At 40.9% G+C, this 144,179-nt stretch overlaps 4 protein-coding genes across 16 annotated transcripts in view; 2 read left to right on the forward strand and 2 right to left on the reverse strand.

The window, feature by feature from the left end:
• Positions 1-3,487: 3,487 nt before the first annotated feature.
• On the forward strand, positions 3,488-38,073 carry GOLIM4 (golgi integral membrane protein 4). Of its 3 annotated transcripts, XM_074590225.1 has the most exons (16): positions 3,509-3,843; positions 19,056-19,130; positions 20,165-20,214; positions 20,951-21,004; positions 21,517-21,667; positions 22,999-23,081; positions 23,698-23,781; positions 26,800-26,967; positions 27,798-28,130; positions 29,306-29,544; positions 30,750-30,829; positions 31,320-31,432; positions 32,642-32,809; positions 33,546-33,614; positions 35,671-35,751; positions 36,085-38,073. In XM_074590225.1, the coding sequence occupies exons 1-16, from the start codon at positions 3,657-3,659 to the stop codon at positions 36,241-36,243; spliced, it is 2,094 nt and encodes a 697-aa protein (XP_074446326.1). In that variant the 5' UTR covers positions 3,509-3,656; the 3' UTR covers positions 36,244-38,073. The 3 variants fall into 3 exon arrangements, 2 of the variants coding, with proteins under 2 accessions (XP_074446328.1, XP_074446326.1); XM_074590227.1 differs by lacking the exon at positions 23,698-23,781 and having other exon boundaries at positions 3,488-3,843; XR_012587430.1 differs by lacking the exons at positions 35,671-35,751; positions 36,085-38,073 and having other exon boundaries at positions 32,642-32,931; positions 33,546-33,594.
• A 1,357-nt stretch (positions 38,074-39,430) lies between these two features.
• Positions 39,431-75,886, reverse strand: LOC141744403 (uncharacterized). Of its 11 annotated transcripts, none has more exons than XR_012587433.1 (11): positions 75,691-75,886; positions 67,877-68,027; positions 66,706-66,799; positions 65,554-65,672; positions 64,524-64,666; positions 63,622-63,819; positions 61,615-61,880; positions 60,597-60,952; positions 53,968-54,069; positions 41,029-41,190; positions 39,431-39,650 (listed from the first exon to the last, which is right to left on the reverse strand). XR_012587433.1 is itself a non-coding variant. In XM_074590228.1 (7 exons), exons 1-7 carry the CDS (start codon positions 75,720-75,722, stop codon positions 61,769-61,771), a joined length of 849 nt encoding a protein of 282 aa, XP_074446329.1. In that variant the 5' UTR covers positions 75,723-75,883; the 3' UTR covers positions 61,255-61,768. The 11 variants fall into 11 exon arrangements, 2 of the variants coding, with proteins under 2 accessions (XP_074446329.1, XP_074446330.1); XR_012587432.1 differs by having other exon boundaries at positions 41,029-41,234; XR_012587435.1 differs by having other exon boundaries at positions 60,597-60,811; positions 75,691-75,883.
• Positions 75,887-86,568: 10,682 nt separating this feature from the next.
• SERPINI1 (serpin family I member 1) lies at positions 86,569-141,568 on the reverse strand. Its single transcript, XM_074593263.1, has 9 exons — positions 141,450-141,568; positions 113,115-113,382; positions 111,135-111,365; positions 108,240-108,434; positions 107,195-107,399; positions 99,313-99,410; positions 92,883-92,969; positions 91,167-91,256; positions 86,569-89,371 (listed from the first exon to the last, which is right to left on the reverse strand). The coding sequence occupies exons 2-9, from the start codon at positions 113,362-113,364 to the stop codon at positions 89,295-89,297; spliced, it is 1,233 nt and encodes a 410-aa protein (XP_074449364.1). The 5' UTR covers positions 113,365-113,382; positions 141,450-141,568; the 3' UTR covers positions 86,569-89,294.
• Positions 141,569-141,702: 134 nt separating this feature from the next.
• The window catches only part of PDCD10 (programmed cell death 10), a 15,345-nt gene continuing 12,868 nt past the window's right edge, over positions 141,703-144,179 (forward strand). The window contains exon 1 of the mRNA XM_074593264.1: positions 141,703-141,835. The gene's annotated coding sequence lies outside the window, so the exon portion shown is untranslated. The remainder of the gene's footprint in view (positions 141,836-144,179) is intronic.

A 144,179-nucleotide genomic window follows, 5' to 3' on the forward strand; every position in this document is an offset into this window, starting at 1 on the left:
TTGTACGCACTGGTAAGCTTCAGTCACTGGACAAAAAGGTCATTCTTGCCTAAACATCTGCAGTTGGAATGTACTTTGTAGCTGGAGAGGTAATAACATATGCCTTGCCAGTACATTCCTTAACTTCTGGCAACCAAATGAATGGGCTGTGACTTGTATTGGACAACCTTCACTGTACATTTCCATCACTTTGGATCCCCATTCCATTGATTGGTAGGATTTTAAAAAAATAATAAAAGACCTGCTGCCTGATCTATTTAACTGCTGTGTTTATTGGATCATTCTGGAAAAACTCAAAGCTGTTCAATGATCATTTTTATTAGAAATTGGTATCCCTAGCTACAAAATAATCATGGAATCAAGCTTACTAAAACTGGCAGTGAAAAAATGAAAAAAAATACAGGAGAATTACATTAAGAGGAGGAAAACAAAAAAAAAACAAAGAAAAAAACCCATGTAGTTTTGTGATGTCCAAACTTACTGAGAACTGGCTTCCTATACCTTGTGGTTGATGATGAGAACCAACGTCCCAAAGAAATGGGATATTTTTAACATCTCTTCCCTGAACAAATTCTCTGTTATCCAGTTGAGTCTGAGCACATGTAGTCTTTCCTTCAGTTAGGGAACTTACGGTGTTGTACTTTATATATTGCTCCTCTAATTTCTCAAAACTTACAGGAACTTCATTTTACTCAACATTTCTACAACCCTGTTAAATTTGTCTGGAATTGGCCAATGAGTTGGCCAACTGCTTGTCCTTACAAGGCACACACTGACAGACGGTTTGATTACACAAGCCTCATTTGCTTAGGAAATTAGGCTAAAGATGATAAATAGGTGTTTATAAGTGCCTGCCCATGATTTCCCTGTTGCAGCCTCTGAGCCTGCTTCCCATGGTACAACATGGCTCAGAAAGCACTTATGCCCCATCTTGCCTGATTATATCAGTAACTTACTCGGTGATTAGTCAAAGTAACATTCCTCTCCTAGCAACTAATTGAATGCTTTTTAATATATTACAGTCTCTTTTAGGTCCAAACCTTTCTATTTTGGGACTTCCAATTCAAATTTGCCTAATAGCTTCACATAATGGTCTCTTGCTCCCAATAAATTTCTCATTTTAACTCTAATTGGTTTGCTCATGAAGAATCACAATTTACATGAGCTGAAGAGGAGATGTATCAGTAGTTATTACTGAATATAAGTAATATTTGATTAAGCAAACTGCTTTTTTCTCAGCACTTGTTAATGATATTGCCGATTTCTACAAGCCAATAAAGTATATTTACAACATAATCAATTAAATGTATTTGGAATAGGTATTAAGTAATGACATCAATTCAGTGTCCTCTTAAATTTATGTTATCTATTCATTATAATGATAACCCAAAGCAACTACCATATTCAGATGAAGTTGCTGGTCAACCAATTGTTCTCCAGTGCAAAGTCATCAAAATTAAAGGCATAGATTGGCTTTATGAAGGGTAATGTAAGCAACAGGTGGAAACCCAAGAAAATAAATAATTTGAATAGCTGCAATACTGAAGCATAAATCACCTTCAGTGATTTCAAAGTCTCGGTCTAGAAATAAAGAATTGTCTCATTCTACTTAACTGAGCCCAGCCTGAGGAGCCTGGTAATGCAAGAACGCAGAGGACATTTCTGAAGGAGTCTGGGAGGGGAAGGGAAGCTGGAGTTTGGGTGATACTAAGAAACATACTGACACTACTTTGTAAAAGAAAGGGATACTGTAAACCTGCATGAAGATAAATCAATTTGAAACATTACAGTTTTGATCAAAAGTTTTTAAACGTAACTTCATGAACGTCAGGGAGCTTCTTCAAGGCAAGAGAAAAGAATATGATTATTTTTTTTTTTAAAGTATCACTATTTCAAAGTAACTACAATTTCTCCCTGGATGTCTAACTCATAATTTTGAACAGTTCAGTCCTCAAACAGGGAGCAAGGCATTCCATTAGATTAGAAGACAAGAAATATATATTTGAAATACATCTAGATAGAAGTTGTACCAGCTCGTGGTTCTGACTGCTATTAATTACTGGTATATGTAGAATATTTGAATAACAAATTTTTAAGCCTCTTTGATGTAGTTTTTCTTTTAAGGCCAGAATAATGCCTGTGAGAAACACTGATCAACGGGTTAGATACGGTTGAAAAAGTAACTTTGGAGAATGTCTTTGATTTTTATTTTTTTTTTTGCTTATTATTACTTCTAGTTTAGCTTGAGCCTCGGTTGGTTGGTTTTGGGTGGGGATTTTTTTCTGTAATAAAATACACTTGTAGAGAGAACTCTAGTTAGGCTAATTCTGAAATCATGCTGGTTAAGGATAAATGCTGTAAAGACCTGTCTCACCTCTTTACCCACGACAGTGGCGTTTACTGCGTTAGCACAGACATACTCTGCGCCCCAGATAATATTCACCATCGGCCTGAGCCTGGCTCTTGGAGAGGGAAAAGGCAAAAAGCAGCGCAGGCCGTGAGGCGCAGGACATTCAGTGTGGCCGTCCACCTCCAACCAAAGTATGGCCAACGACCTATGGAAAAAATAAATTAATCTGACGAAAAGCGTAAATAATTGAGGCGCTGGGTTACAAAAGCAGGCTCTTTGGGACTTTGCCTTCTCAGCAGGAGACCCCTCACCCCAAGAAGCCGGGCGTCCCGCAGGCCCCTGTGGGCCCTGAGGCGGCTGCAGGGGCTGGGTACCCTCCGGCCCTTGTCACCCCCCGCCCCATCGCCTGTCCCACACAGTGCCACACCCGCCACGCGCCTTGTCCCACAGGGTGCCACAGGCTCAGCCCTCCCCCGGCCCCCTCACACGGGGACCGGGCAAGCACACAGACCCCGGCCCCCGCGGGAGGCCGCCCCGCCTCCTCGTCCCCGAGGCGCCCCCCGCAGCGGGCCGTGGCGGGGGTGAGGCGAGGGGCGGGCGGCGGGAAGCGGGATCGCCCGGCGGGCCGGACGGACGCGGCAGGCACCCAATGCGCTCAGGAGCCGCCGCCCCGAAAGGAGGGGAGAGACCCGCAGTCGGGCCCAATGAGGCCGCGCCCGGAGCGGGACTTCCTTCGGGGATCCCGCGGCGGCGAGCGGCGGCGGAGCCGAGCTGACACGTAAGTGCGAGGCCGGGGAAGTTGCCTTTGTTCCCCTCAGGTTGGCGGCGGAGGAGCCACCGCCCGGGCGGGTCCCCGCGGCGGGGCCGGGCCGAAGGCGCCGCCTGAGGAGAGCCGGCAGCCGTCCCCGCCCCGCAGGCCGCGCTCGCCAGCGCCGCTGCCCGCCCCTGCCGCGGGGACCGGGACGATCAGCCCGGGGCCGCCCCCGGAGGGGGCCGGGCAGCACCGGGCAGCCCCGCGGCCGCAGCATGCGGCTGGGGCGCCCGCCCCGCGCCGCCCAGAGTCCCGCCGGCCCCGCTCCGGCGCGCAGGGCCCGCACCGACGGAGAAGCCGCCCGGGGCGTCGCGGCGGTGCCCAGGGGCTGAGGCGCTCGGCCGGCCCCTCCGTCCCTCCCTCGGTCCCTCCCTCTTTCCTCCTCCTCCCGGCGCGGGCCCGGGGCCTCCGATGTCGCCGCCTCGTCGCCCGCCGCCTCCAGCTGCCCGCCGCTAAGCCGTGAGGGGCGGGGGCTCCCGGGACCCCGCCGGGGACATGGGCAACGGGATGTGCTCCCGAAAGCAGAAGCGGATTTTCCAGACCCTCCTGCTCCTGACTGTCGTGTTCGGCTTCCTCTACGGGGCGATGCTCTACTACGAGGTGCAGGGCCAGCTGAGGAAGGCTGAGGCCACGGCGCTCAAGTACCAGCAGCATCAGGAGTCCCTCTCTGCTCAGTTACAAGGTACTTACCTCGGCAGGAGCCTCTGCCGCCCTTCCCTAACACAGAAATACCCTTCTCCTCTTCCTTCTCTGGGCAAGTCTGGGCTCCAGCTGTCCAACCTCTCGCAAAAGTTTTGCTCCTTACACGCTTCTTCCCCTTCTCTCCTTCCAGCGTGTGGGGTTTTGGTATCTAACCATGGGTAGGATCCTAGCTCTGCTAAAGTCAGCGTGAGTTTTTGTCAGGGACTCCCCGAGAGCTCTCATTCCCCCTCACTCCCACACGCTTTATAGAGTGACTGTTATTTCCAAAGGACTGTACATCACTTTGCAATTCCTGGTGTAAATGGAAAAGGTGGGCGTGCTCCCTATTGCTCATCTAACAGTACAGACCATGTCCAGTTCTGGGACTTTTGCGTGCTTTTACGTTGTCTTAGCAGTATTAATTTTATGCTGCTGTGAGAACATTCATCTGCAAAAATGCAAGGCTGCAGTTCCTGAAAAGATGAACATCTTTTCATCCATGAAAACATGCCGATGTCTGACATCTGCACGTACAGGAATCAGATGCAAAGCAGCAGAGAGATACACAAAGCATCAGTGCTCTAGGAAGTGCAAGACCTCAGCCCTCTCTAATTGTTGAGTGCAAGATTATCAGGTTGGCATATAAAAAGTCCAGAGCCACTTTCAAAACTCTTTAGAGTATTAGTTCTCAAAACTGTGTAAAACAAGAGTAAAAGTGGTCTGCTGTAGCAGCTATAACAGTACTTAACTTCAGGGTGATCTTCAACCATACTTTTCACTGTGGAAGCATGCCTGGAAGCATACACTTTTTATGCAGAGAGCACAGAATTGGGCTTATGCTGTTAGGTTCTTAGAGTGATTTGTTTCTTGAATATATTCAACTCTGATCTGAGACCATCATTACTTAATATTTCAATTTGAGGCTGTTTCCAGGTAATGCCATGGAAAAAATTTGACAGAAACCTTCATTTAAGTCACGAAAAAGGTGTAAATGTTTGGCTGGGAGATGGGTATGTGGCGGATGGCTAAAGAGCTACTTTTACTAGTCTGTATATTTGCCAGCAGTATTTGAAAAGGACAGAGGAACATCTTGTTCTCAAGCTAAAATTCAACAAGTTAGCTTTTTCTGTTGCTGTGGCTATACCAAAGAGGAGCATGCAACAAACTTTATTCCAACACAGAGGAGAGATTCTCTTGATCAGATATATTGGATCTGGACTGTGAGTTTAAACTTTTCCCTTCTGAAACATTATCTTGAGTAGCCATCATCTGTCCAAGCAAGTTCACAGAAGCAGCAGGCAACTAGTAGTTGATAAACCCACTGACAATGCTGACATTTAATAGAAATATTCTCTTATTTGTTTCAGTGTATCAATGAGAAATGTAAGATATGGACCAGAATCTGAAAAGACTGGTATAATTGATTATCAATGCAATAAATTCACATGGTTCTGGGACCAATGACAATTTATCAAGTCTGTTAAGCAGATGTTATCTATGCCTAGTATGGTAGCAGTAAACCTTGTTTTAAAAAAAAACCTCAATAATTACTATCAATTAAGTCACAGAATATAAGGAAAAATACAATGTAACAATAAAATTAGTTCTTTAAAATTTTCCTGTATTTTTGCAATAGCTAAATATAAAGAAGGTGAGGCTGAGAGCCCGGAGATGTACTAAACGCAGCAGCAAGCATTAGATGCCTAATCTCCCACTGAAGTAAGTGGAAGCTATGTGCCTAAGGACTTCGGAGGATTTGGGTCTAGTGAGCTAGAAATAAACTTTCCTTCCCTGTCTTTCCCTGTACATTTAATGGCTCTTTCTGGGATGCCTGGCCCTGTATAATCACTTGGATTTTTGGAGTGGCAGTTTATTAGTGAGCAGAACATACAGAATTCAAAACCTGTGCCTATGCCCAACGTGCCCGGAGATACACAAGCACCATACTATAACTGTTGATGTACAACACCAAACCATTTCTGAACCTTTCCTATTTAACTCTTTGATATGGAACAACAGGAAGGAATTTTCTTTAAGCAGAGACTTTGAAACAACATAAAATGCTGACAGAAAATCCTGTGTTTGCAGGTGCAACATCTGATTGCACTTTGAACTTTTGATTTTAAATGACCTGGATCTTAAATCAACAACGTTTCTGTTGCCAAACAAAAAAAAATCTCGAAGAATATCTAGGCTACATCTCTTTGCTGACCTTAACAACAGGAGAGATTATTCTTTGAGTTTATTCTTTCATGAGAATAACGAAATATACCACTGCTAAAGCAGTGCAACTTTTATCTTTTCCATGCAGTGTAATCAGTTTCTCTATAGATATAGCTCTAGAGAGGACTTTGGGGTGTGAAGTATGATGGGAGCACTCTGAAACCTTTTAAACTGGAACCAGTTAAAGAACGAGGTCACTGACACAACATTGCCAGGAGGAAAAGAGTGCTGTATCAACAGTGGTTGATTTCTTACTGTTTATAGCTCTCTTCTAGGCAATTAAATAAGACTTTAAAGTTCATTACAAGCTGAGGAGAGAACTGAACCTTGGACTTCTACTTCCTGAATAACTGTTTCACCAGGAGGCTTTTATTATTTCAAATTAAAAAAAAAAAAAAAGGCAACTTCTTAAAGTTGTCCTTTTGAAGACTCTGAGGCTGTATTGTGCTGGGCTGGCAGTCCTCCTGGAAGGCTGACTGGATTGAAGCACTTGGATGACAGGGAAATATCGCCTGTTTTCTGAATTTTGGTTGGGTTTTGCTGTGACTGCTGGGGCCTGTGGAGACAGTTGCTTTCCTGAATGTACACAGAGGAACACTGTTAGGGCTTCTGGGTGAAACTTGAGTCAGTTTGAAATGCTTAAGAATGATAGGCAATTCTTAAGTTTATGTATAAGGTCACAGTTTTGGACCTGAATGCCTTTGGTCTGCCCAAAATCTTGATCAGGATCCTCAGCTGTAGCTCGGAATGCAGCCTCCCTTCACTTCCTACTGTCCCCTCGACTATTTTCCTATCTCTGCACAGTGTTTGTTCTTTCTTCTATGTAGGTAATAGGAACCATCTTTTTGGTACTTGCCAGCTCTTCATGCCTGAATGAGCAATGCTTTCTGGTTTTGTTTGAAAAGCCAGAGGTCTTAGATTTTTATCTTTTTCGTTGCCTTGTTTTGCTCAAATGTAGCACGTGAATTGGGCTAAATCTTGTGTACATGTGGGAAAACAGCACTCTCATCTACCAAGGCCGAAGGTACAGATCACTGAAAAATGGTGCAGGAAGAGGTCTCCAAATCGTTTAACCCATGTACCTGAGCTGAAGAGGGCTGCATATGACTGTTTTTGTAGGGAGTTCTGCTTTTTCTGGTGTTCACAGCTTCAGGTACTCAGCTGAAAAGTATTTGTGCCTCCTGAAATAAGACCAGGGTGCGACTGGAGGGATGGCAGACTTGGGAAACACAATAAGAATAACTGGTTTTGAGAGGCTGGGATCTTAAGCCCACCAGTTTAGACAGCGCACACTGTAGAAGATTTTGTATTTGAAAGCTAAACTTCTCACAAAAAAAAGAATGTCAAACTTTGGCATTTTTATCTCTTTGACAAAGTTCTGATGGGCAATGGAGAAAGTAGGGCTGCTTCTGTAACCCGCAAAGGAAATGCCAGAGGCAAAGTTTAGAGATGACACAAAATTTCTTGGCTGCTAAGAAAACCTGAAGTCATTGTTATCTATAAGGTCTTTCATAGAGAAGCTGATCTTCCCAGTAAGCTGATTATTTTAAAGTCTTATTCTCTGAGCATTATATGTTCAAAACATGAAGATAATCTTATTTAGTATTTCTTAAAATGATAAAAACAAAACTTGACACTCTTGGCCTCCTACAAAGATGTGTCAAACTATTGGCCATATAGGAACAGACTTCACTTGCTAGAATAGAAATGCATTGACAGCTGTAGGTGAACCTGATCATATCTTTTCTCCAAGATTGAATGTATCTACAAATGTCTTTTTAGCCCTTACAGCTTCTGTCTTCTCATCCTCTGGGTATTAAGTAACCCCTTGTGTACTATTTTAATCTCTTTAATCTGTTTTAATCCCTAATCCTAATAACAGCCTACATTTCGTGCCTTTACTACCTTAATTTTCCTGCTCTTCCTCTTAGAGTCTTAACGTATCTGATGGCTGCAGGCAATCTTTGTGCAGTCTGAGACCATACTGTAATCTTGGGACCCAGCCCAGCAGGGACTCTGAATTTGAGAGTTCAGAGTTTGCCCTACTGTAAGCAGGATGTGGATTTCCTCAAAGCTGTCTGCTCCAGTGCTAGAAAGAACCAGCTGAAAAGCAAATGTAGAATTCCTCTGTGCCCGTTGTGCCATTTGTCCCAAACCAAGGCCCCTCCTTGGAGGTGACACACTAGAAGTTGATCAGACCTATAGCATCTCTGTGTGTAGAGACACAATAGTAGATCATAGTTCCATGTAACTTTAGTGGTTAATATTTATTATGTCTGCCTGCATGGTAACTACATAGATGCCAAAGCTGTTCTTCATGAAGTACACTCAGAAGTGGATGTACTTCACTGTCTCACCCCTCTGTTATAATAGTCTATTTAAACTTGTACCTTAAGTTAGCAGAGCTGGGAAGAACTAACAGTGCTTTTCTGATGCCTTATTTTTCACATGCACCATACAAGTAGAGCTACATCTATGCAGCTCCTATGTGGTTTGGTTGTTGTCCATAATAACAGCTGCCTCAATTCCTGTTATTCCTATTAGTTTCAGATTGCACATAACACTTCAGCGCTTATTTTGATTGTGTTTTGTTGCTATCTGAGATCTGAAAGATCTGTGGTAGCACCTTAGTAGCAGAGGTTAGTTCTCTGTGTACTCTTGGCACGGAGGTGTACTCCAACACCAAGTACAGTACTGCATGAAAAGGCAAATACAGCATCCCTAATTCTCCTACCTGGCTTCCTAAAGTGATGTGCTTTGGTTCGTAATGTCATCTAAGAATCTGTCTTTTGTAATTCCATTCACGTTTTCCACTGGGTATTTAATGTTCTGAATACTTAAAACACATTAAACGTTTTAAATTATTTGTGCAAAATTCTAGTATGGAAGATCTATGTGCTGTAAATTTATATTCATACATGCATTTGTATGTATTTGTATATACATATATGTGTGTGTAAAATGTATATTTAGATAGGTAGATGTCTGTTTTGCAGCTCAGCCTAAAGATTTTGGGTTATCTGGAATTATCAAGATTTCTTCATAATCCAAATACAGAAAAAGTGCTAGAGCTGTGTTCGGTTCAGTTAACTCAGGGAGGTGTTTTGTTGCTTCTAGGTCCATAGTCAGTAAGACTCCCAACATCTGAACTCTGTGACTGGAAAGATAAATTGAGCATAGATGCCCGTACTTATATTTTTTTTCATTCCTGTAATCCATGCCCGAATGCCCTTAAATCACTTTCCATGTGGTCGTAATACTTCCAGGATAAATTTCGACCAGTGCTGCAATGTTATATCTGCACCCAAGTTGGAATCTGGGCTGAAGATCACAGAGCGTGTAGTCTGAAGGAATATTAAGCAGCATGAGGTAATAGGGTGGTTTCGTTCCCTGGGTTTTGTTGTTCCCCCTCCCTGGTTTAATATTGGGCCTGGGAGCTAACAGACCGATGCAAGATGGAGCCAATATCCTGAAACTATTTGTTACTGATGATGATTTAAGCCTTTTAAAGCTTGTGAGTGATTGATCTGTCTGGGTTTATGAACACCTCAGAGCTGAGAGAGGAGGGGGGAGGCAAGATGGGTGGATGCTTTGGTGCTTTTGCATTCGGACTTCTTTGACAGCCATCTTCTGTCACATATCCCTAGAAGGCAAAGGTTTGACAGAAGCTTTGGCATCACCTAAAACATCATCAGGGATGACCAGTAGAGAAGCAGAGGATGAAATAGCCATCTGACAATTATAGCCACAAACCGAGCCAAAAATTCTCTAGTCGACAGCACAGTTTAAGCAATACCTGGCTGTGCTGGGCACACAATGTGGGAAGAGTCTTAGGGTAGTTGTGACTTTGCAGTTATATTGATAAAACTTTAATATCTGAGAGTTAGGCACTCCTGGAGTGGTGTAATTAAGATTGTTGCTTTACGGTTAAAACCAAAGCCTAAACAAGAAAGTGGAATTACTTCCTTACTTCCTACGTGAGCAAAACTGTTTGAATTCTTAAGTCTAAAATATGATGTTCCAAACACATTGTCTCATTGGGCCGGTTGTTTTGCTGGGCAGGACGCAGGATTGTCAGCCTCTGTCCCTGGGTGGGGTGACCTTATGAGTAAGGTTTCTACCCACTCGGAGATTTTAATACGCGTTATAGCATCTCTTATACAGTGGTGAGGATATTGCCAGCAATTTGTGGCTGATATAGTGCACTTCGCTCATTTTAGAATAGGATTCTTGCATGGGAAAAGTAAGTAAATCTGTCCTGCTGAAAGTCAGGTGCTGTTTTGAGGTTTAATGGTAATGAAAGCTAAATAATTCAGACTACTGAAAAAATGAACTATACAGAACAACTAATTAAGGCAGAATCTTTTGTTGGGTGATTTTTTTTTTTTTTTTTTCTTGGGATTTTTAGGATTCGGGGGCATGAATTTCTAGTCATGTTGGAGCCTGAGGTAAGCACTTGAGGAATTCAGCCTGCTTGGGTGCTGCTCCTTGTTTAAAGGAGAGTCTTCTGAGCTGGATGCAATTCTGATCTTTTTCTGGTGATGTAGCATAAACCAAACTTCCTCAAATTTTCTACTATGTATCATTAATTAAGAAATAAAAGAAACTGCAATTACTCCACCTCTTCCTCTACATTCTCTTCCCCCCCTCAAGGTATCTGAAATTAGCCTAGTATCTTATTTTCCTGGGGTGACTCACATCCCCGTGTTTGGCAGTCATTTCCAAGACTTAATTACAGAGATGTTGAGAGAAGTACGGCCTGCTTGTGCTCCTGGAGGGCATGGTAAACAGTCTATTCCTATCCATTGCACCATGCTGAACTATGCCATTTTCGGTGTTTCAGTTAATCTGTCATACTCAGATGCATATTTTGAGGTTTGACAGTGATCTTCTGTTACAAAAAAAATAAAAATAAAAATGAACCACTAACTCAAACTTTGATTTCTGTATGCCGTTTTTCAAAACATACAACTGGAGCTTACTCCAAGTCTCCTGTGTTAGAGCTCTTGAGAACTAATTTAAGGAAGCGGTTTAGCAGTTTTGTAAGGTGATATAGCTATTATATCAGGTTTTGCCATACTTTATAGCGGCCTTCCAGTACTTAAAGGGGGGCTACAGGAAAGCTGGGGAGGGACTCTTTATCAGGGAGCGTAGTGATAGGGCAAGGGGTAACGGTTTTAAACTGAAAGAGGGAAGATACAGATTAGATACGAGGAAGAAATTCTTTCCTGTGAGGGTGGTGAGCCCCTGGCCCAGGTTGCCCAGAGAAGCTGTGGCTGCCCCATCCCTGGAGGGGTTCAAGGCCAGGCTGGACGGGGCTTGGAGCAACCTGGGCTGGTGGGAGGTGTCCCTGCCCAGGGCAGGGGGGTGGAACTGGATGGTCTTTAAGGTCCCTTCCAACTCTAACCATTCTATGATTCTATGATATTCCATTATGATGAAAATGCAAATGTATCTTTCAGTTAGGAGAGACTGTTAAAATAACACGTGTGTATATTTAGATTAGGGTTTTTTTCTTCAATGTCCATTTTGCACTAGTTTCTGAATAGATAGCTAGATATATAACCTAACACCGTGTAGACCAACTCGCTGTACTTCTGCATAAAATTGAAACAAAAGTTTAAAACAATTTTAGCGAGAAAGAACAGGCCTTTATTTCCTGGAGCTGAGCAGACCCAGACTTTCAGAGATGACGTGAGAAGGAAACTGTTGTCACTGCAGCTCTTCTGAATGTTTGTGTGTTTTCTTCAAAGTGAGCTGGTGGGTCATGACAAAAATGACAGAATAATGGAGAGACGAAAATCAAAAAGAAAAAGGAATGGATTTTTTTTAGAAGTAAATCTGCTAACCTGAAGAATTTAAGTCTAAAATCACTACATGGGTTTTGTTTGAAGTATTTGCATTACTCATCACTTAAAAATAATCTTTAGCATAGACAGGTGTATAGAAAACAGCATATGAAAGGTGAGGTGTTAATCTGACCCAGCGTGGCATAACTGTGGGTGCCATGGTTGGCAAGGTTGGAAGAAATCTTTTGTGGAGTACAGGAAATCTTTTCTGGGATGGAAAACGTGATTTCTTTCCTAATAATAAAAGTCATGTCTGAAGCCTAACTGCTAGGGATTAAATATTTAATCGCATTATATACTCCACAAAATTTTATCTTCAGCCACTGCTATTACAGTTTACTGCTTCAATAGGATAAATAGTTCCCTATATCCCAACATATCTTGCAATTTTTTTTTCAATATGTTGTTTCCTGGAGGTGTTATTGACTACTAAGAAAGGGAGCATATGAGGCAGGGTGGAGTAAAAGGATTCTATTAAATGTAGATATTTACTCCAGTTTAGAAATTAATTTTCACATCACCCTTATGATTGAACAGAAGGCCACAACTATTTCTTAGAACCATAAGCATGTGTTTCTGGGACGAACTGCATTAGCATGCCAAATTCCCTAGCATTCCCGCATTTCCAGAACTGCAGTCAAAGAAAAACTTCGTAAGATCTGCAACGGTTCTCCATGCTGTGCTTCAAGTTCCCTCTTTTCTTTTTGAGGATGGAAAGCTGAAGGTTTGATAAGCATGTGAATTTTCTTACATGCTTATCTGAACTCTCCACACATTCCAGAGCTTTTTGAAGTTCTCTCATGATTAGTTCTTATACCTTGACTACTCCATTACAGAGTTCTGCAACGTTAGTGTGGGGAAAAATCCCTTGAGAGAAGGCAAGTTTCATAGAGAGCATCTGTGATAATTCTCATCCCGGGCAAGACACCAGGGACTGAATTGGAGTTTGTAGAGCCAAAAGCAGGAGTCTTACAGCTTTAGTTAAGGACTCAGCTGTGAGCTTTAATGGATTCCCAACACTCATTGTCATGTCAACTACCAGGACACAGGTAATTCCCAAACTATTCTTTGGGTTTTCAGATATATTCCAACTTAGCCAGAAAAAATTAGAGTGTTCCAAGATTGAAAATGTTATATAAAAATGCACGTAGTCAGTTCTCCGTTATCTTTGGGTAGATCTTGCCTGGTTTATGGCTAAACTTTGACCGAAGTGCAGGCACTCGATCAGCCTCCACCCAGAGCTCTGTGCGGAGCTGCAGTAGTAGCAGTAGTGCGTCTCGTTCATGGAGAACCGCTTTGCATCGGGAGCACGGCGCGGTGGGACATCGCTCTGGGGTACAGCTGGCTGCCCGCACGTGAGCTAGCCAAACCCAAATCTCCACTTGCACAAGTCCCATTCTGCAGTTCTAGTTTCTTAATGGAGTACTGACTAAGTTACAGGAACACGTTCATTTTAATCGTTAAGTTATTTTTGGTGGAGGATCTTTGAAAGCAGTAGATGTTACGCTTTTTCCTCGTGCAACTGGAATCAGTGGTAGGTCTATGACAGATGCTATAAAACCCCTGAATATGAAGATCCAGATATTAAATACAAACTTCTCTCATAAAATTGTTAATGCTCCGAGCAGCATAAATGACAAAAAGAGACTTAAGTCAAAGCATTGGTCATTTTTAAGCACAACTGCTGATGCATGGTTTAGTCTGCTAGGAGGAATTCTCTTTTGCAGTGACTGGCTGTAATTTGACAAAGCTATTACTCGCTTGTTCTTCACGTGAGTAAATTGAAAAGTGTAGGAGCTTGTTTTAAAGTTAATGTAATTGTCATACTGCACACAATGCTAGTTGTGGTTTTTAGTGAGCAAAATGAGATTGGTCCATCCCTTCCTGTATGCAAAATTTTTCTATAATTAAGCCAGAAAAATGCTTGTTTTTCACGCACAATCAGTTTCACATTATCTTGGCTTCTATTTCTGTCCTTTTTGTATAAATTAAAAACAGAAAACCTCAAGGGGGCATAAAATATGAAATAACTTCAATATTTTTTTCTGTATTGTAAATATATGGTTTCTGTAATGTTGTTTTCTTGCACTATACATAAAACACAGTTTTCTTAGTCTTTATTGTGGGCATACCTCTGTTGTTTCTTAGATATTTGCAATGTCACTGGAGTATCTGTTCATTGCTAAACTCTTGACTAAGAGTGTTTGGGATAGATGGAGTGTATAGTGTGACCTATATGGGTTGTACTGTGGTGGGGAATTCTGATACTTGTCCAGGAGCTACCCACAGTTTGATAATCTGTTTCTGATAAGATTATCAGTAGCGAAATAGTGGATCAGATTCACTGACTTAATCAAATATGGAGCTGAAAGCTTGGGGAGCAGGTCTTGCTATATTAATAACGTGTTCGCCCAGCATGGATGAGTCAAGAAATATCTTCTGAGATCAAAATTTTAATTATTGTCATTGGACTAGAAAATCTATCCTACATCCCATATTGAAGGGATTCTTCCTTGGCTCAAGGAAATGCTGTACTCTCAGCAGAAAAGCTATTTGCCTGGGTTCGCGTTTTAAATGGTTCTATTTGCAGTGACAAGAATTGGAAATTAACTGTATTTTTATAACAAGTCTGTGTTCTACAGGCCTTTGTAGCGTTACTAGAAAAGTGCCAGTGTGGCTTACCACACGCTGCTGTTTCAGTTCAACTCTGCCACAGTCTGAGAGAAAATAACATAGAATGTTGCCAAGACTACTGAAATCTGCTGGTTTTAAATGAAAGGTATTACTGTAAGCTCAGAGAAAGATTGCAGAATTGCGTAAGAAACAATAAAATTGAAATTAATAAAATTTCTTGCATCATGTATATTTAAATGCCAGTGTAATCTTAATTTTCCAACATTTAAGATAGTGGGAGCTGGGGTATTTTACACTCTGGAATCATGCTTCTGATGGACCAAAATACCAAAGTAACACAGTTAAAAAATTGCTGATAATGTAAAATAGGAAAGACTTTCTTTTAAATATCCAATAACGGCTTATTTTGCTTAATGATAGCTTTACTGCTTAGAGGTGCAAAGCAAAGATAAGAGAAATAACCATGACTGTTAAATAAGTTTGCTTTCATCACATCGCCTGACTCCTGTGTTGCAATTAACGTTCAGCGATGGTCAAAGTGGTGTAATCTTCTGTGAACCTATAGAGCATCGCAGCCCTCCCCCCTTTTCTTCCACTTCCTTTTCTGTATGAGAAAAATATTAAATCAAGGACTTGATTTAATTGGGGTCAACTCAAGAACTGTTAAATATTTCCTTGTTGAAGGTGAAAGGTGTTTTAACCAGCTGTGGTGTTACCGGTTTTGTTCCTGGGCTCTGCTCTTTGAGGCTGGGTCACCTCTCCGTGAATTTGTGTTGTTCTTTGTGGTTCATGTAGTTCACATTGTATAGGTAACTTAAAGAATTAAACTGGTACCTGCAGTGATTTCAGCTGTGGAACAGAGTATGTTAGCCATTACATGACAATGTTTTTCTCCTTTTTTTGTACCATTCTATTAAATATAACATAGAAACAAAGATCAATTATTTGTGCAAAGACCAGTACAAAATTAAGGCTTACCCAAGGAAAAAATGGTTTGTGCAGTGTCCTGTCAAGTGCATCACACCAGCAGGAATTTGTCACATTCCTTATATAGGTTCCACCCTCCAGCTGGGAAACTTGTAATAGAAAACATGTTTTTCAGTGTTTTTATTTCTTTGAGATTCTTGCTTGGACATCTTATTCCAGGCTGGTAGAAGGAGAAATCCCCTGCTGGATTAATAAGAGCTATGTAGTTTGGACTCTTCTTGCCTGGGAAGTTCCTGACTGGTGGGAATAACTTACTTTCACGGGAGATAAACTCCTGTATGTACTTAGAAAATCTGACCTGCAGCCTGCTCCCCAAAAGAGCAAGTGAGGAATGGAGGTTATGCTTTCTTAATAACTATTCTTAATCAAAATCTTCATTACGTTGCACATTACGGACTCTTATCAGAAAAAAAACATTGCTGAACCAACCAGTAAATGAACTAGACAGGGAGAGATGTATGGGAAAGTTTTTCTTAGCCTTTTTTGGCCATTTGAAGTGTTGTTTTAAGATATTGCCAGCTCTGTTCCCATATTTCAAAGGTTGCCACACAGAAGGTAGCAGTGAGGAAGCACTACCTGGGAGGGGTGTAGAGCCATTGCTTGAAAGTGGAGGGTGAAGGCAGGAAAGCCAAAGCTCAGCAGAGATGCAATTAACTGTGAAAGGCACAGAGCACCGCGGTCCCTAAGACCCACACTATTGCCTTCTCCATCTCCTTTCTTCCTGCCCTTATTATGGGTTTGTTGTACAGGGTTTGCCCCCTGCCCCCCGTACTTGTTAAACACTAGGAGGAGCTGAGGAAGGTGCGCTGGCAAAGAAGTGAAATGGGAAATGTTACCTCTGAATCCATTTGTGGTTTAGTCTGTTTGCCAAAAAGCCTGTTTTCACTCCTGACTGCATGGGAGGGGAAACCCATTATGGATTTTCATTTCCCTCCTGAGTTGCTACGCTACAGCCACTGTTCCTTTTGCAATATAATTTGGCATTCACGATCTTTGGTGCCTGGATAAAACCATTACTGTAGTGCTGCCATTTTTTTTCCCTTCTCTGAAAGCTCACTTGCTGGTGACTTTGTGAATATTCATTATGTGCTTGGTTTGTTGCAGAGGATGTTGATACATTAGTTCATCTTGACTGATGCCCTTGACTTTAGAAGATAAATAGCAAAGTAAGAGACAGATGACAAGGACTGATTAGCAGTCCAGCTTCTAAGCCAGAATGTAAACACTTGTAGATAAGGCAGTAGCTGAAGAGCCTGCAGAATGCACCTTAGTGGAATTAAGAACACGTTTTAAGGCTCAAGAGGTTTTTTCTGTGGCTTCCAAGCTACAAATCTTTATGTGATGCTTCCTGTTGAAGGTTTATGTTCACCAATGGTTTACTTCCCAGAAAATGGGTTTCCTAGTTTTGAAGGAAAAATCACACATTCCATAAATACAGATCAATAATTCTTTAAAAGCGTGCAAATTTAAATTTGGCCTGTGAAACGTATTTGTGTTAAACTGAGCTTGAGCAAATATAATTGTACATTTGCAGGAGTTTTAATTAAATATCTTTCCTTTGCTGCAAACTTGTTAGGGTATTTCAGATAATGCACCTTCAGTCTAGTGAGTGGTGAGGAAAGGGTAAACAGGGACTGATGTGCCCCATCCCTGCAAAAGCCATCCAAAGCCAGATGGCCAAAACACAAGCTGAATGAAATGCTGCTTTACTGGCAGCTGAGTGGTGGCGCTCTCTGCCAGAGGACATTGGATGTCCTCAAGACACATGGATACACGAACAACTAGACAAATTCAGAAAAGTAAAATCCATTTTGGAATGGTGTACGCAAAGTACCTGCCGTCGCCTCGGATGGTCTTTGGGAGCCATAAATTGCTGGGAGACGGTGCCAAGGAAATGCTGTAAACTCATCGTGTGTATTCTGTATTGGGCATCTGCTCTTGTCACGTCTTGAGAGATGGCATGCTAGGTCTGTTGGACAATTGATATGACCAAGAGTGGTTGTCATACCATAAAAAATATAGAAATAAGGTTGTCTCTGCTTTCTGTGATCAAATCTGGAGCGGTCTGTCACTTGCAGTGCCACCCAGTGTTCCAGGTCACTGCCAGTCATCACTACTGCGCTCTTAAAAACCATACAGCCAGCACTGCCATCAGAAGAAATTGTTACGCACCCTGTCCCCAACTGCGAGGTCCTACTGTCCCATCACCCATAGCAGTGAGAGCGAAGGGAAGGCCAGTACGAGAACAAGCAGCAGAACTCTTCTGGTAGCAGTGTCACCTCAAAGGGCTTGTGGAGTTTTAGCAAAGGTGTCAGAGCATCTTTCCAAAAAAACACATGCATTTTTGTTGTAGTCAGTGAGTTGGCTGGAGAACACAGCGACACCCCGCATGGCACACTGCATGGCTACCGTTCCCTGCTCTGCTGAGGATGTTGTGGGTTGTACTATGAGTGGTGCCCCTAAATCCTCAGCTTGTTGGGTTTTGGCTGAAGTGCTGCGTACAGGCCCCTTCAGTCATCTCTAGACTATCGTGTGGGTATTTTGACTCAATTAAAGAAAGTGCATAAATGGATTTAAAAATCAGTGAAGATTAAATCTTACTCCCCAACTGAAATGATTTCCTGATGAGCCATCTCTGATACCTTAGCCTTACAGAGAAGTATCCAGATTAGCTTTACATTTCAGCTGTCCTAGCCTTTCAGATGATTTCTTTTGTTCTTCCTGCCTTATCTTCTTAACTGGGAAAAAACCCCTCAAAACCCCGCAAATTCTCCTCAGATTATATAGATACTGCAAGTACAGGGTGCTTTAGCATATGTGTGCTTGCTGTCAGCATGTGCTTACTAAGAAACGCAGAACACTGTATCTGAGCATTCATTGTGGGTCTTCAGCAGTGCTGGGGTATAAAAGGATACTGTTATCCAGACTTTACCCAAAAGAAGTAAAACTGAGTTCTCCAAGTTTTTGGAAGAACTTAGGAATGGCTCTCGGGTTCTCCATGTCTTAGCCTAAGCAGCCTGTCTGTTGTACTTCTGCACCTTTCGAAGCCGTCCTGCTCTTGTGCATCTCTCTTCCCTCCTTGTGACAATTTGTTTGCTGCAAGGGTTTACTCTGGCAGTGAGGTTGTCCTGTCATCTCCTTGTCTCTTTACAAACAAGGTAGGAGGGAGTGAAAGCAGGGGAAAATGTCTACCTGCACACCTAAGAAGGAAAGAGGCTTTAGTAACTTTCATGTAGATCCACCATAGCTGACTGTCTCCATAAACGAGTCCCTCAAATGGTTGTCACATTCTACGCCTATGCAATGGAAATAACCCAGAATTCAGGATCAATAAAGCATACAAAAAATAAAAAAAAGTTACTGCCAAATGATACAAACAGTCCTTTATCCCATGACCTCATTCTACTTGTATTTTCCTGATACATTCTGTGCCAGTGCTCTCTGGGTGTGCTGGGGGTGGCTGGTGTTTTTTGTATGTATTACTTTTAAAGTGAATTGTGCACAAAATTTCTCTTTTCAGTTGTGTATGAGCACAGGTCAAGATTAGAGAAGTCATTACAGAAGGAAAGGCTTGAACATAAGAAAGCAAAAGAAGGTAAAAATGTGCTTTTCACTTTGACATTTAAGATAACTTGAGCATTTTAGAAAGTAACTTCACATGTATTTTGGTCAATTTTAAAGGAGTTACCAACGTATAACACGTTAGCAGGACCACCTTGTGGTGGTCTGTGGTGGTCTTTTTAGTATATTTTATTTATTTACTTAATCTTTTTAAAAAGTAATCATCTTTGTAGTACTGTTTACAGGTTACTGCAACATGGTACAGTATACACAGAGAGTATGTGTACATCCACGTACATAAACCTAACACGTGTGTGGCAGATGGGCGTGTGTAAATCCTCTTCCGGCATGCTGAAAATCTAAAACTTGTTCCAAAAATATGGAATCTTTTCCTGCATTCCATCAATGTGAAATTAGACTCTGAATCAGTATTTTTTACACGTTTAAGGGTAAACACATGATTATATACCTTTTTCTGATTAAAATCAAATTCTAGGTGTGTGTGAGGGGGAAATGTTGGCATGCGTTGTGTTTCTTACACATCTGCCCTCTACAAAACTTCAGCAGAATGCCATCCTCTGAGTTTTCTCTGAGTCTTTTGTTGTTCTAAATTTGCTACAACTTTCAGAATAAAGCCCGTATTCTTCCTAAAACTGAGGACTCAGCCGCTGAATTAAAACAACTACTTCAGCGAAGATTAAGAACGTGTAAGAAATTATTCTTACCGTGGAGTTCTCGATAGCTTTCTGGTGCCATCTAGTGTAGAGCTGTCCCATTGCCATGCAAAGGTGAGTTGGCATTTTCAAATCCTGAAAAGAGGATCAAGGAACAAAGGGAGAAACTTCTGTTTTATTAAACTTAGCCTAGACTTTCACATTGCTTAAAATACATATTTTTTTATCCTAATACAAGAATACACAATTTATAAATGTCCTTTTCCACAAAAAATTGTAACTGCATAAGCATTAAGCTCTTAAGACAATTTATGTACGCCACAGTTATGTTTTTTAAGTACAGATTCTAATCCTCCTGAGTTTTTTTTCATCAGTATTTTCCTTTTTGTTGTAGATTTTCTTGTTTATAAACTAGAAGCACAGGAAACGCTAAATAAAGGAAGGGTAAGTCATCGTTCCTAGTACAAGATTAATATTTGATGCTATTTGTGTTGCAAGAAAAAGGAAATGCTTTGCAATTATAACTCTTCAAAGGAAGAGGCCTTACAAAATATTCATTGAAAGAGCTCTCACTTATCCCATTTCTACTCTGCATGCGTAAGTGCTCTGCAATTCCTAATTATTTGAGCTGTAGCAGGAGATACTAATATCTTTCCAGAAAATTAGTTTAGAAAATATCCTCCTGTTTATCTTATGGTAGTTTGAACATAATGTTACTATTTTTAAGGGGGGAATGAGAAAACATTAGAAATCTTTTTGTAGCTTAGTCCACAGGGAAAAGCACAGTGACAACTTCCTAACACATGGTCTTTGAACTGGAAAGTATAAAAACATCAAGAAACTTTGTTTTATATACCAAGTGCCAGAAGGAAAGCTGTATTTGGCAAAGCACCCAGAGACCTGTAGAGAACTCATTATAAAGCAAGTAAATTAGGATTTTATGGCTACTTCATGTTGAAACTGGGGAGCAGTTTGTGAGATGAGTTAAAATACATTGTTGCTGCAGTAAGTGCAAAGTATATGTGCTTGCCATGTTCCAAAGCAAAGAGGGGAGATTAATTTGTTTCCTGGGGAGTTAACGTCCCTTGGCTTGTGACTCCTGAATAACTGCGTGTACGGAGGTTAGAGGAATGACAGGACTGTTCCGTTTAACACCAGCGTTTTTGGTTTTTTTTTACAGCAAGACTCAAATAGCCGATACAGCGCGCTGAGCGTACAACACCAGATGTTGAAGGTGGGTAACTGCGATACCCAGTTTCACAGGACACTGTTGTTCTACTACATCAGGGAGATACAGCCTCTCTGGCTCCTGGTCACGCGCTCCAGAATGTCAGCACATCGATGGTGCCTTCCTCTTACAACCATACCATTAAAAGATGATTTACTGCAGTTTTGCCTAGTCAGGCTTTCCAGCGGGTAATTCAGTCTTACCAAATGCAATTACTTGTATGGAACGCTGACTTATCAGACTTTACATAGTTTGGCATGTCAGGAATTTCTTAAACACATTCAGCAGCTCCCAGTGGGACAGTGCAGGGTGAGGTGACGTAGCCCTAGAACATGAGACTACTCATCACAGAGATCATTTTGTGTTTGAGAGGAGCTGCAATGTGCATGCTTTGAATAATAAACTTCTTGTTGTGAATGCTTCCTATTCATCTGGACTTATTAAACAAATTGCCAAAGACAATATTAGCCAGATATGCAGATATGGAACCGTTCCAGTGACCAACTTGCTATTTGCAGAGTCAACATGAAGAACTGAAGAAACAGCATGCTGAGCTTGAGGAAGATCACCGAAAACAAGGAGAAGAGTTTAGCAGAACATTCAGCGATCACAAGGAACGATACTTACAACTGCAGCAGGAAAAAGAGCAGGAGATCTCTAAGCTGAAGGGTATATGCAACCTGTATCTGGCTGCCCACATTAAAGTGTGTATTTGTCATGGTGTTTTGTGTGATGTGAGACAGAAAGGCATCGTCTCTGTTCTCGCTAACAGGTCATTCATATGTCTTATCCCTCCCGATAAGTTACATTTTCTTGATGTTTTTCTGCGGTGTCTTTCTGAATTCATATGTGTTTCTATCTGGATTAGAGAAATAGTAAGAAACACAGCACTTAAAAGCTCGTCAAGTGTCAGAGGATGGTTTATCCAGTCTTTCATTTTTAGTTCTAAGACTTATAAACCTGGAAAAACAGATTTGCCTCTTTGCCTTTCATTTAGAAAAAAGGGTAATCTAAGAATGTTTGCCACTTCTGTCAAATATTTAATTGCACCTCTTTATGAAGCGACTTTACATACATTTCAGACCTGGTTTTCTTGTATCAAGCAGCTTCTCTGAGACATGTTGCACCTATGTACTTGGATGAAGAAGTATTCATTTTTTTACTCTTAACATCCAATTTCTTGTCAAAGAGATTCTTTGCACTTTGCAGACCTCTTGAATCCTAATTACACAATTGCGTAGAACAAAAGGATGTGGCTCTCCCCATCAAGGGCCTTCAGCCGCTTTCTGCCATGTGTCACGAACACAGGAGTTGGTTTTGGAGCTATCTGCAGTTTTGTCTGCACAGAATTTTGCAGGCAGAGGCTGTGTTTATTAGCTCTGCCTTGGCACCACACCAATGGAGTCACACAGCTCAGCTCTTGGACGGAGCTAGATTGCAGCCTAGCAGCTTGGAGTGTGGGAAGAGCTTGCCTGTGTCTGCTTGCAATATTCCACATCAACATAATGTAAGAAGTAGGGGAAAAGAAGCCCCTCTCCCTGGTCCCAGAACATAAAGCTTTTTAAGTATGCTGGCCATCTGGGCACCTTTTCCAGAAGAATAGCTTAGTCCTACGACATAAAGCTCTCACTCGCCAGATGCAATGTGGGGGAAGAGGAGGGTGGCTTCCTCTCTGTGTTTTGAAGATCCTGATTACCATAATGAATTTTGCTGTCTGCAGTCCCAGCATGAACAGTGATGCATAATTCCAGTTGCAGACTGGGTGTGCTAATATGAAATTTAATGAAATTTTACATTTTTCTGCTTGAAAACATAAGGTTTCTTATAGGGCTGGGGGGAGATGTAACATAAAGAAGCCATACAATTACTCTAATCCATTTTTACTATAGCAATTTTGTAGGATTTTATGTAGTTTGTTGTTACAGTCTTAATTTTGGTGCTTAATCTAGTATTATATATCTGACTGGGTTTAAATTCTGTATGCCATTTCTTTTAAACAGAATCCCTATATAACTTACGGGAGGAGAACAGACAGTTGAGAAAAGCTCACCAAGACATTCACACCCAGCTACAAGATGTGAAGGTAGGCTTTGCTTTGAGGAGAACTTTCAAGACCATTAGGAAAAAGAAAAACTTTCCCCGGTTTTAACAAGCCAGAAATGGGCTATGCGGAAGACTTGTAGTTGCTGTTATGTGGCAAAAAGGAGAAGAATATGCCTGAACTGGATTTCTTGTCTTTTGCCACCTTAGGCATGCACTTTAGGTACATGCTGATTTGGGGGGAAAAAAAACCAAACAAACCAAAAATATGGAAGAATTGGAAGAGCAATGTTTAGTGTAGAAATTGGAATTGGAAAATTAACTTTGCAAGTTAAGAATGGTATTTTGGCAAACTAAGTTTGCTGAGATGAATGTTTTCCAGCTCTCTTTTTTAGCATTCATCAACATCTACTCCAACCTTAAACTTTATTTTAGTTACACAAATTCTGGCCTCCAAAATTTTCTTTCCTGGCATGCTTGCTTTCTCTGCGTGTTTAATATGCATTCCATGTTAAATAAATAAATGCTGTCATTCCAACTCAGGATTTTCTTTTCGAAATAAATTGAATTATCTTCCTAGTTCCAAATCCCCCAGGCTACCTCATTTACCTTTCGAATGAACTTTATGTGAAACGTGTAATCTTCTTCTTTTTGTGTAGCAACAGCATAAGAACTTACTCTCCCAACACAACCAGCTTGTAGTGACATTGGAAGACCACAAGAGTGCACTAGCTGCTGCCCAGGTCAGAAAGGAAAGCAGCTTCTCCTTAGCTCTAATCCTCCTAGAACTTGCTTCTCCTAGTTCAGCGGACTGTAATGTTATTATGCATGTAGCCTTTCGCATGGGAGATTTGCAGTTAGCACCGTGCTGTGCACTGCAGGGAAATGCATGAGTTAAAGGGTTGCTCTTAAGAAGAAGCTGCAACAAATCACAGGGCTGTCGGAAAATAAAAAGCTGTGTTATAGGCCCAAGAGTGCATGTATTACTGATAAGAAGAGTATCTCTGCTTCCATGAGAGCTGTCAAATACCTTTCTTTCTCTGTCTTCTCTGATAAGAACTTCTGTTAGTTTAACATCCCACACTGTGACACGTGTATCGTTATAAAGACCTGGATGCTGGTATACTATAAAGTCCCTCTTTTGTGCACGGGTGGAAGGTTTATAAGGCTGTATACATCAGTGCAACAGAGGTAGAGTATATAGGGAGGAATGTAAATTCCAGGTGGAATTAAAAAAAAAAAAAAAAAAGCAGCAGCATTACCTTTCTTAAATGTCATTTTCAAGTAAATTATGCATGAAGTGCAAACTTTGCTAGACTATTGCAAATGCAGTCAGCTGTGCCAGTACAAGCTGTGTAGGCCACAGGGAATCTGAAAGTAGGAGTAATGTTGGAGCAGAGGAGGACTATTGGTGAAAGATCAGAGGGAAAGGCAATGAGGCAGAGTGAAGTTATTTTTATTCCTGACTAATTTTCTTCATTTAAGTATTTTCACGGTCCACAAAATCATTAGCAGCACTAAAAGCATTGGATCTTCCCTCCCCAAGTTCTGCCTGTTGGGCATGTCAATATGTGTAGATATTCAAAAAATAGGGAAAGACCAGGAAAGTCCCTCATAGACTAAATATATGAAGAATCTTAATTTCCAGTATTAAAATACGCTGGCAGCTAATTTTAAGCTCTTCTTCCACTGGCCACATTAGCTACTTGTTATATATTTGCTAACATCTGAAATTCCACAAAGGCAAATCCAGGGTCTGATTTAAGGTTCACCAAATCCAAAGGGAAGTTCCATGTAAGCATTCTCCTGGCTTTGATTCAGTTCTTTACCTAGAAAACCTGTGTCACGCAAAGCCTTTCTATCTGCAATCAGAATGTGGCATTTATCCTATGGAGAAGCTTTCCTTCAAGAAAAGGGTCTTGCACATCCTTTCAGAACAGAAGGTATTTAGCACAGTTCCACAGTTTCTCCTGCAAACCAGCTCCAGAAAGTTCACAAGGGATTATTGTTTAGAAACACAGCTCGATAAGTGAACCCTCTATTTCTAAGTCTATTCTAGACATTAAATATCAGTAGTCAATACTGCTCTAATGAATTTGTGACCTGAATCTTTAAGGCACTGTAATCTTTGTACTTTTCCATAGCTCAAACAGCCAGACAGATCCATTATATATTTTTATAAACCCTGTCTTTCTGGCAGTATTAATACCTCTTAGGCTATGGCCTTGAATCACAATGTTCAGCTTAGGATGGCTCATGCAGTGGAACGGAATACTTGAATTCTGATCTGGATGTGCACTGTTTAAATATCTTAGTACATTAATCTCTCTGCATGGTCCGTGATTGGGGAAAAAAATAATCAGGCACCTGCATATTGGTCTTATGTTAAGTAAATACTATTTTTTCCTCTAAAATTTCTTATTGGACTCTCCAACAGTTAATCAGGAAACAGAATTATCCCTCTGTAATGACAAAAGTAATTACTGTGCGTTCTGCTTTGCTTTTAGGCCCGTCTGTTTTAACGGATGCTCTAGTCTTTTGAAGATGCTTCGAGGTGCGTCTAGCTTCGGAGCTGTTATGCATTGCATCATGTCAATCTGTAGCACTGTGGATATTGTTTTGTACGAGTATTCTGCATTGTACATCAATGCATCACGCCTGTCTGCTGTACTATTGATTGCTATGATACCACATAACACACAGAATGACGTACTCAGTCACCCAGCGTAAACTGTAGCCAGTCTTTTAACCGGAATTTTTGAAAGGATTATGAAATGCACCTCTGACATCAGAATGGGCAGTAAACACACCCACCACCTCCACTGCAGTAACAGAGACACCCTCTCGTGGGGCGCCACTTTTTGCATGTGCAGCTGATCAGCTTTTATAAATCCAGTCCATCTCAAAAAATTTTACTTTCTGAGATAATCTTTCTTCTGTGTCTGCTGTAGAGACAGGGACTGACGTACCAACCAGTCTGGATTCTCATACTGGACTTAAAGTATGTGTGTATATATATATACATATATATACTTTTTATATATGTGTGTGTATATATATATACACACACACATACACACATACTTTTGAGAGTATCCTCTTTTGTACCAAGTTCAACAGCAAATCAAATTACAACACTTTACTGTTGCATTTCAGGAAGACTTTAGAAATATACATTTTATCTCTTTTTCTTCTTTTTTTTTTTTTTTCTTTCTTCCTTCTTTTTTTCCTTGCTCTTCACCAAAGGTGTACTATGACTTTCTTTGCCTCAGTTCTCTATGTTGGCCCTTGTCTTGTGTAACACCAGTCTAAATGTTGAGAATTTGGCATTTTCATGACACGTATATATACTTTAAAGCTACTGTTTGTGAAAGAACTGTGCTTCTTTCTACCAGTAAAGGAGAAGCTGTGGCGCTCTCAATTCCCCTCGCTTTAGTCTGCCAAGAAACGGCATCACCCCCTTGTGAAAATTCTCCTGCTTGGCATGAATAAAACAAATCTTTGTCTTCGTCCCGCAGACTTTTCTAATATACTTTGTATGCATGTGCACTTTGGCTGAAAAGATTGTGATGAATCAATGCTATCTAGTGCGTGGAAACCACCAATTTTAAAAGCTCCCGTCCTTTCTCCTCCCTGGTGTTTGCCCTGATGTGAATATTGAGTCTTTCTACCGTATGTCTTGCCAGCGAGTTCACTCTGAGGTGACTACGTTTTATTAAGAAATTGATTTGGACACGTTATAATTAATGTGTTGCCTTTAGTCCCAGGTGGAGGAATACAAGCAGTTGAAGGACACGCTCAACAAAATGCCAAGTTTCCGACAGCCTGAGAAGTCAGAACGGCCAAAGGAGCAACCGGAGGCGCGAGCGCTGTCTCCCCGCAGTGACCTCCCAACGCTCCATGAAGCTGTGGCTGGAGAGCGTAAGGAGGTAAAAAGCACTGACTGCCTACAGACACTATCGGAAATGGTTCTTACTCAGCAAAATGCTAGCTATGCGCTTAACTTCCATCAGAAGAGGATGTTTAATTGTACATGTTTGTCAGTTCTTGAGTAAAGTAGTAAGGAACTGTTTCATCTTATTGAGCATATTCGTGAGCAAATATATTCGTGATGACCTTTTCTCACAGCACTAAATGCACTTACAACTGGTTTATGTAAGCTGTTTTAAGAAGTTGCTAAAAATCTTGATTTTTTTTTTTCATAATAAGCGGTCTTTAATATTTTAGATATCTCATGTGTTACAGAAAAGCTTTAACAAGTTCTGAAGAAATTGTCTTTTCACATGTCTTAAAAGTTTCAGCAACACACTTCAGTCGGTATATTTGAAATGGGCACGCTATCCGATGTTCAGAAAGAAATCAAGCAAAGTTGTGGGCAAAGTCTAGAAGTTACAGTATCAGTTTTAGTTTTGTTTTAGAAGATTTCTTGGCCAGCAGAACCCACAGGAAATAAAAATACAAAGCTTCCTTTGGAGATACGGAATTGTAATAGTTTTGTCCCACTGCAGATAAAACAAGGCTTAACCTACTTTATGGTGCAATTGCACAACACCTTGTGTAGCTCTGCAGAGCCAAGAATCGGGTATCGACACCGTCTGGCAGGAGGGAAAGCTTGTTCCAAAGCGGGCATTTGGCTCCCCTGACAACAGCTTCGCTACTGCGGGCTGGAATAAAGGCATCCGTATCTGGTGCTTGGCTCTCTTGAAAATATGAAATCCATAATATCTTGTGCACGCATAATTTTGTGTATGTTTTGCAGGATGAGAAGTCAAAAGAGAGAGAAGAAATAAACACCCAGGAAAAAGAAGACAGAGCTGAGCCTTTTCATCCGCAAAGAAGGACTAGTGAGGGCCAGCATGCCAAAGAACTAAATATTCAGGAGCAACAAGAAGCTGGAGAGGATGATGAGCAACGTGTTAATCAAGTTGAAGAGGAACGCAAAAAAGAACTTGAAGAGGAAGAAATGGAGCAGGCAGGTCAGCCGGAGCACTTAGAGGAGGAACAGGATCAAGTACCAGAAGAGCATGAGTGGAAAAAACAAGAACAGAAAGAAGAAGAAACCAACATGTTGGGTGATCATCTTCACTCAGAGGTACGGAGCTCTTTTCACTTTGTACTAATTGATTAGATTTGCTGTTTAAATGGAGGCATCTCTTATCATTGCTGGCCCTGTATTGTACTCGCCTATTTCTGGGTAAAATCAGCGTCGCATTTATAGAAAGTGTGGGATTCAGAGCACTTGGATGCATAGGATTCAGGCTCAACTTCAGCACACAGGTACTGAAGTGCTTGTCAAATGCAGCTTAATGAGCATTAATTCTGCTGATGGAAAGCAACAGATGGAAAAAAAGAGCAGTCGGGTTGAATCCCATCTCCTACTTTAAATTTGAGGCCTGTAGTAGCTGATGGGAAGAAGAAAGAATGAGACTTATTTCCAGCATTTTGATGCTGCGTCACTAATTTGACACATCTCAGCAAATTGCAGTGTGTTTTCCTTGTCAGATATATCTACCTTCTGTAAACACGTTTCCATCTAAATGTTCGCTGCCATTTGACAGGAAATTTTAACTGCAAGATGAACATACCTAAAATAGCCAGGGGAAATCAGTGCGCAGCACTGGCAAGTCTTGCTCTATGCGTCTCTAAATAAGACCAGCAAATCCTGGATTTACATTCTTGATGGGATCTCCAGTGGAAAATATATTTTACTGATCTCACCTTAGGTTTTGTAAACACTTACTCTCTTAGCAGATGAATTCTATACTCCAGTGCGACGAAAAGCCCTTGTTGAAAGGTGCAGTGGGTTAGACCAGCAGCAACGGGTTAAGCTGTGAAACTGGAGTTACTGGCTGTAAAAAATGTGCAGTGTCTCACTTAAGGCTCAAAGCAACCCTACTGAAATTACCAGTTAAATCAACGGAAACATATTTGCTGTCTTAATTGTCAGCCATCAAACCTTCCTTCTACTGGTAATATGTTGGGGGGGTTATTATTATTGATGTCTAAGAAAAGTATGGCTTCCCCCAGCCCATTATCTCCTCTTCCTTCCCCGTGTCCTCCACAAACACCCCAGACACTTCCAGTCTGTGTTCAAAAAAAATAATTAAACTTTAAGCAGAGACAAGAAAACTTAAAAATAATTTGGCTGTAATTTTGCCTGTTGCATGTAGCATCTGCATATCTTTCCCTCTTGTGACAGGTTGCCTCCTGCTTGTTTCTGATCCTTGAGATTGTGGTTGATCTATGATTAACACATTTTTTTGACAGGTAACATCAACAAAAGCTGTACTAAAAAGACATAAGCCAGCTTATGAACAACAACTAGAGCAGCAACATCTTGCAGCCCAAAGAGCAGAGGAAGCCAATCGGCTACGAGAACATCAGGAATCCCTACACCAGCAACGACTGCGAGGACAGCTATTACGGCAACAACAGCTTGAAGAAAAAGAGCTTCAGCTGCAGAAACAGGCAGAACAAGGAGAGAAACTCTATAAAAACCAGCTAAGGTCAGATTCTTTTACATGAGTTTGTCATGGCCTGTGCTCTGGCTTTTATGGCTTCCACCATACCACCTTTGAAAAGAGGCCGGTTTAGGGCTGTAAACTGAAACTGCCCAGAAACTAAATTCACTGAGCCTCATCTTCTTTCCAAGGATAAATCTGATTGCTATTTTAAGGGGTTTTTTCCTTCTTTTATTTTCCTTCTACTATGGAAGCCTCTGAAGTCTGGATTAATGAGTGTACATTGCCGTGCACCTCCTTGGAGGAGGTTAGGGCCTTCTGGCATACAAGGCCCCTTGTCTGAAAGCTTGCTTTAAATTAGTAATTATTTTCTGCTAAGCAGCAATGATGATCTTGTAGTACTGAGGAGCTCCAGTATCAGATATGCATTAAGGTACCTAAACTAAAGTTCCTCTTAAATGTGAGATGCTGTTTTTAAGTAATTCCATGAGGACTTTCTGGACAAGAGGCACTAATATTATTTGCGTTGTAGAGACAAAAGCAGGACTTCAGGAGAAACCAACACCCTGTTAGTGTCATAAAGTTGTTGTGAATGCAGTTATATTCATCATGCTGTAGCTTCTACGTGCCTTTCACCCTCCTGATCATGTTTCCTTATGCTTAGTTTAAAATTGTTAGTGACAATTTTTTCTCTTTTGGAATCTTAAGCCCATTGAATTTTCTTTGCTGAAGTGTTGAAATATTGAGTATTAACTTCACCCGTGTTCTTAAAGTATTTTGGTATGAGAAAAACCTTTCAGAAATTGATAGTCAAAATATTCAGTCCTGCAAGACTAACACATGTAAACGCCCTTTCAAGATGAAAGCTAAAACTGCTCAGTCAACAAAAGAACTGGTCCACGTAGTCTGGCTTTAAGGCCATTTATCTGAGAGGTTCTTCACCTCCAGTTCGTAGTATTTGTGCTTTGATTACGGAATATACTAACTGAGCAGTTTTAAAAATACAAGGTAGGTCCCGTTGATATATGGAGAAATAAAAGTACAGAAGTTGGTATAGTAGGACAAGGAAGTCTTAAGGAAAGTCTTTCAGGAAAGATGATGTGAGAAAACGTGAGGTAATAGAAAGCTAAACTGGAACCCATTCTGGGAGGAGCTGGGAGAGGCAGAGATGCAGTAGCATGATTTGCTTATTAAAGCAAACCCACACTTTTTTGAAACCGAAATGATGTATTTGCATTTAATGTTCTCAGCCAACAGGCTCATTATGATACCATGGACCATGATATTGTACAAGGGGAGGAAGAGCAAGGTATTCAGGAAGAGGAAGGAGGTAAGGTAAAATTTCTGTCCCTACCATGTTCGCAGGTTCCCTGTGTACTGCCTTTGTGCGAGATTTTAATGTTCATTTCATATCCAGTTTGGATTCAAGTGAAATATAAACTTGCAATTTAAAACCAGAAGCTCAAATAACACTGGCTGAACTGACTGGGTGAAATACAGCTATTACTAAAGATCATATCCGCATTCCTGAAAGGAAAATTGTCCTTTTGACTGAGCTGCTAGGATAGGGCTTTGTAGATCTTGGTTACGTTCCTGGCTCTGCTCATGATTTTGTTTGATCTCTTCAAATTATATTATCTTTCAGCATCGGTTTCCTGCTAGCAGTAAAACAATTCTGTTAGCGTTACATGTTTAGGTAGCTCTTTAGGTGAAGGCTGCCTGCTGCTGAGAGCACATGTGGAAGCTAGTTATATAGGAGACTCTGAAAAAGGCTAACTGGAAGCTGCTCTAATAAAATAATAATATCAAAAATTTGTCAGCTTATGAACGTGACAACCAGCACCAGGATGAAGGTGAAGATGATGATCAAAATAACGCAAATGAACGGCAAGAACCAGAACATAAAGTAGAAAATCAGCGTGCTGGTGAATCAGTGAGTATGAATTAAGATGCTATGGATTGCAGTCGTTACTGAAGTGAAAACCCACAAGTCCCGTCTAACATAATCGTGTGTGGCAAAAATAAGATCAACCAGAGGTCTGCTAGGAAGACAGGTTTGACAGTTCAAAACTACATCTAAGATCTGTTTAAAGTTGTTCTTACTGATTTGGGAAGGAATTAAAAAAAGTTGCCTTGTTGGAAGCAAGTTGCTTTTCTACATTCCTTTGATCTGTGCTTCGGGTGGAATAAAGTATTTGGACTTAGCTGGGACTTGAATAGGTAAACTTGGGTTACAAAAATAACAGGAGTAACTCACTGTTGGTCAGTCAAAAGGAGTGGTGATGGTGTTTTTCATACTATTGTTAGTTAAGAGGGTAAGAGCCAACTCAACAGCCACTGAAACCAGCTGGAGTCAGTACAGAAGTGTGAGATCCTGGAAGAGGACATACTTCAGCACTGAACACAGCCGTGGTACCGACTGCACAGAGATCTGGATGCAGGAGGTTCAGTCCTCTGCCTTCCCCCAAGTTCCGTCTTAGTTGGTGGTGTGGGAGATCAAGCCTATCATCGTTACTCCCCTCTCCCTCAGCAAATTAAGTTGTATAGGAAATATTTCTAAAGGATCTTTAACTTGTCAGCTGTAGACATATCAGAAATGCTTTTACTGAATGATTGAATGATAACCAGAAAGAAGATGCTTGGGTTTTGAATGGCAAAGTATTATGAAAAGTGAGTGTTGTTTTCCTTTGTTTTATTATAAATGTAGACAAGGTCAGTGTTACAGGACAGAGCGGCACTGCAAGATCGCATCAGCTCTTTGAGCCATGAGCCTTTAAACTCTTATCTTTTCTCACCTGGCCTTATCAGGCACTGTCAGTTGTCAGAGAGTCGGTAAACAAAAGGAATTCAACAGCCTGTGTGAAATGAGTCACCAGCTTCAGTCCGGTTTTTAGCAGACAGACGTGCATACTGCACTTCTGTCTGCCTTCAGTGCCGAAGGACGACTTCTTTCAGGAACTGACACTTCTGTACTGGCTGGGGTTTGACCAGGGACCCCTGATGCCTGGAGAGAGATTCCGGCTGGTTTCAGTGGGAACGGAGTTGGCTCTTCAATAGCTCACGCTAGGGTAACCTTCAGGTGAAATGGAATTGGACTGTGAGATAAAAATACGTATTTAACATTCACTTCTGAAAATTACAGAAAGCAGCCGTGGAAGATGTGAATCCTGCTGATGACCCCAACAATCAGGGAGAAGATGAATTTGAGGAAGCTGAGCAAGAGAGAGAAGAAAATCTACCAGATGAAAATGAAAAGCACAAGCAAAACAGTCCGAAACAAGGACGTCCGGGAATGGGAGAGCACCTAGTGGTCAGTAAAGGGAAAGGAAGCGTCTGTAGGTCCTCTTTAAGGACAGTGTAGCACAGCTTGGCGAGAGAACACTGAACTTGGATGTTTAAAGATCTCTCTTAAGCCATATATGACGTGTGCAGGTAAAAGTGCGGAATTACTCCTGGTGATACACTGGTATGTCTTTCATCACTGGCTCCGCTCAGCGAGCTTCTGTAGTCTCATAGTTCAAGACCCCTGTATTTACCTCCCCACGAGCCCCCGCAAGCACACCCGTTCATACAGTCCTCATGTCTCTGCCCAAATCCCTTCTATGCCACTTCCATACCATCAGCACTCACTCAACTGTAAGCAGTGGTGTCACTTTCCTTCAATGGCCATTCCACTGAACGCTGCGCATTTCAGCCGTGTCTAAACTGTAAACTCCTCTAGGCAGACAAAAATCTGTATTTTTATGGCATTGGTCTTTAATGGTGTGAATATTTCATTGTCTTCCTGCTTAGTATGGAAAGTCTTGCTTTATTCTGTGAGGTGATTTTTATTATAATCTGCTCTCTATTTTTTAATTTAGGGCTGTTCTAAATCATGTGGCCAGGCTATCATTAATGCTAATGAACGCACTGTAACTTCTTATGCTATTATTGTTACTTCAGCTTTACATAAAGTTTTAGTTCCAGAACAAGAAGCTTTAACCTTCAGTCTTCTAAAGTTAATAGGCGTGCACATAGAGCTCAATTTTTATATGATCTTTTTCCAGATGGCAGGAAATCCAGACCAGCAGGAAGATAATGTGGATGAACAATACCAGGAAGAAGGAGAAGAGGAGGTAAGAAAACAGACATAAGGCATCTGTGGGCTCAGGTCACATAGCACAGCTCCCTTAATGTTCAACGTTGGTATCTTTTGTAACTGCAAAATGAACCCAAATCACTCTTATCTGACTTCATAAAACTTAAGAAGTCTTTGCCGTTACTCTGCTGTCCACTTCTGGACTCATTTAGTGTTACGCAGGCTTCTATGCTGCAATCCATTAGTCTTCCATGCAACACGGTATTAATTGTGCAATAATTGAAAAGATTAAGCCATTCGCAACAGAAGGAAAAATTCTCGAAAACCTCAAGCCCCCTGAAGGTCATGGAAAACCTCATTAACTTTGCATCTCTAATCACACGCTGCTGTTCTGGGCACACCGCTTTCTTGGCCAGTTACTTACTTACTCCTTAGCTCTGACTGTGATTTATCTGTGCTCCTCCTAATCAATCCAAGTTATGTAAAGCCCTACTATTCTGGGAGCCAAACAGTCGGGAAGCTGTTAGCACGTTGCTTTGAACTGGAGGAGATAAGGAGGGAAGGGCCTTTTTCCTTCCGATGTTGAATGGCACGCTCATTATGCATGCGCTCGCATAAGCTGCCCTGCAGTTCTTCAGTACGTACCTATCAGTTGCTATTTTCTACTTCATATATAATGATTTACAAAAAGCAATGGACACGGCTACTCATTACTGCCTTATGGGGATCGCTTTGTCTAGATTAGCTGGTATGCACTTAGAATTCACCGGTCCAAAATACGGTTACTTAAATCAAAGCAGGTCATTAGGAACTGGGAGTAGTTGGCCTTTGGCAATAACTCTTCAGCTTACGGGAAGTAATTTAATACATGTTTCATAAAGCCCTCTGACCAGCGTGCTTACTGGAAGTAGTAAAGAGCGAGCAGTGATTGAATGAGCAATCAAGAAAGAGTTAAGATGCCGTAATCAGGAATAGTTGCTTTAGTCGGTTGACTCAATTATTCATTGCTGTTCAGATCTTTCCCATATATCCCTCAAAGTGATCCAGGGCTGATGGCTGCCCTTCCGCGGGCAGCAATACCTAACCCCAAGGAACTTGTTCACAAGCAGCTTTGCCTCCCGTTGGAAGCGGCTACTAAATATTCTCTCCTGCTGCTGCTGTCGAGAAGGGTGTTGCTGCTGCTCTTCGGGAGAATGGGATGGCAGCTGCTAGAGGGAGGGAGCGCTGTGGAAAGCCGCGCTCTCATCCTTGCTCTTTGTAGCAGGGGGAGGTGGCAGCACTGAGTGGCGAACGCTTCCCAGACAGGTGAAACAGCTTTTTTCCACGGGGAGAGCTGTACGGCCTTACAGAACCATTTTGCCCATCTTACGGGACGCCATTTGGAGCAGCTGGGCATAATAGCATTCTCCAAAAGCAAATCAAGCTTACCTCGAAAAGCTTGCCTCTTTCAAATTTGCACCTACCCATAAAGGGATGTGGAAGTGAGGGAAAGTGCTGACATAAAAGAAAGAAGTGATAGATCAAGATCTGAACATCTGGAAAACAGATTTAGTGTGGCCTGTTCTTCCTTCAAGGATAGAGTTGGAAGAGATTATTCTTTTCTCCCAGTCCCCCCTTGCTCTTCTGTGGTTTTCCAGGAGCAGTTGGCAGAAGGATCACTCAGCTGCTGGGAAAACATAGACAAAGTTACCATTAAATATCTACATCGCTTATCACAACTGAAATAGTTCTAGGAGTCCATGAGTCGGTCGTGACTCTCTGCTGTGTGGTGGCGCTCTCACTATGAAGGACAAGGAGGAAAATAATATACATGTAAAGTTAAAGCACAGAATGGGGATCTAACTGTGGTAGCTGGTGACGAGAAGGTCTGTGAAAATTGTAGTTAAAAATTAAATATGGTCTCAGAGGAAGTGAGTTTCCTCATTATTGAGAGGTTGGGGTTTTTTCCCTCCTTTAACCTCTCCATGCCCTCTCCCCCCTTTCTTTTGAATCTTCATTCGGTAAAAGTGTAGCTGTGAAAGCGTTTACATTTATGCCACGGGCTACTGTTTTAAAGGAAATGAAAATACACAGAACATCTCTGTGCTTTGTAGATCCAGGAAGATTTGACCGAAGAGAAGAAACGAGAACTGGAGCGCAATGCTGAAGAGCCGTATGGTGAAAACGATGAAAATGTAAGTACTGTGGAAACCCGCAAAGGCGGTGACGCGAGGAAACACCAGAGCTGCGATCACATCGCGCTGACGTTACGTAATTGTTGTACTCGCTTTCCATCATAGACCTGAAAATGTCACGCTGTCCCAACTCCTGCTTCCACCCCCACATCCATTCCTGCAGCCCGGAGGCCTTTGGAAATCTTCTCCTGTTTCTGTCCATCAGCTCTGACAGCTCCAGCTGACAGTCGCTCTTCCTTTTCCTTAACTTCATCTCCCTGCCCCAAAATAAACTCTAAGGAAACTGGCACTTGCACTGAATTTTTTAATTCTTCTTTTTTGTTTTTTAATCAGGCCGATGACAAGAATAACGGAGGGGCAGATCAAGAGCAAGAAGTTCAAGAAGAGAACAACCAGAAAGAAGGTCGTGAAGAAAATTATGAGGAGGAAGAGGAGGAGGAGGAGGAGGGCAGAGCTGTTGCAGTGAAAACTCGTAGACGAGGGGAGATGTAGTCCTCCTCTCTTTTTTTTTTTTTGCAGCACACAAATTCCTGTTGTGTTTTTTTTTTTTAAAAAACAAAAACAAAACACAACCAAACCAACAACTCTTTTAGGATATTTAATTTCCAAAAATACTTTGTTTTACACTTTTTACTTTTCTATTAGATGCTCTCCTGTGTTTATATGAATACAGTATTTTGATACTCTAGATTAGGATTTCTTTTCTATTAAAGCTGTACATAAACAGACATCATACAGGTTTAATTTTTCGTAATTCTGAGCATGTTTTATAAAGGCCATTTTGGAAATACACTTTCACCTTGTTCAAGCCTGACAGACGTTTGGTCTGATTTCAGACACATTCCACATCCGAGAGAACAGATCCAGTGCCTAAACCCAGTCGCCATTAGTCGCTCCAGCTCTCGCTGTCTTCCTTGACACAACTTTTATGACTTAAGGGCTGGCCCCGCTGCGCGGCTCAGGCACGACCTGCGCCGCTCGTCGAGGCCCACGGGTACCTTCATTCATTGTTATCTCATGAGGTTCTTCAAATCCTTGAAGATAAGCACATGCCTTACTATTTGCAGGACCAGGCCTTTTATAGGTGCAGAACAGTTATAAAATATGCAAGTTTTACAAGCCTTCCAAATGCAGCCAGGTTAACAGCTGCTAATTTTGGCAGCTGTTCATATCCAGTTAAATTATGCATTTATTTTAATGAGCATACCTAGGTACTTCAATTACATGCACTACATAGCAGGTAACGCAAATGGCGGTATGCTGAGGCGAGATGTGCGCTAGAAACCAATTTAGACTCGAAGATCCATTATACCAAATCAAAACACTACAGCTGTCACGTGAACCAAGATTTCCGGAAGGAACAATTTTGTTGTCCTAGTTAATATAGAAAATATTTGACGGGAGAACCAGAATTACGTCGCCTGAGTGACGTGCTTCCTGGAGAAGTGTAGAGAGGGTTAAAGCATCTTTACTGAGTTGACGTGATTGGCGCAAGATGTTGAACTAAGGCCTTTACCTTCTTTTACTTATTTATTTTTTAAGCCTACGCTGGAAGGGTTTCTGCGTCCCTTCGTGTGAAAATCAGAGTAGAAACAAATCCCACACTAGTTCTTTTTTAAACAGCAAACATCTCTAGCACTGCATGCCGAAATCTAAGGGGCGGGGGGGAGCGGGGGGGGGGGGGGCTGTGTGTGAAACGACACAAAACTTGTGCCTTGGTAGGCTACTACGAACATAATCACGGTGCATGAATGTAGGCAATATGTGTTATTTAATGTATGGGAAAAGGAGAAGGGGACTCCGGATTTCCTAGGCTACGCCCCATTGCTGGAAATGAGGCAGGCAGCAGCTCCCCGCAAAAGCCTCTGTTAATATATAAAAGGAGAGGGGTTGGGATTTTTCCCCCCCCCCCCTTTTTTTTTTTTAATAATGATACATAGCAATGTTTTTAGTTTAACTTTTTATATGAATGTAATTTAATTCATTTTTCTACTAACTCGATTATACTATGTTTTATAGTTGGTTTCCTTTCTTTGCAATTTTCCTAAATGTCCCAGACACAGTGCTTATGTTTCATAGGAATATTTTTGTCAGCAGGTATTTTGGGTTTTCTAGTTACCATGAATCAGATTTATCTTATGTATAAAAAAAAAAAGTTTACACGATAATGTAAAATGTATAATATGTACATAATCTTCAGAATACAATTATTTTGGTAAATTGGCCTGTATTTTTAAGGTTGCAGTATTTAATTATTTGAGGCATAATAAAACTTGACTGCAGTCAATAAACTGAGATGTAGTTACTGATCTTTCCCAAGCATCATGGTTTGTCGTGGTTTTCCTGAGGATGTGCTCGTTCTCTAGTGCAATAGGGCACAGCCGAGAGTGGCCGAGAAGGGGCGGGAGCCAGGAGCCACGATGGCGTTTCCAGTGAAGGGGAGCAGGGTTAGGGACAACAGTGGCAATACTGGCGATTTTGGTGTTCTGGAGATGTGCTCCTTAAATCGTCGTTGCGACTGAGGTCCTTCTCCAGCTGCAGCAATAAAGCGTTGTCCTGGTTTGAGGACACCTCAGCCTTTTGTAGCAGACATGGCTCTGAGAGGAGGAAGGAAAGGGGCTCAAGCCTTTTTCTTCTCAAGCCTTTTTCTTCACGAGCTTCTGCCCCCACAGGACCAGTTGTCCTCTCTCCTGCCCGCCCCACGGTGCAGGAAGCCAGCCGTGACGTCCGTATCGTGCCCACTCAAGCAAGGAGGAGAGCAGAGGGAGAAGTTAACTCCTCTGCTCTCCCTGGCAGAGGGAGAAGGTAACTCAAGGTACAGGCACATACGGGATACAACGGGCTCGGTCTTTTCACAGTCTCTCTCGTACTTCCAGTGAGCTACACGCTTCAAGCATTTACGTTACTGGGTACAGCACTGCCTGCGAGGCGTGGAGAACACGGGCTGCCTGCTGCCACACTTACAGTGCGGGGAAAAAGCCGCTTCCAAAGTCACCTGCGGGTACAAACTATCTCCCAGCATCTTCCCACCAAAAACAAGCTGCTGCTTCCTTCTCGCCACTTGCTTTGGAAATTTGCAGGCTGCAGCTGCGATTAAACGGGTGCTCGTGTCTTCTGCTGCCTCCTGGGCCCTGCTCTCCCCACCGCCCTGGGCGCAGAGCGTGTTTATTAACCAGCTTTGACCATACCCTTTTGTTTACTGACAGGCTGTGGGCCTTCGCTTGGGTAACTTGCGGCTCCAGCAAGAGCCCAGAGAGACAAGGACATTCTGCCCAGCATGAGAAGCTGCAGAATAAGGGCTCCTTTTGTGTGCCGTAGGAGCCAGCATTCACAGGGGCTGCAATGTTTACTTCAGCAAGCATAACAAGTCCACATCTAGTGTGGACAGGCCAAGAAACTCTCCATGAAAGCCTGTTCTGTCCCTAATCAAGGGCCTATTCACTTCAGACAAGAGTTACTTGACTGACGATCAACTTTCTGAGTGAGACTTCAGGCCTGGCTGACAATAGCAGTGTGTAATCTCCGTTACGCGCCCCCGCCACCGCTCCAGCAACCACTGGTGGGGCTTTCCCACGACTCCCTGGCCAGCGCTGCTCCCTGCCAGCGTCTGGGCGCTCAGGTTGGCATGACTCAAAACGCGATTCCTCCATTCTTCCAATGTTTTTTTTTTTTTTTTTTTGCAAAGGCCAAAGGCAAACCACGCAAGACCTTGCACAACTGCCTGCTCCGTAGCTGGTCACCCCAAAACGATTCTGATCTCTTTGCCCCACACACGTCACTTAGTGCCAGACCCTGTGGTCCATTTGGTAGATGAGCCGGTGGTGGGAAGGCAAATCTACGTGGCAGGTCCTCATTGCCATAGGATGTCTTCCGGGATACAGGGAATGCTGAATGCTTTCCTAAATCAAGAAATTAGCAAATTTCTCTACTCTGCTCTCATGAGACCCCCCCCCTGCAGTGCTGTGCCCAGCTCTGGAGCCCCCAACATAAGAAGAACACGGAGCTGTTGGTGCAGGTCCAGAGGAGGCCACAAAGATGATCAAAGGCCTGGAGCCCCTCTGCTGTGAGGACAGGCTGAGAGAGTTGGAGGTGTTCAGCCTGGAGAAGAGAAGGCTCCGGGGAGACCTTACAGCAGCTTTCCAGTATCTGAAGGGGGCCTACAAGAACGCTGGAGAGGGACTTTTTACAAGGGCACGTAGTGATAGGACGAGGGGTAATGGCTTCAAACTGGGAGAAGGGAGATTTAGATTAGATATCAGGAAGAAGTTTTTCACTATGAGGGAGGTGAGCCCCTGGCCCAGGTTGCCCAGAGAAGCTGTGGCTGCCCCATCCCTGGAGGGGTTCAAGGCCAGGCTGGATGGGGCTTGGAGCAACCTGGGCTGGTGGGAGGTGTCCCTGCCCAGGGCAGGGGGGTGGAACTAGATGGTATTTAAGGTCTATTCCAACTCTAACCTTTCTACAATTCTAAATTAATGTGTTTGTGACCTAAAAATAAACTGGAGATGGCCCACGCTCTGGCCCTGTGGATGCACAGGATGAACTGCAGAGGGAAACGTTCTCAGTCCCGCTGCTCACAGAAGGTGACTCCCTGCGCAAAACTGGGGCAAAGAGGACTAACGAGAGTCCCACACCAACGGAGTGAAAGTACACATTCAAAGGGAAAAGCTACATCACTTCTGGATTTGGCAGCAGCAAGACAGCGATTGGCGCGCTGTGACCAGGTCCAGCATCCACTCATCAAAATATCGGAGACCATTCAGGGAACAGCGTGAGAGCGATGGGAAAACTAGGCTTATAGAAAGGAAGTTCCTGCTGCAGTCAGCTCAGGAAAGGGATACTGGGGTGACCTGATTGAGGGCTAGGAGAACCCACAGAGGCAGCCAACTGGTGACGCGGGAGTCCTAAGGCCCTCCAGTGAAAAAAAAAACCAAACAGAATCCCACAATAAAATTCAGGCCAGAAATACAGTGTAAATATTTAGTAGTGGACTTAATTAGTCATTGCAGCAATTATTTTAAAGGCTGTGATGAATTCTTGATCACTAGACATCTTTTAAAAGTCTTTCTAGTTCAGCCCCAGCTTGGGCATCACGGGGGAAGTCCTACTGCCTACGATAAACTGAAAGGCCAGCCAAGAGGATCACGATAGCAGGCTCTAGCCATAAAAATACATGAAACAATAACACTCAGCGCAAAAAACAAAGCCCAGGGGAATTCATTCTGTAGGTCAAGAAATCCTCCAGCGGAGCAGGTACACTATTTCGGCTCCACAACTCACCGCAGTAAAACGACTGCTCCTTGCCCTGTTGCCTTGAACATCTCCGCGTTCATCAGGGAGTCGGATACCGCTTGCGGGCTGAAAGCCAGCAGGTGCCATCAGGGAACGTCACAGCCCCGGCAGGCAAACAGCAGGCTTGGGATGCAGGTTTTGTCCAAATCTCTGCAATGCCAGCAGGCTCACTTAAGGCTTGATCTTAACCCCAGCTGAAAAGTGAGTTGGCTAGCTCTACTTTTCAAGCAAACATTAGAAAAATGGCTGCGATTAGGAATGAAACACACAGATACGCTTGTCATTGAAGTACAAACTACTTTCTGACAAGTTTTATCCCCTTTTGCCGCAGGTTTTCATGACAAAGGAGCCGCAGAGCGGTCATCGCTAGAAACGACCTTCACTCAGCTTTTTGGAGTCTGAGCACGTAAAAACGTGTTGACTGTGTGCACAGAACTTCTTACTCTCCAGCATGCCAGAAATAAGCGTATATTGCTACAGCCAAAATATTTGCAGGGTGAAGGGAATGAGAAACCCGAAGCCGCACATCCGGAGCAAGATAAAAAGTTGCCCTCAGTACACCTGAGACATCATCAGCCTTCGGACACGCTTCCCTTCCTGCTTTAATAGGTCTTCCTAGCTCAAATGCAAAATTATTCATTATTTTCTCATCAGCATCACTTCTAAAGGGAATAAAAACCCAAATAACTTTGTCATGTCTACTAAGAAAGTATTTTTAAATTTTGAGTAGAAGTTCAGCATATTAAAGGGTATTACCAGCTCTGTTGTAGTCGGGGACTCAGCTGACACAATTAGCAACACCTTTGCTTGTTCCTACACGCCGAAATACACAACAGAAAATTCACAGGCACGTTGATATCAATTCCTTGAAACACAATCCCTGCGCTGTCATGAACATTTTGTTGGCAAAGCCTCTTCTCTCTGCAGATCTCAAAGCATTCTTAAAAAGTGCTGGGCCCTATGTGAGAGAGAGGCCCAGAGCCGAGGCAGCGCAAGTCATTTTGGAAAGGGGTTTTGAGAGCAAACCTGCGAACAGAGACCAGATTTGGCCCAGTTTAGCCCCAGAGTCCTGCTGCGCCTTCCCATCACGATCAGCAATATTAACCTGTATCTTCCACGTGTTTTCAGCCACACAGCAAAGTGGTTTTATCGGTTCAAAAAACATTCTGCAACAGATTTTTGACCTGGGCCTTATCTCTCGTGGTTTTACTCTTGCAGCCCTTGCTCATGTGAGTTCCTGGCCTTCCCTTGCATCATCTCTGATGTCAGCCAGGGCCTATGCGTTTCCTTAGCTCCATATCTACATTTCAACTGGACGAATTGATGCTCCCTCAAAATTGCAGGGGTAGCAAAACTACCAGGACATTTTTTCATCCTAAGTGCTATGTATGTCAGCCACATACGTGACCACAGCATCTCAAATTGCCTGGAAAACACTCGTGGTGCCCTCGAAGCCACAGAAGCAGACCCTCCAGTGAATGTCCACCACGGAACTAACTGGCTAGAAAAGCTGTCATTTTCATAGAGTTGCCTTTAGTGATTAACTGACACGATCCCCAACATTTCCATGTCCCTACGGACTTTCACAGGATGCCCACAAACAGCTCTGCTGCTTCAAGTTGGGTAGGAGCCCCCTTCCCAACCAACCATGCCAAGATGCGAATGCGCCCTTGCTCACGTATCTATGCCAACTCATCCATCTCTAGGTGCCACCTACAGACTTACAACAGCTGGGAAGTTTCTCCCCAGAGCTTCTTTTATTTCATAAAATAAGCCATTGCTGCCTGCGGAATAATTCATCCAGTCCCACTCCTGCTGCCCACCACCCTACCACGGTCGGTGCTTGACTGAACTGAAGCAACTTTGATTTCTACAAACACGTGAGTCACAGGCGCTGGAAAAAGCTTTGGCGGTAAAGAGAAAAGACTCAAATTGACTACAGCTGGGAACGGCTCAGCCCTTGGCGCCTACATGAGATTTCTCCCCTGCCACCAAAACTCTCGGATCAGTTGTTTCTCTGTTTGAAAACAGACCTCCAGAACGGCCTTGGCCACCCTAAGCAACGACCACCCTCATTCTGCCGTTCTGCAGGCAACACACTCGATCGGCACCCGCTGCGCCAAGCACGGGCGGTTCTGCGTCCCTCTTTGGTCACCCAGCCTCTGTGATTCCCTGGTCACATTTTATAAAAACCTGCTGTCATGGTGCTTTTTAGGAACTCTGTAGGAGCTCTTCTGCTCCAGGCGGCAGCAAGAAACAAACCTCTCCCTGCATCTGGGGCCTACAGGAAGGATGGGGAGGGACCCTTTATCAGGGAGTGTAACGATAGGACACGGGGGCATGGTTTCAAACTGAAGGAGGGTAGATTTAGATTGGATATCAGGAAGAAATTCTTTATGTGAGGGTGGTGAGCCCCTGGCCCAGGTTGCCCAGAGAAGCTGTGGCTGCCCCATCCCTGGAGGGGTTCAAGGCCAGGCTGGACGGGGCTTGGAGCAGCCCGGGCTGGCGGGAGGTGTCCCTGCCCAGGGCAGGGGGTTGGAACTAGATGACCTTTAAGATCCCTTCCAACCCAAACCACTCTATGATTCTATGATCTGATACTAGAGAAAAACCAAAATGTTGACTCTGGATCAGAGGTACCCAACAAGCTGTTCTGTGATTTCTTTATGTTTCTTTGTCCTTTTCCAAGAGGGATTAGACAACTGTAAGGATGTGCTTGCTGAAAAACCTTTTGTGTAAAGAAAAATTTCAGGCCTAAGCTCTTGTGGTGTGCCACAAGTTGGAGCCTAGCTGTCAAGCAAGCCACAAGCATTGTGATAAATCAGTCACTGTTTCCTAAATGTTTGTAGGGAATCACAGAATCTTCAAGTCTTCAGCATTACACAGGTGGCTTATGCAATTCATCACACCTCCCTCACACAGAGGACGGGGTCAAAGACCGGAAGAAGATGGCCAGGGCTGGCCCAGCAGTACCTCCTGATACTGAGATGGTGGGAGATGTGGCTCCACAGCCACCCCCGGCTCCACCACCTCTATTTTCTCAAATGAACAGAAATATCTACCATAAAAACCGCTGCCACGAAGGCAGGATTAGGGGACCTCATGCATCAGAGGTCGGGCAGATGGGAGGGTCTGTGTTTACATTAGTATCTCTCTAAAGGCTGCTGGGTTTTACCATAAATTTGCATAGCATCCAATGGAAATGTCAAAAATCAAGGATTTTGGTTTACATCACAAATAAGTTAGCACAGGTGCTCTCCTGAAAGAGCTCATATTCATGTCAAAGCCAACCATTTTGCATTTGTCCATGAGGTGCAATTAAGACCTTAGCTATGAATTGAAGTAGATAAAAAAGGTGAGCTTTAATGAAAGGTTAAACTTCACAGGGAATTTTACACACTGCCTTCTGCCAAGGGAAGAAAAAAAATAAAGTCCTAGGTGGCATTTTTGGAAAAGGCAGCATCCTTAATTAATGAACAAATGATATTGTAGGCTGTTCATCAGAACAAAATAGCCAAACCTGTGTAAAAATGAGATTATGGAATTAATTCACAGGCTATTTGGGATACGTTATTCCACTGGTGCCAAAGAGAACGGTAAGACCTGCAGCGTCTACCTGCCCTGTAGAAAAGACAAGCTCAATCTTTCCTGGCAGGAGCCGCAAAGACCTTTCTAAAGTAGTAATCGTGGTGAATAACCCAGGTCAGCCCCGTGCGAGAGCCTCCCGATTGCAGAAGCCCTGCGCTGGTTGCGTACAGGAGATATTGCAGGTTGGATGCGAACAGCCCTCCCAACGTTACCGGGAGCCAATTTGCCGGTCATTTATTGTGACAGGTGAGAAACGCGACGGCTCCTATATACTAAGCCGAGATGGTTTATAATACCAAACAACGTCCTCACACTCAAACAAATCCTACCTGGAATTTAGCTTTACTAGTAGTTCTGTACTGTAACGCCACCGAATAAAAATCTGTATCTGGGAAGACAGAGGGGATCAGGATATTCATGTAGAAGTCGGTGCGGAGCACAAACGGCAGGTGGACTGTTGCCAGACACCTCGGCACACCTCCAGCATGACTGACTAAGAGCAACAGCGGTGCCAATGAAAACTGCCGTATTTAAATCACAGCTAACCAGGGCCAGTGCCAGGAAACTGATATTTAAGAAAGATTAAAGGAGTTTTGTATTTCACCAGAGGAATAACCAACAGGTATTAGAAATGAACATATGCAAATGCCTATTGCAGCAGCTACACCTTTGAAAGCTTGAGAGTGACCTCATGGCAGGTACTGAGCAGCACAGCTGTTTTATCAGCCACGAAGGACGAGCTTAATTCAGCAGCAGCCATCGTGCTGGAGTGCCGCTGGGAACCGGGGGATAGGGAAGGGAGGAGAAGAGATGGGCAGAAGGAGAATAACTGGAGACATTGCCAGGGTTACTGCACCAGAAAAGGTGCAGGGATGAAGGACACAAACCCACACGACACCACATTTCATTGGCTCTAGTGTCCATGGAGCAATTTGCGTTACCTCAAAATTACACAGGTAGGTGTAAAGAATATACAGGTATACAGGAACATATATTACATTAACAAATAGTTTATGCTGAATTGTATCTACCTGAACCTTGGGCAAAAGGCTCTTGTAGATGAGCTTAGTTCTGAGTTTCCAGCTACTGCCTTTCTCCTGCAATCTGCGTTAGACCTTCCTGGGCCCCTCACTACAAGAAAGACATGGAGGTGCTGGAGCGGGTCCATGGAAGGGCAACGGAGCTGGTGAGGGGTCTGGAGCACAAGTCCTGTGAGGAGCGGCTGAGGGAGCTGGGGGTGTTCAGCCTGGAGAAAAGGAGGCTGAGGGGAGACCTTCTCCCTCTCTACAGTTCCCTGAAAGGAGGGGGTAGCCAGGGGTAGAGAGACAGATGCCGGTCCCTCGTCCCAAGTGACAGGAGAAGAAGAGGCCATGGAATCACCATCCCTGGAGGATGTGGACTCACCATCCCATGGTGGAGTCACCATCCCTGGAGGTATTTAAAAGCTGGGCAGACGTGGTGCTGAGGGACATGGTTCAGTGGTGGGTTTGGCAGTGTTAGGTTAATGGTTGGACTCGATGATCTTAAAGATCCCTTCCAACCTAGACAATTCTATGAATATCTACATCCTACCGGCCTCTTTTACTGAAGAGCAGTAACATTAGGGGGCACAGAAGAGACAATTGCACTCCTTTACACCCCTTGGGCTTCCAGATGCTTTAGAAGACATGGAAATGGTTCCACTCCTTGTTTTACTGACATGTCAGATGGCCACGTTATCAGATCGATTTGCTTGTAAAATTAGGGGATGTGGTGCAATAACAAAAAAATGTTGAGATGTTTGCAATCTCGAGATCAATATTTTGATGGGGTTTAAAATAAATTTGTTGAAAATAATGCTGTAGTTTAAGTAAGTCTTTGTAGAAGCATTATAATTCATAGTGATAAATGTGCAAAGCCACAAACCATGTTATTCCTGAAGAGACATTGAGATTTATTCTGGAGAAAGTTTCTTTAAAATTAGAATATTGGACAGCCTGATACCCTTCTGCAGTTTAAAGATAATAGAAAAGTTATTTAGAAAGAAATTTCACATTGGTGTTTTTGTACAGAGATTCATAAACTCTGCCAGGAGACATATTCAGCTCTGCTAGCCCGAAAACCAAAAAAAACCCTGAAGGATCATGCCGGTTATTTGGTGGTTCTGCTACAAAGCAAGGTGACTCAGTACAAGTTTGAGGAAAGAATATGCCATAGATTCTATCCTTGCTTCGATTTCCATATTGATTTTAACTGTAATTTAATTAGTAGTTCACCAGGTTATTCCGCACGGTGGTTCCACGCTGTCAGACATTCCCCTTAGGGCTTGTCCTCACAGCAAATGTCATTAAATTCCCAATTTACCTTCGTGCCCGCTACCTTCGCCATCCAGACAAATCTTTATGCCGTATTGCTTCAGTTAACAGGAAAAACTGTTGGTCTTCCATTACTTAAACGTGACACAGAGCACTGTTTTCCTCTCCTTTCTTACCCTGGTTTTATTTATACTATTTAGGTTTCCTGCCTTTAACAGTTGTTCTTAAAGAGGACTGGGTTTCCACTTCTTCAGGTGTATCCGCACAAATGGCACTGCTACCCCAAGCCTTCCCCTTATGCACTAAACTGCTTTATGGAGCCTCATGGATTTAAGCCCTTTGCAGATAACCTTACCATTAATTTAACCTAAGTTCAAAATTTGAGCTGCAAATAGCTAATCCGCGTCATTAGTGGACCACCTGCATTATAGGACTTAGAATCAGTGTCGCAAGGAGTGAAGGAAAGAAGTGGGCATTTTCATCTTGTTGGAGAGCAAAGGTTTCTCACCTCGTAAACTATTAACTGTTATAGTACGGAAAAGAGGAGATTGTTTGAAATTTCTCCGTGTCATAGAAAACTGTTAGAGATTCACAAATATTTCAAAGAGCCCTGGCTTTCTAGAAGAGTTCCTTGGTTCTCTTTGGTGTGCTACAGATGTGGATTTTTTCACACCAGGTACAGCACCGCAGATGCAGGGATACGGATCTAGCATGGGTTGACTGTATTTTAAGCATGAGGGAAAAATCAACATTGTTCTTTCTACCTGGCGATCCCATGCCTTGCTCAGTTGGTTCATGAGAACACAGAACAACCACAATTTCACAAATTGCTAATCTTTTTTTTTTTTTTTGTGATTGTCTATGCCAAATACACATTTACACCGAACCTGGTCCGCAGGTTTTGCTCGTACTGCATAGTCTCTTGCTCTGGTCACAGGCAGCTGAATTTTGCTACTCTACGCGCCTCTTGCGGCAAGCGGCGTTCACCTTGAGCAGAAGTGCAGAGTCAAGTTCCAGTTTTCAATAGTTTTTGTTTCCTTGCCCGCGTGAAATGGTATTTTTCCTTCTGACGTTGTTTTCTTGGGACAGTTGTGCCCAGAAGCCAAAGCAGCTGCCAGGTTAGAATTGCAGGGGAGCCGGCAGAGCCCTGCCTGTCTGTTTCTGTTTACTGATCACTCAGCCACTAATTAACAGCCCATCTGTACAGCCACCCAACTCCACCCTGCATCTCCATGGCAAGCCTGGCAGGAGCGGCTGGATTTGCACCCCCCCCGGAGAGCTCAGCTCCCCCTCTACAGCCCACCAACTTCATTAGAGCGGACCCATGCAAGGAAAACACGGAGAAACAAAGAAAACAGGCTTCAGCCTTCCCAGGAGGGGCTTGGTTTGTTCAGTTCCTTCTGATTTCACGGGGACATAAAGGCCTTCCACATTTTCTATTACCGGATCCATATTCAATAATTTAGCCGCCAGCCAACAAACTGCATTCGTCCCCTGCGAGACAGGGCATACATCTAACTGTCAGAGACAGAAAACCGTGAACTTGTAGAAAATTTTCCCCATCCCTCACAAGATTTGGGCCCATACTGGTATCACCTCTCACACAGCGTTGATGCGAAGGGATTGATACCTCGTCCCTTTTTAGACAAATCATTTACAATGTTCTCATAAGATGACAGACCGCTTCTTTACTTGCTCTTACCAATAGGCAGCAAACACGCCAACAGCCGAAGTAATGCAATACCTAATAAAAGGATTAAGTAGAGAGGATTTCTATTTAATATTGTATTAGCAATAGCAGATACCTTCCCTGCCCGTTCTAACTCCCTCACAGGATACAATGTCCACGCTTGTAAGGGAAGCTTATTGACATCCGATCAGTCAATAAATCTGCTCTTGCTTTTTAATGACCCCAAGAGTTGTTTCCACTTGCTCGCATAACCTTACCAACAATTAAAACTCATAAATTAATAATTGCCTTTAGGGCTTTTTATACCCTAGGACCTGATTTAGCTCCTTTGCAACAATTCTCTTCTAATTGTAAATCAAGACTCAGCCCAGAGCAGGATTAAGCCTCACCAAACTAAACACAGCAGTGCATAACAAATAGCCAAGAGATACAGGCACAACAAGACTCCTTCATGTGCACAAAAAACTCTGAAACCTACAAACGGTAGCAAAAAACCTTCTCAAAGGAAAGAGGATGATCCTGGAATTAGGACGCTAGCTTTGGGATGCGCGGTTTCGAGTCTTTGCTGCTAAATCCTACATATGCCATTTGCAATTAGTTTTCCTTCTATGTTTCAGTTTTCTGTCTGCGTAAACGGGGAGGACAGCACTTTGTTACCATACAAGGACTTGATCAATAAGAATATATTAAAGATTCATATATAAGTGCATTAAAGCATCCATGCTATGCTAATGTCTCCCATTTAAATACTATAAAAAGCTCAGTGGGCTCTTGACTGAACCATTAAGTGAGTGATAGGCAAATCAGAAACGTCCGAGAAAAAAACCCCCAGAATTACATTCTGCTATGAAACACTGGGCAACTCCTATAAAAATCAATGGGACTGCATAGTAGTAAATTGCCGGGGAGATGAGCTTTATTTCATGGCTCATAAGTGAAAATGAATCCCTAACAACCTGTCAGTCCTGACAGCTTTGCCTCTGGAAAGAAGCAGCTTCTCAGGCGCTGCTGCTGCCGCAGCCTCCATCCCTTGGACTGGCTCCTTGGGGGTGGCAGCTCCTGCCCCAAAACAGCCGCCCCCACGCACAAGCAGCCCCGGCCTTCAACAGGGAACCACGAGCTGGAGCATTAGCCGTGGGTAAGGACATGCCCATATGATATCTGCTCCCCAGAATACTGGGAGATGGGCAGAAAGGCTCTCCAGCCTCCCAGGGCTGACCCCCCCGAAAGCTGCAGTGAGGAGGATGCTGGTGTGAACATAGCATCAGTCAGTCCAACCGCGCAAACACCTCTCTAAATTGTGGCATTTATTTTTATGCGTTCTGCTCTCTACCAAACAGCTGGATACTTTAAACAAGCAAGTTGTTCACTAATAATGGTATCACTTCACTTTAAAGAGGGAGGCGCAGAGGGCGAAAGCAGCCTGCCTGAAAACAACCAGAAAAACCTGTGACAAGGCTACAGATCGAAACGGGAGCAGGGCTCCCGCATGCCTTGAAATCTGTGCCCCAGCCCAGGGCCTAAAGAAAGCGGAGAGGTGCAGCGTTAGCTGCCTGGTTTTGTGTTGGGAAAATTGTTAACACATGGCAGTCATCAAATAAGATTGGCAGCAACTGTGGTGCTACAAAATACGTTACAAGAGGAAAAAGACGCATATTTCAGACATAGACCTTGGTGCCTGCGCTGTGCTCACTGAAACGGTAGGATGGCTGAATTTGAGGTAAAATGCATATTAATATGCAAGATGTCCTGCAAATATAAGTAGCTTTGCTGCTTCCTTAGCTTGCTGGCAGAAGACTTACCCACCCTTGTATGCCAGAAACCTAGCATGTGCCAATAAGTTATCTCCTTTTGGATTACCATACAAATAACTTGTTTTGATGCTGGCTGTTCACTTAGGGGGCATAGTGCCATCCTCCAGATTCAACAATAAAAGCCAACAGGGGACCTACACAAATTAGCACTTTGTGGCCGTACCTAAAACGTCTACGGGAACAAGAGGTAAAATCAAATAAATTACATAAATCCCCACGGTTCCAGAAACAACACTCACATTTAACCATTGCCACCTACTTCTTCACATAAAGAAATTAAAACAGGCCTTTTTATCTGACGGGGAAAAGCACCAACTCCTGAAACCTTGAGATGCCAAACCATCCGAAAGCCGGAATGTATTTTCCCTCAAGCCAAGTTCTTCACCTTATCCTCTCCCCAGACTCGGCACTTGCCTTCCGCTCCCCCCTTCAAGCTGCCAACCTCCTCACACAACCCATATCAGGCAGGCACTTCCATCTCTTTCTGCCTCATCTTTCAACTATTTTCCTTTTCCATAGCATTTTTTTTTTCTGGTAATGATTTCTTGTTACCCTCCAAAAGACATTTGAACCTGTTTTCCCAACTCATACAGCACAATAAGTTATCAGGAATTACATCAGCTATCAAAGGGCCAATGGACTTGTTCCTTCAAGGGCTAAATTAGTTTTATCACACTTTATCTGGGAGGGGGAAGGTTTAAAAATGTACTCTTCCAACAGGTTTTGTTCCTCATTACGTATACTGAAGCCTATCTTCAGCAGCCACTCAAGGGACCAAGGAAAGTCAGCTGCTCAGCACAGATGGCCTTGAACTAAAGGTCAAAGAAAAGAGCAGGAAAAATGTGGAAAAACTTTAAAACTATTCTTACAGGTGGCAGTTGCTGGCTGGAGTTACCTTTCTGTACAGGCTTTGCTGGCTTTGAAATGCCTTCTCAGTATTACAGCATTCAATTTAATTTTACAGGAATTTTTTTTTTTTTTTTTGCTTTAGCTTTGCTTTTTGTTGTAAGTGGGATTTCTGGTATCGCTCAACAAAAGAAAAAAATATTTTCTTCATTGTGAAAGGATTAGGAAATACAGAGGGCTGAATTAGCTAAGACATTGTATAATATTAAAGCAGCCAGGACTCTCCATTAGACAATAAAGACTTAACAACAAAAGCCCTCAAAAACAGACTATGAGAACTATTTTTCCCTGTGTATAACATCCTGATCCCCACTGGCAGCTGAGCAAACGAAAGAGCTATAATGGACATTATTACATCTAGGAAAAACGCTGGGTAAATACCTACTATCTGAAGTCCCTTTCAGCTTGTCAACCGATACCCGAGCAAAATAGAGTCTATCATTTCTTCTACGTTATCACTTAAACACTGCTCTCAAACCACAGCTTAGTGCTGCATTCGGTGCAGCTTATTTCCAATGCATTCCTTAATACAGAGATTATATGAAAACAGAGAAAACCGGTACCAAATCTCAAACATTTGTAAGACCCATCAGTTTGTGCTACCAATCTGGGCAAAGAAGGCTTTTGGGGACAGGATCTCCCCTTACCTGGGTGAGGCTGGACCAGATGACCTCCAGAAGGGACCTTTCCAACCTCAACTGCCCTCCGCTGTGGCACTCACCACAACCTTTCTGAGTCGCCTTGTCCTGACCACTACAGTGTACTCCAGAAACAAGATACACCTGCGAGGCAGGCAATCAAGCCCAGCTGCCTTTGGCAGGAAAAAAAGATGCTTGATTACAGGATGAGTGCAAATACGCAGCATCTGGGGCCATCTGCTAACACCCCCCCCCCCCCCCCCAAACCGAGGAATGGAGACATTGATATGACTTTATTTGAAGCGGGAAACTAGTGGGGAGAAACTTGAATTTCACGATTTTCTAGGAAGAAACGGTTAAACAAAGTGCAACAGACGGAGTTTGTGATGAGACACACGGGGTGCGTTGAGGAGCTGAATGCGCTCAGCTCTGCAGTAGTTGTTGGCAGCTCAGTATCTCTGCTCAGAAACGGCGCCCTGTGAGTCTGAAGAGAGACCTTTAAAACGAGCATCCGCTTAATTTTAAGAAGCGCTGTAGTAAAGAGATTTTATTCCTTTGGGCATCCTGTGAAACAGAATTCTTTAGGCCTGCAGGAAGCCTGGAAGAATAATTTCCACCAAAAATTCCCCCCAAAATTAGCACAAAGTGGGAAAAAGGCATTTTAAGCCTGCAGCCTAAAGCCAGCTACCTCAGGGAATCTCTTTCAGGCTGGCAACAACAGACTACACTGATAGCAAAAAATCAACCATCGGGAGACCCAGAAGGGCTTATGGATGAGAGGAAGAGCAGAAAATTGCACCTGATTATTACTGTCAAAAAGTTCAGTGTTTCTCTGTGAAATCTGTGTTTCTTTTGGCTGCAGCTCATTCCACTGAAGAAAAAAAAAAAATCGTATTATTTTTCTAATTAATTTTAACTTTTGGCAGTTGCCCTCGGTTTATTGGCCAGGGTTTGGTGGCTGCTCTTCTCTCTACAGTTCTTATTGTTGGATAGTCCAGGTCATATTATTTTGGCTAAGACAATATTAATTGCTGTGACAGTTTGCAGGGCTCATACAGACATCTATCTAATAGATAAGCCACTAATTCTCTGAATATCTTCTCTTCCAATCAATGGGTTTTGTTAAAACAGGATTATAGATTGAAATGAGTAAGAGGAGATTCTATAGTAACTAAAATTAGCTCTAAGGGAGTTACTTCTTCAGGAATGAACCATGTACCAGCTGGTGACAGGCAGATTTGCCCTTCAACTATCTCTAGAGAAGGACAAGAGCTAAATGTATCTGCAAAACCCTATTCATTTTCTTTGAAAGATTGCACCTTGGCTCTACGGCAAACAGCACGCCATCCGTACCGCCCCATCTCAAATTAAAGGATGCGTCTCCAAGTAAATTAGAAAAACAATTTGTTTCAAAGAAAGAGATGAATTACAGCTTAATTAAAACTACACAAGAAGGCTGGAGAAAGAAGGATGAATTCAGACCAGTCCTAAGGGAACTCCAGTCCTCACAGAGCTTTGAGAACAGACATTTGGGTACCATACATCATCAGCACAAGAATTTCCATTAGTTATTCCCAGGAGGCACGATTCTGCTCAGGTAGATGGCTTCAGAAATATACCTCTTTACCACAGCGTACTTCCCAGGCACAGAAATCACTCACTCCAAAACAAAAAGGAGCAGAGATTGAAGGGGAACAGGGCATCAGTCTGCTTCTGGAAGATTTAAAGCCACAGCACAAAAGACGTGCCACTCGCCCAGCATGACTGCACCCGTAACTTACAGCGCGGTAGCCAAAGAGGGTGTCTCAGCAGCTGGCCCACGGTGGAAAGCAGACAGTACTCTTGGAAAACAGATAAATGCCAGGAGAGTGTTAACCTTCAGCCATACAGTCTTTCAAGAAACATGTTTAACAGCTGCTTTTCTCCAGCAAAGTCACATTCAGTAATTAATAACCCAACTTTACAGCCTACAAAAAGATGCGTAATGATTAGCTTACCTCATTTAGCACCGTGTTTTCTCCTCCTCTGTTTCCACTCATAGGTTGCTAGTTGTCCTCGGACTATTAGGAAGAACTGAGGCTTCAGCAAACCTGCCGAGCCTGGAGGAGCAGATCACAGTTAAGTCCCGTGGGGCAAAGCACTTACACAAAACAAATTCAATCTCAACGATCCCCGCTTCCCAGCCACTCCGTGCACACCCTAGCCCTTCATCTACTCTTTCTTTGGAGGCTCCAAAGTTCAGTTCGCCAAGTTTTACCTTGTTAGGCAGAGCCCATGGATGTCTTGGTCCACCGGCTGTAGCTCGCTGTGCTTCTTATCTGGGCGTTATTTATACGCCCGTCACCCGTTCTGCTTTGTAGGAGATGGGTGACCTCTGTGCTTAGCTTCCCAGCGAGCCCAACAAAAACCCTTCCCACGTTAGGAGGGCTGCCTCATATCTGGAGAAAGCTGCATGGGCCCCAGGCCTGGAGGGCAGCATATTTTTTAATTTATAGCAGGGGGGAAGGAGGAGAGGGAGTAACAGGAAGACCAGTAGCAACTGGAATATGAGCACATCGGGAGTCCAGCTCACTTAATGATGGGCCTTACAGCATCCATACTGGATTCCTGCCCTTCAGAGGAATTAGGCACATGGAGGAGATATGCTTATAGAGGGAGAAATGGCTTTCAATTATACACAGATGTTTGTAATTAGAAACAGAAACCGAGATTTTTGTTTTCTCCTAATATTGTCATGTAATACCTTTCACTGTAGTTATCTTTAAAAATACCTACTTTCTTTCAGAGGTGGCTATATACATACATTTACTAAGCAAACAACCCCACCAGCCCCAAACCCTGGTCCTTCTCCTGCCCTGTCTAGCCTGCACATACTTTGAAGTTGCTTGACATTAAATACACACACAAATTTATGGTGTCACATTATATTTTGCTATGAATGTAGATGTTTGGGATATCTGGGGCTTTTATTACTCACCTGGACTTTCTCCTCTGGTACGCACAACAGAAGACATTAGCTTTCCAGCCATGTTTATAGTTCTAAACTTGAAGATAACTCTGCAGTGTGCACTGCATCAGTCACAACGAAGGCACCGCGATACATCTTCTAGACCACCAAGGCGTCACCTTGTAAAGGTCCTGCTGGAGGGTGCCTCCTTAGCTCTGTTACAGCACGGCCTTTCCAGCCCTCGCCCATGCTGGGTGCTCTCCTCCAGCCCTAGGCAGTCCTCAGCCACCTGCCCCTCCGGTGTATCCCCGCAGCCCAGCTGGCTTCTCTCCAGCACGAACCCTCTCACCAGCCCTTTCCTGCTCAGGCTCCCCAGGCACAAAAACTCCCTCTGCCCTGGCCCGTCTCCCTCCTTGGGACTGCGATCCCAAACGCCTGGTCTTGGAGAACCCGCACTACTTCACAGGAGCGCAGGCTCGGACCTGTAATAATTTATACCAAGTTTCCAGCAGGGTTGGTTAAAAAAGGAGTTCCTTTTTCTTCTCTTGAATTACCCGTTATGGCAAGGACACAGAGACCTGTACATGCTGTTATATCCCCTAGACAGCGCTGTGCAGGACTTCTCAGTGCCGCACAACTATGCTCAAAAACTCAGACACCTTTCGTCATATGAACGGCTGCCGTGTGGCCCTGCCCGAGCTCACGTGAGCCGTGCTAACCTTACCCTGCATCCAGCACCCAAACTACTTCAGGCTTCCAGGTATCGCATGTGAAGATCCAGAACTTAAAGGCGGACTTAGGGCAGACCTGATTACGGCCTTTTCAATAATTGGCAGGCGTCTGTGGTGTAAATAAACCCGACTAGGATAAATGGGATTACATCTGCAGCGAAATTTGTCCTGGAGTTATTCCAGCACCTTCAAACTGACAAATATTAGGCACCAAATATAATAATTAGGCACTCTGCTAGCACTGTGAGGCTTTTCGGTTCAGAGTGCTTGAGTGTGATACTGTTACAGGAAAAAACTTAGGACACATCTGTGTAATCTTTGTGTCGTGGGACACGATAAGCACTTTGAGCACTTCCCTCTGTAATTAGAATTAACATTATATGACATTTTCTCTATAGGCATACATCTACAGAGAAAGAAAACAGCAGAGGAAAACAGACCGCCAATACTTCAGGTTAGAAGCAGTGGTAAAACATAAAGCTGAGTGAAGGAATGAAGAAGGTCTAAACTCCTCATTCTTTGTCTTTTAGACGCTGCTGATCTCAAACGTCCTCCATTCCTCTACAACACACTCTGATGCAGACATCTGTCCTCACAAAGAATTCTGCCTTTTAAAGATAAATAGGGATAGCTCATACAGAATGGACATCGTTTGACCGATTTATTTAAACCCACAGAACTTTTTGCTCCACCAACGTTTTCGTTTTGCCTGCACAATAGCAAATGCAGGGGTGGGCCTAGAGGTGGAACTGGAGGACAGTGCAGGATCGACGAGCAAGGAGAGAACAGCCAGGTCTGGGAGGCAACAAAAGGCTTGCAGCAGCCTGAGCGACCAGAGACACCCTGGGCTAGAGTTTCAGGCTCATGGCAAGCATTAGCCCAACATGGTGAAGGTCTTTGCAGCCACAAGAGCGTGACTGAGCTGACATGGAAAAAGAAGCAAGATAAAACCTAGGAGAGTAAAGCTCAAAGATGGGTAACGCTGAGAAAAGGTGAGAGCTAAGTACGACTGAAAAAGGGCTTGGAGCCCTGAGCACAGATGCAGTCTCCTGTTTGATTTTCCTTGAGTTCAGAAAAGATGGAATTTTGTACATTTTACACAGAAAATTAAAATTGCATTGAAGAAACATCTGACTTCATCATTCTTGCTTCTTAATAGGAGCATCCTTAAAGTGGCTTGGTGCTCAGGACGTAAAGAGTAATTATAGCAATCTATTAGAAAGAAAATAGACTGTATGTAGAGTAGGAATGGGAAATATAGTGCATTAACGCATAGTAAAAATGATCAGTATGAAAAACAAGCAAAAAAAAAATTGGCCTGGATTTCACTCCCCAAGGCTGACTGCACCGTTTCCTGTAGCTTGACTATTCATGAACTTTCTGGTCATTCCCAATTTGTTACTGTCCATGCTTGTCTCATCCCTGCTATGGTCATTACATTTATTTTTATAGCTGGTTTTATCTAAAGCATATGTTGTCAATGGCCTTCTTTCCTTATCTTCAGTGCTTTCAATTACATAATGTAGCATGGTACCTGGCAATTCCAAAGCCAATGTTATCTTGGATGATAGATTACAAATGAAAAATGAATGCTCTGGGACATCTTAATAGCTTATTTCCCCCCGTGCTTCCTGCCAGCGTGCCTCTGCGTGTCTCATACATGTATCCAAATAGATCAAAACGTCCGTCAGTATATTCGCTAAATCAATTTTTGCTTCTAGCGCTGATAGCAAGGAAATCATCAAAAATGCTGAAGGTTCTTTACTGAACAGCAAAACTTCAGTGGCAGTGATTGAAAGTTGCTTTACATAGACCAGAAGGTATTTGATTTTAATCATTCAGGAAGGAAATGGTAAAACAAATGAATATACTCAGATCTTCAGAAGGAGGTTCTCCAGGGAAAGGGGAGAGTGTTCTGCTTCTCAAAGGTTAACAGCCTCATAGTGCCCTTTTTGGTAACCTGATCCCTGATTTGCGAGTAGTTTCTTCCCTTCCTTCCTTCCACACAGAAGAATAAAGATGTGTTTCTGCAGCTTTGATGTCACTGGGAGTTTTGCAGTTGAATTAAATGCGGGAAGGACTTTGGTAGTCACTGGTGTTTGGTGAGGGAATAAGCAAGCACTGAAAGCACCGCTGTCCTAGCCTCACTAATACAGAAGTACCACGAACAGAAGCTAGGGCAGACAAAAGACAACTAATCCCCTTCCTGGCCACAGGAATGTGGAAGTTGGTCCACGGAGGAAGAGCGAGGCTGTTTTCAGCAGCAGCAGCCACAGCAGAGCCGGCCCTGCAGTGGGACACCAGCAGACTGACAGAGCAGAGCCCTCTGCGCCGGCTGTTTGGGGGTTAAGATGATGCAGAAGGACCAGGACCTACCACATCAACCGAATCCTTGCCCACAGCCTATTTCAAAGCACGTGCCAGGCACATTTCTTACAGATACTGTGATCTGAGAGTTGACAAGGACTTCGGGAAGTCACTTGTGAAGTCCTCATAACCGGTGTGTGCTCCAGCACAGGCAGGCTAAACTCTAGGGAATCACTGAGAAGTTATTTACTCTACGTAGATGTATAAATTTGGTCTTGAGCCATTTGCATTAACATTCGTGATGATGAATTACAGGCTTAACTGATCAGCTCTGATTTGCCTCCGATGCCGTCTCTCAGCCTCTGAAGCTCAGTGGAAGGAACTAAAAGAAGACATTTTTGCAAGGAAAGCCACTGGTTTCCTCTTCACTGTATTCACACCTACTACTTGTGCGGCAACGCACAGTCGTGGAGAAGGATATTGGCTTTATTGGTCTTTATATCCTGAGTGATTTAAGTAATTTGGAACAATATGAACATAGGGTGTTTGTGTTTCCCGTTCTACAAGGTAAACATGTTTATGAGCAAACGGTTTTCTTTGAAATGCTCATCAGCGGTTGATTTTTTCTCTGTTACAACTCTATTTGCTTCCATGACCCATGTCCTGTAATACTTACAGGTTTTTTAAACCCCGCTCTGGAATTCCTGGGATCATAACAAATGGATTAAATGAAAAGTCTTGTTTTCTCTCTGCTCATTTAAGGAATCTGTCTTTTGATTTGATATTGCTCACTTTTTATTTTGTATTGAGAGATTTAGACAGAATAAGAAAGGAACAGATGGTTAAAATGAGACCTGGGAACTCAGTTCTGAGCTCTGTCAGGCCTGGACCTGTCCATTGATATTAGGCAAGACTTTGGGAACACTTTGCTAAATTTTCATGAAATGTCAGGTTTGAAGGAATCTTTGTGAATAATTGGAAATTGATTTCATGATCCTTTGCTACCGAGCTCACAGGTGGTAGCTATTATGTTAGATTTCAGAGTGCAATCACAGCAAAAAGCTCTAGCAAAATAAAGGCTCTACTTTTGTTCCATTCCTTCCAGATTTTCTTGAAGTCATAGACTGGGTTTAGATTAGACCACTCCATAACATAACTGTGGAAAAGTAAGAGAGTAAAACTCAAGAGTAATTTGCTGCAGGCCCATTTTTTCTAGAGTGAAGCTGAGCGTAAGTCTGGCAGGAAAAGAAAGTTAAATAGTAATAATCTCATTTAGAACCCAAAATGTACATTAATTTATCCCTGGTTTGGCATGAACTTGAGGCCAGTTTCAAAAAAGTTCCTGCTGCTGGGGTTTCTAGTTGACCGGTAATGTTGAAATGTTTCCAGTGTGCTTCGTTGGTCTTATGGCTGTTGTCCAGTCAACCAGCTGGAACCTAATTGCTCTTTTTTTTCCCAGTTTCCCATGTGACATTGCTGATAGCGAACATCTCATTTAAAGCTCATTGAAGCAAAGTGACTCAAACATTACCAGTACGTTCTTGCTGCTGGATGCACTTTAAATAAAATCAGCAAGGCTCCCCAGATATTACCTCGTATTTCTCTGAGATTTCAAAGCCAGACCATTAAAATAATGAAAGGAAAAATTATGAGAGTAGAACCAATTTCCTTTCCGGAAAGAATAAATCACTGTCTGTGCCTCTTTCTTGTGACTGACCCAGGACACAGGTCGAAAGAGCAAAGCCTCTGAGTGCGTTCCCAGGAGAGACTCGACCAGCTCCTAATTATATGTGCAAGAAGTGGGTGGCAGCTTCAAGAGGAGCTTGTAACTGAAAGGTCTGCCCATGGGACTGGGGCAATTTCCCAGCTCAGACTCACTTGTTAATGCCGAATTCTGGGAAGAGAGCCTAGTCCTCAAGTGCTTTTCGTTGTGATTTGAAGAGCGCTGATTTGAAAGCTCCCCAGTGTCTGTTACCTTGGGAAAAGGCTGCTTCCCTTCCCCGTCTCCAGACACACAGCCTCACAGCAGCCAGCGTTCAGCTGCTCGCTGCCGTCTGTCTGTCTCTGGCTGGGTCCGTAAGGGTGGTCCTTCAGGCTCTGTTTCCTTTCTGCTTTTGCTCCCTGCCTTGCTTCTGAGGAGATCGTGCTTTATCACATACGTCCTCAGTCGAAAGAATACATTTAATCCTTTTTTTTTTTTAACCTTTCCATTCCCAAACACAACAGTGTTCTTTTTATGTTGATTTTACGTTTCAAAGTTCTGGTCGCCTTGTTGTTTCTGTGTAAACTACATCCTCTCTCCTCTGAATCTGTAAAAGCTTGTTGCCATGTATTGTTGAACCGTACCATCTTGATTCTGCGGCATGTTTATGGAGGGCTTTGTCACAGCGTGGTCTGTTCCCATTGCTGGGGTGGACCACACTGGCTGGATCTAGTTATCAAACCCCACGTGTGTGTACATCCTGGGAAGGAAGCGGCCTGCTTCTATGAATTGCAAGGATATTTCCTGAGTGTGAGCCCTCAACCGGACACCCCTTTGCAGTGGTCCGTTGCCTTTTTCATTTCACAGATGTAGAAAATACTTTGAGCCAGATACTGTTATACGTTCAAAATCTTGTGATCTAGTTTATGAAATACTTACATCAACTCTTTTGACTGCTAGGCTGTGGGAGAGGCAAGGACAATCCTGAGAGAGAGCCTGGAAACTTTTCAAGCTGGTCATTTCTCTTGCTCTGATCCAATGCAGACATTAATAGGCAGCTGCTGCGACCTTTCTGCAGATAAGTCATTGCACTGCAGAGCTCTACAGGGCTGAGCAGTCATTACTCCTCCCCGTGCAACTGAACCAAACCGAGCCTGCAGCCAATACACAGCAGAGAATTTATTGACTGTCTCTGGAATTAGGCAATTCTGTTAATTGTCTTCATTTTCCAGGGCTCTGCCATTCTTTTCCTGAACCATTAGTGGCACAGCTATTTGTGTGCCAGCATGAGCTGCCTGGAAAAACAAAAAAAGCTAAAATTGAACAGCAAATGAATCAGAGACAAGGACAGATACCTCTCAAAGATAATTGCATTCAGATATCCTGGGGAGCCCTTACAAATCCCTTTTCAGCTTCCACAGCTCTTTTCCCTCATTGTGGCTTTGGTTTGAGGAACCTCTATTAAGCAACAAGACGTTCCTAAACAATGCCAGCAGTGAGTCAAAAGGCTTCTTTCCTTTTTCGTGATTTACTTCCCCAGTGCTCTCTAGCCATACCAAACTCCCAAGCAAAGACATTCTGCATTATTTTTTTATTTCTAAGGCTCTAAATGATTGGGGTGGCTCTACCTTTCCCATCTACAAAGTGCATTAAAGCGCACTAAGACATTGGTGGGAGATAAAGAAGGAAACTGCATAGCCTGTTCTTTTATTCAGGCTATTTTTTTTTTTCCTTTTCTTCACAGCCTGGATTTTAACCCTTGTACCATTTCCCACAATGGACACATGGTCTGAAATCAGGCGTGTTTTAAGTAAATGCAATGGGAGTCAATAATTGCGAGTTTTTGTCTACACAGAGTTCCTAGACAACAAAGTCACCCAATATTTTTAATACACCAAACTCATGACACTCAGTACACACATTATGTCTTATTTACATGTCATTTATCCATACTCACTTGAAGTCTGTGGTATCACAAACGTGTTAAAAAAAAAATTTCTGCTTCAATATCGCTTCGATCAGAAAAAAATAGTAACTTCCATACACAGGATTTATTGTATCTTTTAAGTGAGGTGATTCTAGCACAGCTGGGATCCTACAAAAATACAGTGCTAGAGTATAGTACACATTTTGAAAAAAAACCTGGTGTCTGGGGGTGAACAGTCCTCTGGCAGTTTTGGGATACCATCCAGCATTTTCAGATTTGGCAAACTGGAGAACACACTTAAAGAGAGACAAAAGAAAAACAGAAATTGAGAGAAATAATCTTGGGAAACACTGAGAACAAAGTAGACACTGACAAAAAAAACAAACAGTAGATTCAAACATACCCAAAATGTATTTGTGTTGTTGGAAATCTTGATTTGTCATTCGTTGCAGAATTTATCTGATAAAGAGCTAATTAAAAATTTTCAGTTTTCACTCTGTTTTATATCATATATTCACACAAGTTTTATATCCTCAGACTGGGTAAAGCACTGCAAGTACCTACATTTTTAACAGAGTAGAACCAAACCAGTTGTCTAATGCAAAAGGAAGCTGTTAGTCTGGGCTGAATTTCCTAGACTGTTGAAAAGTGAAGGTTCAGACTGCAAGAAGTGCACAACGCAACTTTTATCTTCCTGTGATAGAGAAATAGGGCGAATCTTTCACACTTGTGTTTCTCCCAAAGAAAAGAAGTCCTTTTTTTTGTGGGCATGCCAACCTAAATGATTCTGTGATTCTATGACGCCAAAGCAAAAGGAACGGCTCTACCTCCAAATATACTGTCCCTTTTACGCAGCCCAGCAGGATCTCTGACCTCGGCCATGAAGACTGCTGATGGAGCCATAGCACCCTAAGCATCGCACAGGGTGTTAACCCACGTGCTGTGGTATTTGCTCCTGTGCCTTTCGGAGGTGAGCGTGGACTCCAGCGCTGTCAAAGCGATGCCTACTGGAAACTCTGAAAAAAAGCCTGCTGGAAAAAGCCTACTGGAAATTCTGAAAGGTTTTTATTAAACACTTTCTTTGAAACTTCTCTTTTTTTTTTTTTCCCCCTCCCAGGAAGAGATGACATCTTAGACACACGGTGTAAGGTTTATCTCAAAAATATCAACAATGCCCTCTGTAGATGGCTGAAGTGACTCTGTTCGTAGTGGGGGAAAACGCGCAACCATGCAGATTTCTGGAGAGTTCAGAACGAACACGCTTCATTCCCCTTTCTGACCTGTGTGCAATTTTTTTTCTTGGCATCAGGGGTTTGGCATCAAAGAAACCGGGGAAGAACGGAATAGGGGTGGGTGTCAAAACAGGCATGAGACTTGGAATAAATTATATTCCCCTGAATTCTCTACTCTGTCTCAGATTTGAATTTTCATTTCTAGTGTCCGAGGCAGCTCTGTTAAGTCTACATTACACTGCACCGCCTGCAACATATACCTGCACTGAGTGGGGTGTTTAAGGCAGTGCAGCTTCCACAGTGCTGCCAGAGAAGAGAGAATCCAGAAAAATCAAATGAAAGTAACTTAGTTTTCTCTTGCTTTAGCTCCCGTCTTTCAACACATCCTTCTGATTCCATCTCCGACATGTAATGCAATTTAGACTCCTTTGAGAATACACGAGGGATGCAGTGAGACTGAAAAGAGTTTGAGTAATAGGTAGTTTCTATTAATAAAAGGGAATCTAATTTATCTGCCCTACTCACTGTCTCTAAACTTGATCCATGGACTTAGTTTAGTCCAAGAACGGACAGTCATGTGATTAGAAAGCCTCCTAGGCAGTTTCTGAATATTTGGTGGCTATTATCAGATACAGGCTCACCAGCCCATGTTCCTGGAGCATTTATGATAGTTGAGACTAGGGGAAAATAAAAAAAATTGCTCAGGAGAGCTTGTTGTATTTGAGACCCTATTCCTTTTGAACTTTCTCACAATCATTTCTTTGTATTGTTGAACTTTGGTTGGCTATTGGATGGTAAGACTTACAGTTGTCTGTATCTTTCTTGAAATTCACAGGGATTCCTCTTGAGTATAAGGGATTCAAGTGGAGTATGTCTGAAGTCTGATATTCCACTTAGTGTCATAATGTTATTTTCAGCGAGTGATAAGTGTTGAATCTGAGGTATCTTTGGCAGCTGTTTGAAGGATGTAAAGTGGTTTTTATTGACATTTAGTTCTCTGCATCTGTAAAGTATAAAGCATACGACGTCACTGATCACATCTGTAATATTATATACCTGTAAGCCAACACAGGGATGGCTCTTCACGTAGTCGAAGTCATGGCAACTTAGGGCTTCCAATGAGAGATACAAGAATTTGATTCCTCGAGACCTGCTTTCACCCTAGTTTTACATTTGTGTAATTTTTGCCTACCCATGGACTGCAAGATCAGATCCCTACACTTTATACTCTCAGCTTTCTTTGTATTGTACACAGATACATCATTATTGCTGTTCTCCATATTACAGCTTTCCATGTACTCAGACATATGACAACATAGTAGCAATAAATGAATTGTAAAAAAACCAGTTGTCATGGTCACATCTGGCCTCTCTGCTTGGGTTATGTTCCACCATCTCTTCATATACATTCCTTCAGTTTTCAACAACCTTCCCTTTTAGCAAAACTGTCACTGAACCTGATGAGACGCATGAATTATCCACTAGGAATAAAGAAGACATCACCTCACCACCTTACGGAGAATTTTCTACCTGGGAATGGCATGAACTCAGAATAGCAATATACTGATGGATTCTGATGGGGATAATACCCCCGAAAATATCATATTTTGGCAGTTCTCAAGAGTCTGCTCCAGCTATTACCAAAGTAAATAAAAGTTTTGATATCTATGATACTGCATAAAAATAGAAACAGGACGTTTTGTCTACCTTGGCAACCTTATGGCACTTAGGTCTGTCAAAGAATTGTCCACCAACCAAAGTTTTTCCACCCGAATTAATCTTCGGAGAATCCTTTTGAAGTTTTCCACCTGGTAAAGATCACCCAGGTCCTGAAATGAAAGGTTCAGCTCCTGGCAAGGAAAAAAAAAAGAGAAATCACTTCTTTCTTTTTTTTTTGTTTCCCTTGCTTTCTAATAACTATATCATTACATCTTTCAATGTGACAATTAGTTAAAAGGTGAATCTGTTTTATTATGGTGCTTTTATACCAATTTGTGGTGCCAATTGCCAAATTCCCCTTAGAATCATAGTGATGCACTGCATGATTCCTTGCAAGTAAAGAAGAAAGAAACCGTCTCTTAAGCATGTGAATCTTACCGCCCAGCCCCTCCTTCCCCATTGTCTGGGCACGCCTGTGTGTGTGCTCTGGGTGGAGAATGCAGGACTGCGATTGTGGCTTATGGGTTTGGCCTCTCAATTCATCTGGAAAAAAGATGCTGTGCAGTAGCCAGATATCAGTGCTCCCCAGTGTTCACGCACAGGGAGAGGCACGATCCAGAGCACTGGATCTCAGTGTTAGATGAAGTTACTACCTGATCTTAGGGAGGTTATAACTGGCTGCTGATCAGAACCAGCAGTAACGTAGTACCTCCAGCCGAAAGAACTGCTCAGGCTGGTATAAGGAGGGAGTGAAAGAGCTGAAATTAATCTGGTCCATTCTCTAGCCATTCATTTACCATTAGGCACTGAGCAGGTAAGGAACATCACTAGTCCTTACTTGGCCAAGCATAAATGAAGCCCCATCACAACACACGGCTTTTACTGTTTCCTCTTTGCACAGGGCCAGAACCCAAATTACAAGATATTCCAGTGTTTCTTCCAGCTTGTAAAAACCTCCGGTTTACAATGTCATGGTGCCAACCTGAGCTTTAAAGCTGCTAACTGCAAGGAGCAGCTGGCAGGTCATTATTTGTCTTATTTTCTACTACGGTACAAAGAGTTAATGAGAAAGTTTTACAGCACAGTTTTCCCAGTTCTCTTGCAGTTTCTTTTGCCGCTTCTCTGTGTCAGTTGCTTGTTTTCTTTTTTTCATAGTATGTTCTTCTCCTCTGAAAAATAGCTCTTCTTCTGAAGGCCCTGCTCAAAAAAAAAGATTTACAATAGTGGATGTGATATGGAACTGGCATTTAGTTACTTGCTGAAAGATTATATATACAGCTGGGAAGATATCTGAAATGAAGAAATATATATAATATTATAGGTGCGTAGGTTTCCAGGCTTCTAAGAAGTAAATTAATGTGAAGATTTTTCTACCATTTCTGGGCCCATAATTCAGCAAGCGATCTAAGGTCATGATGATTTGGTACCTGCTTACTAAGTGACATTTCTTCTACAGCTCAGAATAAAAGCTTTTTCTAAATGGCTGAGCATAAGCATCTGAGTTCTAAAACACTGTTCCTGCATATTCTTTCACATCCTATGAGTTTATACAAACGGTTATGTATTTATCCTTTAATTGTCCTGTGAAAGGGATATGTTTGTAACTTCCAATCCACTGACAAGAGCTGTATGGATAAATAGCCATACTCAAAACATCATTCATATTAAGAACAACACATGCTGAAGACAAAGTCTTAAGGTCTACCAAAACGCTTAGAGCTATGGACATCTTCAAATTCTTACCTAAGGCAAGGGCAGTGTGGAATTTTTCCACTGTTTAGCCCCAAACATGCAAACATTGTATTTTAAAATCCACCTTTTATTCTCTGTTCTTGAGTGTGTCTATAGATTGTAATTGGGCCAATTCAGTCTTAAAGTTAAATATATGTGCCACCATTGGCAGGACTGGCTTTCACTCTCATCTTCTTGTTTGACTATTGCATTCTGAACGGTATTCAAATGCTAATGAACTTTTGAGAGAAGTAATCAACACCGCATTAAAACTAAAAATTTTCAAATTACAGTTCTGACTTTTGTTTCCCATTTTCAAAATGATGAAGGGTATTTTCCTGGCGATTAAAAAAAGGAAACATGTAAAATATAGGATGAAATCCTGCCCCTTTTCAAAACAATGGCAAACTCCATGATTTAAGCTCATAACATTTAAGGACATACAATTTGAGTAAATAGAGATAAAGCTTAAACATGAATATGTCTTTTTGATCTTTACCTTCTCTCACTCGGGGACAATGAAGTTGATTTCCTCGAACATCATGTTCTTCTATGTCACACCAGCCGAGATACTTGAAGGAATCAGAAGGAAGCTTAGAAAAAGCAAAATAAAGATATAAAAGAAACCGTTAAGGTTTTTCAGTTTCTGGCAGTGTATTTTCTTCTATTTCTGGCCTTATTACAGTAGAAATAATATTCATACATGTTTACAATGCCTTCTGCCTTAACACCATCTGGTGAATAGTGAAATGATGTATGGAAGTGAGGATACAATGGCACGCATTTGTGAATGCACATGCACGTAAACACATTTCTGGACAAGCTTACACACAATATATCCTGAAGGCAACGGAGGCACTACATCTAAATCCAGAAAACCTCCCACTGCGGTCGAGATTACGAGGTTTCTGCCCGTTTTACTTTTCCCCTAAAACATACTCTAAGATTTCCAAGGCATTAGTCTCCCAGGAGGGAGCAAGAAACAAAGTCTCTAACTCTGCCTGTAGCACACAGAGTAGGCGTGATTCCTGTCGTGCCCAACAGACACAGCGCCACGATTGCCTACAGTGGGGCAACGTCACAGTGCAACACAGCTTGGCATTTCCTCGAACTTGCAGCATTTCTTTCAGTGGAAACCATGATGGTGGAGTTGAGGGAGGGGGAGAGATGGAGCACGCGCCCCTGACTCATCCCCTCCAGTCAGAGCTGAGCTATACACACATATCCAGAAGCTGGTAAATGTCGTGGGGATTCACCCTTTAGGTGTAGTTTACCAGAGCCCCTTCTGGTTTACTTCTGTGAATTGGCTCAAATGTTGGAGAGAGATATTCTTGCTGAATATCTGTATTGTTACCTTTCATAGCACTCCTGGTTATGACATTTTATAGCAAATGTACACAGCCTCTTCATGATTTATATTATATACTTGACCATTGCATCCAGTTCTCTGCCTAGTGCTCAAAGGCTTCCTGGGCCACTGAGTCAAATCCCTTGCCGCTGCTGACACCATATCATATAATCTTATTTATAATCTGATCTAGCTTTGGAAGATAAAAGGAGGCAAAACCTAATCAGCTTCAAAGCTGAGGAAGAGATTTCAGCCTTAGTTACTCTTTGTCAGTGTCCCTCTTCTATAAACTTGCAATCAGACTGGTAAGCCAAACACTTACAGGGGAAAGTAGCCCAGAATCACGGTTCTGCCTGATGAATCCTCTGGTTTGTAATAAAACCGGTGGAACGGTGTGTGTATCATTTAGGATGGAGCGCCAGGACGAATAGGTTTTACAGAACCTTTGATTGCTTGTAGTCAGACCTGAGGAACTAGAGAGGAGATGTTAAACAAGTAACCAATTCTGTTCAGAGAAATGCAAACAATTTTATAATGGCAGAAAATACAGAGAAGCAAGGGATAGGACTTACCACCAGACAATAGCCACGTGATCCTGTGGTCATACCATAGGGAGGGCAATCTCCTTCAGTCCCTTATTGGGACTTCTGGCCTAAGTACCATCTACTTACACGTACGAGGCCTTCACAGGTACGTCCAAACATTAGAAAGAGGAACTTACGGGCAGTTTGTTAGAAATACTCAGTCTTGGAGAAAATGACGACCACAACTTGTTCCATACATCCCCTTCTATCCTATGGAGCCCTGCTTTTATGGATCCACATTGAATGAAAAGATACCTCAACTGCATATTTATTTTAATCCCTTGAATGTGTTTTAGTAGAATATCAAGGCTCCAAAGAAGAGTTGAACTTTGTTCAATAAAGTCTTGAAGTCACGTGTTTCTGTGCTTTGTAGTTCACTGCCTAAGAACACATTCAAAAGTACATTTTATGTACCCCAAATGATGCAATTTCTCCAATTGTGCTTCAGAGAGACTGAATAATTTGCAGACTAGCAGCTGCAATTTAGAAATTTATCATGGAATACTTCAAAAACATAATTTTAACTTAGTAAGTGTGTGCATACAGCACTATAATTTGACTTTTACTGTACAAGCTTGGTGAGAGCTTGCCAGAAAGTATCAGATGTCAGTAAGTATCATTAAAACAATTACAGTCAGGAGTAGAAATGGAGAATGAAAATGCAGCTTTAAAATGGTCTAGTGAGGATGGTAATGAAAGTTTCATATCGAGTGTAACAGACAAGGTAAATAGAACATCAGTTAAAATTTACGGTTACAGATTATTGGCAAATAATCATGAAGAGACGTATTCTGTTGACCTTACCGAGATGGTTTTGCCTTTTTAAAAAATCATCAAAACCCAATATTACATCTTTCCTGGTTTTTGCATGAAAATAACAGCTATTTACTTGGGCATTTTTGGAGGTCATCTTTAGGCAAGCAGGCCATTTTCATGTGTATATGCTGCTACAGATCAGCAGGCAAACACACATATAGCAAACCTGTGAAAACAGGACTTACATTTGATCAATATTAAATAAAAAAGAAAAAAAAAGCTTCTGGGAAGTCTTGCTTAGCCCCATCTTGGCATTTGTTTGCTTCTGCTTTCTTATATGTTAAATGAGGTCGTATCAGAAAAACATATAGAAATTATTTTATATTTATAAAAAAGATCTATTATCCTTCTCAGTTTTGGAAGCAATTTGTTAGGATGTATTCAAATGACTATTTATAAATGCAAGACACTTGAAAACCTACCTCCCTGTCAGCTAGATACTACCTCCTCTGCTGAGACATGAATATACATTCCTAGTCCCTTGAAATGTGGGATAAAACATTTCAGCTGGACCATTTACCATGTATCTATTCTGATCTTTTGGCAGAAGCCCACTCACAAAATTCTGTGTCGGTGATAGAAAATAAAACATAAATTTCCAGAATCAATATGGGGTAGATAGAACTTTTCCAATCAGGTGGGTAGTGAGATTTCTATTGGAAAGAGTGACAGAAGGAAGCATTTTTCATCTCAAAACTGCCCGAGTTTAATAAGCACCAGCTGGACCCTAACATTATGTCACAGAAGATTTTTCTGAAGGAGCAAGTGCGACACTGCTTTTCTATCCCTTGCTTTGTTTTCCTTACTATTTTGCTGCAAAATTGATGCAAAAGAAATGGCAATGAATGAGGCAGGATGCAATTCCAAACAATTACAGATCACACAATACATGAAAGTAATAAAATTTTCTGCCTTGATTGTGAGGCCCTTCGGCTGGATATGAATCTCCAATGACACCTCTGGGAGCAGCACACTAGATTATGTCAAGCATTAGGGGGGGAAAAAATTAGATTCATGATGTCTGTCCAGGCTGAGTCATTTCCTCTCACTTTGCCTGCAGTGAGAAATTGGTGGTTATCATAAATCATAGACCTAAATTCTTCTGAGAGAGGAATTAATTTCACTAATGGAAACCCTCTGTGGCAATACTGTTCCTCCATTCTCTCTCGTCTTGGGGAAGGAGGGGTGCGGGGCAGGTATCTGTGATGTCTTTTAAGCAGAGATACTTCACCGTATTTTAAGGATCCTATAAAAGAGATTGGAAGGGAAACTTAAAATTTTAAGGGGGGAAAATCTTGCCTGTAACCAACTTCTAATTTCTGAGGCTGGTCCTCAGCCTGGTTGTTCACATCGTGGCTACAGTTTTGCCACCAATATCAAATCCACGCACAAAATTTCAGAACACTCAAGTCAACATTAAACATCTAAACCCTCCATCTGGTTAAAGTATGCTTTCTCCCACCTAACTGCTGTTGCCAGCCTGCAAAGCCAGGCTTAGCAAATTTTCTTGGCTCCCTCTACAGTCAGTGGAGACAAGTGGGTACGTGCAGTTACCCACTTACTCAGCCCAGCCTTGATGCCTATTATTTTGAGCTGGCGTGAACCACAGTCCACACCGTCTACATGAGGAGCCTGAGCTTTCCTGAGAGCGGACTCAACTTCAAGGCATCTGAAGTTTGACGAGGAGGATCCCACCTTAAGAAGTGCCAAAAGTGTGCTTTGAAATAGCAGGACTTCTGATCAGGGAAGCTCAGGGAACCATTCTGTTCCACGTAGCATCATTGAAATATATAAAATAGCCATATCACCAAAATAATTAAACAAACAAACAAACAAAATTGTACACAGCAATTCTTTTCTAACACCTTGGAATCCAGAGTGCTGCATATGAGCTGAATAGAGGTAGCGTGGACTGTGGGGGTAAGTGAAAGTACCCATGACTAACCCAATATATTTTATGCTTTTTCCTCAGCGGAAGTCCCAGTGGGGAATTAAGTGGCTGAAATATTTTGTAAACTGGAAGGAATGAGAACAGAACAGCTACTGCATTTTTCAAAGCATGATTTATGAGACATTGGGCCATATCTTGGAAAATCATGCACTCCTATCGAGTTGCCTGTTAGAAGTCACACATTATCAAGATGTCAGTGTCAGTCCTGTGTCCGTGAAATGGGTCTGCTTCTCCTCCCACTGACATCTTGGCAAAATTTTCATAGGCAACAAAAAGCTCTAAATTTTCTAACAGCAGTGCAAGTACATTTGAGTCCAGCTGAATTTAAGGGTGGAATAACAAAAGCCCATGAAGAACTATAGCTGAGCTACTTCTGAAACTACCGAACTGAAATATATTCTGAGTGAAAAACATTCCTCCTGTGTATTATTTTAGATATTTGGCTGTTAAGAAAAGACTGTCAGTCAAAACACTCCTTTCTCCTAATATAACCGGCAGCCTCGATAAGCAAACATTTTAGACTCTACAGCACAGGTTCAGCTTTGCCTCCTTGAAAATGGCAAATGGAAAACTCAGCGGAATAGGAGTAAAGATAAAGAAGGTTATAAGCAAACTCTTGCAATTGGGATTTGAAAGGCTTTTGTCCCAGTGTTTTGAGCAGTTCTGGGGTCTGGACTAGCTTCCAGTAGTCTTATCCCCAGCTACTTCTCATGAATCAGCAGCCATGAGCAGGCTTAGCTTTCACTGAACCACCGCTGCTCTCCCCATAGATCCGAAATGCCCGTGATAAAAGATTTGGGAATAAGTAGCAGGGCTATTTATACTATTTCTTCACATATTAAAAGTCAGAATTCCTATGATGCTTGCTACAGCTTCGCATCCCATCAAATCACAGAACATGTATGACGGAAAGGCCCGTGCTCCCGTGTGGTTGACCTCAGTGGAAGTCTGGTCACTTTGCTATTTAACAGCAAAGTGCTCCAGCTCTTTCAGTCCTGCTTCTATGGAAGTGAAAAACACGGACCATTCTAAAGGAACCAAATCTAAGCGTATATTAAGCGCATCTTTAAGTAAAAGAAAAGAAAAGAAATGAGAAGCCCAAATAAACTAAATAAAGGGCGATAAGCCCTCCCAAAGTGAGGAGTTCTTATATCTAGGTCAGAGCTGCTGATTTTGCGTAGGCTCTAAGAGAGCTGGTTATGGATCTGTCCAAACCACTTGCACAAATAGCTGTTTGCTTGCACGATACAAACACCCAGTTATTTATGTTGTCTCAGTCAATTGCACACGCCAAAGCTGATCAACAGAAATGAACTGCAGGCTTAACTTACAAACACAATTTGTATAGGTATTTAAAAGGCAGCAAACTCAGAATTCAGGTTGGGCTTTGTTCAAAATGCACACAATTTACTGCTGCGTAGCAGTTGTTGCTTGTATGCAAACATTTATTATGAGAACTCTCTGAACTTGGAATAGTAGAGGACTTGGACATAGTATTTCCATGCTCTATTACCTTTCAATTATTTTTATACGAGTTTTATGAGACATTATGCAATATTTTGAAGCAGTTCTGTTGAGCATAATTTAGTGACAAACACACCTGTAAGTTATGGTTACAATGCATCCTTGCTGTTAGCTGTATCATCAATTATCTTGCTTTATGCATCATAAAATTGCTCCCAAAAAGACATAATTAACATAATTAGGTCTTATCACCATAATTATACATTCTTTCTATATCAACTAACATTCCATGCAGCTCTTCATGGATCTAACTTGCAACGATACAAATTCCACATCTTAATTGATGTACCTTTCCCACATTCTTACAGCAAATTACACATTTTTCTCGAGACACCTTTTGTCTTTCAGTAATCAGCCAATGACAGCAAGAAAACCCCCATTTTTCTTTCTGTTTTCACTGCACCACAATCTCCATCGTCAACATTTTAAAAAGATACTCAATCCTGTAACACTATCTTTGTTGTCAAAGCATGTCAAGCCAGCTGTGCAATGACTACAGTTACGTCTCCTCTTTCACCCTCCTACCTTTCAGACATGTCTTGCTGTTGCATAAAATCCTCACATCTTGCATAAGGCTATTTGTCTACAGTCAAAGCTTATCTTCCCATCTTTGCCCCTGCATAGAGAGGTAGTTCAACATCCTCTGAAGAGAGGTAACCTGCAAGGATCCTGGCTGGGGCTCTATGGATTCACTGTCTCCAAGGAAACACTGTCACCTCGCAACGCAGTCACGTTAGGAGGTATTGTTACCGATCTCTTAAGCACATCAAACAAATTCCTGTGCTGATCTAGCTGGTATCAATGAACCGTCTTTCCAGAAGGTGGCTAAAGATAGGTTGGTGATACCTGTAGCAAGATATGCGATCATCCAGATGAATCTCTGGTGTGCTCACTCCAGCAACTTCACTTTTCTGAATTGCTTTCACAGGTTTGCCCACATAAAGTTTATCTTTACTTTACCTAAAAGATCCCTTGCTTCATTAATGGCTGTTAAACACCTTATAAATTTATCCAAGAACTTAATAGATCCTTAAAGAGTCTCATATTTTATGTTAGGTTCATGAAAGTTCTTCGTGAGCATTTCTTCACTATGTTGAATGTCCTTGCCTTACTTGAACGTGCTCAGCCATTTTATAAACAATCTTCCAGGCTTCCTTCTTCGAGTTCGCATCTGAGAATGAACACAAGAGACTCTTCTCTTGGTGGGAACCGACAGGTCAGTTTTGTGTCCATTTTTATATTATATTTTTCTTACAATACTAAAGTTACAGAGTCTGAGAATAAGTCTAGTGAAGCTATTCACTTTAAAATGTCTTTGACAGAATGCTTGTTTGCTTCACTCAGACAAAGCGTAGACGCTGGCAGTGTGCCACTGTTGGAATTGCAGCAGCCCAATATCATTACGGGCATTGGCTAGTCCCTGCTGAAGTTTACAGATGGCTTTTAAACTCTAACAGTAGTTACGGGAACCAAGTTTCAGTGCTGTGCTGTGTAAGGTTATAATAGAGCAGTCAATCATGCCCTATTGATCTGCATCTCCTATATTACAGGCATAGCTCCTTCTTCACTTGAGCTCCTAGGCTCCATACTGACAGAAGAAGGGATAAATAGATTAAGATCAATATGGAAAAAAGTACAGAGTAAACCCCTCTGCCCAGGGATATTCAACTGGAAATACCATATAGTCACAAACCTCAGTGGTTCAGACTTCCTACCTTTCAATTTCTTCACAGAAAAATTATTCCCTATCCTCCCTTTCCTTCTCCTTGGTCATTATAAAGGCTGATCATTATAAAATCTTTCTGTATAGAAAGGCATGTGCTTTCCCCAACACTGACTGAAGTTCTCCAAAACACTCTCTTAGAAATTCTGCTGGCAAACTTCACTCTGCCAGTAAAGTACAGGAGCATAATGTTTATCAGAAAATTTCATCTCCTATGCAAAGGTATTTTGTGGGTACAAATGTTGAATTGTCAGGCCACTATCTGAAATTTAACAATGTAATCATTCCACACAGGTTTCACTAAAACTTTAGGTTTATTACAGGGTGGGCCGAGGACGGGGTATTAAGAGTTTCATCAAGCCATTTCAACATATCTTTTCTCTACCTGCGAAGAAAAATATAATATTTCTTTCTAAATTAAAAAGGACTGTAATTCAGGGCCTTTTTACTTACCATTTTTCCTCTATATATAAAATTAAAGGTATTAGTCCATATCACAGCCTAATGGGCTTCAGATCTTCTACGGCAAATGCATTCCTCATAAAGCATACAAAAAGTTATCTATCTGCTATTTCAGTGAAATGACATATTTAAGAAGGTGTTGGCCTTCCCATGACAAACACTGTTTTTCAGATCTTTACAACTTGCCCATTAAAATTCTGCCAAGAAATTCAGCAGCATGTCCTGTCCCTGCAAGGAAGAAATAGTTTTTCCCGCTTTATCCAATTTTGACCAGTAATTCCGTCTTTGAAATGGCTGAGCGGGGCAAATACAGGGTGGGCATCAGTCTCCACCAAGAGCCTCTCCTATCAATATTCAACCGATCGGATGCTTCCCTGCATGTCCTACGGATACAGCTGGTGCACTCCTGAAATATGTATGAACTGGGCAGAATGCGTCTCATCCTGAGGTCTGATTAACGATGGAAACAAATCAAATTATTAGGACTGCTGTAGGCCACAAGAGGCCCTATTGTTCTGGGCACTGTAGAAAGCCAGGAAAGTAGAGTTTGCTCCAGAGAGTTTGTAGTCTAATTGAACAGAGCAGACAGACAAAGAGCAGGAGAAAGGGAATAATATTATCCCTCCCCCTTTTATACAGAAATAACTGAAATGCTCAGACCATGAAATCCTGGTGCTGTGGTAGTCAACAGCAAAAATTTAGTTAATATGAATAGAGTCAGCATTCACACAGGATTCACAGAGACTGACTTCGTTAAGATCAGACTAGATGAACAATCTGGCTTTAAAGTCTATGCAGTGAAATGGCCGAGTTTTTCTGATCTGACATTATGTTAATCATCCTTAAAAAATACTTAAATGACAATTCTCTATTATAACATTTTTCTGATTCAGGGATACAGCAACACTCTGAAAAACAGTTTGTTGATGTAATTTCATATTCTTTATGCAAAATTCTTGTGTTACTTAGTGATAGCTTGATACTTACAGGTGATATCAAACCATTAGGTTGATGCCACCAGTAAAATTGGATCTGACATAGCAACAGCAGAAAGTTAAATTCTATATTGATCTTACCTGCTTTGACTATATCCAGGAATCCATGGCATTCGTGTTGGATGATTCACTTATATAGAGAGAATTTCTTTGAATATTTCATTAGAATAATCTGTATGGATACTCATAGGAAGCACTAGAAAAGGAACACAATATTAAATGCATGTATGCTCATCTGTGCTTCAGCAGATAAGCAGGCACACTTACATAAACTGGTTATTTTCCTGAGTTACCTAGGCAACAAATTTCTTTTTGTCCTGCCCATTCAGGATTGCAGTAAACTATTTGACTCCCACTGGTAGGACTTGGAGAGCATTCACAGGGAAAAGCCAAGTACAGCAGAATAAAGCCTCGGACAGAAGCAGAACAGAGTTAGTGAAACATTTCATCAGGGTTACCAGACAAAAAGGAATCAACAACTGGCTGCATAAATAATTGAAGTGAAAACTATATATGTCTGGTTTTCTAAGGTGTTATAAACCCATGACTTCCAAGAGGGTTGGAGGGGCTGTAACCAAGCAACAAGTACTGAAACTTGGTCCTTTCTTCTGGAAAAACAATGGGCTTGCAAGTCATAATGACAAGATCTGGCACTGAAGATTGGGTCTTTCCATTGATTTTATGGTCTTTGGATCAAGCCATAGAGAGAGATGTTCATGGAATGAAGAATGGCATTTTTATTTGGCTTAGGAGAGACTTATTTCAGTATCAAATCTGACTTTTCTAATAAAATGTAGGTCAACAATTTCTGGATGAAGCAGACTTTTTCTGACACTAAAGAAAGATCACGTATAAGTAACGTTTTGAGATTTTTTTCTTCTCATAAGTATCTTTGCAAAAAACCAATAGACATAACTTGCCTTCTCTTGCGTTTGGTCACTTATCTGGTGAAAGAGAAAACAAAATCATATCCAAAGTGAAGCTGGTGGCATGCAGCAATCCTGTTGTGTAATCCTGATGTGTAATAATGATTTCTCCCATTATATGTCTCACTGAGAGGAGATATATTTCCCCTTTCATCTTAAAACATGGCTTTTTATATTGAATAAAATTATTGCATCCCTAATCCACAGATGCACATAAGTTCACGCTTAACCTCTTAGCCCTTAAGAGTAATGCCACTGAATTCAACTGGAGCAGAATCAAGCTTGTATGTGTGTACAGAAAAAAACCCCAAAGGTATCTGCCAGATATCTGCCAGATTTTTCACAAGAGATTGAACCGAACATTTCTTTACAGAGGTCATGGTTTTGAGCTCATTGAAATTGATAGGCAAAGTGCCGTCCATTTTAATGAGCTTTCTGTCAGTCTTGAGTTGTCCAAATGCCGTTTCTGTCTGATCCTCGGAATTTGAAACATCCTATCCAAAGCTGGCAAAACAAACAAGGTCAGACATTTGACGAAGACACCCAGCGATGAAAACTCTGATACGAGGGCAGTCTCATTTGCTTCCATCCACATCTTTACTATGAATTTCATGTTTCATCTTTCCATATGTTAATAATTCCCGATGGAATACAACATTCATTAAGTACTTCCTAATTTATTGAACGTAAGTTTCATCGGGTAATTTTAATCATATGAAAATGATTCTAAATTCCTTTTGATAAACGATTTCCTGTTGCAGTCTTGTAAGCTTCCTTTTACACCGTGTCATGTGAAGCGGTATCTCTGGTTATTCTCCTGTCTAACTTTCATCATTGCAGATGCCACCGTATTTCCATAAATTGTTGTATTTATTTATGTAACTGCTGCCAACTGCTAAGGAGTTATGTTTCCTTTTTTTTGTGGAGAATTGATTACCTGAATTATATTGAAAAAAATGTTTCACTTCATCCATCAAAACCCTGCCTTCCTGAAACTCACGTCTTGCAAATGTGGGAATACTTAGGAGTCGCTAGAGCACTTCTTTATTAAACTGGCTTTACAAAGTTGTCATATGTTAGATATTTAAGAAAAATAGGCATAATCTCTCTAAGTATGGAATGGGAAAACTGCTCATAATACATTTGACTCATTCAGCCTGCCATTATCAATACCAGCAGCTTTTGAGTTTTTTATACTGGGCAGCCTTTCCCTTGCCTGAAATAATTTGCACCTTCTCCTCCCTTTCTCTCCAGTAACCTCCTGCCTGCCTTGTACGTCTATTTCATTCACATGCGTAATTATGTTTAGTTGTGGGCATGCACACACAATATACTAAACTCCACCTGCCCAGCAAACCCATTTTACATGCATATTTACAGACACTTGTATATATATATTTGTGTGTGTGTGTGTACATGCGTGTGCGTGTTTGCGCACACATACGTAACTAATATGCAAAGACAGGCAGGGGAACAGAGTGTAAGTACTTGTATACAGATGAAAATTTCACGGAAGATCACCGAATTTCAGTACAAATGTGCTTTAAAACATATCTACTCTCTTTCAAAGATCTATCTGTTCTTACTTTTGTTTCAATGATACAATATATTTTACCGAACTACAGTTCTAGTTGATGCTACTCCATTGCTGTGCCAAGATGGTAAAAACTACCCAGCTCTTCATATGCTGAGAAAGGAGTGAAAGAACAGGAAAGCATGCAAAAGCAACACAGATGAATGACAAACATTGTTTAAAATTCAGAGACACCTGCCACCACTGCGGCTTGAAAGAAGGAACTTAGAACTATGAACGTGTATTTATTTACAGACATAAGTTGTTCCTGACATCTCTGATTTTTTTATCCTTATTCTGTCCCCAAGTCTTATTGCCAAAAAAATGTAGTTCAAATGAATGTCTTGTTATTCGCTGTCTGCAAGGATAATAAAGATGCTCTCTAGCTGAAAACACAAAGCAGGGCCTCCTCTGATCATGGGGGAAAGAAGGGAGAAGCATTATGAGGAGAGCCAGCTATTTTTATTAAAGGTGTTTTGTTCGTGCAGCTTTTGTCAGGACATCCAAATAATTTGCTCCCACTTGCTTTCGGTTGGAAAAAAATGGCAGCCTTGTGTGACAAGAAAGGAGAAACAGCCTTGTTTCTCTACAGTGCCTCTTTTATAGGAAGGAGACAGACACGCTGTAGCTGTCCACGATTCCTGCGTTTAAAGCTAGAAACTGGCATGTCCTGCCAAGAGAAATTAAATGCAATGAAAATGTGTTTCTGGTCAAAGTCAGAGACTGTATTTGCTGTATCACGGTATGTGTGTCCTGAGGGCTACAGGGTGTTCTCCTTTCAGCAGTACTGGGGTATTTAAGCATTCTTGGGACTGATTTTCCATTGCAATTCAGCAGTATTTGTACCTGCTGCTATACAGGTGTGAGTGCTGGCCCCAGCAAATGGGGAATTCCTGAGTAACAAGCATTTTGCATTCACAAAGCACAGGATAAATACCTATTTTCCATCAGGTTTACTGACTTCAGTGGAGAAGGCATTCCTGACTCATATATATTCAAAGACAAGAAGATCTTAAAGTATCTCCAGCTGGATGACGCACCTTCCGCTTACTCTACACACCACCACCTTTCCACCCAATTTCTGGTACTGTAGGACAACAAATCTGTTGGCGGGGCTTCCTAGAGCATGTGTTTGTAATCACTGATAAGGGGAGTGCACCATCAATATGCATTACTCTTTCCTGCCAACTGATTAGTTTCAATCAGGGACTAGTAAAGGCAATCCACTGGCTTGGAACAGAATGACTTCATCCAGTGCCTCTCTCTGCTTTAACTGTTTTCATCCAAAATCCCCTCTGAAGACAAAGCTAGATTTTTTTTTCATGGGTTTGTGTCCCCCACCCTTACATTTTGCATTAATAGAGATGAGGTGATATAAGCAGCAGCTTTTCTTTAAGGAAAAAAAAAAGATTAAAACCCATGCCATTCAGATCCATCCTGATCTTTGGACTTCAAAGAGGCTACGTCCACTGCTGGCCTAGAGGGGGTTATGAAGGTGCTGTTAAACTACTTTATGTCACCATATTCTCCAGTCACAGACCTGCCAGGCCGCTGAACTAGTCTCAAACATAAACTAAACCCATCTTTCAGCTGCTCCACTTCATCTTGCCCTGCCAGCTCCATGCTGGATTCCAGCCGTTGGGAAATAGGAATTTTCTTTTTTCCTTGACTCACGCTAGGGGAAGAAGGGGGCCCTGTCTTCAGCAGGAAACATTATGTGCTGTTGTTGCTTCTTCAGGCAAACAAATTTTATTAAAAAACTAAGTGACTGGATGTAATTCCCTTGATTAAGGTAGTTTAATATTTATACTGATACTTGTGCTTTAACATGCTCTTTCAGGTCTCAGAGTTTTTGCAGCTGAGTTGTGAAAGCTCAGCAGCTGAGCTTCAGTAATATTCCTCCCATTTTGTATGCTGCCTTTGCTGTTTTGTAGAGCTGCCGAATACAAAATGAAGCTGCAAGAGTGTGTTTGCTCCATAGCTAGCAAGGCATGAAGCACTTCTTTCTACAGCTGTGGAGTACGTCCAGAATATTCATAACAGTGTCGCAGGAGATGTGATTCAATGTGTGACATTTAGCATGCTATTGTGTGACACCAGATGATTAATGCTCTCAGCAAAACACAGGCTGGTTTAAATAAACAAAATTAAATATATTTTTATGATTATAGAAATCATGTGTTGCATCTCTGAGAGAACATCAGCTGCTGCTTCCAAATGCTTCAAATTCGTTGGCTTGTTTTTAAACGCTTCGATTGTTCACTGGATTTTCCTATCACATAAATCCATTGACACTTTGGCCCAACAAGGCGAGTCAGTGATTTGGACAGTAGCTTGGGACACAGTGGGTAGCTGCACACCAGTCTCCATCTTGTTTGATGACCAGCAATTTACAGCGTCATATTGTTCCCATTTTCAGCCTTAGAAAGACATCATGAGAGCTTAAAAGGGCGGGGACCTTAACCCAGTGCCAAACTAGCAAGATTCTTCCTTCCCTGCCCCAAGGGCATTAGACCAACTGTACTTGCTGGTCACTCGGCATGAGGGTTACTTTCTGTGTTCCAGCAATGTTATTTTCTGTAGAATGAGTCGCTTGGGCTATAGTCAAATGGGTGGATGAGAGATGAGTCCAGCATGCGCCCTGGCAGTGCTCCAGCTGCATATTGAAGCAAAACCGTGTGATTCAGACCCCTATCCCCCTGCATCTTCCCATCCACGGGAAGGAAATGCAGGCGTGCAAACCATTAGACCATCTCACACGCTAGTCAGGTCTTCTCTTTGGTGATCACAGGCACAGGAGCCGAGGGGAAGCCAAAAGGAATACCAGCTCCACAGCACAGGCAGAGCCACCACCTCTCTTCAGATCTCAGATGACAAGCAGGTAAAATAGCATTTTCCTACACAATAGCTTTGCTCATGTGAAGAAAAATTTTAACCTTCAGGGTTCTAGGTAAGTTCTGAGATGGAGGGCAGGAGCAAAGACTGTGATTTCAGACTCCTCTGCCAACTGTGTTGGGAAAACCTGAGTCATAAGTGCTGCGTCTGTGCAGTTTAGAGTAAGTCACCAGCAGCATTATTGCCGTACGTACAATGGCGTGACACACAAAAGCACACCACTGTCATAGATCCCCCTTGGTTTATTAGGAGATCATGTTTTCTACATGTCTATGCTGAATGTGAACACACATGCAAAATGAATAATCTCCAAGCTCCATTTAAAAAAAAGAGGCTTTGGACAGAAAATCTAAAAATTAAGCAGGGCTTTACAGTGCCGCAGGAGATACAAATGTAAAACACGTTTTCCACTTGAAAACCTTTGTCTATGAAGTTGTCAGGATTCCTGTGGAAACAGCGAAGACTTCAACCTGCCTTTTTCCCAAATACTGTTCAGATTATCATGCTTACAATAAAGGCCAGAAAATGGGCAGCCAGATGGTTAATGGTCCTTCTGAAAAATAGCCTTCTATGTTGCTTTTTGGAAGTCACTTGTCATGGAACTATCATAATATAATCTCTGTATACTTGTTGTTCATTGAAGGAAGCATATTTTAAGCAAGTGTTATCAAGGCTAAGAGAGCCTGAATTAACTTGTCTTAAAGATACCTCTTAGTGCACTGCCAATAAATCTAGCACAAGTTGCTGCATCTAGAAAATACACGCAAAGTAATAGAGGCAGCGCGTAAGGGAATGAGTTCTGCCAGCTCCGCAAATGGGGGTGGTGGCTCCTCTTCAGGGCCCTCGGGGTTGACAGGGGCCGGGTGGCTGTTGAGCTTTGCCACTGCCCGTTGTGTTAAACACCCATGTCCCTTTATTTCCCCAGGATTCTCTGCCTTCATCTGTCTACTTGTATTTACCTTGCACATTCTCTACGCAACGGTTGTAGGCAGAGGAATATGCTGCCAACAGCCTCGGGGGGGCCTGAATTCATCTCATTTAACTTCAGGGGCCTAAAGAGAGGAACCTGGCCAAGCCAGGCTCCCTAAACAGTTACGTAGAAAGGGAGAGAGGCAAACAACCTTTTTATTCCATTATAGGCATCCTGAGCCAAGGAAAAGTTTTCCAGCCTCCAAACCAGGCAGCATAGAGTGGTTTCATTACTTTGTACTATCTGTGATTAGAAGTCCATTTCATATTTTCAGGTAAGTGGCCTGAAGTCATTTTTGCGAATTGGGCAAAAACTGAGTTCTTAACACAAAATCACAGGAATGACGCTTCCCACCCAGTTCTCTGTACTTGTGCTTCAGGGCACAGCCTGAGAGAAATCTTCACGTGGCCCCAAAATGACTAAAACTAATGGCAATCTTTTTCCTATGGACTACAAAAGATGTAGAACAGGCTCCAGATGAATCTGATTAAATTTAGCTTTTTCTGATGATGCTCTTTGCTATGGGTGTTTTGGACACTACATGATTGTTTGCTTTATTTAAACATTTAAGGTTATGGAACTAGACATTCCCTAATTTCTGGTCGGAGGTAACTGCCCTTTCTCCCTTAGGATGGCTTACGCCTACCCTGTTGTAATCATCATGATAGTGAAGAACTGGTTATGTCCTCAGCTTTTCTAAGTGCTCAATACAAGACAAGCTATTTTACTCATGGTTCCAAGCTCTCTGTCCCACATGTGTCACGATTCAAAAGGTCAGCAATCACGAGACCACCTCCTCAGAACGCTTTGTTCCATAGATGTATACGCATTAAACTTGGAACAACACTGGAAAAATAAATGAATTAGAAGTATACAAGGTTAGCCTGTTCTGCTTGCATCTTATGAAGCCGTAGCAGTAAAAATAGCACTGAAACAGTGTTACAATTTGCAAATAATTTCTGTTCAAAAAATCTGAAGTGAACTTATAAACTGCAGCACATGGTCTCTGATTTCTCTTTTTTGTTTAGACTAAAGAGAAAATTCTGTAGAGGAAAAAAATCAATGGAGACACATATGTAAACCAGGCAGCAGCAACAATAGAATTGGCCTCTTTTACCTATCTGTGGGTTTCACAGAGGGCTCTAATAGCAGCTTGGCTGATGAAGACATATCCTTGGTTGAGTTGGCAGGAGAGTTTTATATGGTCCCGCTCCTGGAAAATGACAGACTGTCATTACACGCTGGTAACTCCAAGCTGCAGCCTAACCTAAAGAGAAAGACTCCCAGGAGAGCTGATGAATTTTAAGACTAGTATTTCTCTTGTAATAAACCTGAGAAATTTTATTAATTTCTGTGCCAAACTATGCTGGCTTTCTGGCTGTTACCTTTAGAAATACGCCATTTACAAAGTATATTGACAACTACAAAACCCTCAAATAAATAGGCTGCTGGTTATTGATGAGATATGGCTTTGTCCAGACCATGATCCTTACAGGTCTCAGGGCAAGATGGACTTCTTGAGGTCTTTTATTTCTTGGCATGTTTCGGCATATTTTTTTCATTCTGTTCAGGCAATGCTATCATACAGTTACTGCCTCTAAGTATTCCAACAGTGCAAGTTGCTTGGTTTTAAAACGTGACTCTTAACAAATACACGTAAATAGAGTAAAAATGTTAAACTGTGACTGGGTCTAAACTCTTTTGGTAGCATTAAAATACTTGAAGGAATGGTTGAAGGCCATCTAAACAAATTGTTCTTACAGAAAAAAACCAGAATTTTTCCATGGCCAATTCCAATCCCTTAATGAGAACACAAAAGACATGATTTAGACACAATCCAGATTTCCCCTGGATGTTTTTTTTCTTCCTTAGTTAAGAGCATTTCTACACAAATACAGAATCATTTTTCTGTAGGAACGCGTCCCTCTGTTTGTCCATAAGATAACTCTTCCATAGGGAAGAGAAGATGTGTGCTTATTAGAGCTAGACAGTAAAACAACTTGTTATCAGCAAAGCATGGGTCATATCTGAAGTATCATTCCTATTGTGATTCAGTATGGCTGAAAAGATAAAAACTCAGGCAACGGACTAAATTCCCTAGCTGCAGGAATAATTTCAATCTATTTCCTCGGCCAGGTCCTTGTAGACCTAGAATTTTACTACCACTATCTGCCAGATTAGTTTCCAGAACACAAGTGTTGCAAACACATCATTAAGAAAAAAAAATTCAGTCTATTTGATCGCAGTTGAAAGTGGAGAGTTCCATGAAGTTTTTTGCATACCATGCTTTTTAGGAACAGCTGCCAACGTTTTGAGCTTTGCTGTGCTTGGTTTGGAGTGGCACCTGTCTGAGAATGACTGGCTGCCTGACTTCCAGGCACAGCCATTAACAGAGTTTGGAGCCTGCATTTGTAAGGCGGTTTGGAAAAGTCTGAACAATTTCTAAAATAGCGAGCAGAGCTGAGACTCACCTATTGTTTGGATAATACATTTATCTTCACCACTTTTCTCCATTTACCTCCCTGCCAGAGTGACTGTGAATAAGTCTGATATTTTTCATTAGCTTTACAGCCTTGACTGTGCTAGTGTATATAAACTGCAATTTAAACTGCATTTTATTACATGACTTTTTATTCGGTTTGCCTAATGCCTACAGCAATTGTTCCACGATTCAGGCTTCTAATTAGTGCTGTGAAACAAAATTCATGTGGATATTGTTGTAAGAGCAGTACTATATAAAGAGAATATCACTCGAGAAGCCCTGGTGGATGGGGGTAACATGTAGAGCTGCTCATGAGTTTTACAGTGCCAACTACGTTTGTGTTTTGCGAATGGTTTCTCAGATGTAACTTTGTCTTATAGCCCTTAACCAATGCCAGCTGGAAACCAAAGACAAGCTACTGAACCAATTAACAAAGGTCCCCAGTAAGCAGGCAGAGTCTTCATTCTGTCTGGACCCCTATAACCACTGCAGCTTGACCCACAATTCTTGGGGACTGCAGAAGGTTTTATAAACTAAATTAGTCTACGATTTCTCATCAACTGTGTTGGTAAATGCAAAGTAGCTCACAAGAGAATTCCAATCACTACTTGCTGGTATTATCTGAATAACTAAGGCACTGTTTTCCTGCTCTCTAGCAATGTGTTCTGGGGGTAAATCATCCATCTATTTTTAATCTATTTTTAATCCATGTATTTCCATTTTCCACTGTAGGGACAAAACCAAAAATTGCCTATTAAAAGGGACAGAAACAACTCAAGAATTATTTTGTAAACATCACTTTTGGAGTATGCCTTGTTGCTTTTTTTAGAAAATCCTCATAGGACAAATACTGCCTCCTCCCCAGGAAGAGAGCAGAACACCTGACAGTGGTGAAACCTCACTATACGAGAACATGCCAGGAATCTGCTCATGCAGAAAGTCTAGTGACTGCATGTAAGTGAGCAAGGGAGGGGGGAAATAAAAGAGGTAAGCAAAAAAAACCCAACAGAATAATAAGGCCAGCATATCAATGACTTCAACCCTAGTTGTTTCTCTCTTGTAGTCAAGAAAACATGTCTCCTATTGTAGCACTGCCACTCTGGAGTAAATACAGCACAGCTCTACTGCTGTTCATCGAGATGGGTTGAAAAAACCCCAAACTTCCGCTTTTACTTCACCCACACCAAGAACACAATGCAATCATGCAGACTATGAATTGCACAAAATTTCCCCTATGAGCAATGAACTTAATCCAGCAATCTGTTATCAAGAATCAGAGAAGAGTTTACAACACAAAGCTGGGTTTTTTTCTTTGTTTCCACTCCCCATCCCAATCATTAGTCTCAGGCACCTGGGTCTAATTATGCTCTCAGACTCAAGCAACTCTCATTTACAAAGACTTACATATAGTTGAGTCCCATTCAGGATATGCAGCTTTCCAACACTCCTGTAGGATTACTGTCAATGAGAAAGTACTTCTCAGCTTCTTAGGATAGAGTGACATCTTGTGGTTTCTTCTTTTGTCCATCATTGAAAAATAAAAATTAGGCACAAAAGCGTTGACTAATATTTTTGTTTGTTTGTTTCTGGTATAACACTAAGATCTTATTTGTTTGAGTAATATAATGTACTTGATTCACAAAAACTGATTGGCTTGGCTTTTTTAAAGTCAGTTTAGCTCCCATTAAGAAGTATAGGCGTTATTGTCTTAAACAACAGTTTACTTTGTCATCATCAAGGCTTTTGGAAGAATAATGAAAATTAGCTTGAAACAGCAACCAAAACATTCTAATTCATGCAACATGACAAATTTTGGTTTGAATGTCGTAACCTGGAAAAACTGTTTGGTGTTCATGGTCATGTAGAAGTGGGACCTTATTTAAATAAGTCAATCTCTAGTGGAAGCACCACCACTAAAAGGATTTGTAGGGAAAGTACTCTTTCCAATTGCAGCTCTGAAAAGCATTTCCACCTGGACTCCAGTAGATGTATGCAAGACAGACAGAAGATGACAGCATTAGGGAACTGCATCTCACACTTAAATTCCACCTGCACCACAGAAGGATCTCAGTAGACACTGTTACATCGTGGTCACTTACACAGCACAACTACAGAAGTTTCAGCAATTTATTTTCTGATATAGCCTCCAACACAAAATACAATTTTTTTTTTAATTTTTTTTTTTAAGACTATACACCTAAACTCACATACGAGCCACTATTGACAAATTCCCCTTACCAAAAAAAATCCAAAGGCAAAATTATTTTGCTAGTTTTGTCTTGAAAAAGCAATAGCATCTTTGAAAACAACATTATACAAAATCTATTTTAAAAACCACAATGAAATATTATTCATATACCTCTATAAATTGGTAACAATACTTAAGATATCACTAGTGAAAAGCAGTATTGTTTGAAAGCTGTTCTCAATAATCTACAACTAACATCTTTGCATAATTTGCAACAGATCAATTCATGTTGTTGAAAACCAGGTAATTCTCAATTTTCAAGGAACATGAAATGGCTATTTTGCATCTTTAAGGACTAGGAGAGTATCCAGTGAAATAACTTGTGTTTGCACTTCTGTTTCTGCTGGTTTTCCTACACACCCATTGAAACAATTGTCAGAATCAGATTTGGAATATGTGATTCTCCATCATTCCACTTATGCTCAGTCTAACTGCTAGGGAAGTCTGTGCACTTGCCTGATATCCTCTATAAATACTTCTGACTGGCAGCTGTCCTTCCATAATTCCATAGCTTTAGTTCAAATCTATCTTCAGTCCTTCCCTTGGTAAGAAGCATCTACGCTGCAAGGAACTAATGCAAAGAAAACACAAAATTGGTCTGGAAGAACTTTTGATGGACTGAAAATAAACATGATTGAGGGCTGTCATCTGCTTTCACACGTCTTTCCAAATCAGAACGAACGCCTCAAAAATTAGCATGAAAAAAAAATGTAATAGCTTAAAAATCAGGCTCCCCTAAGTTTAAAACTACAAGAGATCTTTAGGATTTGGGTCACTTTTACAGACATTAGGTGATGGTTCATAGGATCATTTAAACATGAAGCCCTTGTGTAACCCCATGTCAAAGAAGCTGGTTTTACCTGCAGTGAGACTAATTCTATATCTTGGTACAATTTGCCCCAGCTCCTTCTTAGAAGCACTCCCTTTTTTTCCCTCCCAAGCATAACATTTTTAGCTATACAGAAATAAAATTACAATTTTTGTCTAAATATGAATAGAAAAACTGTCTCACCAAGTCCAGACTACAAAATAATGAGGGTAATAAGCAACAAAAATACACTAAGGAGCTCCATTTTTCTTCTGTGCAACAGAACTAAACAATTCAAGGGGGCAGGGCTAGAAATGTGTTCAAATGCCCTTTCTCCAAGGGAGCATAACCAGCCTCCAAGGAGAACATCCATCACTTCGCAGTTTGACCTGCATGATTTGCACCAGCAGCATAAAAAAACCAAAAGTGAACAATGTGTCAAACTTTGGAAGTTCTCCTTGCATGAATAACTTTGTGAGCAATATCTATGCTGTTTAGAAGTGAACGTATGTATGCCAGAGAAGCCTGTAACTAAAACTAAAGTTCAGCCAATATGCATTTGTTCCTATAGAACTCAAAAGACAAAACTCCAATTGACTGAGAAGAAAACCACTTATTATCCAAAAGTTTGTATTTATGATCTGTTTCAAAGCAGCTCCTCCCTTCCTTTCTCCTATTCTCTCATACCTTTTTAAAAACTTCTGTTCTCTTTACATTTTGCACAATGAGAGAAGAAATAATTATATGCCTCTTTGGTGACAACTGGTACTTCTCGTCCTCCTGTAAATGGGAAGAGCAACTAATTCCCCTGCTAATATTTACTTGTGGTGTGTGTCATTGTCCTCTCTGTCAGTTTATTCTCAATAAAAAGTTAGGGAATAAAAAGAATTATGCTGTTCCTTTAGACATTTATGAATAGAGCATTTGTAGATGTTTAAAATTAAGGGTGGTGTTTGTCCTTTTTTTTTTTTTTTTTTTGGCTTTGAGAAAGATCATTCTAGATCCCTTAAGAGAGATACCGCAAAGCTTAGGTTAAAGTAGAACAACCACTTTGGGGGAGAAAAATATGTCCACACAAATGACATTACTATTCAACTATTTTACTTCAGTCACATACATAACTATTCTACACTGACTAGTCTCAAATATTCATGCGATCAAATTTTATTGGCATCAACAGTCACGGAAGGTGAATTGCAGAGTCACATGCAGCTGCGTTCATAAAGCAACATTTTAGAATCACATGTGGGAGAGTTCACACAAAGTCTACCACAGTTATAGTATAGAATAAAATCCACTAGGCTTAATTTGTTCCATTAACTTTGATGAGACAGCATATCGCAGTCTGTTTACTACTCTTACACGAACAGGAAACGATCACATTTTCCAGATGTAGTTCTTCAACTTTACGAATTATCATCAAGGTTTGCCATTTGCATTTTTCAGAGCTGCACACATTCCGCTCCTGTCTCATTGATCAAGTCAGTCTTTGGACTGTAAAAAAATTACAAATAATGGATTCGCAGTTTTTTGCTTTACAATTCACTAGAACAAGAAACAGTTGTTGACATGTACACAATTTTATTTTAAGGACACGGCAATCACAATGACAGAAACAGAACTATTATTTTAATACTGTAAGCTTTCCTCTGGAAACTGACTTGCACACAGTTAGATCTTGAAAGCATTTTCAACAGTATCTTGGGGGAAAACACAGCAAACCTTAAATATATTCACTTCAAACTTTATGTGCTTATCTCCTCTTTTTGGTAGCTGGTGACAGTTAAAGCTCTTCAAAGTCATGGCCACTGGTATTCATTGCTTCAGGGTGCATTACCCTTCCCATGAATAACACAGTACCTGTGGAAAAAGTGGGAAGGGAGGGTGGGAAGGAAAGATGTCAGAACCAAAAGGAAAAGATGAGGTTATAAGATGACAACTACTGGGAAGTTCTAGAGCATGCAGAACACAAATTTTAGAACTTGGTAGCCATGAAAGGCAATGGATCAACAGCCCCAGAGAAGATATTCTCTGACTATCTTCATATTCAGAACTGATACAGTACGAAGAACAACAGTGAAATCCTCTGCATTTCAGTGCCCCTCTGCTTGTTCTGAAGGCTTGATTGAAAATCCACCAGAAATCAACACAAAGGTTCACTTTCATTTCAATGCTTCTGATGAAGGCCCATGAAGTACTGCCACTGGTGCCAAGTGGTTATGACACAGTACTGGTTTCTAGGCTGTCAGGTTCCAAAACTGGCAGCTAACCTTAACTGGAGCTTGAACACCTAACCAGAGTAACCTTCACCATCTCTTCTGATGTTCACATGCCTGAGCTGCTGGACAACGTTCCTCACAGAATTAAAAGTGAGCCCCAGAAGCTCCACACCAATCAGTTAACGATTATTAACAGATAAGTACTTTGAGTTCACAGATTTTCTCCACATTAGAGCATGCAACCCACAACAAACCCTCTATATGAATACTGCTCCCCTACACCATTTAGTCACCATTCCCATCTTCCCCATTTCATACATTTCTACCTAACCTGTTTAAACACAGTAATCAATCATGAGCACTTAGGGTATTCTTGAGAAGAAGGGTAACCATCATAGATTTTTTTTTTCCAAAATGTTTCCAACTTTAGATTTCTAGATTAGTAACGAGCTTTCAAGCTTTGACTATAGCTGTTGGCAATTCCTCTTTCTTCATGCAACAACAAGGCCCATGCAACATTAAAAAGTGCTATCAAGCTCTACTCTCTTCTGACTGAAACTTTTCAGGGAGATTTTTGTATATTGAGTAGGGAAAAGGTCAGATACCCTCTTACAGATGCATTTTTGCCTAATTATATGTCTACAACAGCAAAGATACTCAGCTTAGTTTTCATTAAAAAAAACGCTAAGAGTTTATATCATGCCTTGCACACAAGCGATCCTACCTAGCTGGACTGTAAGCATTACTGCAATCTAAATGGTTAAATAAACACCGACACCTATGGATGGGGATCTCAAATACACAAAAAACCTGTCAGACTGCACCTATCAGAGTTTGCTTATAGATCACGTAAGATACCACAACACAGACACCCATACGTGGGTGCACAGTAATGTTTTGTCACCCAGTCACATCCACATCATTAAGACATATTACAAATATGAAACTAAGGAATTCCTTAGTCATTGCCCATTTTGCTAGCGAGTGCTGCTCTCATCCCTTGCCTGCCACAGAACACTTCAAGAGCACAACAGAATTATTCATAGCTCTAATATATGTCTGTTATGCAAATCATTCGGTACCAGGAACATATCTCACTGGTCTTACTACAGCCAAGCTCTTACGGAATGCAGTGATTATGGATATTCAGGGCCGTAACACTGTGTTCTCTGAAGAAAAACGGTGACTTTTTCTTCCCCAGGGTTTTTAATCATGTAATTTTGGATATTTTTCAGGATTATGTCAGATTTTGGTGTCTTACTTGGAGAAACATTAAGGGGATATAGAAAAGGTCAGTCTTTCAATATTAGGTATTTTAAGACAAATTAAGGAAAGTTCATAATATCATGCCAGTTCACTGATCAAAACAGACAATTTTCTTTTGTATACTTGACGATGTACTGTGAAAAACATGGAAGAGTTTGTAATATTCTCACCTGTTCTTCTGTTTCTGACCAAAAAGAAAAAGGGATGATCAACTATAACCTGGGGATACAGCACTGCCATTCTGCTAATGGCAATCATTCCTAAAGGAAAAAGAACACAGGCAACTTGTTAAATATCACTGCACATTCTCCTCCTCTTCATGATAGCAGAGATACTTGTGAAGCACATGAGCAGACACTAAAGTCCCACACTCTCAGATCTAAGTGTCACCAAGAAATAGCATGAAAAATCTAACTGAAAATGAAAGAGATCTACAGCGTAATTGCACACCTATTTATGCTCTAAGAATGATTAACAAGGAAGAGTGGCACAATTTCCCAGGCTGAGCGAGCGGCTTATAAATTATAAGGCCCAGAACCTTAAGAGCAGTTATGACTCCTGCTCACTTGTAGAAAGAAAATGCATTACGCTAGACAGCACTGCTGACCTGTTTTAAGCAGCTCCAAGCCTGCAGTGGATAGTAAAAGGTAACCTTGAATAACTGGAATATGCAACAACTAAATGGGCTGATCTTGCAGCTTTTAGCTTCAGTCTTTAAATAATGCAGAGGCTGAAAGTAAAATTAACTGGAAATCAGGGAGAATTTGACTCTGTGTCCTGGTTCCGGTGGGGATAGGGTTAACTTTTCCTGGTATTCCATGCCATGTGAGCCACGCCCACCCTGAGCTGCCGGGGGAGGGGGCAGGAACTTGCTGCTTAAAAGCGGGCTGGGGCGTCCCGGGTCCGGCCGGTCGGCGAGCGGCGGGGAGCGGCGGTCCCGTAATCGCGTTTGTATATTCCCCTGTCCGTGTTGTTGTTGTTTGCCTGTTCCCTTTGCTGTTCTGTTAAACTGCTTTTGTCCCAACCCAAGAGTCTTGCCTTTTCTTACGATCCTTCCTGTGTTAGGAAGGCACGTGCGAGCGGCACGTGGTTCTTTGTTGCCATCTGAGGCTAAACCACGACACTCTGTTATTTTTATTTGGAGATACATGGATTTCTCCAGGACGTTATTATTATTTCTCAGTGTTTCATTTGCTTTTACATTTTCACTGCACTGTTAATAAAGACTCATGCATGCCAGTAATCTCTGTCCATATTAATGTGACAATTCAACCCGGGTCCCGATATTAATGACCAGGGAAGTCATTCTTCCTTTCCTCAAAGGCTGGTACAAGTAGTGGCAATTAGAAATCACTTACTGATACATATTGGCAACTAACTAACTTATTTTAAGGAAAAGCATGTGATAGCCACCTAAACCAACCCACTGGCCTCCTAGCATTAATAGTGGCCAGCTATGGTTTTGCATTTAGCACTTTCCATCTTGCATCTCCGTATACAAGCTTATTAAAATTAAACTGCAACAACTCTCAGCTCCTTCTAACTATTCTGGGTCAAATGCCTCTGACCATCTCAATTAGCAGATCAAAAATTACAAATGCTTAAGTTCCATAAAGAAAGTATAAATTGCAGTCTGTACCCTCCTGACAATCAGAAGCAAAGTAAAGAAGAGGTTTTCCACAGGATGCTCAAAATTCTTTGTGAAAACACCATGTTAAAAAAAAATGCTAACACCTTTAGTTTCCAAAATTCTCTTCTGCAAAGCAGTATACTTGCTATGCTGTGTCTTCATGTTATGTGCTATTTAGCTTTCCTGGCTCTACAGTCAGTCAGTTTTAAAGAATTAATTAACACAGAATAACCAGATATTTGATTTAGTCAGGTACCTGAGGCAGCAGCAGCTTCTGATCCTTCCTCATTAACTTCTAGAAATGCCTTGTGAAATGCCTTTGCAAGGTAAAGTTCTTTGTTATCTGGAGAGGAAAAGGAAACATATTTCAAATGGCTCAACAGTAAGATTGAAGTATTTAAAAAAAAAACCCAAGCACCACCAAAACCCCTTACACTACCGTCCACCTTGTATACCGACTGGGGAAGGATAAGAGCTTTGTGCATAGGAGTTGCATTAAAATGCCTCCTGACGATACCTTTAATAGCACCGTTTACCTCGCTTAAATTTGGAGTACTCTCCTACACTGTGGGTATTAGAACAGCTTGGCACTGCACAGAGCACCTGTATACCAGACAGAGCAAAAGACAATCCTTGAACACAAGGTTTTGAATGCAACCAGGAAAATTGTGTATTTTCTTTCTTCTTGTCTTTATATTTCTTTCTTCTTGTCTCTATATTTCAAAGAAGCTGAAGATAAATATTTATTGCAAAAAACCACCATGGAACTAGGTTTTCTCAGTCTTGTTTCTTTTCCACCCTTCTTTGTCAGTATTTTAATTTTGATCCTTCTTAAGCCTACTCCTGCTTAAGTCAGTGGATGTTTCGTTACTTTTCTTCTGTGGCTAAATGACCAGACCTACTGGAATAGCCAGCACCTTGGAGGAAGCAAGACACACAACACCATTTAATCTGTTTGATTAAGTTTCATCAGAAAGACACAACAAGGATTCGATATACATTTATTGTACCTGCATAAAATCCACAGTAATGACAGAGCACAACCAGCAGTTAAAGGAATAAAAGCTTTCTCAACAGGGAGATACACAACCATGAGAATCTGATCTAACCACCCCAGTGAGACAGCTATACCATTTTGTATTTCTGATTCTTCTGACCCTGGTGTTCGGTTCAACACCAAAACTCTAGTTGAAGGCTGACTAAGGAGGGAAAGCTTGTGACTATTCATCTAATTGTTACCCATTTATCTTGGTTCTGAACTGACAGCCGCTAGTTCTAATACTAATGCAAGCCAAAACCACAAGAGACATTAGTTTGAAATGTCTTTCCCCAGCAGGTCTCATTAACTGCTACACACGCTCAGAACTGAAGTAAACCTCCTAGGTCGGCTGCTTAACTTAAATCTCATCAACAAAAGCCCCAAATCATTTCCTTTGGGATTGTCTGTAGTAGAACATACTAGACTACTAAATATTGTACTAGTTCTAGGCTTCACTTCCAAGCCTTCAGTAATACTACCTTGAAAGCCAGGATGAAGTTTCCACGGTGTTACTTTAAAACATGGGACACACAGCACCATCTGGAAGCTACGCACAATTCTCACAGCTTTTGTCTCCTTAACTGTTAACAGAAAGGCCACCTGAAAACACAACGTGGTTGCATTCTGACACTAGCATCATCTCTAAGCCTCAAGCTTTACCTGTAAAAAATAAATCACAAGCTAACTAAATACTACAATCAAGTGTTAAATAATCATCCCCTAAAGCTTCCATTCCATTATGGACCCATTAGACTCCAGTTTACAAAAAAGGTTTTAGAACAAACACTGGATGTGCATGAACATTTACATATGCGATAATGGATAGATACCCAAGGCAAAAAGAGTATCAGATCCACGCACAACTCCTGCATCCAGCAATTCCTGTTGTGTGTGTAGTGTCTCATATTATGTGTGTGCCGCCTTTGTAACGTCAGTTAACAGGATTCTTGGTAAGTTTATTGGTCACTTCTGCCAATTCTACCTTCCAGGCAGCTGTATTTTGCTATCCTTGCTTGAGACCACCTCAAAGCTCTATTGAGCATTTGAGCTATACAACACACACCAAAAGAAAACAATAATTTTGCAGCCTTTAGAGAAAAATCATGGTTTGTAGTTCCTTATCTTAAACCCAAATAATTTTTTTATATTTAATAAGAGACAAAGAAACACACACTTAGCCTAATCGCATATTTTGATCACATTTTTGTTTTTATTACAGCACTTAAGCCTGCTCCTGTAACCTGTAATATTCATGGCAATACTCTGTATTTTTGCCCTGAATACTTTACTTTGTATAGTGTGGTAGTGCTTACGGTACTCCCAGGTATATTTCTGGTGCTTCACACCTTAGAAGATGGGTCTCCCATCTGATGAGCTTATAGACCATAATTCAGACAGCATAAACATTGTTAACGTTTACCATCTGGTATAATAGTAGGCCTACTTGTAAACGTATTCCAGAACTGAGTATTAAAAAAGCCAACAATATTTTGTTAAATTGACAAGAATAGAAGAAGCACCACTGCAGATGAGGCCAGTACGCCCAATTAGTCTAGCACACTGCTCCAGCTATAGTATCATTGTTGCTTCAGAACAAGATACAAGAAGCCTTTCAGATGAAAACTACAGCACAACTTACAATAAAAAAGATCCTCTCACCCAGCACGTGCCTCATACCCTAAACCAAGTTTCTAAACCACAGAATATACAGAATGACTTTATTCAACGTAGTATAGAATCATAGGGTTGGAAGGGACCTCTGGAGATCATCTAGTCCAACCCCCCTGCCAGAGCAGGGTCACCCAGAGCAGGCTGCACAGGAACACGTCCAGGTGGGTTTTGAATGTCTCCAGAGTTGGAGACTCCACCACCTCTCTGGGCAGCCTGTGCCAGGGCTCTGCCACCCTCAAAGTACAGAAGTTCCTCCTCATGTTTAGGTGGAACTTCCTATGCTCAAGTTTGTGCCCATTGCCTCTTGTCCTGTCCCCGGGCACCACTGAAAAGAGCCTGGCCCCATCCTCCTGACACCCACCCTTTCAGTATTGATAAGCGTTGATAAGGACCCCCTCAGTCATCTTTTTTCCAGACTGAAGAGACCCAAATCCCTCAGCCTTTCTTCTTAAGAGTGGTGTTCCAGTCCCCTCAGCATCTCGGCAGCCCTTTGCTGCACCCTCTCCAGCAGTTCCCTGTCCCTCTTGAACCAGGGAGCCCAGAACCGGACACAGTACTCCAGGTGCGGCCTCACCAAGGCAGAGTAGAGGGTGAGGATGACTTCCCTCAACCTGCTGGCCACACTCTTCTTGATGCACCCCAAGATGCTATTGGCCTTCTTGGCCATGAGGGCACATTGCTGGCTCATGGTCATCCTGTTGTCCACCAGGACTCCCAGGTCTCTTTCCACCGAGCTGCTCTCCAGCAGGTCAGCTCCCAACCTATACTGGTACATGGGGTTATTCCTCCCCAGAAACCTGGATTTTCATAAGAACCAACACAATTTGATTGTTAGCATCTCAGAAAAGTTCCACGGAGATTTAGTATCAAAGTTTAAGCTTTCCGCAGGACCCTAGATACCCATTAATGTGTGGGAGTAATCTGAGACTTGCTTCTAATGTACATGACTCCGTTAGCATCACATTTCATTTGCCATTACACTCCATATGCTTGCAAACTCCTACTCATAGCTGCCAACTGGTTGCTCTGCAAGACTCGTTTTAAAAAAGCATGCAGGTTTATTGTCTTTTCTAGCTTAGGTTGTCCCAGAAAATTTATACCTACCTTGGGCAAGACTTCGAAGAACTATTTACTGGACTGGTGCTCTTCTGACTACTTTACATTGTGAAAGTAAGTCATTAAGATTACTTCACTGCTAACTGAAATGCCGGTCACCCTGAGGTTAAAAGCAGTTGCCATTTAAGGCATTATACAACAGTAATGAATCTTATAATCACTTGAAAGAGAAGGAGAATTTTAGTATTGAAATTAGTTCAAGGGTAAATCCTAAGTGGTGTCAAAATACTCAAGTAGCAAGTTTACAGGCTGTGTAAATGATAAAATTCCAAATACCACAAGTTGTTTCAAGATTATTTTGAACTCTTGGTGGAATCACAGATTCAAGTAAAAGCTGTCAAAGTCTTTTGCTGAAAAAGTGAGAGTCAGAATACATGCAACTAGACAGCCAAATAGGAATGTACTCCTACTCATTTGTGTTAATTGACAAAGAACTTAATTTCTGCAAGACAGTAACATTTCAGATGTGCATCTGGATTAATACTTTCTCTTTGGCTGCTCATAATCCAGACACACCAGAAGGTAAAGTTGACTCATCCATTTCCATTTTTCAGATTGAGTGCAAAAAGCAAAAAATTCTAAATATTGAAAAATAAGTCTGTAATCCTGCAATTTGAGTTATATCCACTAAGCCCACATAGAATTTCACTGAACTCAACAATCTGTGCCTGGATCTGATTACAGGATTAGGGTTGTTGTTGAAATTGCAGAAGGCTTTCCTTGACAATAATCCAAAGGCAAGAGCAACAGAAGAGGGGGAGGAGAGTATTTTTAAATGCAACAGAATTTCTCAAAAAAATCTGCTTAGATTTTCTTTTATGATTTGCATCTTCCTAAATTAAAAGTGTCCAGACAAACTTTTTGTTCAAGTATCTGCATTTAAGGTTTCACGAAGTGACAAATTTTCCAGAGGGCTGATGCTGAAGACGCACATAAGCTTCTGGATTCAACTTCCCTGTTATCTGACATACTATTCGGGTAATTGCAAATGCACGCTTCAACATCTTTATGACTTCCCCCCCCCCCTTCCCATTTTACATTGTGAAAATTAGATACAGGAAATATATTTTGTATTTTAACTACTTAAAGTTTCATCTCCATAGCATCAACAGTAGGGTTTTCACTGAAGACATTAAAAACATTTTCTTATTCTTAATTTACTGAATGACCTTTTTATCACCTGGTGGCACATGGCCTTTTAAGTGAAAAGCAAGAATGCTATAAGTAAAACTCATGAATTCTCTCTGTATACTGCTCTACATTACTTAATAAACAAGTTAATCTTTAAATGGCAGAGGAGTTAATTCAGCCATGCAAAACATGGTATTTTGATTTTGTACAGTACAATTGTCAAATGTAAAACTTTAAACGAGTCATTAGTCACATGGATTAAAACACAAACACGTTCCAATCTTTCTGCTAAACTCTCAGTTACAGAATTAGTCTCCGATATATAGGCGAATTTTACATGAAACTAAGAGCCAAGCGCTACCTTTGTTGTTCAGTCTCCCCCGTGTATTTTCCATTCTCCTTAGTACCTTTTCCTCAAGTAAACACTTTTCTATACATAGACCAGAACTTACTGGAAAGCTTACTTTTCTTTGGGGTGGCAGAGAAATTGAAGGTGTTTTTCCGTGAGAAAAGTGGTATTTTTTTTAAAAGAAGGATTTTTCATTTATTCAAATTCTTTTCCCATTGGCTAACTTTAGCTTTTCCTACAATTTCACTGGAAAAGTGAAAGCAGCAGAACAGTGGAATAAGCTACACGATACACTACAAACAACATTTCAAAAGTGAAAAGGATATGAAAATCACAAACATTTCTGCTGTAAATTTTAGAGGAAGGTTCACCTTCATAACCACTATTTTGAATAAGTCACACAGGTGTGATTGCTTCCAGAGACAGACAATTAAGAACAGGTATTTCCCATCAGCTAAGGTTCCACCTGGCTGATTAGGCAGTAACCCACACAGCAAAAAAAAAAAAAAAAAAAAAACAAAACAACCAAACAACATATAGGGAGCAGTATATAAGCATAAATTACAAGAGTAATCACAGTAATCTCACACTGGGGCATGCTTCTAGATAGAGAACAACTGTGTTTGCCAAAATTCAGGTCTAGACCATGCTAAATACACTGCTTGTGCAGCTACTTTTACACAAAAGTGAAACAAACTTCTCAGGCAAAGATGACTCAACTTCTATTTTGTGCCAGTTCAATACCTTTTAGGAAGCATTAAAAGCAGAAATCTCTCATTTCCACCTGAATTTCTAAATGGATTGGATATTTTAACTTCTGAAAATAAACTGTTGACAGTGTATTGAAATACGCAAGCAGCATATGTGACTGAATTGCTTTTATCTCAGAACTCTCTTTCCTGTGCTGCTTCTATACAGCAGGTATCTGGGGAGATGACTAATTGTACAACAGCTTAATGCTCTTAATGCTGTGAACAAATAGCCTCTGGAGATAAAAGATGACAACTCCCTTGATGTGCGAACCCCATTTGCCATCAAGGCACTGAAGCCATATATTGCTCTAACGTGGATCTGCCTCTTGCATAGTATTACACTTTCCCTACATTTCTAACGCGATCCAATTCTGAAATACTGAGTGAACTTTCACAGGCCAAAAATTCCCCACCCCACACACACCCCCTGATGGATTTGTCCCCTGCCCCATCTGCTCCTACAGTGAGCACGTTCTTACATTATGCAAAAATCCCAAAGGATCAAAAAACTGCCAGCAGATTGGGTTTTTTTCCTCCATAAAAATCACTCTGAAGATATTCTCGGTTATCTTTAGGTGATTTTGGTACTTCCCCGCATACCTTGAGAGACAGCACAAGAAGCCCTTACCAGACATCCCAGTGAGGTCAGCGCTACTGCTGAACAGCTCTGTAATTCCGAGACCTCTCCAGACATCTTTCAGATCAATTTCCTGTTCTACTGTGAACCTGGAGAACATAATAGAAAATTACAGAAAGCCCACAATGTAAGCGGTACTTGTTGTTATTAGAAGGTTAAAATTTCTAGATAATGACAATTGAAACACTGAGGGAAATATGAGGTAGGAGATCCAGCACTAATAGCATGGCATAGTGACACCTTCTACACAAACGCTTACTAACAAATTAGTTTACCTGCACAGCTGGATTTTTTTTCCCTAATGCAGAAGCAAACAAAAATATGCTAATGCTATATACAGTCCCTGACCATAAAACCTCAGTGCAAAATTATGCAGTAGCTGATGTAAATGCTTCCTTTTTATACAAAAGGTTCACTATAAAAACTGAATTTAATTGTACACATACTAGAGTAAGAAATAGGGCAAAGGACATCACAAATTTCAGACAGCTGTTGGCAAAGAAGTAATAGGGAAGTGAGAAAGATGCTCCATTTAGATGGCAAAATTGGTGGTAAAATTTTGATTGGGTTTAATTGGGTAAGTAAACAACAGGGAAAACAAATAGTTGTTAGCGCAAACGCACACTTGAGTACAACCTGGTAGAATTTCAGGGTTAGCTTGCAAAGCCATGTTCTAGGGTACGTCCCCATGCTGGAAGGACAAATTGAAATTTATCCTGAGGGCAAGACTTCGGGCAAAAGCTTGTTCCATTTACAAAGACTTCTTTTCAAACATTCTAAACGTTATGCTTGGTGTCAGTAAGACAAAAAAGACTCAGATCCTTTACGTATGGCCAGAAACAAAGAAACATGTCAGAATAATAATAAGAATGACAGCCCCAACAAGAAAATACCAGAAGTCTACAGACAAACACAAGAGACTAATTATAAATGTTTGTTATAGGTGACTTATGGGCTCTCTGTAGAACGACCAAACAAACTGTTAGTGATTTAAATTACACTGACAGTGACTGGTTATAACTGTACAACACAAAATATATAGTCCATAAGGTGCTGTTACAGTTTCTCCAGCAAGTCAGTCAGTCGTAAACAGCTCTGCAATTACAGCGCAGTCATTGGTGATGGGTCTTACCTGTGCTACAACCAAAAACAAAATCAAATGTGCTTCTCTGCAATTTCTTGTAATAATTCTTTTTCAGGACTAAACTTCCTCAACTACGTGGAGGAACATGTTCTTTTCAGAAGTCAGAACTCTGAGCAGAGAACAGCTGACCAAGAGATGAAATGTATGATACCTCAGCACGACCAAGCCTTGGCAGCTTGAAAAAGAATAATCTGGATATCAAAAGACAACTGGATAAGAGTCAAATGGATCTTCCTCCTTCACAACATTTACACAGAATGAGAAAAATCCAGTACACAATCTACATTCATAATGAATATAGAAATGCCCTAAGAAGCCAGAAATCTATGATGGAATAGATATTAGTCATTACCCAGAGAAGAATTTTATGCAAAATTAAAATAAGATCTGGAGATAGTTCAGGATCGATAAATCACCAGTGACACCACAAGCCCAGATGAATTCCAGGATATGCCTGTAATAAAAACACAAGAACTGATTCTTGTGATTTTATTGTTTTGGCAGTTCTCAAAAGAATCAGAAGAGACCAACAAAGATTTATGTACTGGAGGAAGCTTATGGTGTTCCAGCATTTTATACATCAGTCAGTGTGGCAGCATTTAAAAAAGGAAAGAAAAGATGGCATTAACTTAATGAATGAGATGTAGGTACGCAGATGAGATAACCTGCATACAGCCAATAGGACTGTAGGAAATGGAAGTGTGTCCTGTTGGCTTTCTTCAAGAGGAATCATTGCTCACTTTCCTCTTAGAAAGCTGTGGACACCCACACTAGTCAAAAACCATAGGCAAGGAGCTCTCAAGACCTTCTGCACAATTTTAACTTTAAGCTAAGAGACAGAACTGCAAGTTGCTCATTCATTCAAATTTCCCAATGGCTTACAGGCTCCCAAACTGGAGACTAGTTTAACCTCACTACACACTTGTAATCTAAGTCCAGATCTATTTTAGTGACTTAGGTAAAAACCCTAAGAAAGATGAATTATGAATTGATTGCCGATGCCAAAGTTAACTAGAGTTAAACAGCACAGAGGTTCTGTCTGTGCACACTGAATAAACCCAGAAATACTTCCTTCTACAATAAAACTATATTAAAACATTTTGTAAAAATACATCCAACTGTACCTATCTTACAAACATGCAGAAAAGGCAAATTAATGTTAAAATGCATCTTATAAAAAAATCAGTGGTGCATTTTTCCTTTTTTGGCTTTTATTTCACCACAATTAGTATTAGGCATATCAAGTTTTCAAGATAAATTGGCTATTAAGTAGCAATGTCAAACTAGTAAAGAGTATCGGGATAGGATACTAGCAAGAAAAGTCTGCATGAAAAACAGAATCTGAGGTCACAAATAGGAAAAATAACTGCAAACAAGCATTTTTTCCAACTGCAGAGAATGACTGTAAGATATAAATGGAAATTAGGTGGGTTTAACTCTCTGGATCACTAGACAGAAAACACACGTATCTGCTGAGCAATGAATCATGGCCCAGAAAGCAAGCGTGACAAAAAGATGCTTTTGCATACTAAACAAGGAAGAGGTTTGGCAGATGTTTTTGAAAAACAAAATAAACCTGTAAAGCCCCAGCTGACTATGCATCTGAAAAAAGAAAAGGCAAACAGGTTGATTGGTTATACTGCTAAAGAACACGTACATGAATGGTAGCAGCAGCCCCTTATTTGCTGATAGAGGCTATACCCCTGACTCAAACCTCTGGAAAGGCAAATACTGACCAGGTGGATGAGTGAAGGTCTCTACAATATCTATAGAAGCGAGTTCCTCCTTTTTATGACAAAGTAGACCGAAAATATCATATCAGCTGTATAAATACCAAACTATCCCTTTACGAAAATAAAACTAATTACTTCCCTTCTTCCCCTTTTAGTTTTTTCATATGATAAAACCCACTCTAAACCACTATTCAAAATAGTATCTCTGCTACTATCTGCTGAAGAGCAGTGAGAGTTACAGCTAAGCTATTAACGACATTTCAATTATTTTAGCTCATCAAAACTAGCCTCTTCTGAAAAATAATAGGGCTGCTTTACTCTTTGAAATATAACTTCAGGCAATGCGAACCGATGTAAACATTTGGTATGAGTTATCCTCTAGTCATATTTGGATTTCTTTGTGTTCCTTCGTGATGTAAGTATTCAAAATCAAAGCTGACAACCTAGAACACAGAAGAGACATTCAATCTCATTTCCCCAGCCAGGCATTTGCTGTACCTCCAGACTTTGGAAATGCCAAGCTACATGATACCAGCCCTGACACATGGTTATTTGCAGTGTTTGTCGCATATAATGAACCAGATGCTCCTGTTTTTTTTTTTTTTCCACCATCTTTAAGGCGTTTATGATGCTCAAAATACTATTGAAAATCAATTTCAATACTTCAGTATCAGAAGTCATGGAGTAGTTGCAACCAGGAACATTAAAAACCACAAAAGGAAGCCTGAGAAAGCTCAGACACTGAAGAAACAATGAGGTATTTTCACCATAGGACCAGAACAGAAAGACTGGTCTGCTGAGTCCAGAGGAAAGCTTCTGTACTCAAGCAATTCTAGAAGGTTCACAACACGTGTTCATGGATATATGCTTCTACAGACCTCCTTAGAAAGCACTGAGCTGAAATATATTAAGAAATGATAGTGACTGCCTGTCAGTTGCTAGCCAAAGTCAAGGAGAAGCAAAAACAGGAGTTAGCAATATTTGTTTTTATAATGTTCACTTGCAAAGTCACTCTACTTCCTACATGTAAAAAGCAGTCCAAACAGCTGAACAAAAATACTTCCCTTGATTTCCACCCTTTTGGATCTCTCCCACATGAAATGAAGAATAGAATAAGATGCTTAGGAAGCAGAATTAGATTGAGAAAGTAACAGTTGTCTGGGAAGTTTAAGCAGAGAACGATGACATTTTAATGAAATTTAAAACTTATACAAGCATTAATTAAAATGATGTATTTATGTCATCAATAATCTCCTTAGGTCATGTATCTGAACCTTTAGGTTTTGGTTAGAGCATTAACTTTAACATACCACATCAGGCCATCTTTCCTCTATTTTACAGACTTTCAAGACAAGAAAAGATGGCTTCATCTCGTATGAACCCTTCTGAAATGCTGAATTTTTCATTATGTTCTCAGACACTCAGGATCCACAGAATCAAGAAGGATGAGGGTACGCTTTCTAGTTACACAACAGAGAAGTGAACTAGAGCCTAGCGTGATTCATCCCAAAGGCTATAATTTCAAAAATTACTAAGAGTTCTGAATGAGCGAAAGCACGCAATTCCAGGTTTTCAGTATTACATTCTGCAGAACAAGAAGCAAACAAAGGAATAGTTCCATTGCTTGAAATCAACAATACCCTTGCTTGGAGGACAAGCCCTCAGGATATGAATCACTCTTCTACCCTAGCGAGCAGCCCACGGTACAAAGCTGCCAGCTGATGTCAATTCCAACATTTTGATTGGAATTTCAACTAGGTTCTCCTGAGGTGCTAGAACTAGCCTGCATGATTTAATAGCCTGAAAACAAACAAGCAAGCAACAAAAAACCCCCACTAACAGCAAAAACAAACAAAAGCCCCCCATATAGCTGTTCTGACCAGGTGAAGCAAGACAGGTTATGGTTCTTTCTCTGGCAAGGTCCTTCCATCCAGGGCTAACCATGGGCTGCAGAAGTTGGCTAAGAGTGTATTTCAATGGGACAGTTTTATGCCTCTTCCATGACTGTACCTCAAGAACAATCCGCACCGGCCTATTCCGCATGAAAAGGAGAAAAGAGGAGACTCAAGAGGGCATGTTAAAAAAAAAAAAATAGAGAATGTCTGGGGTTTTTTTGTTTGGGGCTGTTTTTTCAGTTTTGTTCAGTTGGGGTTTTTTGGTTTGTTTTGGGGTGGTTGAGGTTTTTTTTGAGAAAGAAGAACTTATCATTTCAAAACAGTCTAAGGCAATTTTAAAATATTTTAAATGTACAAAAAAAGCAAGAAGGTCGTGATAGAGAGTCAGGCATACTGGAACAATCCTTAAAAGGAGATCTGCAGACTGTAGCACTCTTATTAGGTACTACTTCCTCCTATGCTCTTCAGAGAATTTATGTTAGAGAGACAGCTTTGCAAATTAGATTCATGGTCTGTTTCACCCCTATGCAAAAAGTGGATTAAAACGTTGATCACTTTAGTCTGGGTTAAGCTAGAAACAATGATTTGAAAATGAAAATGAGAAAGTATAATTTAACAATTCTGTACAAATCTCTCCTTTGCTATTAAGAGGAATAATACACAATTTCATTTGCACACAGATAATGCAGAGAAATTAGAAAGTTGTGATTAACTCTGTTTTGGCTAGTCGTTCAGGTCCTATTACAAATGTATAAGTTTAAAAAATGTTCACTTTATAACTGGATAGCATTTTTCAGGATATAAAAATTTAATTTTATTCCACTGCTTTAAATTTCTCAGTGGACAGAGCCTGCAGGCCACATTTCATAACATGCCTTTCTGAGTCAGAGCATAAAATATTTATGAAGTGTTTATTTAGAGCACTGATAAAATCCCGTACATCACCTCTGAATCCCTAATAGAAATCCAACACCTTGGGAGCATGCGATTGATCTTCGGAATGTTTGTAAGGAAACGACAGTATTACTGTAGGGAACTTCAAGCTCATGACGGTTATCTTTTATAATCTGAAAATACTGAAGGTAATCAGCACCTGGTTGTACCTGTTTTGCCTTTGTATAGCCTTAATTCACAAGTGTTTACCAAGTTCTTTGAGGTTCTTAGATAAGAGCAACAGCCATGACAACTAGCCTGAGGATGGAATAAATAAGGATGTTTTAGGACCACGCAAAGCCTAAGCCTCCAAATCATGTCTGAGAACCCGGCTACACAGAATCCTGGAATCTCTGCTTTTGGTTAAAAGCAAACAAATCTCAAAACTACCCCTACGAACTTAATTCAAGTCAAACATAATTAATATGTTTTCAACGACATTCATGTATTTAACTTTAGATACCTAAGCTTCTTAAATTTGGAAGCTAGTTTTCACAGATTTCTCTATATAATCAATGGAGATAGACTTCTGTTGTGGATCTCACACCCTAGGAATTCTTTGAGAGAAGATGTCCAACTGCAGCACCTGACACACAGGCTGCAAAATGCTCCAGTTATAAAAGGAAAGCTTAAGGGATGGAAGAATTCTCATATTTTACTTCTCATGAGCTTCTAGGTACAGTTTGCCCAAGCCTGCAGGAGAATTACCACCTAGGAGAAAGGCCCCTCTTCTGCATCTTAGTGGACTGTTAATACTAAAGCTCCTGGGACCTGAAGCTCCAAGAGAAAAACAAACAAACAAATCACAGGAATACTGTACAGTAGATTCAGTTTGTATAAAACCTGCAATGCAGCTCTTTCCTGCTCTCCTTTCTTTTTCAAAGAAAATGCTACTTAAAAAAGAAAGGAACTCTTACTAAGAGACAGAGGAAAAATAGCCCCAAAATGCTGCTGTTCCCTCACCACTCTGACTGCAAGCATAACAGTTTTAAATAGAAGTGGAATTCCATCTCAATTCGGAATCAGGGCACGCTGACAGCACCAGTCCGTCTCAACCTAATTTATCCTGGCTAGCTTTGTTTTATTGTGCTCAGCTGCAGTTACCTTATTGGAATGTGGTCTTTGCTTTGGAAAGGAAGCTGATAAACCGCAGGGATTCTTGCCCTGCTCTTTACATGTGAAATATAACAGACTCAAATCCCCATGTCACCTGAAAACAAAGAACTATTTTAATGATTGAAATGATTCACTATAGTTTATTTTCTCTGCTGCCATGTACCTGCTGCACAGTGCCACGACAGTAGAATAAATAGAAGTGATCCACATCAAACTTGTGCCATATTTCTATACAAACACTTCAATGAAATCATTATGAATCACTTGAAGGACATCATGATCCAACTATACATTATTAGTGACATTTAGTAGTAAACAACTCTGCTACTAAGTCAAGTGTAGGGCAAGCATGAAAAATATTGGAAGGTAGATGAAGTAGAATTCTAGGAAAGATAACTAAGTGGTATGTGTGAGCAAATATGCCACTGAGAACACACAACTTATGTCTACAAATGAACTGACAGAAGTTTCATCCTTTTTGGTAGTAACGTCTTGTTATTCTATTGCTTCTTTTAGGAAAAAGAAACCAGCAGTTATTACAACTAAGAAAAAAAAAGACAAAAGACACAAATTGACTGGAATTACCTCTCAACACTCAACCATTTGTATCTACACAGACACACACCATTAGAACTTTTTAAATTAGCAGCACATAGAAATCTAATTAGGACCTAAATGAAGCTTTTTAGCTGCTGTTAATTCAGACTTGCAATATTTCTATGGCTCCTGTCTAAATGGAACTTATCCCTAATGAGTTCTGCAAGACTCTGAGCATCATTCAGGGTGGATATATTCCTGCTGATGAAATTCTCCTTTCTGGAGCTTACATATGAAAGAAATGCAAATGCAGTGCTCATCTGCTGCTCAAACAACCACGGTTCTGCACTGCGCACCCCCTGGGCTTTCTTGTGAAAGCCACCTTCACGTGGGTGCTACATAACTGCAGACTTGATCAAGATGTTCAAGTTTTACCTACTCTGCTACTCCAATCAATTTGAATGCAGTTCGAATGCAGTCCTTCCCTGTCTATTGACATGAGAGCACATTCTCACCTTGGTAAATACACTTCCACTTTTTGCTTCTTTACAGAATTAGCCCATTCATTAATCAATGAGGCTTTGACCAGCGGTTCCAATGTGACCAGTGGAACTTCCTGTCTGGAAAGAACAATCATCATACTAATCTCATCTCCCTCATATGGTATTTCCAGAACTTGATAGATGCCACCTGCTTCATTGGAGCCATCACTGAACTCTCCTACAAAAGAAAAACAACCAAAAAAGCTATTAGAAGTATTTTCTTTTGTCTTCACTGGAGTTAGGAGGAAAACAGAAGGCTAATACTAGGCAGTAATTACTAGATACGGGAACTAACAATGACCCTCTTTATTCTAGTCTGTATAAAATTTATTCATCATAGGATTTGAGGCTTACAGCTCCTTTCTTAAAGGAAGCAAGCTAATGCAATCACACAGTTTGTAGATAATCATATTTCTGAACCCATTACTTAACTTCCATTGGTTAGACAGAGGGAAGTTTTAAGTTATTAAGGCTGCCAAGACTTTCATGGAAACAGGCAGAGGTTTTTTTATTCAGGAGAGATAATTTGTCAATCGTGAGACTGCCAATGCTAGATACTGTAGAACCAACTTGGAATTCAAGCTCAAGATAAAGTAGTTCTGCTGTTCAGAGAACCCCTATTTTGCCTTCTAAGGATATTACAACAGTAATGAGAAAACATTATTCATTTTAATATTTAGCGCAGCACAAGAAAAATATTTTAGTGAGAAGCAGGACTAGCTCAAGGATTGTAAATAGGTTAGATATAATGGATAAACATTCTGAAGTCCACCATGTGGCACCAAACACATACCTAAAAAAGTAATCAAGAAAGAGGTCGTTATAAATGCTTCCATCTAGTTATAATACATCAGCAAGCACATTACAAAAAGATATCAAAATCAGAGTCCCTTCACTGGGCAAACACCACATTTAAAATTCTAGGTGAAAGAACAGACAACAATACAAATGAGTATTACCGCAACAAAATTATTAAGGGAAGAATTATTAGCTTTAAATTGCTAAAGCTCCAACTCACCATAGTAAAACTCTCCCTGCTGGTACATCATTGGAATCTGCACTTCACTTTCATCATCTTTAGTGAAGGAAAAAGTTCTTGTATTTTCAGGTCTGAACTGTGATTTCCAATTGCCTTTAAAGTAGATTGCGTTGATGAGAGCCAAATGAGTTAGAGCACCAAAATCTCTTGAAGACACAAAATCTTTGATCATATCTAAGAAGAAAACCAACCGTCAGGCTGCATGTCAAATTGAGCATTAAATCAAAACTTAAGACAGCTTGAAAAATGTAAGAAAATAAAAAGCTGTGCTAACATGTAATTTCCAATTCAGATGTTCCATTAAATCTCAAATTAAACTGCCAGTGTTTTGTAAACCTAAATCACAGTGTAGGTGCGTAAACCCTTCCATCGAGTACGTGTTAGTCAACTGTGTCTTGATCACTATGTAAATACACACCACAATGAAACCAAGTGGAAAAGGGGTCACATATGGAATGTTTACATTGGTGCTATAAGACAGTTCAGCATCATCATCTTCAGGTCAGAAATTCTACAAAATTTGGCTCCAGTCCAAAGAAGCACTTAATTGGTTGCTTAATTTAAAGTGTATAAGTATACCCATTGGAACTTCACCTGGGCAAATTTTGAAGGAAGCATTCAGTTTCAGTAATGTCCTACTGACTTCAAAGCAAGGACTAATCATAGAAAAAAAAACAAAACAAAACATAAATTCTCAGCATTTGTTCCACTGACATTAGCTCTTGAAAAGCAAAAGAGAAAAAACATCTAGCATCTGCTCTATTCATGGGAGGTATGTCAGCTGAGCGTGGCAGCTGCTTTGCTCCTACTCCTCAATAAGTCATTTACATCACCAGAAAACAGTCTGTTACCTGCTTTAGCTCATTTTAAATGGCTTGCTTTTCAGCAGAATAATTTCGAGTTTGTTAAGTTTCATGCACTGACCAGGTTTGTCACTATTCTTGAAGAACTACAGCCTACTTCTGACAGCTTTCTTGCTCACTTCTATTTTTAACTGACAATGTAATACGAGGTGTTAAAATAAACACATTCATCAGTCTGATTATTACTTCTTAATCCATGGTTTAAAATACAGATTAGTTTTGCTTTCTGGAGCACATGACACCGACTAACTGGTGTGAAATTTGTGTATCGTGCGGCAGTATTTCTTCTGGGTTGCTGTTTGTACTTCATTTTATCTAGAACATTCTTAGAAATGAGATGTGACCCATGCTGCCATACTCACTCTCCATGGTTAGAAAAAAAAAGGCAAAATTAAGAAAGAATACACTTCCAGTTTTCCCATTTCTATTTGGTACATCATATTCCCTTATATTTTTATAGCCACTTCTTGTTAATACACTAATGTAACGTTCAGAATTTTTCTGGCCAGAGAAACCTTGACAGTTATGTTTTCTGCTCTGAGCATCCCATCGTGCTTAACATGCTGGAATTGGAAACCTGCCTGTCTTGTACCCCTTTCCTAATGAGAAAATAAGCTTCCTCCATCAGAGCTGGCAGGCAGGAGAGAATGAGATCTAGCGGTCAGAGACTAGGCTGAGGGACTGTTACTATCGCAACCTAATGCTACGAGACCCACAGCTGCCTTTGTTAGGTCTGCACAGCTCCTTCCAGGGCAATGGTTATGAGCTCGGTCAGCATATGTGGCAGGTGTTAAGCAGGAGAACTTGCTGTTCTTTCTAAAAGAAAGCGAATTTTACTTTTCCTTCAGAGACACCAAGTTTCACTGAAAATACTCTGCAATCTACTGCATCGCTTACATTGCCTCTATTTTTGTAGCTTGAGATAAAGGGCAAAATTTATTATGAATATAATAGCTGCCGTTTTCCCTTGGAAAAAAACCCAGATCATTTCCAAAATGGAATAAAAGCATCATATGAGGTGTTTTTCCACTTTGGTGCCATACATTTCCATAATGCATTATGGATTCTTAAATGCTCAGACTACATGGTAATTTGTTAATTCCTTACAGGGTATTCCAGTACTTTCAAATTTACAACGGTACAACTGATGTTAGAGCCAGACCCTTGTTGAATTACTCTTAAAATATCAACCTCCGGAGTGTGCCAGATGAACTAGAATGAGATTATGCTTTGATCCCTACAACGGGGGACTAACTTCATTCCCATACCTTGGGACTCTGCATGTATTCAGAAAGTGTCACATCTTTGGGATTCCACAAGCGAAGCAAGTATTACATCGTGCACATCTGAATATGCATATTTACATTGATAATCTTTTGCTTACTTCTCTGCTGCAAATTTTTGTTGTGAAATTCCATTGACAGTCTTCCTAAAATCAGCTACACTCTCAACATTCCTCACATTGGAAAAGATTAAATTACAGGATCTGATATTGTGGTTCAAAATTATCTTTTGTATTGCTTAGTATTCTGTTTCTCGGCACCTTGAATGATGAGTTCCTCAGAGAACCAGCAATACTCCACACATCTAACTCACAGGCCAATAACTCTTTTCTAAACAACTTTTCTGCAGTTAGCAATAGCACTTATCTATTTTTTTTTTTTAAATTCTGAAATCACTATTAAAGTACTATTCACATGCCAACCATTAAAACATTCTGCTTCAATAAATGTTACGGGTACTTTAAGATAGTAAGACAGGGGAAAAAATATTCAGACACATACTACTATATGATTAGCAATGGCTAATATTACTTAAGACAGATGATGCCTGCAAAAGCAAAAAATATAATTTCACAAAAAGCTGATACTAGAATTCTTTTTATGGGAGGCGATACTTTAGTCTCAAATGGAACAGATAAAAGCCAAGGCAACAATTCAACAACACTGTGTAACTTTGGAAACACAAACACTTACTGCAGGAAGTATACAAAAGAATCACATGGACTTACTATTTGTATGATTCTCCACCCACTTGTTGATGTGGGTAGCTACAGCTGCACTTTGGCTGAAGTCTATATTCTCAACTTCAGCTTTAAAGTATTTTTTCACCAACTGCAGAAATTTGTCACTGATATGAAATCCATTCTGTATATAGAGAGAGTTAGCAATATTCAGAACATAATGACTATCTTCAGTAGCTGCCATATCAGAAAGGTCCTTCAAGAAGGTAAACTCTTCACCTGAGGAAAGAAAAACAGATTCAGTGTTTCAGAAAAGAAAGTTATTCCATGTTTTTTTTTCTGCTGGAAATTCACAAAGACTTTTTCTGCCAGCAAAAAAAAGAGTCTTTCTTTTTTTCTAAACCTACACACACCTTCAGATCTGAAAGAACAATCTACAAGACAGAACATATTATTTAGAGCTTATTGTCTTCTATTACATATAATTAGCATAATTAACAAGATATTTGGATCCCATCACAGATAAAGCTATCAATGATAATCCTTTTAACGCCAAAAAAGTAATTAAATACTTATAAGTCACACTTTTATGTCTTACCACCACAAATTCTTAACAGAATTTTTCTTACATCCTAAGAGCCAGTTGTTTAAGAAAAAAAAATTAAGTTCAAGCTTTGAACCTAAGGAGTTCTCCTCTCTGAAAAAAAAAAAAAAAGCTCTAGAATTTTCCAGGATCCTGCGTGGGGTAATACTGCATCATTTGCTTGGGTAATGAGGAATCCTGAGTAGGATTAGTTTGCTTTAAAATAGGAAGCTTGTACTGTTGCATTGTCTACCTGAAACTGAAATTTCCAATTTAAAAAGAAAAAACCACACAACAAAACAAACAAAACCTTAAAAATCGAATGCAATGATATATTCCAAGCAGAAATCACTAGAGTATTTACACTGAATACTACTCAGACGTAAGAACAGTGAATGGCCCAGCTCAAATCAACTGCCTAACTTCGTCAATTATAGCTGAAGGATAATTTATCAGTGTTTTAGAGACAAACTGTAGAACTAAAAATGTGCTTAGTCTCCAGAGAGGCGTCATCTGTGCAGTGGCACTGCTGAACGCTGTATTCAGAAATTCCTCCCCAAGATCCTTTCACCGAAGGCTTAAAGTCCAGTACGTAATATGAATTAGAAATTTCATTCAGGTTTCAAACCAATTACTTTGACATCAAAATTTATAGAAATTGCCTCTTCAAAGTCCTTTTTTGCCCTTCACTCATCCCCTCCATTTGCAGTCATAGTACAGTTGCTTGCACTAACAGACTGTGCTTGCACGCCACAGCATAGCACTATATCCAGACACATGACTTGGCTCATCCCAAACTACAAAGGGAACAGTGTGGTAGTATTGTTCTCCGCTAAAGAAATGCATCCTGTTTCTCAGAAAGGCTGATGGGAACACGTGGCTTATCGTGGTGAAACAGCCAAGACCCTTATATTTCCTAAATCAGCTTGTGTATCTGTATGTGACATTATGCAATGCAGACAGAACATTAATGACACAGAATTAGGATAAAGAATCTACATACAAGAACGAAACAAGTTGTGTCAGAGACATTTCCAGTTAAATTACAAAGATTTTCATATTTTCTTATAAGCAATATTGCTAAAACTGCTGCTTTCCTTTTCAGATTTCATTATAATCCCTAAAAATGATGTTCCTAAAAATCTTCTTCTAACTCTAGCAGCAAAGGCATCCTTATTTTGCAGACGGAAACCAAGATCAACGGTTAACTGCAATTGTTTAAGATTCAGATACCCAAGCCAGAATTGTATGTTAGCATCTCTTAGTTTATGCAGAATCCATTGAAGCATGCTTCAGCACGCTCAGGCCATCAAACAGGATGCCAAAAAGCCTACTGATTAATAATCCACAGACATGACCAGGCCACTTCCATCATTGTTCAGGCATTGCCATCTGTTTCTTTAAGACAAAAAGCTCCATAGTAAAACATGACTAAAAGGTCTTACCATTTTTTAAGCTGTCAAAACCCAAGGAATGTCGAATCTCCTTCAAAGTGGTTCCATGGGCTCCAAGCTCTACCATTCCCATGGCTATTGCAATGCTCAGAGGAGAGAAAAGAATATTCTCATCTTCTCTTGCAGCTCGCAGCTGATTGTAAACATTCACAGAAAGCTCAGCAATGGTTTCATCAGGAAAACTTGTCTTGAATGCTTTGCTTTGCAAAACAAGCAAAGACAACAGTCCAAGGAAATACATGTCTTGAGATTCTAATATCTGCAAGATAAATTTCAGAGAAAATAAGTTAACCTTGTGAGAGTAATAAAAGATTCAACTCAAGAGAAAAGGGAATAGCAAGCTCTTAGTTTTAAATCTGTGTGGAAAACAAACACTAGTTATGGAGTTCAATGCACAATTCAGTTATCTGGAGGACAAACTAATACATACACTGAAGTAATGATCTATTTTCAAAAAAACAACCCATTTAATTATGTGAGTTTATGCTTTTGAAATCTTTCAGCAACAGATTAACAAATCATAGCTTCTACGTTTTGTTAGACCTCAAAGACATAGCAACACCTTTCCTACTTCTACATTTTAATTTTCCTGTTGTCGTTGATAAGCAATGCTGATCTGGAATTGGTACATATTTCTCTAGTTTTTCCACCAAGGAGACGTACAAATCCGTATTTCTTTTATTTGACCTTCCAGTAAGATGCGACTTATTCATCTAAATCACTCTAAGCCCCAAACTGGTAAAACTATTTCAAGCACTGTAAGAGAGCTTGCTGACACCGGTGACAAACGAAATGTACCATGATGTTGCTCAGTTGCAAAACACATGGCAAGCAGCCAAAAATTCTCTGAAAGAAAAATAAATCATGCCTTAGTTACCAAATTAAATCCCTTTTGTTAGTAAATAATGGCAAAAAGTTGGTTACTTATGCTAGCATAGAGACACCACCTGCTCAGAGATCTTTAGAGGATAAAGCTACTGTATACACCAGTAAGAAAGATCCAGGGGAACAAGGGAAACAGGAAAGTAAACTCAACAGAAAAAAGGGTTACCGCTAATGCTTTTGAGTAGTCCATCCTCCAAACTTTGTTATTCTGCGTCAGTAAGCAACAGTTCTCACTCTATCACAATTTACCTCATCACACATCTACTGATATTAAAATTCCAGCTCCTGGAGCACTTTATGTATGTCTCCATCCTTCTATTTTTCCTTTAAATTTCATGCTACCTTGGCATCTGACCCACTGCTGCCAAGTGTCTTGGGTCAGAAACACCAAGCCAACGGCATTTGCATTTCAGTTCCGTCTCTTTGCCACATACAGTATCTCTGACATGTAACAAAGCAAAGATTCTTGAAGCAGTAGGTTAGGCAGCAGAAGACTAAAAGCTTTAGTCCAGAAGTGTTTACATGTTGTGCCAGTCTGCAGGGCTTGTCAGCATGGGACAAATTTGTGTGAATGCGCTATTCTATTGCTCGACTGAAGGCAATTTGCATGCAGCCAGCCCAAGCGCCTTATGCTTCCCAGCTCTCCCGTGTCTGCAGTTACCATGGCTTTCTATACACCTGACACAGAGACCCTTACTAAGCATTATACAACACTTATATTATGCATTTCGTCTTCAACGGACTATCTAGGATTATCTAATTAGCTCACACAACACTGATAGATAATTTAAGCATTATTACTCACATTCTATAGCTGAGAAAATATAAAAAGCAACAGGGTACACATACGTGCCTTGGCAGCAACTAATGCAGTCACTAGTTAAGATTCTTCCTGTACCCTAGCCGTGGATCAGCCTTTTATTTATTTTTTCACTGAGACAATTAAACAGATGAACCAGTGCAGCAATCACACACGCTTCAGGGGAAAAGCACGGGCTCTTAGTGCAATATGGTAGCTAGAGCCTTGTTTCTCCCCTGCCCCACATCTCCTTTCTGATAATTGCTTCCATATATATAAGAAACATGCCCCTTTTCTCAATTTCTAATAAGCCATCCTCTATGTTGGCATCACTCCATCTCTCTGGACTACCTGATCAATCTCCCTCCGATTCTTAGCAAGATATAAAAAACCCAACAAAACACACTCCACCAAAGGATCTTACTCCAAGAATGGCACAGAATAAGTCATATAAGCCTAAAGCACCAGCTTCATATTGTGCTTATTACTTGATGACTACATATTTCAGTACACTTATAAAACTACTCAGCACTTCACTGCTGCCTAATGGAAAACACTTCAGTCTGAGCCATGACCATCACTATTTATTTCATGAAGACCGAGACAATCTTTTTGCAGTCCAAAAATATTATAAACACGACACAAACTTCCCCAATAATTGCTTTTCTTAATAGCAGTTAAATTTTTTTTTTAACCCGTCCATTTATTATTTACTTAAGGATATTAAGGTTGCTATTATAGAAAATAACTGGATTTTCAGTTTTCTTTGTGATTCTAGGCATTCTAGATTGCTTTATTAAAAAAAAAAACAAACACACCAGAGCACACATCTCTCCTAATGTTACATAATAAGGCTTCATTCAGCACATCACTGTGATAGATTGAGCCCAGGTATTATTGATTGATTATGGGTTTCAATATTATTATTGATTATGGATTGAGAGAAGCCCTGAGGAGGACTTGGGGGTGTTGGGTGATGAGAAGTTCAACACAAGCCGGCAATGTGCGCTCACAGCCCAGAAAGCCAACTGCATCCTGAGCTGCATCCCCAGCAGCGTGGCCAGCAGGGCAAGGGAGGGGATCCTGCCCCTCTGCTCTGCTCTGGTGAGACCCCCCTGCAGTGCTGCCTCCAGCTCTGGGGCCCCCAACACAAGAAGGACATGGACCTGTTGGAGTGGGTCCAGAGGAGGCCACAAAGATGATTTGAGGGCTGGAGCCCCTCTGCTGTGAGGACAGGCTGAGAGAGTTGGGGGTGTTCAGCCTGGAGAAGGGAAGGCTCCGGGGAGACCTTAGAGCCCCTTCCAGTCCCTAAAGGGGCTACAGGAAAGCTCCTTGATCATGGAGTGGAGCGATAGAACAAGGGGTAACAGTTTTAAACTGAAAGAAGGGAGATTTAGATCAGGTATTAAGAAGAAATTCTTGACTGTGAGGGTGGTGAGCCCCTGGCCCAGGTTGCCCAGGGAAGCTGTGGCTGCCCCATCCCTGGAGGTGTTCAAGGCCAGGCTGGACGGGGCTTTGAACAACCTGGTCTAGTGGGAGGTGTCCCTGCCCAGGGCAGGGGGGTTGGAACTGGATGATCTTTAAGGTCCCTTCCAACCTAAACCACTCTATGATCAATCTCTGATCCTAAAAGCTGTACAAGGCAAGAAAGGCTTATAAACTTACGTCACATAGGAGGTCTATAGCAGTGTCAAAAGCTGTACACAAAAAAAATAGATAAGCAGAAGCTCATCCTTCTTTCGCTGAGGATGAACCCAAAGCATCATCATTGCTAGCTGCAAATTCGGGGAATCTCAAATCCTAATCTAAGCAAACAAGTTGCATTGCTCACTGCAGATGCAATTATATAGACAGATAAGATTTCCCCCACCTGCCCCATACCAAGAACTGCTGGAGCTCACTTTGAGACCTGACAAGGTTACAAGAGATGTAAAATAATCTTCAATTTTTAAAAAGGAAATTTCCCCAGACTTTTAGTTGCAGAGGCAGCTATTCAGCCCTCCATCACTGATCTTTGTCATATGTGCTATTGCCAGACAGGCTTAAATAATTGCCAGGGGGAAGGAGAAGGAAAATTTATACATCTTAATGAAGTGCTTAACGTGTGGGCTAGACTATTTGAATCTAAAACCCCCACAAATTACATACAAATCAAAGTCTTCTTTCTTCCTGACCACTCCAGAAAAGCTCTTCATGTGAAATAATCAAGTTGTAATATTTTTCATTATTTAGTTGGACAGAAAAAATAGAGTAAGTATATAGATGGAGACAAATAACATTTATACTGAAATGCTCTTACAAGGCAAAGTACCAAGCTTAAACTTAGTTTTTAAATACATGCTTAAATCCCACTCATGGCAATGCAAGAGGTTAAGCTGTGCGGAATTAAAGCTCCCAGTAGGAATGAATTAAAGCCAAACAATTTAGATTTCCCCTCCCTGCCCCTTCCACATCACTTTTAGTCTAGAGAGGTTTTCAAATGGAGTTCACAGTGAAGTTCCCCACACAGATGTCCAGGGAAAAGGAATAGAGTTAGGGAGGTGGGAATGAGCACCCAAGTATCCAGAGGATGTGACCAGCCCTTTTACTGGCAGTGCTCTCAAGGTATTTGAGAAAATATGGCTTTCTCCCAATGTATGAATAAGAGTACAACTGCAAAAGAAGATGTTTTAAAGCAAACTGAAGATCTGTGGGTGACAGTCAGTGGGGAGAAGGCTCTAAAACAGAACAGACATTTGATGAATCCTTGCCAGCCAAAGTGCAAATGGTCTCATCTTATCCATCTAATCTGAGATGTCTGTGGTAAATTCTTCAGTTCAATTCTTCTTGCACTTCTGGTACAGGCGTATGCTGTTCTACTGACAACTGGGAATCCAGCTCTTAATTATCATTCTAGTCATAACAGTTACTGCTTCTCTGATTCTGCCTTACTTTAGGCTATATTACTTTTCGTTTTATGCTTCCTCATGCCTCTTCATGCAGCAGGTCTTGATCCAACAAACAGCTGAGCACTTATTATGGTGCAGCATGTTCTCAGCATGTCTCTTCAGTTAAGAGTCGACGGCACTCTGTTTTGTCTCTGCAGCAGCACAGAGAGCATTTTTTAAATTGACCGTACCCTATTCACAAACATACTTTAAGTGAAGGAAATGAAGCTGAACATTATGCAACGTATGTCCAGGAAGTTAAACAATTCCCATGAGTATCATCAAACTTTTTAGTCAGTCTTTTTAAGACTCTTCCTCAGAATCATCAGCGGTACAGTCTGTCATAGTTGTTCTGCACCACTGAAATCTAGTTAAATAATACTGCATCAGCTGAAAAGGAGTCAAAGTCCACATTGAACAATGTTTAAAAAGAATCAAGAACCATCAGTTTAAAATGTTACTGCATGCATTTTGCATATATTGACTACCTATATGAATGAAAAAAGCTGTTAAAATTACCTTCACTCAATCACACAGATGTTAAGATCAAAGATACTAATTTCTCATTTGAGGGCTAGTCTCTGACAAAATCTAAGTTCTGCTGTATTTTATCTTAATTGATGCATGAACACCACTGGCAATCAAAGAATCAGCGCAAATAGACAAACACTCTCCTTGCAAGAGCCTCTTCTTGAAAAACAATTGTGTATCACAAATCATCACTTGCTACAGAGGTTTGTCAGAGCATTAGTTTTGTTCTTGCCTGCAATTGTTCTCAATGAAAAAAAAAAGCAGCAACAGAACACTAAGCAATGCAGTATTGCTTCAAAAACCTGAGAAACACCTGTACCTCCAGGTGAGACAGTATTGCACAGTTATACCTGTGCAGGTGTTATCTGGTGACTTTTACCACAACTTCAATGTAAATCGGCTTCTCTAACATACATACACTTCATTATAACACTAGCTCCACTCAGTTTGACATTCCTACATGCTTCTTTTGGTGTTTCTGCTCTGGGTACAGAGACACATACCTGTTTTGTCTGGGGGCTTCTTTTGCCTTTGGACACTGCTCTGTATGGAGTTTCTCGGAGACAACTTAAATGATTGATTTTTTTCTTATTTTTTTGTCACTTCCCTCACACATTACTTAATAATAAAAAAGAGATTCCAGATATATGTCGTTCAGTAGGTACTTGCATTGAGGTCATGACTAGTTCAATTCCCAGAAACCTTTTCATTCCAAATTTCAGAAATCTTCTGTAAAGATTTTATCAGTCCTGAAATTCAGCCTACGATATTTCCACAACAGGTCACAACCAGCACAGTCGAAGGGCTGTTCATTTGCCCTGTGGCAAGCACAGATGTACTCCTGTACACGGGCAGAAGGAACAGCAGTATTAACAGCGTTTGAAGAAAGATTCATAGGCTAGAATACAGGACTGATTATCTATAGTTCTTGCCTTTCCCCAAGCATAAGGCTGGAATGACTAAGAGGAAGTAGAACAACATCGCCCCCTCACACCCACAAACCCTGAACTACTCAGTTCATTACATATGCTTTCAGAAAAATGCAAAAGGGGCAAGCATCCTCTGTAAGCCAAGATATTTTGAGAGCTATCATATCAACAGACTCAAACTGAGTTCACAGACATGAAGTACCATGAATTTGGAAACAGCAAGAATTGGACTCAATGTAGGAAGGTGCCAAAAATTCAATCTTGGGTTGAATTCTAGTCCCTCATGCATGACAGACAGGTTGAAAAAAGGGGTTATAATTTCCTTGTCTTTCGCACCTTTAAAGATTGTGGGTTTTATAAAGAAACTCATTTATGCCTTTAAAAACCTACAAAATAAAACTGTGATATATTGCCTTAGTTCCTCAGCACACAGAGACTAAGCTAAGATTAGTTGCCTTAAAGATTACTCTTGGCTACATGCAAGCTAAACACCAAAGGTGTGGGAAGCACAAACGAGGAAAACTGCTGATTCTTTCTGATCAGTGTATAAAAGAAAAGCTCGGGAAGAAAAGCAAGTGTGGTAACAGGACTGATTACATTCTCTCCTGTAAAGAAGAGCATCTGCAGTCACAGACAGAAGTCTGGCAGGACAATTTTATAAAGCGAAAGATGAATTTACTTAGGGAACAAGCCTGCTGGTCAGAGGAAAAAAAAATACTATCTATGTATCTAGGCAGGAGCTAGGTTCTTCCTCCTTCCCCTGAAATACAACCCAAACTGTATCATGTTTGTGACAGATTAATTATGAAAGGATAGACAAGTTTGGTGAAATTCAGCCACTACTGCTTTGCCAGTTAGTAAACATGACAATTGCCGCAGGCACCTTTACTCTAGATGATTTCTTATTGGCAATCTTATCAAACAGTACAAGAGCACAAAAAGTGCATAACTAGTAATAACAACTTAGAAAATCAACACAACTCTCCCTCCAAAAAGAAACCAGTGAACACCAGTTGAGCAGGGGAGATGCACTGAGCAGCTAACGAGATCATTAGCTGTTCACCAGGACCAGCCGGTGGTTGTCATGGCTACCCTGAAGGATGTGCAGAGGAGGTACACAGCAGTGAGGAAGGGCTCCTGGACTGGTTTAGGCTTGCCTCAGGCATGCTGCCCTGCAATGAGGGGGAGAATGTGGCTGCTATCACGAATCTCAAGATTCTTGCAAATCCACTCCATCAGTTTGTACTCTAGAGCAATATAAGAATCCTTTCTTCAATCCTTTCTGCTTTGTGCAGGGATCTAACCTTTCAGATTTTGATTTATTTAAAGATTGGTCATAAATTCCATCTCCAGCTAGCATTACTGTTCTCACACCTGGAACATTGTGGTTTTACCTCCAGGAAATCCTACAGAAGCAATGTGGCGCTTCCTCCCATCAGTTGGCTTACTTTGTTCATTGTCCTTTTCCTCCCTTCGTTCAGCTGCTTTCTCCCTCCAGCACCAGGACTGAGAGACAGTGTACTGTGAAACAAGGCTATAACCTGAGCTGACTTAACCTGAAAAAGAATTTCTTTTACATAGTAAGTGGAAGCGGGCAGGTATACAGGGGGCAGCGGTGCAAAGGCTAACCCCTGTAATCAAACATCTAAATGGGAAATCTACATCCTACCAAGTGCTATAAGGGTCTACTTACACAATCCATTAGGACGTGCTTACACGTGGAGCTGAGATAGAGGACAGCCTGCCTGAAGGTGATAGGAGGTAAATGAAAGTACCAATTCTCAGAGCAACAGCTATGCAATTCATAAGGTATTACTGCTTGTAGCCAGAAGAATACACCCAAGGAAATGGAAGAATAACTAGTCGTCCATAAAATGTTTTAAGTTACAGCTATCGCGGACAGTACAAACAGTATTTGAAGGCACCTACAAAGTACTTTGATTATTAGAAGTAGTTCGGCTATTGGAAGTGATGACAATCATGTGAAATTATACATGCGTCTTGATACCAGGCAGGCACATAAATGCTAGCTGTGACTTGTTACTTTTGCCAACAAGTCAACTCCTTCATATTAGGGTAAGTATTTACATTTCCTGTGTCACAAATATGTTTATCCTTAGCTTATATGAGCATACAACCTTGTCAAACAGAGATTCTACAGGCACATCTAGAATCATTAAGCTTGTCTGAATCTGTTTCAGAGATGTGCAGCAACATCCATATTTCAATCTGCACAAACATTAGTAACAAAGTTATGGGATTTTATCACCATCTGTCAATTATGGAGTCACTGCCTTCTGGAGCAGGAAACTTTGAGGTTAGTTTTATCAGAAAGCAGCACAACAACAACATATCAAGTACTGGGGCATTTAAACCTCTAGTATATGGTGACTAAGACAAAGAAGAGTCATTCTATAAGAAGTGTTTGGACCATACTAAAACTTTGCACTCCAAGACACAGCAAAGCATGCCTCTCAGGATTCTTCATGCCTATTTTTTAAGTGACCCCATAACACCAGCAGCTTCTAGAAAACCTGAACGGAAAATGGAATGAAAACTTTTATACTGACAATTTCTACCATTAAATCCCAAATGTTTTTAAACTTTCATGGAGCTTGGCACCAAGTCACTAACCTGCTGAGGCAATTATGCAAGCCGAAGTTGTCTTAATTGAGCTTCCTCAAGCATAACCCCTCAGCTCCAATTAAAAAATTAAAAGAGATGCCGAGAAGCCATGTCCAAAATACTTAAATTTGAATAGCTTAAAGCAAACATCTAAATCCATGTCAACAATTAAGAAAAGGTAGTCTTACTTCAAAAAACACTACTACTGTAAGGCCTGCAATTGTGACGATCCATATAAGATTTCTCTATTTGTTTCTTCTGTCTACAAGAAAAAAAATTTTAGAAATTTTTTGGCATAGTGCTTTTATTCGTGACAGCTACAATGTGCCCCACAAAGTAAAAGCTATAAATAAGAGAACACAAAACAAACAAGCTCTGTGAAGGAGAAAATTTGAGGTATTACAGAATTTGTGGATTCTAAATGCCCAGGATTGGAGGTGTGCATGTAGCCCTTCTAAGAAAGTCAAAGCAGCCTGACTGGGGAGAGCTTCAAGGCTAGAGACTGAAATAAAACATTGGATCTGCATTCAACAGAGCAGAAGTCAAGTCCCATAGAAGCAGCTTAATCTGGCACAGATTGGTTTTTTTTTTAAAATATATTATATTTATGTTTCATTGAGGGTTGTCAGCCCTGGACACCACTCTGAATGTGGTCACTCCCAGGCACATTGGTCTTGAGGTGAAGATGTTGACCTTGATTCACTATAGAAAAGGGTAAAACTGGCTGAAAGAATCAGAAAGAATCAGTGTGCTTCATTTCAGAAGCATCAGTTATGCTTCTTTTGATTTTAGACAGCTTTCTGTGTATGCTATATAACTAAAAAATTAAAACTTAATATACCATCAAAACAGTGCCTGGATCTCAACTTCTTTGTTTCACTTTTTTTTTTTTTGCAATAAGTTTAAAACTTGGGGCATCTTCTTCAATTCAGAAGTGAAATACCTGGATTTCCCAGAAGAACAGAGCAAGACACAAACAGAAAGGTCCACACAGGTGCCTCAAAGTTCCCATACCTTAGACCCACCAGCTCAGCACTGGGAACCTCCTCTTAGGACTGATTTTACTGTGGAAGGAGGGACAACACCCAGACACAGGAGGTGATGTTCATCTTAGTCAGAGGCTCTCAAGAGCCAATTCTGCCATGTTCTCTTCTGGGATTTTTTTTCTTTTGAATGAACAGGCCAACATAATACTCCAGTCACAGTCCAACCATCTAGGGAAGATATCCTAAATGAGGCCGTAGCACTATTTTTTCTCCCTCAGATCTCCTTAGGGTGGTTTGGGAACGGAAGGGAAAGGAAGGGTGTGATCCAATTCTGCAGCAGTTGTTTTCTATCAGATGCAGCAGAGAGAGCACACTGCAATCAGTTATTTTAGATACAAGAACTTCTTGCCCACTCTTGCATGTACTGCAAATTCCCTTACTCACAATAAGTCACATTTCTGTTATGTTACTGTGAAATTCAGTTGATCAGCAAGCTCCCAGAAGCAAACTCCCAACTATAATTTAATTAAAAGGGCAGTAGCTAAGTTTCACCATATGCAACTGCCAGATGCAATCATTGCCGTTTAAGTCTAAAGGCGATGTTACTGCATGTACTGGAGCATAGTTTTATAAGTGATGAAAGCTGTCACTTATGTCACAGATACCGCTGTAATGCATTATGATATTACAGTTTCACCAGAACCAAAAAATATTAATAATACATTTTGTGAAAGCATTTACAGCAAGTCAGTTTGGAATACAATGTTTTAAGTGCCATACACTTTCTCTTGCAACTTCATATTTATGCATAAAGTCACTTGAGATATGTTAAACTCTATACTTTTCCTGGCATTATATAAGCGCTCATAGCTAATTTTAAACCTTCAAAAGTTGGAGGACTGAAGGACACAACTAATTAGGGATAAACAAAAACAGAACAGGAGCCCTTCACTATTCAGTGATTCACAGGAATATGGAATACTGCATCAGAAGTACCTTAAAATTGCATCTCTTTGGAGACTTGCTGAATGCATTTCAAAAGCCAACCAACCAACTCAGGAAAACTTTTAAAGGTGTCTAATAAAATGCAATGAAGAATGATAATCTTTAAATCACCCCAAAATAACTAAATAGACAAGGTCTGTATTAGCTGTGAAACAGCATTTCAAAAGTTCAAAGCAGAAGTTAATTCTTCAATACATTGTTCAGCTTCCTTCACGAGGACTTCAGAAGAAAAAAGATCAGGCCACGGATATAACTACGTCAAGAAGATGAAGAAAGTTAATTAAAATGTGTCAGGATTTCAGAGAAGGAGTCTATCACTTCATAAACTGAATGCAAGTGTGACATACAAACCAGCTTGCTTTCCTACCAAACAATATTGGCTTCAGACTTGCAATCAACATTGGGCTGCATTTACATTTAGGTAATGTCACTATTGCCAAGAGAGTTATTATTCACTTATGTTAATGCTACTTAGATCAGAATTAGTTTCTTACAGTACAGTAATAAGATATACAGATTGATTTAGAAAAAAACCCAGAACAATTAACCCTAGCCTTAAAAGTAGATGTTATACCCTGATTAATTACAAACAGCAATTCATCATTACAAGGATTGTTATTTATAATGCACAGACACTGTTCTCTAACACTTCTCAGCTTTATATTCTGTTTCTGTACAGAAGATGCAAGATCGCAGCAGCCGCAGCCACTGGTGAGCTTCCAGCCAGCTACAATTACTCTTAGAAGCAACTGCATGTATCAGACAGACTGTCATGACAGCCGCAAGTCCTGACAGCCAGCAACAGAAGGGTATTGAACGCTGGCCCAGGATAACCCTGGAGCACAGCAGCATGCCAGCAGAGATCCCCCAGCCACCCCGCCAGCCCTGGCACCTTCCGAGCTGGCAGCTGCTCGGGAGCCAGCCAGGGGACCGCGCTGGCAGAGGTGGCCAGGCCATTACCATCCAGTTAATAGAGCTGTCCTGGCACAGCAGCTGAGGCTGGACAAGACCTATGAAAGGCGGTTCTTAAAACCAGCTGAAAGGGCTGTTTTGGCAAGTGTGCTGATGACCAACAGAGCCACAGTTGATACGAAAATCAAAATGAAAACAGCCTGTAAAGCTGGTTTTGCACAAAAACTTCAGAGACAAAAGGATGAGAAAGAAGAGTCACTCAGAGGGTCTTTACTTCTGAAGCAGCAAAATGGAGTCAATGAACAAGTATATCTCATCAAAATCAGTAACACTGAGAGAAAAATTTAGTACTGCTATGTAAGCTTCACCACTTCAAATATTTCTCTAAGATAACAGCATAACATCTGTTACAAAATAAAAGACTTTTTTTTTTTCCTAAAAGCTACAGAATAATCTGGATGCCAAATTCAGTTACTAGCAGGATTTTTCACTCTGTATTTCACACAGTGGAAAACTCCAAACAAGGCATATGATAAGAATTTTATTTTTTTTTTTTTTTTTTACGTGAAGAATGCTGATCACTGATCTTCCCAGAGGAGTGAGAAGCATGGGAAGACCACATGGAGAAGAAAATTAAACTTCTCCTTCCTCCTGCCCTAAGGCTACTTCCATTTCTTGCCTCTTAGGCATCAGCATCATTGCTATCTGCTCTGCTAGTAGTTTTTATATATTTTTCAAATATTTTCATTTGTCCCTCTTATCTCCATGATTTCTTCAATTCCAGAACTCCAATTTTATGTTTGCATCTCTGCAAATATCTTTTTAAAAAAATATGGAAACCAGACAGGGCATTTGCGCGATTACAGACACCAATACCGGCAACTGATCAACTCACACAGCATCTAGACAGGAGGGAAAATCAGCTAGCATGACATAGCAGACAGAATTGCCCCTAAAATTCTCACTTTTTTTCCCCATGTCATCATTCAAGTCCTTCCTCCCTCTTGCTTCTTCATAAGCATCCATGAACTTACCAACTCAAGAAAAAAGAAAAAAAAAGGGAACCGCAGTAGCCCCATGCTGCTCAAACTGGGTGAGCTGGCAGGGCTACGAATACAAGAAGTGAACTCAGCGCCCTGCATGTGTTACTGAAATAGTTCAGAGTCAATATTTGGAACAGCAGCAGTTAAGGGATAAATAGGAAATTTAGAAATGGAAAGAGAAAGGCACTGAGGAAAAAAACCAATCCCTGCTGTGCAGGTATCTTATCCACAACTGAAGATATGCAACAATCAAAGAAATGCAGCTTCTTCAGTTAGAGGCAAAAAACAAGACTCATTTTACTTGGAGGAAAAAAAAGGAAAAAAAACAACAAAGAAAATACTTGCATTTTTTTTCTAATAGTTTTGTTTATTCTGGCCTTGGAGACCTATAGCTGCTGATATGTCCCTCTTGGCTCACCATGGATGAAACAGCTCAGTTTAGAGTCCAGTAGTCAAGCTGCGCCTGGAAGGTGGAAACCAGCCTTGAAGTGTGCTTCTGCGGATCACTGTTCAAGCCTCATTGGTTTGTGTTTATGAGAACTGACGCTGTTCCAAGTATCCTCTCCATGATGAGCCATTTAAACAACACATGTAGGGAGCTGAATTTGTCTTAATCTTGCTTATTCTTCCACACAGAGAAGTTTGTATCATGTTAGATTTGATTCTAAATGCTAAAGCAATTCACGTGAACAAGAGCAATCATGAAGCACTGAAGAAACAATCCATTTCTGTTGTTCACTGGCTCACATCTGTATAATCTCCCTGTGGTTATATGAACACATTTGTGGTATGTTGTACAGAAGGCGTTTGGGGTTTTTTTTGTTTGGTTGGTTTGTGGTTTTCATGGCTTTGGTTTAAGATTTTTAAATGGGTTTTTATAATTCAAAGAGTCCAATACCTTACAGAAAGTAATCAAGTCACTTCCAACATCCAGAATGAAAAATGAGAGTTCAAACCTCATTGTTTCCCCCTCCCAAAAACAGAATACCTGTTTTCCAGTAAGTCTTAGGTGTTTCCTCTAGGATTTCCTATGGCAAGTTAATATTAATTCTACTTTTTGTTAGAGACTATAATACTACTCCCATTTTTGTATTACTAGCTATGATTCATGCGCGTCTAATATTTTACATTGGTGGGTTATATACACATTCTTATTAAAAATTAGGTTAATCTTTTTTAATTAGCTTGGCTTTGAAAAACTAAATAGGCTAACCTGAATTCTTCTGCCTGTATATAAGATGCCAATTTTCAGGCTTTCCACAAGTTATCTTATTGTGAAGTTGTTAAATAGGCAAGGTGGACAGCTGTACCTCAAAGCAAAGAACTTAGACCCAGTTTGTACCATCCAGTTCCATTAATATAGCCACAGCAGAAAAGATATTTTAATTTTCAATCAATATCTCAGCAGCAGACTCATTAGCCAACAATCAACTAGCCTTGCCTCATAAGACCTTCTGGAGCTGGTGCAGCTGTATGAGAAGTGTTGCCCAAAGCGTGCACATTTTTTTAGTTATACACCACAAAACAGCTATTCTGTTGAATCCAAATACACCTCAAAGTGTAAATGGGCAAAAGCTCATCTCTAATCACACAAAGAATCTGTTAATCCTTGAAGAAGTACACAGAGATCAACTGTATGCTTTGTGTAAACTAGACTGTATACCTCAGCCACCTCTAGCTTATCATCAGATAAAGTTTATCACTGTGATACGTGAGATACTGTTCGACATTATGTCTAGCCCACCTCTTAGAGGAGAAAAGCAGGCATGGTGGTAGAATGTAAAGGGGTAACATTACCACCTAAATTTCTTTCTAAATTTATTTCTTCTTGTTCAAAGTCATCCAAGGCAGAAGACAAGGGCTCTTTTAAGTGAAGAACAATGCTCAAAGATTAGTTGTTTTAAGCAGTAAACTGCCTAAGCAGGTGAAAGCAGCTCAACTGTATAAAGTGTCCTGTTTGACATTCAATGGCATGGATTTCTACATGGCTTAAAAAGCAAACAGTAATCAGCCAAGACATCAGCTTTGTGCTTGTTTTCATAAAAATATAGGGAAGCCAATAGCAAACAACAAACCTTAAACAGGGCACATGCCTTTTCTAGCTCCCAAAGCCTGCAGTAACTGAGTCTATTAATAATAATGGAATAAAAATTCACTACACATTTTTTTCCCCAATGCTAAATTAAAAAGCTAGACTTTAAACAATCCAGTCTTCACTGTATATAGAGTTGTAATATTCACATATTTATTGTGGCTACTAAATACAATAATAATGATGTCAAACATGACCACGCACTTGCCCAGGTAAGACTTAAATTTATGTCTCTATATAGCCAGAAATTAATAGCCTAACATTTGTTTTCCCATGATTCATGGGGTTTCAGGAATTATTATGATGTACTAGGAGGCGCAATGAAAGGCCTAGTAAAATAATGGATTAAGAAAACTCTCAGTACAGCAGAACTTGAAAACACACTTATCACAGCTGTAATTACAAGCCTGAATGGCCAGAGCTGATCCCCAACCTCAAACACTGCTTACACTCCCATTCAATGACTCTGCATTAGGAAAAAAATCTTTACTGTGGGTTTATTAAACAAACATTTCCTTGTACTTGTTTTAAAGGTTCTACTAGTTTAACCTGTTTTTATAGAAAGAATCAGACCACGACATTACAAAATTAGAGCACTAACTACCTCAAAGTCCTCAGGTTGTTCAGTTTTTCATAGGTCTCGCCACTGTCTTCTTGCTGAACTGCTTCAGGAAGGAAACTGCAACCATATTCACCTGCTGTTTGACATCAGCAACTCACCATTCCCTCTAACAATTGCTGAGATTACTTTATCCAGGAATGAATATTAGAAGTTCTTCCCTGTAACATCCTGATTAAACTGTGGATGTCTCAGATAATGCATTTGGTTTATGATATTGCTAATGAATTGTCAAAGAGGTCCAGATGGTTACTGTGAAACAAAAACAGTACCTTTCAAAAAGCAGAAGTATTTTCTATGTCCAAGTAATTTTCTCCTAAGCTTGACTGTGACACCAGTCTAGCACCTGCCTCAACTAATTGTAAAGAATACAATTCTTCAAGGCAGGTGCTTATTTTTTAGTTGGACTAACAATGATGCCAGTTGAGGCAGCCAAGTATAAAAAGCTCAGATTTTGTCAGTTGGAGATGTTTTGTTTCAGTCTCTATCTTTGATATCAATCATGCAGGGAGAAGGAAAAAAAGGAATTAAAATACTATTCTGATTGTGTACACACAGTGGATGGGACAAGAAGTCTCAAACCGTAGTAACAAAATGTCAGGCTGGACTTTAACAATAGCATTTTGCTTGCTAAGACAACAACGATCTGGAATAGGTTGCCTGGGGAGGTCTCTCGATCTACCCATATCCACCAGATCCCTTAAAGAAGGTTAGACAAGCACGTCAGGAGTCAAGAGACACTTTACTGTGACTTGGGAAAGCAGATGAACTAGAGGAGCAAGTTTCAAAGTTCCTTGTATACAGCATACATTTTCTCCATCCTCCATGTTCTGAAAAAGACACATGTACATACACGTATACATACACATGTACATCCCCACCTGTACACATTCTATGGCCCCCTTTTAAGAACCATAAAACTATGTACCTCTCAAATACAGAAATCCAGTGCTGACAAGGACCTTATCAACCTAACGAATAATGAATAACCTACCTAATGATCTCACATAGAAGATGCATGAGAGGGAAAGCAAGAGAAAGAAGACTATATAAACCTGCTCACGATCTATGTTCGACGCAAAATGAAACAACCATTAAGGGAAAGCCAAGAAAGGCCCAGCTCAAAATCTCTTTTGGTTCAATGATTTTGAAATTTTTTGGCCAAGCAGGCAAGTAAAGTTCACATCTCTGTTCTGTATCAGGTATGGAAACACAGAAGTAGTCACCGTTTTGTGAGTTTTACGGCTGGCATATAAATCCCATGAGGAATCAAATTCTGTTCACTATCTTTGCTTTTATTTAAAAGGCCTAAAAGATTATGGATTTTTTCCCTTAGCTTGAACTAATATTACAAAAAAGTTAATTACACAACAAAATTATGTATTTAATGTCCCAGGGCCAAGTCCCCGTATGTCCACAGGGAGCATTAATAAACATGATTTATCTCACTTTACAAAAGTTGTGATTACCATTTTTCAATAACTGAAGCTATAAGCAACCTGATACTTCTCATACCTTATGAAATTGAACCAAAATGGCAAAGCCTATTTCAATTTAGTTCAAATGCTAGTTTATTGTGAACATGTTCTCTTTTTGTTCCTATATGTAACATCAAAATTCAGGGCTGGATTTCTGAGAGTCCAGCGCACCACGGCTCATCTGAGAACAAACAGAAGCAGCCAAGCACATGTGACACCAAGCCTCTATTTTGATGCCTAAATGAGAGGTAAATATTCCAGGGTAAAAAAACCAAACAAAACGAACACAAAAAAATGTACGTCTGCTTATTTTCAGAATCATTAAACTTAAAGACTATAAGTAGAAATGCATTTCAGTTATTGAACACATGGCAAGTATTTAAGAAGCTTCCTCTATGGAATAGAAAACTTCACAGTACTAGATATTTCTAGTCCAAGACCCATTAAAGTCAATTCACAGACTTTGATTCTATCATATTTTGCACATATGAAATCTGCATGCATGCATTAAAAACCTTCCTTAAGTTCATAAAATTCTTTTTTTGTAATAAAAAATGTAAAGTCTTTTTGAGGAGAACATAACCTTACTGCAACTGCAATCCAACATACAAAGTTGAAAGACTCAAAATGAAGATCTTTGGTTGCTGATACAGGAGGAATTTAGAGATAGAACAGGCATTTTGTTTTCAAATATAAGAGACCAGCAACAAAAGAATAAATGCTGAAACCACCTTGATATGTAATAATACAAAACCCATTGCCACTTGGTGTTTTTACCTCAGGAACCTGATGCCTTTGTTACGGGTTATTGATATTCTGCTTCTGAACTGCTACTGAATTACGACCAAGCTGTCTGCTCCCATTCAAATACTGGCCTGCTGCATCTTTCTTATTTTGAAGACAGACAAAATAGTTACAAATTGGTATGTATCACTGTAGACTAGCAAACCCTAATATTTCAATTATGAGTGAAAGTGGAGAGATTTCTATAAAGGAAACAAAATTGGTAACTTTTCTTGCCATACAGACATGATGGCTACAGTATAATTTAACATAAAAGTTTATGAACTGTGTGCTAAATTATCTTCAAGTATAAGTCTTCCAACAAAATACACGTATCATCAGCCTTTGATACGCTTAGTTTGATGCAGAAACATGCTATCAACTCATCAGTTAATCACTTCCAACATATCAGAATATAGGAAGGTCTAAATAACAACTTACACAGCATTATTAGTGCTTGCAATCCCTGTTTGCATTATCAGATATAATAATGTTATGATTTTTGAAAGGTATTTTTACCACATAAAGGCTACTGCTAATATCACTATCCTGGGCCTTATTACTAGAAACTTCTAAAACATAAACAGTTGCTCATCCACTATATGCACACAAGACTGGCCCAAAGTTAAGTTTTATGATTTTAATAGTTATTCAGAATTAAAATATTCAGATTTTTACTCAAAACCAAGAAAAATATCACATTTACACAGAAACAGTTAATCTCAGGTGAATCTGTTTCAGAGGCTACAGCCCAACACTACTCAAGCTTGGAAATATTCTAAAACAAATTTAAAAATGTACCAACAAGAAAAATAAGTGATTTCCCTAAGCATTTCCATAGCTTGCATAAAGACATCAATTACCATAGCTTGTCTTCTAAATTAATGATTCACAGTGATGGATTATTCATGCAAGTCGGCCAGCTGAACATTATACTTTGACTCTGGGGGGAAAGTATAGCATGTCTTAATTAACTATATTTTGTATAAGCCAGAAGACAGTCAGAAAAATTTTATTTCTCTAGTCAATCAGGTAAAATGTAAGAAAATAAAACTAGTCACAATCTAAATTTGAAAAAATCTTCAGAAGTCTCCATCTATAATCCGTATTTAAAGTTAGCTAGCAAGAGCACATTGCCTCAAGTGAGTTCTGTAATGTAGTTCCAAATTGGCACTTTGTTGAACGAACTGACTTCAGATCTACTCCATTTAAGCATGAAAAAAGATGGACATTTCATGTTAACATGCTGTCTTCTGTCATATGCAAAACCTTGCAAGGCTTCAGCGATGGCACAATTTGTTTCAAAAGGACATCAAGTATTTTCACAGCCTTGACTGAAATTCAACTCAACACTGCATTTTTCCATGAGTGAACGATACATTATTATCTCAAATATTTTCTAAACGAATGCTGCATTCTAGCAGCCTGCTTGAACATACATAACATTTATGTGATGTCTATTGATGATATTTGTTCCTTTGATCAGGACAGTGCAAAACACCTCCATAATACAAACAATATCTAGGATTTGCAATTGTTAGCTTTCAAAGTGTTGTTCAATCATTGCACTCAAAGATTTACAAAATAAAAATGGGAAGTCTGTGATAAATGCTGCCATTTATCCTTAGAGTAAGTAATACAAATGATCTAATATCTCTCAAAATCTATACCAAGCTGCTCTAGGACAGCAAAGACCACCATGCCTGATGAATTATACGACCACCTAGTTGCTTACATGGCTTATATACAATACATTAAGGTTGTTAAAAGTATCAATCACATTCAAATAGACCTTCACCTTTTAACGAACTAATACTCAGATGCCTCACACTCTTTACTGGATTTTGTTTTATGAGTAGGAAGAGTCTGTTTCTGTTTTCATTTTATATTGGAGAAACGCAGGTTAAGTATAGGTTAAATGACTTGTCTACTACTAAAGGATCTGAAAACAAGCAAGCTCTTTTTTCTTCTTCCTTTAAAACTATCTTATCAATTGGTGTTGCCTTCTCTGAGCTCCCAGGACAACCCTAGAGCCTTAAAAAGTTTCATTTTGTCCTTGTTCTCTTGGTGCTTCAGCAATATTTCTGGGGATTCTTCTAAAGCCCTACAATTCCTAAGGAATTAACTAATAAATCAAAGATAAGGTAGTAACATAGATATGGATTAGGAAAGGATGGTGAGTATCAATTAAATTAGTCTCTACCAATCCTGAAATGACAAATTGTGGGAACACATACTATCATAGATTTGCCTCTATAGGGCTTTCACTACAGGTAAAGATGATACTGTATGAGACCTAGCTCCTAGTAACAATTCTTATATGCAGATTTGAATTTATGTTGCTTTCCTCTCCTTACAAATACAAGATATGCTACTGTTCTTGTTGAGCAATATGCTTCCATCACTTCAAGATTTTATTTTCATTGTGACTGAGTGGAGGTTTTTCCTCTTGAAGCTAAAGGCTATTTTGCTGTCACTTCATATATGAAGACCTGGTATCAGTTATGTCAAATTCACAAGTGTACTGTGTTTTGATATTGTATGCACATTTTCCTCCCTCACATTCCTATATGAAAAATTACTAATGGCATTTTTTCGCTTCGTGCATATCATCCCCTCAAAATAAATCTATTTACAGTCAATTTGTTTCTTACTCATTTTCATGGATATGTTCTCTATACACCCTGCTGCTCTATATCCCCCATAATTAGACATTTCTCCTTGCTTGTTTTTCTGATATTTGTTTTCCTCAGTATCTTCTTGTAGATCTAATAACCTGCCTTCTTTAGTATTTCAGCACGTGCATGGTAGGGAGAGCAGATGGAAACTGCCAGTTACAGATGACACCAAGTAGCTTCTGTGCAAGCGGAGACTCCAAAAGCTCTAAAATCCACAAGGGGTTTTGTACTACCATGACATTTTCTATGCCTCAGAGATGCTGAGGAGGACTAATCAAAGGCACTCTGCTACATGAAAATGAGAACAAGCATGGTTGTAGCATGCAGTGACTACACAGGTGACAGTGAACTGAGGAGCTGCATTCAGGCATATGCAGCACAGGACATTTCAGAACCTGTCCTCAGGAAGAAGAACAAGAACACTTAGAGCTACAAAGCACCACAAACATTGTTTCAGGCTGCTTAGTCCAAACAGGCATCATCCTTCTACTGAGAATGCCACCTCATGTCTTGCTGAATTCACAATATGTATTTAGAAATGCTCTTTACACACCTGAGGGGCAGTGGGAGATGTGGGAAGAAGTTATTCATCAGCCATTCTCTCATCTCAGGCTTAAAAAAAATAAAAAATATTAAAAAAACACCTCTGGACAAGTTCACATGGGGGTGGGATATTTCACGGACTGCTGTTATTTTCTGCCTAAACTGCTAGAAATAAAACTAACTCCTGTTACCTCTAAAAAGAGAGCCACAGCTAGTACTCCTCACAGTTCTGCTTCCTTACAATGGCATTTTCAGATGGCAGAAGTAATGAGGTGGGCAATGTCCTTTGGAGATTAAAAGGAGCAAAGATTTGTATGCGGACACTGCAGGAGCACAGAGCACCACAGGCGTGGCAGAGGAAACGCCAGAGGACATGGAGGGAGATCTCTATGGTTAGGCCTGAGCATTGAGGGAAAGTGATAGAACAGGCGAGCAGGTAAAGAGGGAAAGTCCAATTCTGATGCAGAGGAATGACCTAAAGCAAAGGCAAAACGTTCCTTCCAGGCTTTCACTACTATCAGTTACGGACAACACAATCCCTATCTGTGATCACAGAATGGTTCAGGTTGGAAGGGACCTTAAAGATCATCTAGTTCCAACACCCTGCCCTGAGCAGGGACACCTCCCACCAGACCAGGCTGCTCCAAGCCTCCTCCAGCCTGGCCTTGAACACCTCCAGGGATAGAGCACTGACAACTTCCCTGGGCAACCTGTTCCAGTGCCTCACCACTCTTGCAGTAAAGAATTTCTTCTTGATATCCAATCTAAATCTCTCCTCTTTCAGTTTGAAGCCGTTACCCATGTCCTATCATTACACTCCCTGATAAAAGAATCCCTCCCCATCCTTCCTGTAGGCCCCCTTTAGGTACAGGAAGGCTGCTATAAGGTTTCCTCAGAGCCTTCTCTTCTCCAGGCTGAACAACCCCAACTCTCTCAGCCTGTCCTCATAGCATAGGTGCTCCAGCCCTTCGATCATCTTCATGGCCCTCCGCTGGACCCGTTCCAATAGGTCCATGTCCTCCTCTCTGGTGAGGACTCCAGAGCTGGATGCAGTACTCCAGGTGGGGTCTCACCAGAGCAGTGGGACAGAATCACTTCCCTCGAGGTCACCACCTCCCTTGGGTCAACATTACTGCAGGATGAAAATGAGATCATAGCAACCAAAACAGTGTTGAATTAAAAGGGTTCAGCTCCACATCTCCTCTGTTTACATCACAAGCACTAGATGTTGTTCTGTGCAACACCTTGTCTTACTTCTCTTAAGAGATTTTCAGACGCTGCTGTCCTCTTCTTCCCAGCTCCTCAATTTGCAGACCTCTGCTAATAGTTTCTTTGGATAGGGAGAACTGGGAGAACATAAGTGTTCATGAATTCTGTGACAGGACTACTCGTGGCTAGAGACACAAGGGAAAAAAAGATGGTCCATAGCACAGAGTCGTGAAACAAGATCTTATTTTTCACGCTAGACCACAGAGGTATAGCAGGCACAATAAACATGAAACTAAAAGTCTTTTCTCTGTCACCTTCAACTTGAACATCAGCTTTGTCAAATATTATCTGAACATTTATTTTAGAAGTGTGGAGTCAGCTTTAGTTTTTTACTTTTTTTTTAATAACCAAAACACCTGCTGCCTGTAATGTTACTGTGAATAAACAATGTTACTTTAACAAAAAGGTTTTTATACACCATATGTAAGTGCACATGCTTTTAAAGACAAAATAGAATTACTACAGCATTTTAAAAGTCCATATCCAGTTTAATAAGAGACTAGCTTATTCCTCTTTAGTACTTGTAAGAATCATTAGACATCTTCCAACTCCCACTAATTACTTTGTTTTTGCAGACATTACTGCTTCTTTCTCCTGCTTTTTTGAATAAATCTGAAATTAACAAGTCAATAAACTGACATATTTACAGTAATAATAACTTGGCTTCTCTCTCTTGTTCCTCCCACTTTTCATATTTCTCTTTGCAGATGAAAAGGTTGTCGTTTACCTACAGGCTTTAGGTATACTTACAGCAGTTTGGATAGGGACCTAGCCATCTTCCTTTACATCAACAGGATGGCAAGTTGAAGACCTGATATTACAGTGAGCTGTTTGTGTTGACTTACATTTTGATTAATAGCTTTAAATAGTTCGGAAACTAGAGCAAATGCTTTTTTTTGAAAAAAGACACCCGAGAAAGAAAACATGAGTTGCTTCACTGAACTCAAATTGCTATGTGAAGTACACAATCATCAAATGCTCCAAGAACTGCTTTAATTTAAATGTGGAAAGAAAAGCATTCGAAAAGGACAGTTTTAGTGTACCAATTGAAAAAGGTGTCTTAAATCTTTAAACCTATATTTTTTCGAACTACAACTTACATAACTGAGATGTATGGGGAAATCTGGGGCAGTGAACATTACTTCAGATGTAGAAGCAGTTACAGAAAAACGACATTTTGCTATACTGTCAAGAAAGGAGGCAGTCTCCAGTGGCTAAGTGATTGTGAGGAGTTCAGACAGGCTGTCTTTTGCAAAGTACCCATGCTCCTAACATTACCTTGACATGCCAAGGTCAGTTAAAAAAAAATCATGTTGAAAAGTAGATGCCCAAGTTTTCCAGCTTACTCCAAACTTCTACAGGAGAATCAAGGGTTGGAATGGCGTTGCTGCTCAAGAAGTACCAGATGCAAAGCGCAACTAGTGAGTAAGCGTTTGGGCATATTATTTTATTGCAAAGGCATTTGCTTTCCTGCAGTGTCTGAGCAAAATTCTTGGAATTCAGTCAGAATTCCGGAAGTTAAACAAAGCCTTAAATATGTTTTTCAAAAAAGTTAGAGAGGAAATTACAGTTTTCTCAGATGAAGTCCCCCAAACCCACTGTGTATATAGAAACATGGATGACAAAAATAGCTAAAAACAGAAAAGCATGGGAAATGGAGTTCTTCTGAGCTTTGGAGAGATCATTCCTAGCTAACAAGTGCTTGTTTTTGTATCTTTAAGAAATCCCACTGCATACATGGTACAATTTCATTTTCAATTCTGACAGAACTAATCTTTCTAGAAGCAGCCAATTGTCCATTAGCTCCATCAAGTCATCATGAGTTTAGAATTGTCAGACATACACAGCAAATTAGAAATACTTTACATTATTAAGCAACTACTCATTTAGATGTAATGGTGGAAAAACTGCAGGGCTGAAGTACATAAATAAGGGGAAAGATGTCTTCCAATTAATAGGCTAGTTATTTGGTTAAAACTGAATACAGCCACATTGCTTAACTACTTCTAGCTGAAATATTATTTGTCATCATTGATTCTTCCTGAAAGGATAGTCTCTAAGTCTGAAAAAATATTTCTCAAGAATTATCATAATATTTAAACACTCAACTAAACCAAAAATCCTTTACAACACAGGAGGTCAAATCTTATTAACCCAAAAGCCAGACACATATTTAACTCAGTAGCTCGTATTGATACAACATTTTCTCTTTTCCCATCTCACAGCTACAGCTGCTTTTCAATGACTCTAAAAGACCAAAAAGGATGAAGATAACTCACACAGCTTTTATCAAATTAGCCACAGTCTGCAGTTTTCATAATCATTAGCTTTGAAGCATATTAAACAAAGCAGAACATGACCTTACAGTCGATATTTCAATCACACCACGTAAGAACAGTTCTTTATCATACTTACTTTATTAAGGCCACCAACCCAGATGCTACTCAGAACTACTCAAAACACCAACAGGCAGCAAAGAACTCTGTTGGTGCACAGCCCAGTGAAGCCTGGCAGTGACCACACTACAAGGAAGTTCACTGCTTTTCAAATGCAGAGTCACCAGACAACTTCCAACATGTAACTGGGATTTTGGCTGGGCAGAGGGATCAACAAGAAGCTGAAAGTTTGTATGTGTACGACGCTAATAGGAAAAAGAAACTGAAGCTTTTAGTTTTAAAATAATGGAATGTAGTGTAGCTTTACTTACTAGCAAAATCCACAGATTAATCTTATCTACATTTATGTTTAGTAAAATATGTAATTACTTTTTTAGAAATGGAATTTTGGGGAGGGAAAATGAAAAAAAGATGACATGGCATTCTTTCAGTGAAGTCAGGAAATTGAAGAGATTTCATACAGGCATTCATGCTACTTGAATTCTCACAGTACTGTGTTGTTACAGACCTTCTCCAACATAACCCCCCTTCCTAATGACTGTACTAAGCTATTTGCACTGTAAAAAATACATATTCCTAATGTCATTGATGTAATTTACTTACATCCCTGTCATTCTGTACTGCTTTAAATATCAAGTACTGAGGGAAAATAAATCTAAAACTTTACCCTTATAATTTGTGGGATTTTTTTTTTGTCTTGAAGTGAATAATCAATTATCTCCAGCACAATTTTACAAAGACATTCAAAGAAAATGTGTTGTTCTGTCAAGTCAGTTGTTCAAGATTCAGTATGTCCTTTCCTCCTGCAGGAACGCATATTACATTATTTCCACCCCAACCTCCGCTAACCTTTTGTGATCCAGTTCACAAGACTAACAGCACTCAAAAAGACACAAATTAAACCCAAAAATTTGAACGATATTTCCAAATTTAAGTTAACTACTTCGGTCTTTCATGTATTTGAGGAAAAATCCAAAGTTATCACTAGTCACAGATGACTACATAGACATCTTTCCCCCCCATCTGCCCATTATACTGACACGTAACCAGAGATACTGACTGTATCAGAGATATGCAAGTGTACATAAAATAAAAACAGGCATTAATTTTTAAATCAATATTTATGCACCAATTTTTAACATTATTTTGAACAGACAAATAATGAAGATGAGGACAGCCTAAAGACTGAGTACAGGACAAACATGCCTTATACTAATTCATATTCAGCCTATGTTTTACAAAAACAGAGTAACGTATTGCCTACACAAAACACAGATTGTCAGAAATTATTTTAAAAGGTATTCAGCCATGCCAAAAATGTGTCTTCATGGGTGATAAGCAACCAAAAATCATATTTGAAATTTTGAGAAAAAAAATTAGATATGCTAGTTGAAAAGGACTTTGAAGAGCTAAGAGCAGCTAGCTCTTGGCGTGAAGAATCCTACCAGCACTAACTCCTCTCCACTGCTACATTTTGTGATAAGTAAGATTATAAATTGAATTAAATTATTCATAAACATTACATTTACATCTACAGCATAAATTTCAAAAGTGTTATTACAACGATGTTGTGTTCACAGACACCTGCTCCCAGAACTCTGCCAGACTACGTATGAACATATATACGTTCTTCCCTATGAGAGGGACAGATGAGAGGAGGAAACAAGAGACCAAGTCTTAAAAAGAGGCACAGAAACACACCACATCAGCACACTCCCGCAGGAAGCAAGTCACTTAGCAGCTTAGACATGTATTAATCCCAGGCCATTTCTGGAATCAACTTCAGCCGGCAGTGCTGCAGCTAAAGTGTTCAGTAGGCCAACAGACGCACAGGACATTGTGTGCTTTCAACAATGAATATGGAAGTAGATGAGTGACAACTTCATGAATACTTTCACATACACGTGAACAAATCATTCAATGAAAATGGCAGATGGGGAGACGAATTCAAAGCAAATTTAAAAACTCAAACCTTATCTCAAACCCAACTTAAGAATTTGAATACATAGGATGGAAAGTCTTGTGAAAATAAATTTTGGAACTCAGGACTGCACTGAATAGCAAACTTAACATTGCCATCAGCCTTCATTGTGTATTAACCTCTTAAATTGCCCTGTGTGATTTTGTAGACAATCCATACCTTAAAGAAAAAGCCAACAATCATTCCTCCCCCTTCCCTCACCTCCTTGACAATTATTCCTCATTGCACTCAGCCAAACCACAACAATTCTGAAAAATACAATGGACATAAAAAATAGGAAAGTGTAAATCTGGTCCAAGACTTCATTGCTTAACAAAAAGACAGAATCTGGAAAAGTATCACAAAATTGAGGGAACGGGATAGCATATTGTATTTTAAGTGTTAGCACTGGTATGACTGCAGCTTTGTAGCTTTACACAAAAATACACTAATTTCACTGAAAGGATAAAATACCACAGACATGCATTTGGCTCAATCTACGCAATGACATTTTGGTAGAGTGTCCCTCACCTAAGCAGAATAGCATCATTTTCTGTTAGACTGAAATACTGATCACATCAGAAATGATGAGACAAGAATCGGGGAATCAGAGACAGCAGTCGATTAGTAATACACAATTCATACACACTACGCAAGTTTCAAGTAGTCTTTTAATACCAAGATGTGTGGAGTATTTGATATATGAGAGATGATACATAGATCTAATTAAAGCAAAACAAGGTGGTGTGGGAGGAGAAAATTCAGTACACATAATAAAGTACAAACACCCAGGTCCTTTTTTTTTTTTTCCTTTTTTTCCTTTTTTTTTTCTTTTCACTCACCTACACAAAGGTGATGGGGACCAGTAACGTACATGGATACATGCACACAATCTGTCTGTGGAACGGACAGACATCAAAGTCTTCCCACTTTGTCATCTCACTGCCACAAGAAGCTACACCCAATGTTTGACAAGTTTAATACTTTAGCTGTTCATTCACATGTTCTGATTGGAATTCATGCATCTTGTTAGTGTTAGACAATACTGATCGGTATTAAAAAAAAAAAAAGCATTCTGATGCATCAGAGACACAGATACAAATCCAACACGTTAACAGTTGAGCTCGTTTTAAGTATAATACTGTCTGCAGAGCACTGAACAAACGAACGGAAAGAGCGTGACACAGAGGAGAGAAGCCCCCTCAGAGAAGCCCCCTCAGAGAAGCCCCCTCAGAGAAGCCCCCTCAGAGAAGCCCCCTCAGAGAAGCCCCCTCAGAGAAGCCCCCTCAGAGAAGCCCCCTCAGAGAAGCCCCCTCAGAGAAGCCCCCTCAGAGAAGCCCCCTCAGAGAAGCCCCCTCAGAGAAGCCCCCTCAGAGAAGCCCCCTCAGAGAAGCCCCCACCCGCCCTTTTCCAGCACGGACAGGTTTTTACGAACTGCTGCTGCCACACTTTCACAGTTCAACTTGAAAACAGAGCGTTCGTGCGGAGGCGCAGCCGCTGCGGAGCGGAGCTGAGGGAGCCTGGGCTCCCGGGCGGCGGGAGCCGCTTCCTCCCCACCGCTGCCAGAGAGACGAAGGACGACCCAACGCCTGACAAAGGTTTGGGGTTTTTTTTCCCCTCCCGCAGAAGTTCTCATAACGGTGGGGAACAACGTCCATTCAGGAACGCCTCCCCTCAGCCGGCTCCGCTCCCACCGGCGGCCCCCCGCGCGGACAGACGCTCCTCTGCACAGCCGCCGCCCAGACACGGGTACTAAAACACGCCATGAAAAGCTTGACTCAATTTAAGAAATAATCCGGAGCCACCTCCCAGCACACGCATAAACACCCCCAGCACCACCAGCAGCGAAGGGACGAGCACACTCACCGCCCCGCTATTCCTACTGCTGCTGCTGCCGCCGCCTCCCACCCGCTGCTCCGCGCTCCGCCGCGGGTGTGCGCCCGGCGCTGCCAACGCCGGGGTAGACCCACCGCCCCGCCCCGCCCCGCCCCGCCCCGCCGAGGCCCCGCCCACCCCCGCCGGCCCCACGCTCCCATTGGGCGCTCCCCGCGCCTGTCTCCGCCCCGGCGCCGCGTGGCATTGTGGGGCTCGTAGTCGGGGCCGGAGGACTACAAACCCCAGGGGCGCGCGCGGCTGCCGGTTAGTTCCGGACAACGCCTGGTGTGTGGTAACAGCGGCGGACGCTTCCTCCTCGCGGGCGCTTCCGGCGGGGCGGCGAAGCCCACTCGAGAGCTCTGCGGGTCGGGGGGGAGGTGAGGTGCTGCACCGTGCCCTGCCGCCGCCCTTCCCTTCCCAGCGTGTGCCTGTGGAGGAGCGAGGGCGTCTGGGGCGGCGCGGAGGGGGAAGGGGGGTGTCCGCTAGTGTATTTGCGCAGGGCCTGGTTCGCCCTTCGGGGCTGCGCCGCGCTAGGAGCGTAAAACTCTTTCTAGCATTGGGGCCTATCGGGGGGAGGTCAGGGTGGGTGGAGGAACGGCGGCCACAGGTGAGCGCGGCCTTGGGGCCTCGCCGGGTGGGGAGGGCGGAGGGTGTCCCGTCCCCTCCCTGCCGGTGAGAGGGTCCGGCCCCGCTTCCTCCCGGTCCGGGGCGAGGGCCTGCCCATCTCCCCGTCCTTCCCGCTGCCCTTTGTCCCCTGGGGCCTTCCCCTGTTCGCGGTGGTGGGAACTGCCCGGCCTGAGGCCCCTCGGCCTGGGCCGAGCCCCGGGGGGGGCCGGCCGGGCCTGGGAAGCGTAGGCCCGGATGTGTTATTATTTTTAGCTCGTCCCGCTGTGGGAGCGGAGCGCTGTCAGGTGGCCGCGGTCGGGGCCGCCTCAGGTAGGGGAGAGGACGAGGCTCCTTCCCGCAAACCTCCGCTCCCTGCCGGGCAGGGACGGCGGATAGCCCGGGCTGTGCGCCCCTAAGTCACCGAACAGTCTGGGGAGAGCTGCAGCGCTTCGGTGTCCCATTAAACTGCTCGCTTAGCTGGTGCGTTGGGTTAGTTCCCTTCCTGTAGCTTACACATGCTGGGGCACAGGTAGATGGTTGAAACGTTGGGCCAGGTTTCTGCTGTTCCTGTTATCAGAGGAACTAATTGCCCTCTGGTATTTGTTTACTTGTTGGAGTGTATTTTGAAACTGTATCTTTCCTCTTAGTGTTTGATAGTGTAATAGCTTTGCTTTCATGTTCCCAAAGAGGAAAATAAGAAAGAGAAATGGGGATATTTTGTCATGATTATGTACGCCGAAAACCATTACCTGCTTCAGCTATACTGTATAATAATCTTAATCTTGCTAACTAGTGAAATTGGGGCATAGTCCAGGAGGCTGTACGTTCTTATGTGGTAGACAGACACAGAAGCTGGGTGTATTAGGATAGACTAAATTACTTCCATTTTGAAGTTCAGCATTGCAAAAGAATATGAACTAAGTGTAAGCCCGACTTCAGAGTAGGGTTGGATTTTGTTTTTTAAGTTGATACCATTCTAAAAATAGACATCTTGGGTTTATTGCACACTTGTATGATACCTAAATTAGTCATATGAATGGATCTTAAAATAATAAAATGCATAAGCAGTTATGCTTTATCAGCGTGAACTCATCTGTAAGTGGCTATTATATGTGTGTGAAGGTGTTTGAAAACTGTATATTTTAGCAAGAGGCATTTAAAGGTACTTCTAAAGCTTCAATGCTATTTTTTGGTGATATTTCCTTTATTAACTCTTCAGTGAAATATGGAACTGTTGGAGTAAAGTACCTTTTTTAAGTTTCTTGTTATCTTTACTGATTTTAAAATACAGAGATAGTTGTAGCAGTTTATCTGTATGCCAATTCCAATTAACTCAACCATACTGTCATGAAGTTACCTCAATTTTAAAAAAGAAGCAAAGTAGCTCTGTATCTGAAAGACAAAGCCTTCAAGCTTTGTACAGTATAGTCTAAATTGTATATTGGGAAATAATGACAATCTATAACTGAAATACAGTGCTGGCAGATAAGTTACCATCTGACAAGGAAAAGGAGCATGGGGTGGTTTTTTTATTTCTTTTAAGTGACCATTAATAAGGGAGGCTTAATTACCAAGCTATGCATGAGGTATGCATATCGTTAAAAGAGCATACTCTGCAAATTTTTGTCCTTCTGTAAAATTTGCAACTGTAATTAGTAAATTACCTAAACTCCTGCCTCCCATGCACATTGGTCTTGCAAAAATTTGGCTTCCATTTGTCTCTGAATTCAGGATGGAATTCATGGTGCTGTTTCCCTTTGCCCACTCTTTCTTTCTGAACTGAAATTAGTTTTTCTGGTAACTCAGGGGGCTCAGATCAGGTTAAAGGTAAAACCTCCCCTTGGATCCTCACTGCAAAAAGTGGAGCAGAACTTCTTGGCACTAAGGAAAGTCTTTTCTATCAGAAATAGAGCTGTAATTTTTGCTAGAAGTTAACCACTGAAATAATCTGTTAGATCACTACCTCAGGCCTTATTCCTCTTTAGTACTTTTCTAAAAAAAGAGTATTAATGTCTAGGTGCTTGAAGTTTTTTGGATCTAAGGTAGATGGAGCCTGCAGAAGGGAATAAAGACAACATCAGTGCATAGGTAGACCTACTGATGACATAACTGAAG

This window comes from Larus michahellis, chromosome 6, assembly GCF_964199755.1.
Source record: "Larus michahellis chromosome 6, bLarMic1.1, whole genome shotgun sequence".
NCBI lineage: Eukaryota > Metazoa > Chordata > Aves > Charadriiformes > Laridae > Larus > Larus michahellis.

Excerpts from the sequence above, each read along its gene's own strand:
- GOLIM4 (XM_074590225.1), top strand. The coding sequence starts at position 3,657 with ATGGGCAACGGGATGTGCTCCCGAAAGCAGAAGCGGATTTTCCAGACC. Across the intron at positions 23,082-23,697 it reads CCCAGCTACAAGATGTGAAG|CAACAGCATAAGAACTTACT; the intron begins GTAGGCTTTGCT and ends CTTTTTGTGTAG. Across the intron at positions 33,615-35,670 it reads AGGAAGAAGGAGAAGAGGAG|ATCCAGGAAGATTTGACCGA; the intron begins GTAAGAAAACAG and ends TGTGCTTTGTAG.
- LOC141744403 (XM_074590228.1), bottom strand. The coding sequence starts at position 75,722 with ATGCCATGGATTCCTGGATATAGTCAAAGCAG. Across the intron at positions 66,800-67,876 it reads ATTCTGGGCTACTTTCCCCT|CTTCCTTCTGATTCCTTCAA; the intron begins GTAAGTGTTTGG and ends GCTTTTTCTAAG. Across the intron at positions 64,667-65,553 it reads AGAACTGGGAAAACTGTGCT|GAGCTGAACCTTTCATTTCA; the intron begins GTAAAACTTTCT and ends TTTCCTTGCCAG.
- SERPINI1 (XM_074593263.1), bottom strand. The coding sequence starts at position 113,364 with ATGTATTTCCTTGGACTGTTGTCTTTGCTTGTTTTGCAAAGCAAAGCA. Across the intron at positions 107,400-108,239 it reads GCAGGGAGAGTTTTACTATG|GAGAGTTCAGTGATGGCTCC; the intron begins GTGAGTTGGAGC and ends TTTCTTTTGTAG. Across the intron at positions 89,372-91,166 it reads GGTCAGAAACAGAAGAACAG|GTACTGTGTTATTCATGGGA; the intron begins GTGAGAATATTA and ends CTTTTTCCACAG.